At 41.1% G+C, this 144,179-nt stretch overlaps 1 protein-coding gene across 1 annotated transcript; it reads right to left on the bottom strand.

Annotated features, from left to right (window-relative positions):
• Positions 1 to 4,915: 4,915 nt before the first annotated feature.
• On the bottom strand, positions 4,916 to 116,005 carry UBE3C (ubiquitin protein ligase E3C). Its single transcript, XM_090047609.1, has 23 exons — positions 114,620 to 116,005; positions 106,377 to 106,430; positions 103,234 to 103,308; positions 98,642 to 98,788; positions 90,058 to 90,173; positions 87,628 to 87,785; positions 84,589 to 84,742; positions 83,566 to 83,786; positions 83,124 to 83,278; positions 78,190 to 78,377; positions 67,469 to 67,555; positions 64,951 to 65,108; positions 64,333 to 64,565; positions 59,447 to 59,551; positions 57,360 to 57,447; positions 53,250 to 53,347; positions 45,531 to 45,663; positions 42,737 to 42,984; positions 29,820 to 30,032; positions 15,946 to 16,134; positions 15,781 to 15,847; positions 14,112 to 14,242; positions 4,916 to 8,769 (listed from the first exon to the last, which is right to left on the bottom strand). Exons 1-23 carry the CDS (start codon positions 114,683 to 114,685, stop codon positions 8,599 to 8,601), a joined length of 3,255 nt encoding a protein of 1,084 aa, XP_089903735.1. The 5' UTR covers positions 114,686 to 116,005; the 3' UTR covers positions 4,916 to 8,598.
• Between the last annotated feature and the right edge of the window lie 28,174 nt (positions 116,006 to 144,179).

Here is a 144,179-nt window from a genome sequence, read left to right on the forward strand (position 1 = left end):
TAGCAGGACACTTCTGCTACCAAATTATTGTGTGTCATTTGGCTGGTAGAGGGGCTGGGAATTTAGAGGTCAGGCAAGTGGGGCCATGGCTTGTCACCAAAATCTAGGGCATGGATCTCCACTGGTGCCACTTGTCAGCAGCCAACAGCCAGGGGCAAGTGATAGCAGTTAATCCCTGCCATTGTTCACCCTTGCTGCTGCTGAGTCCAAATCCAGCCTATGACAAGAGTGAGTTTGACATTCCTGGCTCAATTATATGCCTAGTTGCCTGTTGAAGACCATGCTAATGCATCCTGCTTATGCATCTGTGCACTATACCTCTCTTCACCTTGCGCCCTTGGGAGCAGGTATGTAGGAGACTTGATGCTAACTCATGATGCTGAGAACTAAGACTGGAATCTTGATTCATCATGAGCTAAAGTGAAGCTTTCACCTACACTACAGCTTTATTTGCTTGTGGGGAAACAGCCCTATTGAATGATTATTGTCAGTGGCATAGAGAACATGGAGATAACTGGCTTTACCGGCAGTATGGCCAATACCTAAAACAAATTGCTGCCTATAGCCATTGCTTCTAGATCTAAGGAACCACTATATGTTTGGATAAAAAAGCAAGATCATCTGCAATAGCCCCATGGGATGCCTCCCTACTTTCCCAACTATACAGGGATCCAGACTGATTCTAATTATAACAAGGAAATAATAAAATAATTTGAAGTCTTAAATGTTAAGTCACCTTTCATTCAGTTTTCCTAAGTGCATTCCCAAGTTTTAGTAACAGTATATACCTACAATATACAGAACTGTAGACTGGTATAACTTGACTCAAAATTGAAGTGCAGCCCCCCCTGTGGTAAAGCACACTAGTCATTCTACACACCATCACTGCAGTAAAAAAATAACCCAACCAGAAAGGAGACATTTTGGCCACTTGAACACATAAAGCCAAACCAGCCAAGCATCTCTGTAGTTACTGAAGATGTTGATATACTTAATTATATATGTACAATTGTATCTGTATGTACACCTAATGTGTATCTAACAACTTTGCTGGATTGAACTGCAGATTTGGAAATGGTGCTGCATCAATCCTTGAAGAAAGTCTGTAGAATTATAGAGTTTCAGTCAGGAAATTCTTCTCCTCCAAATATTAACATTAGAAGAAAGCATTTTTTGAAGAGGGAAAATCTATTCTTTTTCAAATTTCCAAGGGGGTGTACACCTTTGGGTAATTAACATTAGCATTTCTTCCACATTTTCTGTATGCTGCAGTTCAATTAAAAAAACCCACCAAGTATATGCACTGTACATCCACTCTGTCTTCATCTTCTAGATTTCTGAACCAGTGCCAGAAGTTCAATGTATTAAATATACAGGCTTTCAGGCCCTAGCCCTTGAACCATGTGAATTATTTTTAAAAATCCACTCTAAAAACCTACAGAATTCTTTTCCAGTCATTAAGCCAGATTTATATGGGAAAGCAGTAGCAAAATATTACCAGGTGGACCTGAACAGGCTGGAGAATTGGGCAGACTGGAACCAGGTGAACTTTAATACTTCCAAGTGTAAGGTGCTCCATCGGGGGGCAAACAACCCTCAAAATACATACAGGCTCGGTGGTGACAGCTTAACTCACACCATTTCTGAAAGGGAGCTGGGGTAATGATTGACCATCACATGAATATGAGCCATCAGTGCGAGGTGGTGGTCAGCAGGGCAAACGACACGCTAGCATGCATTAACCGATGCATCTCATGTAAAACTAAGGAAGTATTACTCCCACTGTACTCAGCACTGGTGAGACCACAGCTGGAGTACTGCGTCCAGTTCTGGGCACTGCACTTCAGCAAGGATGTGGAAAAACTTGAGAGGGTCCGGAAAAGGGCCACCCGTATAATCAGGGACTTGCAAGGCAAATCATATGAAGAAAGGCTGAGGGACCTGGGCCTCTTTAGCCTAAAGAAGAGAAGGCTGAAAGGAGATTTGATGGCGGCTTACCGCTACACATCAGGGGAGTGCATCAGGAGCTCAGTGAACAACTGCTCACTAGGGCACCCCTGGGGAAGACTAGGACCAATGGATACAAACTCTCGGAAGGCCGCTTCAGGCTTAGTACCAGGAAAAACTCCTTCACAGCCAGGGTATTCAGACTGTGGAATAAACTCCCTCCAGAGGTGGTGCAGTCACCCAGCCTGGAGGTTTTCAAGGGGAGACTGGACAGTCACCTCGCGGGGGTCACCTAACCCCAGTTGTCTTCCTGCCTAGAGTGGGGGGGGGGGAAGGGGGCTGGACCCCATGACCTGCAAGGTCCCTTCCAGCCCCTAACCATCTATGAATATATGAAATAGCAGCTTTCAATACAGTATCAGCACAATTCACAATTGCAAGGAATGAAACAGGCACAGGTAAAGGCAGGGCTGTCCCAGGGCTTGGGGGGCAAATCAGGGCAGCTGCTCTGGGCCCCACACTTTGAGAAGCCCTGCGAAGCTGGGCAGTGCGGCTGCGGCAACTCTACGCTGCCACCAGTGGCTTCATGTCCAGCTGCTTACCCCCCCCTCCACTATAGATGGTGGCGGCAGCTTCTTGGGGTCTGTGGCGCATGGGATTGGAGCGGGAGTGGGGGCGTTGCCCTGCATGGGCTGATTTGCCTTGGACCCCACTCCCTGCTCAGGTCAGCTTTGGGTAAAGGTAAGAAGGATTTTGAAAATTCCTGTCTAAACTATATAAGGCCGTTTATTTTATACACCCCTGAAAATGCAAGTTTAAAAGACTAAAAGGGTTTCCTTGTGCCCAAATCCAAATAGCCTGAAGACGTGCTTTTGCTGTAATGAAGTTAAGAAAAAAGGATTTTGTTCCAAATCCTAAGCAACAGCTGACCTTGTGTGTATCCCTGAACATGCACACACCGTTTTATGTGCCATTTTATGGTATTTCCATACCAATGAGTAGCACTTATTTGTATTGCAGAAATATCTAGAAGTCCAAAACAAGGATTAGGGGCTGCTATGTCTGGAGTTGTACATAGTGCTTTTGTAACCATTTCCATATATTGTTTACAAAGGAACTGAGATTGAAAACAATGCATAATCTATGTAGAGAGCTAAATAATGATGTTAATAATGTTTGATTAGATCTTACACAACTGCCTAACAAAAGGTCCCATTCAGAGGGGCTGAAAAGATGCAAGCCAGTCTCCTACCACTCAAGAGGTTAATGAAAATGAGCTATTGTTTCCTCTGTTTCACAGGCACAGCAGATTTATTGTCTCAATAGATTTCCATGTGGTTTAGAAACAACAACTCCTAAAGTATGTGCAGCTATTCCAGAGGAAGCACCAGTGTTGTGCACTGCACTAGGATGGCATGAAGTGAGACGGAGGTTTGTTTCCAGCAAGTAGGAAGGGGGCACTGATTTATTCTGGAGAGACTGGAAACAGCTTTTGAACTGTGGTAAAAATAATAAAGCGTCTTAAATGTGTTTTGCAGCAAGTCAATAGAGCAAGAAATCCTGAAACTGCTTTACATGGGATTATGAGGCATCTGATTTAAATATTTTCACCTGCTTCTCCCTTAAGCGCACTGAGTTGGCTTGCACTTTCCTCAAAAAGATTGTTTTATATGCAGTTGTGTAGGTGTGTGAGATGCTCCTCAAACCAAATAAATACCTGATGACCCAAGAAGTTTCCAGTCTAGATTAGGGATGGTTTATGACATTATTCTGCTCATTGTTACTCTTATGGATCACATTTATGATTCAGTTCCCCATTTCTGCCCTAGTGATCAATGTGATAGTCCAGGAAGTGATGGCAGAATCAGAGGCATCAAAAAGCCCTGAAAGCCTGGGCTGAAAGTCAAGTTACTGCTGATTCCATCACGAGAGTAGATCCTGTAAATACAGGAATATTTACCTCTACATATGTATGTCCATTAATTTCACATGCACCTACATAATAAACACTCACTTGTCATGTTAGCCAAGTATGTAGGAGTTTGCAAGATCAGGGCCCATGTCCCACATGCACTATAATTTTAGTTGAACTCTAAAATGCCTTTCAAGAGAGACTCTTAAATAGTTTCTGATAACTGCATTTTTGCTGACAGGTGATGGCCTCTGCAGGTTAAAAAAAAACCAATGCCCCCCCCCCCCCCAACACAGCATCCATGAGTGTAATATTAGGATTCAGTGGACTAAAGGGATACTTAGATAAGGAAACACAAAGAAGGTACCTGCATCTATCTACTAAAATATAACGTCTTGAAGCTTCCACAGGGGAAAAACTTCTTGTGCTGGTGTTCTGAAAGGGTAATGTTCTTCAGCCACTGCTGGCACATCTCATGCTTCCATTCATAGAAAGAAGAAATCTCTTGTTCTTCCCAATGGTGTAGGGGGCATCATCCAGACATCATCTGGAAAGGGGCGATTACTGACAAGCCTGCTTTTGAGAAAATACTGGAAAAAAGCTAAATCAGACAAGGACAGTTTGGGTGGATGGTGTGGCTAGGAGGTTAAGATGTTGAAAATTAAGGTTACAAGCTTCATGATAGGCACAGGCAAGTTGGTCCCAGGCTCTGAGATCAAGAAGAAAGAGCCTAGCTACATTGGTCATTCATGTAGACCAGCTCAGAGGCTTCCAACCGCTGGGCCGCAAAATGTTGGCTGCTGGGGCATGACATGAACCCCCCGCTTGGACTCCCATCTGTCCGCCATTAAAGCTGGGTGGCAGGGCAGCCCTAGGAGGGAGGCAGACAGCTCAGTGAGCTCTGTCCTGCTCCCGCTGGTCCGCAGCATAAGAAGGTTGGGAACCACTCTATAGCTATATTGTTCCATCATGAAGTCCTATCTTAGTCCCATGTACTTTCAGCTCAAAAACATTTACTTGGGTCAAACTTCCTGCAAAAGGATCATTTCTACAAAGTTTCAAGAAAACTCCAACTGTTTTATTCGCAAAAGCAGAAATCAATAAAAATATAGATATTCCGATCAGTTCACACACCAGGAAATTTTTTTCTCAATTCCACTGACGTGGAACTGCCATTAAAATAACAAAACGAGCATTTATATCAGAAGCTATTATTCAAATAGCAGTATGTATACATTAACATTTGTTTCAAAAGATTTGCATATAATTATAAATAAGCACAGAACATTTGTTTCATTTCCAACCAAACATTCCAGGCAAACAGGAGGTGGGTGGCATTGTACATTTTTCCATTTTTGTCTCTGCTCTGGTATTTTCACAGTATAGGGAAAGTTTACTGCTGCCCACCAGCATTTCATAAAGTTTTTGGTTTAAATAGGCTAAGATTCAGCGTTAGCTCATTGCACTTCCTAAAATGTTCACTGTGAGTTCCAAAGCACTTTATGGCTAAGATCAGGAAGCTGATGTTAGTTTTGCTTCAGCTGATGCCAAAAATTGTTCCAACTGCTGCCAACACCATCAGGAAATATACTTTATTTGAATTATAGTGCACTCCTAATAGAACTGACATGAGACTGTCTGCTGGCAAATTAGACTTCTGTCAGGGTGAGTAACTCATGAAACCAGGACCAAATACTGCATACCTTACTCTAATCTCTCATTGAAATCAATTGGGTTATTGCACCTGTTCTGTAACCAAAATCAACTTCCAGCTGTTACAGCAAGTGGTAGCATGGATTAATTCCAAATGGGAATATTCTTGTTTCTGAAAGAGTGGCTATCTGTAAAAATCCTGATCTACCTGAAATTGGTGGTGAAATTCTCATTAAGATGAAAGGAGCAAGAGACAAAATTTACTTCCATTTCAGTGAGTTTTAACTATGAAGGACATTTATCCAGCATTACTAAACTGGAGCAAAGAAATGGTTTCAGACAAGTTGCTACCTGTCTTAAAGGGCTCCTTTTGTAATTATTTAATCTCAGCTCAAACTAATTAACTTATTAACCTGAAAAAAATCTCAGAAATTCTGTCTGTGCTCAAAGTGCTATAATTTGAAGAAGGCTATATTGCATTTCTTTTACAGGAAGTGGCTGAATCCATATAGAAAAACTCATCTTATACATAACTACACAACTGCTCTTAGTTTTTTCCCTCCATTATTATGGTACTTTAAACCAACTGCAAAACTGGCCTGAGAACCTGAATAAGCAGGGATGAAATCCTGGCCCCCTCATGTCCATGGCAAATAACATAACTAAGAACCATCTAAAACTCCTACAAGTCTTCAACTTGTCAGGATTTTACACTTTATGGGTAGAAAAATATAGGAAATACTGGGCACATCTCCATGCAACGTTAAATGAGCAGTAGACTAATTCTACTATCCATTCGCATGTCATGGCAAAAGACGTTCTAATGCACTAATGTACAATATAATTACTCTACTTACTATGTATTACCATCACTAAAGAGGCATGCACTGGCACTATTGTGCATTGAGCTAGTACCTCTTATTACAGGTATTAAACTTAATGCACAGTGAGTACAGCACCTTAATGCACGTGAATGTTCCCATCTCCTTGCCTGAGCCCACAGTGACTGAGAATTAAATACTGAATTTATTAAAGAAACTGAATATTCCTTAGTGGACTAAAAGGTTCTGGTCACTTTTCTTGCATTTTAAGTAATTTCTGCATGTATTTGAATACACATATGTATGAAGTATATTGTTCTCTAGCCTACCCTTGGCTCTCTTCCATTAGTATCCCCAGCAGCTTCTAAGGGGTGTGCATTGGGTCTCCTTATCCAACAGAAGTAGACATTACCAACCATTGTTACATGGCAAGACTCCAACACAGTCTTGGAAATGTGAATATTTAATAGAAAAATGTAATTTGCATTTTACAACATACAAACATGACACTATCAATGTAGCAAATGAATTCAATTGAAAAATAATTTCAAAATAAAGCATTGGGTTATAAAATAAATAATGCTGTCTAAAATAAATGTGCATGTTTTGTTTTTAAGAGACAATCACACTATAACTGCTCTTGTTTGCATCTTCTGAATAAGGTCCATAATTTATATAGAAAAATATACAAGAAACCCAACTTTTTGATAAAGAATATGCTGAGTACGTAACATTTAACATAAATAAAAAGCCTAAAGCAAAACCAAAAAGAAAACTAATTATTTTATTTCTGTACATCAAGACTACAAATAGTATTTTAACACTTCATCTTTTACCCAAATTAAGAAATTATACATTTTATACTGATACTAGTAAACATTTTAAAATCACAGAATTTCCCCCATTTAAAAGGATATTGCTAGTTACTGCTTATTAAATATGAAATCCAGGAATAGTAAAATAATTTTAGCAATAGAGATGAGCAAGACTCTGATGGTAATTTTTTTTTCTTTAAAGATCAGAAGGGATACACTTGTTTATGTTTCTTATGGCTTGAATTAGCATTATTTTTAGCTGAATGCAAATTATATGTGAACACAAATCTTGACCCAGTAATGTGCCTATTATTAGAGAACTAAATCCCCCCATCTGAAACCAGTTTTTCCCCTGGCAATCAAATTATGATAAGCAGCATGTTCCCATCTACTTGCCTGAGCAAAACTGCTAAGACCAGACGGATGTGAAAGCTGCTTATTGACAAAAATAATGAATCAGACTATATTTTATGGAACATGGCATTTAGAATGGAAATAAATGATGAGCAGAAGGAATGTGAACACCGCAGGCTTCAGATATAAAAGATAAAGCCTGATACTTTGGTTCAAATAATTTTAATAGTTGTTACAAGTATATTTTTTCCAAAGTCATGACTACTGTATGTATTGAGTATGTCACAGGAGTCTGATACATAAAAAAAGAAGTCTGTACAGGCACTAAGGAGAGACAGAAACAGAACAGAGAAAGCATGGACAGTCGCATCTGTTTATGACAGTGCCCAACTGATCATGACGTAGCAAAAGGTAGAACTTAAAAATAAGCATGCGAAACCCATTTCTGGAAGATATTCCAGAGAGCCCAAATAAAAGCCTATAAATGTTTCATCTCAGTGCCTACCCTCTTAAGCGAAGGTAGTATTAAACAATTCTAATTCATCTTAATAGCAACAACTAATGTTTGTAAACAGTTCTACCACATGAGAAAAGATGTGGGGTCATCAGTAACAAGCAATCTCAACCTCTGAATTCTGGGACATTTCCACACATCTTTTTCCCTCTAAAACTTATTACAGGATGTTAGCTCTGTTTTATCCCAATGTGCTGCATTGTACACAAGTTTATTGCCAGCTTGTGGATTTATTTATATTTGAACAGCACAAAGCCAAAGCTTCATCTTTGGTTAATTTCACGGAGATGTCACTGTTCTTTAAATGTGCTCTTTCTTGGCATAAACACACAAAACAGCCACACTGCACACAGCATTCATTATTTTGAATCATAAAGCAGTGTCAATGTAAGGTTAATTAATGACAGCTAACAAACAAACTGTGTGTTTAAAAATGAAACCCATTTGGGGGCAACTGGTAAGAAATGAATGCTGCAGAAACCTAGATGGAGTTGTCTTTAATCTGCTTGGGTACGGGTGCTGCTTTTGAAGTAGGCACTGGTTAGGTCCTCTGCAGAGCATCTGATTACACCTCAGCTTGACTCAGCTGAGCTCAAATCCAGCAGCACATTCAATGGCATATAGAAGCTTGCTCCGCATAAGGTTTTCATCATAAAACTCTGGAAGCTTCAGCAAGTTCATGCAGGTACTGGCTGTGGGAAGCCTGTCCAGATCAGATCCTCCATTGTGAATGCAAAATGCAGGATATAATTCCTGGAAAATAGTAACAGGAAAGAAAAAGAAAAAGATCTATGTATACACAAGCTAAAACAGGTACTACTACAATCAGCCTAAAACTTTTAGGAAAAAAGTAACTGCCATTAAAATCTGTATCAGTGACATTTTGAAAAGACATGTTCTTTCCTTGGTTACCTCAAAAGACCCTCTCCCTCCAACGTCTGTATAGAAGAACATTCATGGTCATTAAGCCACAGAAAGTAAAGCTGGTTCACCTACTCTTAAGGAGAAAAAAGATACTCCAATTGTTCACAGAGCATTTTTGCAAAATATTGTCTTATATAGAAACAGTAAAGCATGAAATAGAAAAATACAGATGCATGCAGGAAATAGTACTCATTTACTTCCAATAACATATTGATTTACAGTAATTGTAGATTAATATTAATCAAAGGATCTCCTTACAAAAGCTCCCACAGGTCTGGAGACCAATCATTTTCACATCATTATAGAATTAAACAGATCTTGTTGTTGGGCACCGAAATTTCCGAGCACCCATAGTGCCCTACTGAGCACTGGTGATACAGATAGCCCAGCAGGGGCTGTGCTCCTTTCTGCAATGTGCAGCGTTAGCCAGAGCCAGGTACCAATGCCTCGAGTGCCTTTGCTGCTGCACCATGGAGGGGGGGGAGGTCCACACACCCCTCCCACCCTCCCCACAAATGCCACACCCACACCCTGCCCCCACAAGCCCCCATAGATACAACCACCAACATACCCTTTGCCCCACTACATCCCACCATACACACACATTGACACCCCCCCACCACATACACCCACCATATACCCACACCCCACCCATCTACCCCCATACACCCTTACCCCATCACACCCTACACCCTAAGAACATTATTATGCAATCACCCCTATATACAGTACAGAAAAACTAATCATGACAAAAATATTTTTTGTAATAAAATTAAAATATGTTATAGTAATTTTAGTATGTGATTTGGTTTTTTTTCTGGTTCCAAGATGGCAACCCCCTCCCCAAAGGAGTATTTCGGGGGGGGGGTAAAGGGAGGGATGTCCAGTAGCAAAGGTCAGGGGTTAGGGGGTGGAACTTCAGGACCCAAGATGGTGACCAGGGGGTGGGGCACTTGTCAAGGGGCAGGGCTACCCATGTGGCCCTCAAAAGCTTACCAAACCTTAAGTGGCCCTCAATCTGAAAAAACTGCCTGACCTTGCTGTATCATCATCTTCATTTGTTGGAGGCGGGCCCTGCCACTGAAAACTGGAGCATGGAGCCCCACTGAAGATGTCCGTCTGTGGGTCTATTGGATATAAACTTGTCAACTATTTGAGGTGCAAAATCTTTCTTTAAGGTTTTATGCATCTTTTTTTAGTTTTATGAAAATGATGTTTCTCTTCCCATGATAAGTAGGGATGCAGAGAATATGTATTTGTTACACCTAAACCTCTGCTATCACTGGCAAGGAAACATTATTTTATCAAATCTGTTCCTGAGCTAAAATACATCATATGGTTTCAGACACATGGGCTGGTGGTGGGGAAGGAATGGGAAAGCTAAATGTCCTGAGACATGTCAACAAGAGTTTAAATTAAATTATTGTTTAAATGGAGGCCTTAAAATGTATTTCACAGCTGAAATGCTGCATTTTGTGTTCCTTTCAAAATGCTAATTCAATTTTCCCTACTTTAAGCTTTAAAAATGTAAAAAATGAAGTCCTCTAGTGAAATGACATGCCAAGGGCACCATTTGTTGCATAATTAAACGCTGTACAACAGGAATCTGTAATAGCATGGAAGAGAGATGAAGCATCAATTTATTATGTGACCTGATTAGAACTTAACAATTTTCAACCACACTTCAATGATTTTTTTTTTGGTCTGTAACAATCACATTTATTAAACTTGTTAAACTTTAATTAGGTTTAGTAAATGTTATTCTGAATCTGATCATCTGGCACTCAGGGTTTTCATAATTTTTAAAGAGTGTAGAAGATGTTGCTTTTCGTATGCTACCAATTTTGAGATATTTCTTCCTCTTAAATGAATATCAACTAACTTTACTGACGGTGAAGGTTCCACAATGCAGTCTGCACAAGGTTTTAGAGTGAATACTAAAAGTTGTGTTCTTAATGGTAACTTTTAATATTTCTTTTTAAATGACCATAGAAAAATGAATTACTGAAAACATTTTGCATTAATTTCCACACTCAATAGAGTGCAAGTTTTTTTTTTATATATAACAAACATTCACTTATTTGGCTGCTAATAATACTTAGTACTTCCAGTACATAACCACTTTTCATCTTCAAAGTACTACATACACGTTAATCATAGGCTACTATGACCACCACTCATGACAGGACCCGATTACCTACTTCCTTTTCTGCTATCCATTTACAACTTGAGAGTTTCTCTGGGACTGCAGCAGCTCACACTAAGCTATTCCAGGTTGGCTGCTGAGTCCCATCAGGCCAAGGCATGCTCAGCTTGTGAGAACAGTAGTGTTTTGCCTTCAGATGTGGGGCTACATCATTCAACCCACGGGGCTTCCTACAGGTTCAGAAAAATAGCAGTGGCAGCATGAATTGCCATGGCTTCCAAAGCTGTAGCAATTTATGCTGTCACTGCTCCCCACTACTAAATTTCAAGACACATGGGCTAGATGACATGGCCCCATGTGCCAGATCATGCCAATATGTGGGGTTGCTGCATGGCTGAATCCAGTGCGTGGGGCCAGTCTGGAGTATTGTTTCACACCCATAGACTAATCCTGCATGCTGACCCCACACTGGATCAGGCCTATCAATGGTATCTAGCCCGTGGATCAGCGCCATGCCACTTGTGGTCTGTGGGGCCAGAAAGCTGAACACCACTGTGTTACAGGAGCTATTACTCCCATATTCATGCATCAGTCAAGAGCCAGAAATGCCTGATACTGACTGCTGCTCACAAAGTAGAAACAATGCCCATTCTGCTCTTCTTCCCATTGCTATATGCTGTGTGACATATTGCAAGTCCATCCTACAGCGTATTATCTTCCCTCTTCAACACTTTGTTATCGTGCTTCACACTATGTAGCTATTTCACTTCCTATTCTACTTTGGTACAACACAGCCATGCTACAGCTTGCACTGACTTTCACATTTGCCCATTCCACTTGCTTTCTAAAGTTTCTCCTTCAGGTCTACCTTGGAGTTCAGATTCGCTTTCCACATCTTCTCTCAACATCTCAAAGATTGCTTTAATGTATGATTTGCATTTTTAGCTAAACAATCCTTCCTTCTCCTCCCACTCCCCCCACTTTTAGAAAGACAAGCAGCAGTTGGGAGCATTTCTCTTCCTTTTCTTTCTTCCTTCCTTCCTTCTAGAAGACACATGCCAATTGATGGATCTTCCTTCTTTGGTACATGGCCAATTTTAATTGCATCCTGTTCTATGCATCTTGGTCTCATACCTCGTGTTTCTAAGAGGTGTTCTTACAACCACCATTTGGAATGAATTTGTTATAAAGGTACCATGGGTGTAGCTGGTGATTCACTAAATAGGTATGTTTCAAATGACTGACAACATAATACTTCGCATTTCTGTAGCGCTTGAAAGCTACAAGCCCAGGCTGCTTGCAGAGGCAGCTGGGAGGCTGCAAGCCCTGCTGTAAGCAGCCCAGGCTCCACAGCAGACAGCAACTGCCCAGAACCCAAGCTGGCTGCAGCTGGGAGGATATAAACAGCTGCGCCAGGCTCCAGAACCCTGGTAGGGCTCCGTGGCAATGGCTCCACATGCAAACCCCAGCCCCTCCCCTGCCATCCACCTGAGGGGCACGTGCAGCCATCGCCAACACAGAGCTGGTATTCCAGAGACCAGTAAAACTGTTTTCAGCCTGCTAGCCACCTACTACAGCTGCCCCAACACCCTTCCCCACTGTCTGCCCAAAGGCGTGTGCACATCTGCCCAGGTGGGTCTAAAGCCCAGTGCAGCTGTTTGCAGCCTCCTGGATGCCTGCCACAGCCTGCGTAGGCTGTGGGCAGTTGTAGTAGGTGGCTGGCAGGCTGCAAACAGCTGCACCGGGCTCCAGAGCCCCAGCAGCAAGTACACACATACCTTGGGGCACAGGGCAACACAACCCCAGCCCATTCCCCACCATCAGCCCAGAGGCGCACATACAGCTACCACCAGCAATGAGGAAAGGGCTCCTCGTGGCTCCCCGGGGTCTGCCCCTGACACACCAAGTTGAGGCGTAGGTCAGGGTTAGGGTGTTTTCGATACTCAGGCCAAAATTCTTTACCGATCCCTGGCCTAGATCATCAGGTGCCTAAACAAACTTATGTCTCTCTGAACCAGTTAGTCTCTAGAGAGCCACCCTGCCCTCCCTTCAGACTAACATGGCCAACTACCTCTCTCCACCCTTCTAGAAGGACTTGAATGCAAAGCTCTTAGCCAACACTGCTTAATTGGTCACTGAGACTAGGCTAAATGGAAGCCCCCATATTTCCACCTGGCTACTACTCCTATTGCTCCAGCTGCAGCAGCAGCAGCCAGGGTCTCTGGGCTCCCCCTCCTTCCTCCAGCTTCTGCCCCCACCCCAGTGGGTAGGGCAAGCCAGCACAGCCCAGAGTGTAGCAGGGAGCCTGTAAGTAGAGTAGTGAGGTGAGGGTCAGTATGCCTGTACAGCTTGGTGCATCTCATCTCTCTGAACATCTCTGAAATTTGAAACTGAAATTTGCATAAGCCTTTCTCTCTAGTATTTACAAATGCCAGATACTTGCTTCATAGTATAGTTCTGGTCTACTTAGCAATTTAAAAAGCTGCTTGTTAGCACAATATCTGGATGAAAAAGGCAGTAGCTATGTATAATCTTATAAACAGATGAACGATATGCAAAAGAAAAGATAAGAACTTTTAATGCAATTCAGGAAATACTGATATATCTTAAATCTTCTTCTGCCAGCTTTTAAAGACATTAAAATGAAATTAGTCTGTTCCCTGAAACTGATGGCACTGCTGCTGTATGGAAGATAACAGAGAGGAGATCAAACAAAAGCAATGCTGCAAGCATCCTTCCGCAGAAAGAGCAAGCATTTAAAATTATGTGTCCTTCCTTCCTTCTGCAGTCCCAGAATCTAGCTACAAGGATTTTCCAGTAACAGTAAATGACTCTTTCATGATATGATGTTAAACTGCATTATACTCCCTGCAAAGACTTAAGTAATAACTGTGGTTATAAACAGACTCCTTCCCTGGGTTATATTCTTCACTCCAAAATACATGAATGCCTGCATGTAAAAGCACCCCGTTGCTCTTGTGTTCAAACTGAGCACCACTCAAAGCAAATTTAGTCAGGCCTGTACCTTAAATCCCAGCAGAGGGGGTCGAGAGCAGCTTGTTACAAACTTGAGCAATTTACGTTTTTCTTCATCGGTGAAGCTTTCCACCACTCTCCAAAATATTTTGATTACAGCATGGTCTGCCGAGTAGCCACCTAGTAGAAGATTGGGATTGTAAAAGAAAAACAAACATTTTAATAGAAGTAGAAAGAAGTGTTTAATATCATGTGTTAGAGTCCTTCCTATCAGCTTTAACAGCTCAAAAAATGGAAAGCAATGTCTGTTGTTCCCATCTCTGGTGGGTGTCTTTTGACATAGTTACTTAATAGCTTTAGCTTTCCTGTCCCCAGTCCATATCTGTATTCTACATACTTTTCCCAATACTATTCCATGATGAACCTTTACAACAACAAAAAAATTAATAAAATTGACCTATCATTTTTGTTGATAGGTCCTTTCTTTTACCACTTCTTTTACTGTCCCACTAAGGTTTGTGGCACCCAGCAAGTTCAGTTTTAGTTCATCAATGCTCTGGTGCTACACTGCTCCTAAGTGGCCGGTGCTGTTGCAGGGAATGTCTAGTTAAATGCCTGGTAATGAAAATGTTCCCAGGAGATGTTGCTGAAAATGGGTATTGACCTGTATCTGCAAATTTAATTCATGTGGTGTTTGTACACTTCTGCAGATCATTAATGTCAACGTCAGATAAAACCAAATCTAATATGAATCCCTGGAGTATTACACACAGCCCTTAGCTTCCCTTGTTTGTTGTTAACCACTGCTTCCCCTTCAACCAGTTAAACAAAAGTTATTGTTACATATATATGTACCATTGTTTATGTACCTTATCTTAACAGTAATATGCATTTCCTCTAAAGAAAGTAAAAGAACATTTGGGAAGAAAGTGGAAACAATAAAATTCCTGTTAACTGCTATGGCTAGGATTTTCAGTGGCAGGTTTTTACGGAATTAGGATGTGCATTCATACAACTACAATTAAAGAAAGTTTCTCAGTAGGAAGATGGCAAGATTAGCTGTATTTTGTATTAGTGATGAAAGTGCATAGAACTGCCATGTTTTCTCACAGATACTATCTTTATAAAACAAGAATATTTCACTGCACAAAACTTATTCCTGCAACTTGATGGGCAAGGACCTCTCATGGTGCAGAATACTGAAGAAAACATTTCTTTATAAGTAAAATGGAGATTCAAAGTACTTTTCAGAAATTAAATTAATTTAGCAGCCTGCTGCTAATGTGTCAAAACATCCTTTCTGAGATGGGCATAAGATCCAGCAATTCATTAATTACACTGAGACAAATTTCTTTAGGTCTTTTTATAGCAGTAATTCCATAAGGAGGAGTTTTATAAAAAGGTAAGAGAGGAGGTGTAATAGGGATGGACAGCTATGTGAATGAAGGGAGAAAGTAACATGCACAAAACTGGTTTTCAAAGTATGTGTTTAAAGAGCCCAATTCTGTATCTATTTTTCAGAGCAAGGGTTGATGAAATGTTCTCTTCTCGACTCCTTTACACATAAATATTGATCTAGAGAGCTTTGCTACTGAGGTACACTATAGATCAATTTCTTACTTTAAAAGTAAGCTTTAGGCTAAATGAGGCAAGTTTTACATTAATAGCTTTATTCTTGAATCAATTATAATCCATTTATCCACCTGCAAAATACCTACCTGAATAGTTTGTGAAGGATTTTAGGTCATCCAGACTAATGGGAACCTGGGCACCAGAAATCAAAACCTGTGGGTAGAGGATATAACATGGTTATATTTTAGATAGAAATGAACAATTGTTGCAATTTTGAAATTGTTCAGCAAATGATTTCCCAATGCTTTTACCTGTATTTCCTGCTGGTCAAACATTCGAAGCCATTCAAGGTTAACAACATTGGCCAGTCCCTGTCGGAATGCTAGACAGTGCTGCCTAATCTGCTTGTTCAGTCTGTAGTCTGCTACAAGGTGGATGTATGCTATTCTGTTAGCACTGGTTACAGGGATATCCTTTCCACCTGGCTTCAGCTCAACCACCTATAAATATAAAAACATCTTCCATCATCCTGGCAAAGTCTAGTTCTCCAAGTTCTAACATAGCTGAAATTAACTGAAGCATACTGTTTTAACAGTTGTATCACACAGAACACTACAGATCTCCCCCGCCTTGGCCTCCAGAGGCCCAAGCATGTCTGCGTGTATCCAATTCCGTACTTCTGTGCCCAGCTTTCACAGTAAATTAACTGGGCCGAGAGATGACAAAGACTTCACTTCTAGGATGGGAATACATGTAAATACTAGCTTGAGAACTGCAAATCAGACGGAGTGTTGGCTGCATCTTGACCCTGTTTAAGTCAGTGGGAATTCAGTAGAGCCTCTTTTTTGGCATGGGGAGTAGCATCCCAAGTGTGGAGGTTATGAATCTCAAAGAGTTTATTCTCCAGGAGAATTAAAGGATCTCACTTTGGCTAGGTTCTTAACCTTGTGGTGCGGAGAAAACTGATGCTAGTGGATTCTCCAGTATGACATTACTATAAGGAAATCCCAAATACTGCTCATCAAAAATGAAAATAATTTACAAGACTGTAGGCCATCCACACTTCCTATTGAAGCAAATGGGCCTTACGTATGCTTTGTAGAGGTGCACTGATACATCAGTCCATGTTGCATCAGCACCAATAAAAGGAAAACTGACATTATTGGCAACTGGCTTTTTTGGCTGATGTGGCTGATAATGTCGCTAATAAGTGCCACATGCATGTGCAGCCACAGAATGCACACAACCAGCCCAGAAGCTTGGAGAGCAGCATCCAGCTGGTAAGTCTCTTGAGGGGAGCAAGAGAAGAGAAGGGAGTACAGGGCAGATTGAGGCCTCTGCAATGAGGGAAGGGAGTGGGGCTGGGGTGGAGCAGCGAGCAGTTTGTCTGGAGGAGTGCCGGGGAGATGGGGGGGACAGCTCCCACCACTGCATGCACCCATGGGGGAGCCATGGGGGGGGCATGTGCCTCCTAGATCTGTGCACGGGGCAAGAGCAGCCTACCGCTGCAAGCTGAGGCTGGAGCAGTGCTAGACTCTTCCCAGAGGGGGAGCTGGGCCATGGCTGTGCTGGGACAGGGGGCTATCACCCTGTAGCCCACTGCCCCAGCACCACCAGCACTGCCCAACCTGAGCACACCTCCAGCCCAGTCTCCTAGCTGGGAAGTGCCTGGCACCACCCCTGGACTCAGCCTGCAGTGGAAGCCCACCCTTGCCCCACAAATAGATCTGGGAGGCATGTGTCCCCATGGCTCCCCTGGGGGCTGTGCCCCACACCCCCATGCTCCCCGACGAGCCGCTTCTGGCTCCATCCCCTACCCAGCCCCAGCCCCACTCCTTCCCTTACTGCAGGGGCCTTGATCTGTGCCTCCCACTCCTCTCCCCTCCCCCAGCAGACTTACCAGCCAGACGCTGCTCTCCAAACTGCTGGGCTTCATATCAGCAATCGGATTAGTATCAGCCAATATGGCTCATTAATAATTGGCCATTGGTTATTAGCCCAAAAAATCTTTATCTGTGCATCCCTAATGCTTTGCATATTTAAAAATTAGGCCCATAATTTATTGTCATATTGAAATGGCTTTGTTTTTGCAATAAAAACATCTGCAAGTAAATAAGCTATCCAAATACCTTGGCATGCAGAACTGTTGCTTTGTGAATGGTATATTGTACCATCAATAAGATATAAAATAGGGTACATATCCATGGATTTATTACAAATAAAATAGGAATAAGGTAAGGCCACTAATCTTTTAATGCTAACTTTCAGCACAGAAGGATAATTATACTGATCAACCCAACCAGAGGTTATCATTAGAGTTACAAAAGAGGTTAATATTTATGATTCTGAATCCTTTAGCAGTGTTGGATATCATACATATATTAGCATTTGGCATCAATAATAGATATTTTTAAGACATTACCCTAATCTATTAATTTTGGACTGGCACTAGTGGTTACAGTTTTGGACACAAAATTCCGAAGAGATAAATATGCATTATGAACAGCTTCCTTATGTAACATGTCAAGCATTTCTATTAACTACTCTAGCACTGCGCTGTTCTGGGTCTAAGTACAACATGTAGTGCTAACAAGATAATTTGCATCGCTGTTGCAGCATTAATTTTTTTTTATTGATTCATAGATATAAAGGGCAGAAAGAACCATTAAGAGATGCTAGTCCGACTTTCTGGATAACAAAGACCCCGGAATTCTATTCAGTGATTCCTGCATGTAGTTCCATAAATCTGTGATTGAATTAAAGCATATATTTGAGAAAGGCAGCTTATCTTGGTAGAAAGACTCCAAGTGATGGAGTATTTACCACATTCCTTGATAGTTAGTGCCAATGCTTAATTATCTTAATCATTAAAAACACCTCCTATTTCCAATTTTAATTTTGCTTAATTCAGCTGCAAGCCATTGGATTTTATTATGGCTTTGTCTACACAACTAAAGAGATCACTGGTATTGGATACCTTCCCTCTCTGTAGATGATTCTGACTTGTGATCAAGTCACTTCTTGTCTCATAAATACTAAGCTACCTGAACCCTTTTAGTCTCAAGTGACTTTTGTATAGGACTATAAAGGACCCCCCGCCAAGTCACTCAGTTGACTCTGCTGCTACTGCAGGCAACCACATCATGTAATCCTGTTCATAAACCTAGAACTGCCTTAAAACTGTTCAGTTTTTAATTGCCCCCACTACTCCTAATGGGAGGCTGTTCCAGCACCTCATTCCTCTAATGGATAGAAACCTTATTTTACTATCCAGCCTAATTTTTATTTATGGACAGTTTATACCCATTTGTTCCTGTGCCAACATTGTCCTTTAAATAGCCATTTTTCCTCCCTGATATTTACCCCAATTATGTATTTATAAAGTGCAATCTTATCCCCTCACATATTTGCTATACACAAAGCTTTACCCTTTTCATCTCCTTTTATAACAGAGCTCTCTTCATTTCCATCATCATCCTACCAGCTACTCTGTACTTGTTATACTCTGAATTCACCTCTCCTGAACATGGGTGACCAGACCTAGACACAGAACTTCCTTGTACAATGGCATTACGATTTTCTTAATTCTCCTATAAATACCTCCTCCTTATACATTTGCCTTTTCACAGCCATGGATAGTATAGTTACCTGATAACTGGCTAACGCAACTAGGCCTTTTACCTCCTCTGTACGGTGTCCAACTTTAAAATATATATATATTTTTTAATGTGGCCACTAGAATTAGACACAAGTATAATGCTGAACTCATTAAATGAGGAATAAATACTACTTCAGCCTATCCTCAACTCTAAAGTCCACTGTTTAATACAGAAGCAATCAACCTATGGCTTTCAGATCAAATCCAGCTCACGGAACCACTGGATCTGGCTCTCAGATTTGGGGCTTTGACATACAGGCATTCTCCCCCATGCCATAACAGAGACAAGCAGCAGTGGAGACCAGGTCCTAGCACCTGCCTACCCACCAGTGATTCAGGGTGGGTCATTCTAGCCCGCAGCCAGAAAAGGTTGCCTACTCCTGTTTTAATATATTTAAGTGCTAAGTTAGCCCTATTTGCTATGGCAATTCTAACAAAGCCTATGGTTGGTAACCTAGAACAGGCTTAGAATAATTGCTTTCCAAATACCATCCCAGATAGAGGTGCACTGATGCATCGCTCCCATATCGGATGGCACTGATATAGGGAAAAACCAAAGCATCAGAAATTGGCTTTTTTTGCCTGATGTGGCCGATAACGTGGCCAATAAATGCCCTATGCACGTGCGCTGCCACAACATGCACACGGCCAGGGGTGCAGCCCGGCGGCATGGAGACCAGTATCAGGCTGGTAAGTCTGGTGTGGTGGAAGGGGTACAGATTGAGGTCTCTGTGGTGAGGAGGGAGTGGGGCTGGGACAGAGCTGTGGCTCATCAAGGGGGACATGGGGGGTGGCTTCCATCCTGCATGCACCCCAGGAGGGCATGGGGGGGCACACCTCTGCCCCAGATTTACACATGGGGCAGGACAGGGTGGCTTGCAGCTGTGGGCTGGGGGAGCCAGGGTGGCTTGCAGCTGTGGGCTGGGGGAGTGAGCGGGGGAGGGAGCTGGGCCAGGCTGCACTTGGGGCGGGCAGCACTGGGGAAGGGCTACAGGGGAGGTGGAGGGGGTATAGAGAGAATTTTAGGGTGGCTGCAACCCTGCCCCATAGCCCCCTCCCAGCACCCACATTGCCTGCCCTGAGGGCAGCCTGGCCCTGGACAGGCAGCACCTACTCCAGCTAAACTCCCTCCCTCACCGCGGGGGCCTCGATCTGCCCTCCCCATGTTCCTTCCCTCCTCTCACCCCTTCCAACACCCCAGATTTACAAGCCCAATGCTGGTCTCCAAGCTGCATATTGGAATTGAATCGATATCAGCTGATGCTGCTCCTTAAACATCAGCCATCGGTATTGGCCCAAATAATCTCTATCGGTGCACCCCTAATCCCAGATCCTTAAAAATATGGCCCAGATTGCATCCTGCCATATTAATGCATGTTTGATTGTACCCAGCTTATCTAGTTTCTTCTAAAAACCACAGAGATCACACTGACATTTTAGATTCCACAAAGAATACACAGAATACAATTCTATTCCTGTATTATATTTTCTATTAGTTCTCTGACTTAATCTTTGCTAAACAAGACAACTAAGCACTTGCACACTTGACAAGTCAAGTCATTTGAGCTGAAGTGCTCTCAAAGACAGTACAGAGGAACTGTTGTCAGGGTTTCTTTGTGCAGGCACCTTGATTTTGAAAGTCATCCCTACACTAGGTCCACCACAGCCCAGATTTATCAACTTTCCAGAATGGCCATAAAGCCCATCTTTTTCCTTCTCTATGTTAAGGCTGTTGAAGAGGATCAAGTCCTATGTGCTTCATGGGCAGCTCTTTTCTCTAGGTTTCCAAGGTAATTGTAACTTATGAGAGAGATGCCCTATGCCACTGGTTCCCAAACTTGGGGTGCAACCCAAAACAGAGTCATGGGGGGTCCTCAATAGGGTCGTGAAGGGCCTGCACACACAGACATACACATGGCCTAGGAGTGGCAGGCAGGTGGGAGGGCACGGTGGGGCTGCTACACACAAAGGGGGTGATGGTAGATCTCCTGCCCCCGGGCTGCCACTGCACTTTACTTCCAGCAGCCCCCACAGTGCCAGGTTGGAAAGTCCTGTTGGTGGCCAATTTAGGGTCGCAGAAAAAAAACTGGGAACCACTGCTCTATGCTACATCTGACTACACAGAGACAGTTTAAAACTGAAATACATTAAAAAGCAAGATTCTGGTTTTACAAATTTTCTTGTTCTTATGCATTCCTTATCTATGCTATGGAAGCCTAAAAATATTGTGAACAAGTGGCAGAAACAAGTAACGTTTAAGGCTGGCAATAAAATTTTCATGAATTTACATGCAGTGAAAACACTGCAGATCTTTCCTTCAGTTTTAAATATTATGGGTGTCTATCAGATATGCCCATTAGAAGTAACAGGACAAACTGATAAACCTTTTAGACATGTTACTCTTGCCTTTTCTCTCTCAAGCTTTTGCCACTAGATGGGGCAAGATAACAGTATAGGTTCCTTCAGTATGCCTGAGGTCACAGTAACAAGCTCTTCAAAAAGGTACTTCAAGAATCATATTTTATTTTCATTTTGATAATCTCCCTTGCTTACCTCTGCCATTCCTTCACCCATTTTGCCCCTTCCCTACCCATTGTTTTCTTAATTTCCACCTATTTACATTCTCACTGACATCCTGTCTCACTCTTAGCTTCTTCCATTCCTTGGAAAAATCAGAACAGCATAGACTCTCTCCATGCCTGAAATAACTTTGTTCCAACTACTCAGCTGGTCTAATAAAAGATACCACATCTACTCAAAGAACCTTGCCTTCCATTTTCAGTTTGAGTATCTCCACAAAAAATTTTTTTTTTTAAATCACACCTTCCATTGTTTTTCTCTAGGTACCTTGAGTTAACAAAATAATACAGGCGGAAGATAGGACAGAGTGGCATCTTAAAGACTAATTCAGAGAGGTCTGATCTTTCATAGACTTCAGCTTATTTTATAGATAAAAAAGGAAGCTGTTGCCTATAACAGCTTATGCCTCTTTGAATTAGTCCAGGGAGGTCAAACATATGGCAGGGGCAAGAAGCCAGGGAGGCAGGGCCACAGCAGTGCAGCCTGTGGGCCAGCCCCAGCCCCCAGAATCACTCTATCCAGCCCACTGGATTACCAGTGTGGACAGGGGGAGTGGATTGCCACAGAATCCAGGGTCCCAGTGGACATGGCAATCAGTGGCAGGAAAGAGAGTGAGGGCTGACACTGCTACGGTCACTCTCCAGCCCCTTCACCCATTGCCCTGCCTCCCAGTCCTCTGACTACCACCATGTATCTCATGCTGGAGCTCAAACTACAACCCATGGCAGGGAGCACACAGCAGTAGCAGCTCCAGCACAGGGCACGTAGTGGTGACAGATTCAGTTCCTGCATGCAGCACGTAGGGGCAGAAGCCCTGGCTTTGGCATGCAGCATGTGGTGGGGACTGGAGCTGCCGCCATGTGCTCTGGGTTGAAGCCAGAGTTGCCACCACCACTACATGCTCCATGCCAGAGCCAGAGCTGCCACCACTGCCATATATATGTTCCAGAACCTGCTGCCACAGTTTCCTAGTGCCCCAGGCTGGATGTAACCCCATATTTTCTTATGAAATATTGAACAAGAAAGAATGATGTTAGGCATTTATTTGACTGAAAAGTTAGATACCCTTCAAACTATCATTTACATGTATGTACTTTGTTAACAGCAGTCCTTCCCTTGCCTGTAAATTCAGACTTCTTGGTTAGTGGGGTCTTTCACTGAGGAAAGAGAGATGGCTTTTTAAATTCACCTTTAGAATGCAAAACTTCTCCTCTTATGAAGATAACTATTTATGCATTTAAATTACCTATTCAAGATTTTAAAAAAATCTAAAGTGGAGAATTATTTCCTTGTTCTTGCAGTTGGCAGCAGACTAGCTCATGTCAGCATAATCCAATACAGTAATGATATGTATCCAAGAAAGGAATGTCCACATGTGTTAGAAATAATATGGGAATATTTTACAGATTTTTTTCCAAAATAAAATCAGAGAAACTCTCAGAAAAATCATTAAAATGGTTCACTGGTGCAAAGAGACAAACCTAAAATATCTGGGTTATTACCCTGATGCTGCACACCAGTCCAGACCCTTGGGAAGACAAATGCAGTTAGTCTGAAACATTGCTGTCCTCAGCAGTACTCAAATTACAATGTCTGAAGAACTGTATAGCTAATTTTGCAAATATGTATAGAAACTTTTACAATTTTTCTGTTATGTGGCTACAGACCACAGAGAATAATTTGTACCTTTTTGACCGCTTTCTTTCTGAGATGCAGCTTCAAGACCAACATGGTACACTAGAAAGCAAAGACTATGCTTATGGTTTATGACTGCACAGGACTCTCAGTTTCTTACGTGCCAGCCCAGCAGATAAAGTCAATATATGCAGCTTCATAGAAGGAACGCATAATAGAAGGGAACTTCCCTAGCTGAATCCTCTTCCTATGAAACTTTTCACTAGCTGCCATTTGTCTAGCTGAACCAGCCACAGAAAAATCAGGCCAGTGTCATTACAGCAAAGAATTTCTTATTAGGAGATACTACTACTTTCCACAACATGTTAGGCTTTATGTCATGGCATTCTATTATCCTAATTAATCTCCCAAAGTGCGAATTGCTAAGCACCCTTTCAGCTTCCCAGGACTTCACCTTGACTTTAAATAAATGGAAACTGGAAGAATGCAGAACCGTTCAGAGTCCTTCAGGCTTCAGACTGCAGGATTGGACCCAATTGTGTTGATGACAGAATTTCCACCCTCTATTGCTGACAGCAGTGACTGAATACTTACAGAATGTGTCTTTCACTGCAGATAATGCCTTTGTGCCACAAATGCTGGATGGGCACTGTTATGGAGACGGCTATTTACAGAGGTAGATTTATGATGCATTTATCGTGCACTAATTTATTAGCCACTAAAGTGGTTGTTTAGCTGAAAACGAGAGATAATGTACACTCAACATATAGTGTTAATTTAAGTACTCAGCTCTTTTCCTGACAAAGTAAATTAGCCTTACCTGAATACAATTAATTAGTGCTCAGTGCTTAAGTTCTGGTGGTTGCATATACGACAAAGTATTTATCTATAGGAGGTTTAAGAGGCCAAGGTAAAAAAAATAAATAAAAAAGCAACACATGGATCCACAAATGTAGTAGCTTAAAAACCCCCCAACCAATTAGTGCTGCTGAATTAAACTAAAATCCAGAGGGTCCCATTAAGTTAGTGGTTCAAGGCTATATCATCCCTTATCCATGTATAAACAAGGTAATACAGAATAAAGACACTCAATTATACAGACGGGTTTTCATTTATTTACTCCAAAGTGCACTCTTATGCTCCACCTTCCTTTTAAAGTTATGCTTGACTATTAATAATCAATAACCTTGTTACCATTAACCCTACCTCCTCAGCGGAGGATTCTGACAAAGGAATTAGACTTCCTGGAAGGAATGCACTAAATATATTGTGCATTACTTGGGGCTGGCAAGAGCATATCTACCTAGCAGGTTCCCACTCCCATGTATTTATTACCATCTCTGCCCTGGTCATTGCTCTATGTTTTCCACTGGAAGTTGACTTTGAGAATAGACGGTTTAGTTATGTTATAGTCTTGAGATTAGACAGCCTCTAGGAAACAAGTGTTTTTTGAGTGGGGATTGAATTGCTTTCTTTCTTGGTACTGGTGTTTCAGCAATGAAACTCACCTATCCAGAGGATTTAAATGGGGGATTTGTGGGTACAAATAACAAATGATTTTTATAAACGCCCAGAGATACTGTAGAAGTGGTTCCCTTGTATACCTCACAATCTTTAAAATCATATATCCATGGGGTGACAGAAACCAATTCAGTAATGAAATATAGTTCTTTTTAAAGCACTTTATAATATCACCAACATCAAGAAAAACAGAAAATGCATTTTCTCATTATTTTCGTATTTGTGGATGCTATTCTATAGAAATGCATAACTCACAAGTCTCAGTACAGAAAAAAATGGAAACAAATGGGACAATTGCTTATACTTGACATGAACCATTAGGCAACTAGTCACCTTTTATGAACCCCAAATTTGAGCACATTATTTTCAAATTTTAAGAGCAGGCAAATTCACAGACCCCACAAAATGATGGGAAATGGATGATGGAACAGCATAAAACCTAAGTTCCAAGAGCAGCTATTCAGGGGCTCAATACCTCTGCTGCATCAGCCAGACTGACAATCAGCTGCCTCAGCCCTCCCAGGCCTTCTCTTTCTAGCTTGGGAATTAAAAAGGACCCAGGGATCTACCTGGCCACTTTGGCAAAAGATTATGTGGTTTGCAGCTTGGGACAAAGGATCACATGCTCTTTCTTTTGACACTTGCTTAGAGAAGAGGCACTAACCACTTATTGGACACTGAAAGGGATGCAGCTACAAATTCACAACACTGTGAAAACTGCTAGTATGGACATACTGCAAGTAAAAATAATAATAAAAATACTTAATTCTTTGACAGCATTTTTATCAATAAACTTCAAAGTGCTTTAGAAAGCAACTCATTTGCTTAAGCCTGAGAAGCTGCCAGTAGAATTAATGGATGTATTGATATTGGACCTGCAACGGGAAACTCTGCATCAGAGGGAATTAACTAAGTGTAACCAGTGCTGCATTGTATACTTAAAACTGCAGATTGACAGCACTTGTACTTCTGCTGTTGTTCACAGCTTTTCTAGAGCCTGAAGAGAACCTTGGAGCAGGGGGAAGAGTCACTGAGTACCTGGAGATCACCCACCCTATCCTGCCACTGACCCTGCAGCAGAGGTGATAGACTGGGGTTGGGGGTAGTGAATCAACTACATCCCTGCACCGCAGGTACCCCGGCCTCACCAGCTTCAGCGTGGTAAGTTTGCCCATGTGGCTGCAGCACTGGGGCCAGAGGCCTCCACCTAGCCCCAGGAGGGGAGGCACACTCCAGCCCCTGCTGGAGGAGCTGATGAGGTCTGAAAGGGTAGGACCCAAGCTACTGGCTATTGTAATGCCCCAAGCTGGTGGGTCAGAGAGCAAATGTGGCCAAAGGACAGGAGCACAATTCAGAAATATCTCGACAGATTGGAAAGCTGAGCCAGAGCAAACACGCAAGGTACTACACCTCAGGAAGAATAACCACAAACATAACTACAGAACGTGAGACACCCGGCTGGATAGCAGCACTACAGAAAAGGATCTAGAAGTCTTGGTGGATCACGGACTCAATAAAGTCTGCAGCGAGATACAGCCACACAAGAGGCAAACACAGTTTTAGTCTGCATCAATAACAACCATCAGGTACAAGACACAGGAGGTGATAGCGACTCTCTACTCAGCACCAGTAAGGCCTCAATTAGAGTAGCAGGTGCAGTTTTGGGCTCCACATTTTAAAAAGGATCCGGAGAAGTTAAGCGATGGTCCAGACAGGAGATAAACATGTTAAAAGGTCTGGAAGGCAAGTCACATGAGGAGAGATTGAAGGAAATAGGAATGTTCAGCTTGTAGAAAAGGCAATTAAGAGGGGATATGATAGACTTCACATATTAGAAAGATGAGAACAAATGACGTATCTCTCTAGTTGCAGAGAACAGAACACAGGCTGGTGGTTTGAAGCTGCAGCAAAGTAGCATTAAACTGGATATCAGAAACAACTTCCTCACTGCTAGAACAGTAAGGCAGTGGAACAGACTATCTAGGGAAGTTGAGGAATCTCCATCACTGGAGGTGTTCAAGAAAGAGGTTGGATAGGCATCAGTCAGGGATGATCTAAGAGTAGCTATGCATATGCTCTAGTATGGGTAATTTCCCATACTTCTGGGCTTTGCCAATCGCTACCTGGAGCCAGGAAGATTTTTTTTCCCCCCTTCCTGTTGCTACAGGTGTTGGAGAGGGGTGTCTTCCTCAGCAGCACTGGACATTGGCTGCAGCCAATACTGGGGATTGTGACTGGGCCATACCAATGCTCCTACTGAAACAAAACCCCAGAGGTCTTGCCCCTCTGCCCAGGGTCAGACTGATCATCACACCGGGGTCAGGAAGGGATTTTACCTTATAGTCAGACTGGTATGAACTGGAACAGGGGCAACGTGTATGGGGCTCATGTGCACCCCCTGAGTGTGGCAGTGCATGCCCTACCAAAAAGCCTCCGTTGACACTTGGCAACGCCTGCAGGCGGTCACTGCTCACCACCCCACTGCTGACACTGCCAGTGGTGTCTACGTGTGGTCTGCGATCACTACTGGCCGCCAGCGGCCTGTGGGTGGTTGCCACGCCATGGTTGACATTTGCCACCCCCGCTGCCAGCAGCATCTGCGGGAGCTCCACGCTTACTGTGGGGGGCAGGTTGCCTTCCTCTGTAGCAGGGGCTGTGGCCTTTTCTTTGGATCTTTAAAGAGTATTTTAACAACTCCTGCAAGAGCAAGACACTGGCCACCATTGTCTCCCTGCTTTACCTGGGTGCTTTGCTTTGTGGCTCTTTGGCAGGATTGCCTGTATAATTTTAGTAACAGATTACACAAGGATTTATCTCAGGCGGTTCAGATACAAATGATCCTGCTTCAGGCAAGGGACTGAACTAGATAACCCCTGGAGGTCCCTTCCAGCCCTACTTTTCTGTAGTTAAGACAATCTAAATATAAGATCTGCATGCAACTGAACTAAATTAGCTTGATTGGCCACTTTTCTGCGCATTCTAACCCTACAAACCTGTGTACAGTTTAGCACTTAGGTCCATTTAACCCTAGTTAGATTTGATCTAAATGTAACATCTGTACATGCCCTCAACCAGTCAACAGGCTGATAAAAATATAGAACCTGGCATGATCACTGTGATCTCTGGGCCCAGAAACTGCAGAGGAAAATGTCTTGTAGGGACACTGTCCATGTACAGTGTAGTCCCCTTTACTGGTCTGAAAATATTTCTGAGCCATTCATGTACAACCAGGAAAAAAAAGTGGCAAAAATGTTTGAGACCTGGAACAAAAGAGATCAATGCAGTAAGTCTGAAAACAGAAACAGACTACTGAGGGGCAAGAAAGAAGAAAAGAGAAACAGAAAAAGAATAAAAGATGTGAAAAGGAAAAAAGCGAGGAGAGAATGAAGATAGTAGAAGCAAATACATACATATCTAGATTTAAAAAATGGAAGCCTGGAAGGGAAAGAAGAACAATATGGTTTTATATATTTGTAATGCCAATAAAAATATGGCTGGCAATTTAGAATGAAATAACTTACAAATGACTGAAAATATTATAAGCAAACAGCAACAAGGAGGACACCATTTTTACTTCTCTAAACAGAAGAGGACATAACAGCATACTCCAGCAAGCAAGTTTACCTGTACTAGCATGTCTCAGGTACATTTTTTAAGGTGTTGGTAAAGTCATTCTCTATTAAGGCCCCTGGTTCCTAGAAAATGCTGGGAGGTTTTGAGTAGTTCCCAAAATCTGTGAAAGGCAGCAATAAGGAACAGCACTTCCATAAACACACAGAGGATAGTTATAACATATCCTCTCATCTCTATCTGTGACATACGCACCCAAAAATTACTGAAAAATAGTATAGACAAGCCCATAAAATATAACTTCTGTCCTGAACACTAGATTTCTACTCGACACGCTATACCCTAATAACATACTGTACTAGTGAATGTGCCCACATGTACAATTGACATCTGCCTGATCTAGGGCAGAGAAAACCCCTGCTTTAAATTTCCAAATCTGGTAGTCTGAACTGCCCATGACTACATCCAATTTTCTAGAAGTGCCAGACACCCACCACTCCCACTGACTTCCATTAACAGTTCAGCAACTCTGAAAAAGCAGGCCACTTATTCAGGTGCCCAAATATTTCATTTCTAACCTTATTCAGGTCAGAAAATGTTGGCCCCTACCACTGCTCAAAGAAAATGCATTTAGTTCACACTAGGGTCATGGTGTTAAAGCTAATAGGCCCAGCTTCTCCCCTTGGCTCCTGCAGAGAGGCATATTAACTATAACTGTGATACCAAGAACTACAGATACCTTAGGATCATGTCACTTTTAAGGGTATTTTCAAATAAAAAGAACAAAACTATTGTAAAATTCATATTTCGTCCTGTCTACAGAAAGCTTTCAAAGGTGTTTTTGTCAACACGTAAATTATGCAAATTATGTTCCAGATCATATAATTGGAAAAGAAAAGGGTTAAATAACAACGCCTCTGAAGCACTTCCACTACTATACAAATATTGTTCAATAAACAAATAAGGACATTGAGGATTGGCTGGGTACCGCAGCCATTCTTCACATAACAGTTTACTGCTAGAATTATCACACTTGTTCATTCTTGTCAGCATTGCTTTTTTGTTAATACAAAAAAATATTACTGATAAGTTAAAAACAGTAAGTTAACTTATCGTTGCCAAATACTGAAAATTACAAGGAGCACTAGGTACACATGCATCTTACTGCGTTTACATCCAAATTTGACTGTAGTAGGGAAATTAACGATCAGCTCTTCTTACCTGTGCCTCCCCGAGGTCATTATTCACCACAGTAAAATTTAGGCCAAGTTCTTCCACATCCCCTTCATAGCTCTTGAGGAAAAGCAAGTTTTTGTACATTTCGGGGTCTAATGAAGCTAAGTGATGAATATCCACATCTGCACTTGTGCCCAGCAACTTTGAGAGGAAAAAACTAGCAAATGGCAGCTCCACCAGCATATTTTCATACAGAGCCTAAAATTAAAAACAATTAAAGCCGCGTTAGCTTTCCTGATGAGGACTGTTCACACCTGTAGAATATGTACCATGTGTTTTTTCTATTTCTGTAATTTGCCTTTAAGTGTACCTGAATAGAAGCTCTTTGTGTGATGATATTCCACACGCCCTATCAACCTAAATATTCAACTGCAACCTGAAAATTGAATAAACCTACTGACACATCATGCTTCAAAAGTTTATCAGAAGATTTGTAAACCCCATCACATTTTCATATTCTCCCTTCAAACATATATCACAATATTAACATACTATGCCAGAGAAGTTTAAAAGATCAAACATACCATAGGCAGAATATCTTAAATATCCCCCATTATCCATTTATAAGAAAAATGGGGCTTATCAAAGCCAATATATATCCTCCTCCAGAATGTGTTCAAATTAGATTAACGGTATCATTTGCTCCACACTATTAATCAAATCACCCAGATGCCAATAAGCAAATTCCAGATTTCCAGTCTTATCATTTAATTTGTCGGTTGTTTTATGGGTATATATGTCACTTCATTCTGAAAAGTAGCTTTGTGAAAATGTATCTTATACTAAATCAAACTACAATACGTCTCCTGTCCACATATGAAATCAATGCTGAATATTTTTGCAAACAAAGTAAGTTACTTTTTTCTCCTGGTAAACAAGAAGAATCAACATAGCTAAAAAAGTGACAGAAGAGGAAGACAACTGGATTCCACTTCTATTGTGCATCAAAAGGATTTTCTCATGTCCAGTTACAGGGCCTACAAGTTACACCTATGCCTTGAAATGAAGTCACTGGTGTGGTCACAGGCATAGTATGTAGTCAGTGGCATGCCACTGACTACATACAATATTGATGCATGGAACTGCATGAGAATAAAATTTGTAGACTGCAGTTCTGCTGGAAAAATATTTTACTGTAAAGTGCCTGATCTAGAACTTTTGGAAACCACATGGATCTCTACCAATCCCATTTTTAATAAGTAAACTGTATTACCAACATTTCAAGTGTGAGGCCTGTGGCATTTTTGCACGTTCCTAACATATATCATAAAGTTCTTCCAGTTGGTCAGAAAAAACACATCATGAGGGCTGTCCCCAATGAGAAGGGGAGAAAGAGAGAGGGGAAAGATATTTTGAAAATATATGGGTGATAAGAAGGCACAGCATCCAAACTTTTTCATAAAAATACATGAACACTGAGAGGGGTCCTGAATGTAACAGACAATTTTTCATCTGCAGTCTAGCAATCACATCCCCCATAGTACCACGCACCAAAACACAGTAAACAGACCAGACAAAAAACGGCATCAATAAACATAATATGACTGTTTGCTCTTTTTTAATGTGGGAAAGCTTGTGCAGATATGTGTTACTCGATTCCTCTATAACTTGCTGCATTGTTTTAAAAAAGCAAATGTAAACAAGAAAAACAACAAAGAACATGAATCACCAAGTGAGTTCCTAAAAAAATGTTAAAGAAGAACATACATAAACTGTTTAAACTTTTGAAGGAACATTTCTATAAGGCGTAGTTTGGACCTAGCATTACAAACATAGGAATAGTGAGTTCAAAGCCAAAGGGTGCATTATATTTACAGCTATATGATTTATCCAAGGTGTGGAAGTCAAACCTCTCATTTGTGCAGCTGACTTCAAAAGTAAACTAGAAGTGTAAATCATTAATTTGAAATGTATAAGGTCACTGTTTGCCATTCCTGCATTAGTAACAATAAAGCCATTGTAATTCTTTAAATATATCAGACCTACCTGAATGTAAAATGGAATTCCATCTATGACTCATAAAATGTAAATGCAGAAGTATATTTTTTTATACAAGGCAGGTTTAAACCTTTAGAGCATTTAATATACAAGGACTAATAAATGATAGCGCTAAAAACTATGATTGCATCAGCTAAATGGATTATAAATTAAATTTCCATAATGTATGCAACTGAAATACAAATGTAGACATAAATCAAGGTATTTTCTAAATACAGGTTAATTACACAAATTCAAAAACTGTCTATTTTTATGCAAAATAATCCACTTAGCATTTTTCATATTGGTCTTAATTCTTAGCCACTTGCAACACTTGCTCCTAGAAGCCTATCAATAACTCCATGTCAAGAAAAAATAGCAATAGGTATATTGAAGAAACTTGTATGTTATTTTTCAAGTGTCTGTCTTGTATGAGTGTTTATTGCTAGAAATTGTGCCAAAATGATTTGAAATAAAAAGGATTAATTATGGTAGAAGCCTTTTAATATAAGTAAGTGCAGCAGCAATGCAATTAATGCAAATTGTGACGCTATCATGAGAATAAATGTGAACAACATCACAGACCATTTCTGTTGGCTGCCAAATAACTTCAGTAATTTACTACATTAAGAATCAATAAAAAAAATAATGCTTTTCAAATGCATCACTATCAATCTTTAGGTAGTTCCAAAGTGAACATTTATAACTTAATCTAAAAACTATATAAAGCATTTTGAAGCCACCTTGCTTGTACAGCTAGATACTCACTTTAATTATCACTACTTATCTTAGCCAAGCATTTCCAAATATAAAAAAAGTATTTTTGGAAATAGCCTAAGATAAACTGATGATATCATAATTAGTATGAAAGCCAAGTTGCTGTAATGAATGTTCTCCTAATTAAGTTTTTTAAGAAAAGCACTAGAATGCTGATAAAAATTTGCAATTAACTACACTTTGCTTGAAAATCTCAATTACAGTATTACCTCCCCCTTGGGATGAGATCTGTTGTAACCACTTTTCTGCCTGACTACAACTCTAAGCTCCCTCTGGACATTCCCTGGGGCATACAGCCCTAATGTACATAATTGATTGTGCCTGGCAGTTAAGTGTAATCTCTCTTGCTCCTATTATGAGAGGCCTGGACTACATCCGGTGAGCCCTTATTGTTCGTGACTTTGGGAATCCATGGGAAGATGGCACTAGTAGCCTAGTATCACATACCCTGCCTTCTGATATCAACAGGTCCTTTAACTGATTTTCTTGCATAAGCTAATTTGCATTTATCTTGTAGATGTAAAGGCTGCAACACAGTGATTACAAAAAAAAAAAGGGGTGGGGGATTGGATATGGGACAGAAAGGAAGGCTGTGGAAAGGGGCGGGCTGTCATGGTGACCAAACAGCCAATTAGGACTCTCTTCCTGTCTAATCCCTGTCAGGTCAGGGTGTGGCAGTCAGCAACGTAGTTACCTGCTGCTGATTGGCCGAGGAACCCTGGCGGTCCTGCTGCTTGCTGCTGACCAGCAGGGAGCAAAAAAAGGTGCCATGTTTAAAACCACAGTTTTTGCTTCCCTGACAATCAGGAGCAAGCCACAAGTGGGGCCCCTCCACCAATCAGCAATGGGGGGGTGCGGGGAATCCTGCAAGATTAAAGGAGCCGCAGCACAGCCCACATCTGCCATTAATTTAGTAGGGCCCAGGTTAGAAGATTAATTGTTTATTCTCCTTCAGTCTTTTGTAATCTAAAATCACTTTTAAAAACCCACCGAAATGATCAACTGAAACGCATCTTGGGTTGGAAGGCTCATCCAAGTGCCATCCCCAAGAAGGCAGCCAATGTTTCAAAGGCAAATAAAGGAAATGAATGAGCTTGAATTTGCTCATTTCCTTCATCGATCCTTTAACCCTTTCTGGACTAGTCATTTTCGAGCAGCTACCATTAAATAATACTTAGCACTTTCAGAGGGTAATTTATCTTGGAAGCTGTAGAACCATTAACAAAAGCAAAAAACCATTAGCACTTTCTACCTTATTTATTTTTTGGTAATATTTCCAAGAGTGACTTATGAACAGGATGAAATACTCTTTAACTTTCTGGCCTCATGAAAAAAATATCTAATTAAAAAATGCATTAAAATGATGCTTACCCACATTTTCTTACCAGTACTAGTACTTATTCCTTTTAAAACGATAAAAAATATTTCTCAGGGACATGCCCATGAAGTGAGCAAAAAAAGAGAGTCACTGCTTATAATGCAAACATGGAAAATGTGAAAACAATAGCTGTGTAATAAGCACATTATTTTGGCTACTGTAAGACAGAACTCCTAAGACTGTCTCAATAAACCTAAAGTGTGATGTTATTTCAGGACAGTCAGGCCCATTCATGTCATCTTACTCAAGGAAATACGAGTTAAATGACAACGTATTTTTTATTTAAAATAGTGTTTGAAAACATTGCTTTTTGGTCCAATATTAATGGGTCTCCTGCTTCATAAATACAAATCCAAGATTTTGAGGTTCGGTGGCTTAAATCCATAATTTAGGCACCAAGTGGCTTGATTTTCTGAAGGATGTAAACACTGCCTTCTACTTTGAAATTAAGCCTGATCATAACTGTCAGAGCAACTCTCTGCTAACTGTTGGCAAATGCTTATTAACATCATGAAATGGCCACTCACATGGTTTGCAGCACAACTAGCATCCTAAAGCTGTTAGGAGAAGTTCATTTTTTCAGATAAATAAAGTTACTGAAAATTGGTATTATCTTTGATTTCTTGCCTGCTGGAAATCTTGAAGGTCAGCAAGTACAAGTTCATAAAAGCTCCAGCCATTTGGAGGTAACTGAGTGTTTCAGATGTGAGAAGCTTGCTTGTCAAATTTGCTGCAGTCAGTGTAAAAATCTGAAATTGATTAGAAGTTGTGATAAGCAGAGAATGGACTAGTGGCTGACTGATGAATCTAACTTTAGGAGTTAAGGGAAGTGGTTCTTAACTGTACACCATAACATACACTTCTAATAGAACTATTTGAACATTTCAGTTATGACCTCGAGTCAATATCTGATTCATACATGAAGATTCATCTTGAGATAATTTTATTTAAAAAACATTTTCATCACCAAAATTTTATTTAAATATTACTAGTGGTTGCATTACCCTGGGAGTTGATAATCCTGGCACTATCATGGCGTGTTATAATGGAGAGAGGTAAATATAATTCTAACCTGCATTGTACTACTTACACTTGCAATGTTCTTTGTTTTTCTTTTTATGAATGCAATTTCTATAAATGTGGAAAAATGTCAATGAAGTCATCATTGCCAAACTCTACACTTTAGTAGTTATGCATGAAATTTCACTGTGTTCCAATGAATCTTCTTGCTTCATGTTTAAACATATTATGACAAAATATGAAAATAAAAAATTGGATTGAAACCCAAAGCAAAGCCTTACCTTTGTTATCTGAATAATCTTTTAAAAATAATACAAAATTAACTGTCATAAATGTATTCCTAGACATACTTAGCATAATAAATCAACATTTTATAGCAGCAAACTAGACGTTTGCAAAGGAAGTTCAAATACAATAAAGAATTTCAGTAAATATTCCCTACTTAATTGACTTAAATGGACCGAGGTGTTTCCAACTGTGCAAAAAAGATCAGGATGCCATCACCACATACTTTAACTGTTTATTTATTCCCTGTCTTAGACCCTGATTTAGAGGCAATAAAATGCAATCAGTACACAAACCAGAAGCAAGAATCATCTGCTAATGGAACTTTTAATTGAGAAGTGACCAGTGACATGGAGGTAATTCTTTCCATGTAGGATTGCTTGCAAAGACCTCTACGCACTTTATCACGGTAAACAATCACTAACATATGCATTAAAGAAAATTTAAATACATTATGACCCAATAAATATCACAATCAATCAATACACTCTTTTCCCTCCTAAAGATTTAGTGTTAAAATACTACACTTTAGTAGTCTTTTGGTGCTGGACACATATTTACAGTGTTTGAACTAAGTTTAGTAATTTTTAATCAAAAGATAATTGGTAATGTTAAGTAAACCAGTACTCAGAAACTGTCAGGTTGAATAACCATGTTAGAAAGTAATTCACACTGTTTTAGATAAATAGGTGAACATCAGTTCCATTAGTAAATATCAGTTTCATTAATAGACTTGCATATCTTATGCTTATAAATAATTATTAGAACATTCAACTTTCTACAGTAAATTGCTGTTTTGGGGATATATCAGTTTGAATATTAAAAAAAAAAAATCAGGCAACTTAAGAAAAAAAACTTATCAGAGAAAAGTGAGCCTTCTTTTTGATCAATCGTTTTGATTGCTTATACATCTTTTTGAAGTCCTGAAAGCAGGTTCACATGGTTTTTGGTCAAATTTTAACAGGACCTTGATTTCAAACAACACGTGATTCCCTGAAACCACTGAAAAAGATTGAAATGAATATAAAAATTATGAAGTCCCTATGTTTTTAGTGTTATTAATCCTAGGAGTTAAGGATGTCTATGGCACTTGCAACATCCATGAAATAGTGTGAAACGCTCCTTAAGCCAAGCAAGAGTGGATTTTTACTAAGGGGGCAAAAATTACATATGCAGTACGAGAAACAAGGCAGCAAAAGATTACCAAATGTAGTAACTGATACATCATGATGCTATACCTTTAATGATATACTACCACTCTAGTTTGTCCATAGATCTTTTCAGTACAGAAAAGTATGCATAGGTACATTATTTAAAAACAATTACTTAAAGCCTTCAAGTCTGTGCATGTGTTCTGTTAATCATTTGATCCAATGCTCACTACATTCGATGAAAAGTAAAAAGCATTTTAATTCACGTGTGAAAAGCTTAAATTAAAATTACTCACCAGGAATATTTGGTTTTACAATAAGAAACTACAGCAATTTTACTTCAAATTTTGGATTGATTGTATAAACTGAACGACCTTATATTATGCATTACTCCTATATTATTTATAAATATTAAACTTTATGCAACTGTGTATATGCTGTGAATTTGCAAATTAAAGTGACAAAGCTTACCTTCCTTGTTATGGAAAGTCAATTTCATTAAAGTCATTAATTTACAGCTGTTACATATCTGTACTTATTATAATCCTAAAAAGTGATTTAACATTTGATCTGATGCCTACGCTGCATCAGTAATTGTTTAATCTTATTGAAAGATTAAGCTCTGTCACTTATCTAAGAAGTGATAGTATCATTTATCTAGGCTTAATAGAACATCAGTCAGATCTGTGCAGTATAATCCACTGCCATCATATCATATCTGAAAACACTTAAGTTGTATAATCTAAACCTGTAGAAAATAAAGTTTAAGAAAACAAAATGCATCACCATAATGCCTCTAAGAAAACACATTATCAATTATTCCAGTCCCACAGAGTCGCAACTGCTATGACTGCACCATAGCACTTACAGTATTAAATGTCCCGGTTTACTAACATGGAAACAACACTAACCATTTTTTTTTTTAAATGCAGCATCTTCATCTGTATTCTGTCCTCTCTGTCATACCCCAAAATGATAATTTGCTTTTATTTTGGTTCCCAAGCACATGGACTTTCCCAATTTAAAGCAAACAAAAAACTTTGTTCTCATTCTGTATACGGCCAAACCTGTCACCTTTCTAATAACCATAAGAAATCTGAACAAAATAAATGTAACCTGAAAAATGCACTGCATTTAAAAGCTTGTCTAACTATCTCAATTATGTAGCTGGTCCAATATAAGGCATCCATAATCATTTTCACAAATCTCCAATGTCTATCAAGGACTTTGAATTCTGCTAACCAGGAGAAGAATTGGGATAACTACATTTTAAAGCATATACACATAACAGGAAGACTGATGCAAGCCTCACTAGTTTTCACCAGTGGGATAATAATCAAAGTCAAAAAGTGGAGAAAGTAGATATGAGTACCCAAATTCCAAATTGCTAAACAGTTGTGGTTAGAAAGGCATCTACTGTCTGTAGCAGTCAAAATGTCTGTAAAAGACACTTAAAAGACTTGCACAGAATGAAGTCCCAAACTGTTGATTTGCACAGTGTTTATCCTCATATAGTTATTAAAGTTAAATGAAGACCACTATGGAAAAAGACACAAAATGGCAAGAAAGAATGAGTACAGTGCTGAGGAGAAAAGAAGTCCTGGCTATTCCTTATTCTGCCACCGATTTACTTTGAACTGCTTTCCTTTTCTGCCCCATTGTCTCTATTATAAATTGGGGACAATGAAAGTTACTGCATCCGTTTTACAAGGATTCTGTAAGGATTAATCAAATGTTTTAAAGACTCCACTTGCAAAAAAAACACACAAAAAACCCCTTTCAAATGCAGCAGAAATAAAGGTCTTGGGTTCTGGAAGTGCTTTTTCATTATCCCATGAAATTATATGTTTAGCTGAATTATAAAATAGTTCATCATCATTTTCGCTCCTTGGATAGTGTCTCTCCAGAGAAGTGTGGTAGTGCGCCAAAAAACAAACTGAACATTCACGTTCTAAAGAGCAAAGACAAAGTGGCTATTGTCTGGGAAAGGGAAACTGAGTCAACCCAGGCATGTCTCCCCCTCATCTTGGTAGAGTGTATGATTATACATAGTGGCCCAACCTCATTGTTGGGGACCACACGTGAGCACATGCAAATTAGGCTGGAATAATGCTGTGCCTAAAACACTAGGTCAGCAGATGGCACCAACAGTCCATCTGCCTTTATGGCAGGAGTGTCGAATTCATGCCCCAGGCCAGATCCAGATTGTGGGACTCTCTTGCAAGCTGGATCCAGCCCAGGGTAGTTCCAGCATGGGCCAGAAGGTGCACCTATGGTACCAATGACATGGCCTGTGCTGGATCTGAAGCCACCACATCAACCACCTGGATTTAAAGCCACATGCCCTATGCCATGGCAGTAGCTCTAGACCCAGAAAGGTGCCAGAAGTGATGTAGCCTGTGATGATAGATAAAGCACCTCTGAGAGGCCAGAGGTATATATCATTCCACTGCCACATTCACCAGGGCCCAAAGGGCCCACATGCTGCAGTACGCCACTCCCCCAGCCATGACTTTACAACTTCCATTGGCCCACTGTTAACTTGGAAGCCGTGTGCTTGACATTCATACTTTACTGAATAACAACCTTCTCCTGTCAGATACTGCAGTTAGTTGTTGCTCCAGTGGTTGAAGCCTCAAAGTCCAAGTTTCAAATGCTTCTGATTATAGGAGACTGTTACGTGTGTATCATGATAGTTTTTGTTTTGTTTTTACTTAAAAGAAAATTACTTATAATATAAAAACACTGTTAAAAGAATGCTAGCATTGCAAAGTCGGTAGATTTGGAATCTACAGTTGCTTGAACAACCTGAATTCTGTCGCCTTCATGATCACATACAGCTCTTTCTACAGAACACCCCTGCCTCATTGAGTGTGGAGTCAATGAACAAAGAGCAGAATAAATGTTGCATGGGCAGCCATAAATCATTATGGCTGTCCTAAATTTCAAGTCCTTGACTTTGCAAACTAAGTAACTAATACATTCCATAGGTAATTACCTCAATTTAAGGAGTCTGAAAATGCATGATTTAGAAGGCAATTTCTCAAATGTATCAAGGATAAATGCCGAAGTGGTAAAAACAGCTCCTTGAGAGAAAGCAAGGAAAACAGATTCCGGCAATACATTTAGTCACTACTGAAAGTAAAATGCATTTGGGTAACTGTATTGAACAGTTACCTGGATACAGAGAATTATGTAAATGATTAAATTTTAATGTATTTGTTTTCTGATAGCGCTGAAACTTTTTAAGTGAGAGTTTTTGGTAGCAGTACTCTTTGCATATTGGTTTGTACAAATAAGAAATTGCTGTGGATGCCTGACTACTTCCTTTGCAGTTTATCTATTTTATTTGCAGAAAAGCTTTTAATAATGTACTACTGCTCTATATATTGGTGTGCAAAAGCATAAAATGGAAGTGTTTTTTAAAATGGATGAATGAACGTTCAATAATGTCTTTAACTTAAGTCACGACACTGACAGGTATTGAATAGTTGGGCCGTGCCTTATCTTTCTGCTTAATTCATCAACTCTCTAAACATGCCAGTCAAAAGGTGTCTCTGCACCTGGATGGAGCTAATTATTAAATAACACTGTCAATTCATACCTTATGCAAACATGCTGCAAATACAAAAATAATCTATGCCTTCAAGACATTAAATGATAGATTCTCATTGATTTCAAAGGGTAAAAACAACCCAACTTGTTCAGATAGAGCTCTTTTTAAGAGAAGCATAACATTATTTCTTTTTTGTGACTTCTCAGACTATTATATGGGTATTTGCATCCAGTCACCAAAGAGGTGTTGAACTTCTGAAGGAACTGAACTCATTTTGCAAACAGGCCCGCAGCTCCAAACAGGCCCACAGCAACTGGACTCTTTAAAGCCAGGAAACCAATTAACTCCCAAAGGTAGAGATAGATCTGCAATGCTTTCCAGAGTTCTTACATACTTGGATGTTGGAAGGGAGGGTGTTTGGACTCATTTCTACTCAAGAGTATGCTCTGTCTTTCAAAGATGCTCTTAGGATAGTAGCTGATTTGTAACCTGCACATATAATTCATTTGATAAGAGAATGCACCAAACCAACAACAGAAAATGGGGATGGAAGAGCTCAAAGCAGATTATCTTGTCTCCCTGTTCCTGCTCCACCACACTGAGGCAAGGTGATCTACATTTAAACCATTCCTGATGGACATTCATCTCACCTTCAGTGAGGAAGACTCCACAACCTCCCTGGGCAATTCCTGACAACAGAATCCCGCTGTGCTATTTTATTTTCTGGAGATACTAGTAAATTAAAATCAAGCTTCATGAAAAAAGAAAGAATTTTTCCTTGCATTATTGAAGACACTGTAATCTATTTATATTTTAAAAAACCCTTCAAAATTTACTTTCCACTGAATTTTTGCATTTTCCCCAACCAAATTTTAGTCCTTTTCATATTCTTATTCTTGCATCTTATTCTCTCACACTAGCACTTAAACACTGCAGATAATTTTTTTTCCATCAAGAAAGCCTGCTTTCGCTGAAACTTCACTGAGCTTGTCTAGAGTGCCCAGGAGAGGACACAGTCGTTTACTCCACTAATCCAGGGCCATAAGTATACTCCAGACCCAGAAGCTTGCCAGCAAGGCTTCTCTGCACTCATCCACAAGTACCTACTCTCTAGGCTTATCATATTTCCAGTTTCAAAGAGGACACCTGTGGGGAGGGGGGCAAGTAATATGACTGTGGGAGGTAGACAGTGATATATCCATGCCCCGTCCCTGCCCCTCACTCTCAAGACAGACACCCCAGCACTGCCATAGCACCCCACTCAACAGATCATGCTCGTCTCCCTCACTCCTAACCCACAGCCCCTCCCCCATCCCTGCTGATACCCCTCACTCCAGACCTGCAGCACCCTGGCACACTGCCTGTGCCCAATACTCCTGACCCACAATCCCCAGTCTCCCCCCACCGGTGCCCCTCACTCCCAACCTGCAGCCCCCTGCTCCCTCCAGCCCTGCAGTGTGTCCCTGCTGCCCCGCCCCTGCAACCACAAGGGTCCCAGTGCTGCTGACCTGGCCACGCAGCTCCCTGCTGCTCCCAAAGACTCCCTCGCCCTGCTGCAGCCCCAGCACCGCCAGGCACCCACTCCCTCCTCACACACCCATCCCCCCCATGCGCCCTGGGAACACGTACATGCACAAACACAGACTCCCAGACAGCCCCTAAGCCGTGGCCCTCTAACCCCTGCCTCCCACAAACTTACCTGCATGCAACTGCCAGGGCTGGTCCTACCACCAGATAATGCCCCTGACTCCAATTGCCCTCCCCTTGCTTTCCTCTCAGTCCCAAACAGCTTCTCCTAGGGCAAGCCAGGAAGTGCCAGGAAAAACATCAATGCTGAGTAGAGCAAAATCCAGGATGTTTTTTGATATTTTAAAAAACCACCCAGATGGAGATGGGAAGACCTAAAAAGAGGACATGTTCGGGAAAACCAAGACACATGGAAACCCTACTGCTGCCAAACCCTCAGTCTCTAACAGGCCTGACAGTGACCACAAGGGACTAGCTCAGACCAGTCGCTGGCTTAACTTACTGGTTTGAAGCATGTCAGCAGAGCAGGGAGTAGATGAGGCTCAGTTCTGTTGTCCCTTGGACCAGCCACGACAGCAATACACAAGTTAAATCTTAAAACTACCTTCATGTTTAAGCACATGCTTAAGTCTTTTGTTTAGCTGGAGCTGACGTTATGTGCTTGAACTGGCAGGTTGTGCAACTGGGTTCTCAAGTATGTGCATGCTCCACCCACCTACAACCACAGGGATGTTCCAGAAAAGGAGATACATAGGCGAGGCAGCTACCAGTTTGTCCATTTGCCCCCACTCGCAAATCCTTGGACCTGGGACCAGGTTCTGGAGATCCCAGACCCACCTGACTGACAGTCTTCTGGATTTAGATCATGTTTGTTGACCCAGATGCAGAGTGATCTCATCATCAAGTGCTGGGATTTACCTCTTCAGCAGTGCAGGTGAGCCCAAATTCTCATCTCACTTCAAGTATGCAATTCTCACTAATACTGATGAGAACTATGGTACATCATTAATTTATTTAGTCATAAAAACTAGTGACTGAGTATGTGGAAGTATTATTCACAGAGTCATTAAGTATTCCCATACTCCAAGCTTACCAAAATGTTAAACATGCCAACCTACCCCTCCCCCCACAAATTCCATGTTTGTTTGGGTTTTTTTAAAGTTACCGTACTTCCTTTTTTCTGCTCCTTTTCATTTTATGTTCTTTACAACAACTTAAAAAGAAGTTTTACCTTTCCAAGCATCCTTCCTAGGAAGTAATAGTGTCTAGCATAAGAGTCTCCAACAAGCATCTGTGCAGCAGGGTTTGGGTAGAGAAGCCCTTCATTAGTGGTTTTAAAAAATCCCTGGTTAGGATTAAATCCTGATTTAAGCAGTTCATTCAGAAATTCTCTGAAAATTCCACCACCATCAATGCCAGCTTCATCCAGGCCATGTGCATTAAGCAAGTGAACACGAATTCGCTTTTTCAGATCAGGCTCTGGGGGGGAAAAGTGACAAGGAAAGTCATATGCAAGAAGCTGTACAACTACGTTTAGGAATATTTAAAGATATATGTCCACACCCATACCCACACATAAAAAACTCAAATGTCAATATTGTAGAAATATTACTGATTTGGGGATGGACATGTTACTCAGAATTGGAAAGTGACACGTGAATTCTGAACATAGCACCCTGTCGGGTTTTTTTGGTGTTTTGGTTTTTACATGTAGAAGAGCTAGTTCTAGAAGTAGTTCAGAAAGAGTAATAATATTAACATAATTTCTGGAAGCTCTTTTCCTTTAAAAGCACACACTACATGCTACGAGTCTAACTACAGCTACCAGAGATAATTCTTTTTTTCTTCCAAGAAAAACGAGGTCTTTCCTTCCAATGTGGAACACACTCCCACACAAAAATAAAGCTGTCTTGAGATGCCATATTAACATTGTTTGGTCTGGTACCAATAGCTTGCACTGACTCAGACAAACCTTTATCACAGAATCATAGCATCACAAGGTTGTAAGAGGGTTCTCTCTCAAGGGTTATCTGGTGCAGATGCACACAAATTTCTTGCCTAGTGGTTCCTGAGATACGAAGCATTTTTGCATATGTGGACAAGCTGTTTTGAATAACATTTTTAGAGATTTTTTGAATATATAATCTCTCTCTACCTAAACCCTGCACAATTGAGAGTATAGACAGAGATAAAAATATTTCATTAAAATTTTTAACCCAGACATTTCAAAAATAGTTTTCCTAATCATATTGGTAGTCTCTACAGAATGCATCTGTTAAGTCAGGGGTTCTTAAACTGTGAGTCGCAAGCAATTTAAAAGGGGGCTGCAAACTTCCCAGGGGTTACATGTGGCAGCACAGGGAAGCGGTACACGGTGGTGGAGCAGAGTGGTGGATGGCAGCAATGGCTGCTGTATGTGAGCTCCCCATCCCCCACTGCTGCCATCCAGCTCTCAGGGTCACGGTATTATAAAGTTTGAGAACACCTGTGTTAAATGGTGAGTAATAATGACTTTACCAATGGTAATTTGGAGTTACCTGAATAACTTGTGATTTTGCTGTTTATGATTTTAAAGAAGTTCCTTTCACATGGAGAAAGGAGTTTACGTCTAAAAGCTGTCAGTTCTACTCCATTTCTGTTTTTAAATATCTAAAATAAGGTACCACTGAAGCATTAACTGAACCCATATGGACAAACTGGCTGCCTCTTCCAAATCAATGACCTTTGTTCTAGTGCAATCAATTCTAAGACCTCATCTATGAGCACTCAATCATCTAGGTCCATTTTAATCAATTTGGTCTATAATCCTGAAATTATGCTTCCAACAGCTTTCAGAAATTTCTTCTTTTCTGTACTCCCATGCTGCGTTTGACATACTAGCAATACTCTGCATAACTGTATTGTGACTCAGAATACCCATACATTTTTTTCTTTAATTGCCGTATTCCTTGGTTTGGACTGAAACAGAATAACAGTCATAGTATATACATTATATACACACAGACTATGAATACACGATTCTATATTCCATATATTCTATGACAGCCATGTGGGGATTGGGAGGATTCCAACTGCAACATGATGCAAACCCACATAGATCAAGAGAAAAAATATTTTTTTAAATAAAATTAAAATAAGTTTTAAAATAAATTTGATTTTTTTTAGTACACAATTTAGTTGTGTTTTTTTTTTCTGGTTTCAAGATGGCAACCCCACTCCCAACAGAGTACTTCTGGGGCAAGGAGAGGGACTTCTGGTAGCAACGGTCAGGGGCAAGCGAAGGAACTTCCGGTCCTAAGATGGAAACCAGGGGGCAGGGTTACCACTGCAGCCCTTGACAGCTCACCAAAACTCATTAAGCGGCCCTGCAGCTGCAATAATTTCCCAACCCTACTCTAGGTCAACTGAGGATTCCTTCATGCCTGGCAATTCCCCAGGAGGAAGGTAGATTTCTTTTCACTACCTATATCTTCCCCAAGATATTTTTGTTATATCCAAACTCTCCATACATTTAATAAGGGCTCTCTACAATTTAGATCTAGCTGACACAGAAATGTAAGCACTGATACAGCTGCACTAGAACAAACCCATTGCATAGCTGCCATTTATAACTCACTAGTGATATATGCTAGCGTACCTAACCTAAGTCTGGCATAAACCACATTGCATCTTTCAAATTCTGTCAATATTAAATGTTTTTTCTTCAGTGCAGATGAAATTCCACATGCAAAATGTCTAATGAGCAGTATGAGTGAAAACACAAAGCAGTTTGTTGGAGAAACTGACAACAACATAAAAAGGCATCCAATGGAGATTTAGTTTGAATTAAAGAAAGTGGTGCATTAAAAATGTTAGACTGCAATAATCAAAATGGAAAGTGAAGAATTGGGATGAGGGGTGTGTGTATGGGGGTGATCTCAATTTCAAATCTAATCTAAGCATTTCAGGCAAGGCATATCTACCCTTCCAATAAGGTAAAAACAAACAAATAATTATATAGCAAGATTTATATAATATAAGCCTACCGTTTTCTGGGGAAAGTTTGTCATAAGCATCTTCATAAATATAATTTCTTCGGATAGTAACGTTAATTCCATCCAGAAATGGACCGTCTCCTTGAACTTCCTGTTTGTCAGCGTAGATCAGTCTTTGAAAAATCTGGTCAAATGAATTAAAAGAGAAATCAAGTAATCATACTTACATTAGGATTTTCAGTAAGTGTTTACTTCCTAGTTACTACAGTTCTTTGAGATTTGCCTCTTCATTCATACTTAAAAGACTTGGCACCTCTAACACTGCTGTAGAACTGCCATAGCCATTGAAAGGAGGTGGTGTAGAGAAGCCCCATCATTCTCAACTTGCAGAAAGACTAACCGGGTTTGCTCTGTAGGCAAAACCCTGCAAAGAATAGATATGGGGGTAGAGGAGATAGTCAGTCCTACCTGCTCTTAAGACTCAAGAGCCAAGCTGATGCTGCAGCACAGGCTCTTCAGGGGGCCATTCCAGTATTCCTTCTAAGTCAGCACTCAGGTTTGATAACCACCCCTAGTTATGCTACTGCTCTGTTCTACCAGTAAAAGGGAACACCTACTCCCCAACCATCTTCTCAGTTCTTTCTTCTTATCATGAAGAGTCCTGAATACAAGCAAGTCTGATGCAGAGGGGAAAGCAGATAAGTAGTGTGAAAGCACAGTCAGCTATCAAAGAACAATAGTTACTAGTAACATTCACAATTATAGGAAACTGAAATAGCAGTGCCTCTGGAGCAAGTGCTCATAGGATGAAACCACTATCAATATCATTAAAACTAGTTTCAAATCCCAAGCTGAAGAAGGTCCTCTAGTTATACCCCAGGGATTATGCACAGAAAAATGCAAGATTATGCACAAAACCCCCTCAAAATTATGCTAAATTAATTACTTTTTTTCTTCCCCACCACCTTTTTGTTTTGGATTGTTTGTTTGTTTACAAATTAACATAAATATAAAACTATTTTAACCTTCTTTAGAAATACATGTAGGTACTTTGTATGGATGGGGGGTATAGGGGGGTTTGTGAAGGTGTGGGTGCATGTGGGGTTTGTAGGGAGGAATTGTGAAGGCCTGTGTGTGGGGGCAGTTTATGGGGAGGTTGTGAAGGGGTGTGGGTATGGGAGTGTGTGGGTGGATGTACCCCCACCACATGTCCCACAGCCCCCACCACTGGCAGCTCAGGTGGTGGGCCCTCAGGGAACTCTTGGCCACAGCAAGGAGATGCCCAGCAGCAAGCAGCTCCAGCTGCGATCTGGAGGCTGCATGGAGCCAGGCCTGTCTGGCCTGTTGGCACACACCTTCAAACCAGACCAGGCTGGGTCCATACAAGCACATGGGCCTCATGACAATGCAGCCAGGAGCCATGCACCACTGAGCTGGGCTGGCTCCATGCCTCCATGTGGAGCTTCCAGCACTCCAGTGGGAAGCCACATATAGAGGCACAGAATTGCATCATTGGGCCAGCTGGGCTCCACGCCTCCACATATAGTTTATAGCTGGAATGCTGGAAGCCCCCATGGAGGCATGGAGACAGCTGGGCCAGCCTGGTGGCACGCAGCCCATTACCCGCTCAGACCCTCCCCCAAGCTCACCCAAAAACCTCACGCTCACTCCCGCTTCTGCAGGGAGGAGCGCCCTGCCCCCACTTACCAGCTGTCAAGTCACGCACCACCATGATTGGTGCTTTCATATGGGGTTCCCAGCTGGAGTGCCGGGAGCCCCACAGAGATGGAGGCACAGAGTTTGCCAGGGTTAAATTATGCAGTTATGTATGGTCACGCCTTTTATGTGCAAAACTGCATGGGTGCATAATTCTCTGGAGTATATCTAGTAGAAGAGTCATTTGTCATTCCTTTAATATGCCTAGAGATTACATGGTCAGAGAATAAAAGACCTGTAAAAATTACAAAATAATGATAGGCAGAAATAGCTGCTACATGCACTTACAGAAAATCTACCACTGATTCTGTCACTAGAACACTAGAGCATCACCACTCCTTCCCTTTACACTGAGCACACAACTGGTGTTTCTTATGGTCTGTAATAATTCAAGGTAGTTCTCTCTCATCTGTAACAGTTCAGCTTTAACCATGTCAACACAAGGGGTCTACAATAGTTAACTGCCTATCCTTCATGTGCCTAGCTAAGCATTTCTCCATCCAAGTGAAAAATCCTAACTCATTACATCTGCTTATATACTCTGCTAGCAGATGAGTGAAATGATATACAGAACCGAACCAGTTTCCTTACTTCCTTGGACAGGGCATCAGCATATGCTTCTCTCGGTTTCTTGACGGAGAACATGGGAATGATATTGTAAGCACCTGCACTACCCAATGTTTTGTGAATGGACTGAAAGTCTATAGGACTCATTTTTCAGCTCTGAGTTCTAGGACACTGATGTGAGGTCTGAAGTCCCAATAATCATTCACAAGGCTAATGTAAGTCAAAACAGTCAGACTCAGAAGCTGCTTACAGACTGCATATTCTACTTGGGTTGAACCATGAGAGTTATCAGGAAGCCTCATCTTTTTTAGGAGAAACATCATGGCTTGAGTCTGAAATAACTCTAGTAAGGTGATTCTTTTCATGGGCTGTTCTCCAAGATGATCAATAGCCCAAAGTACTGGAAGAGGTCGGCCTAATCTTGAAGTGTTGAAGATACCCTGTTGAACCAGCTAAGAATTAACTAATATGGCCTTTCATCTGCAATGTACTACAGATATTTAGGGGTTTTTCTTAGTAAATCTAGTAGAAAGAATGAAAGACAAGACATGTAACTGGAAGTAATTTCTCTCCACAGAGAATCAAAACTCTTGGCGTGGATCAGTTATTCCCACATGAAAGCAAACATGCTTGAGACTGAGTGACAGACAATTCTATTTCCCTGGGATAGAAAAAGAATAATGTCCTCTGGCAGGGGTGGGAAGAACCTGCAACCTGGGCATCCAACCTGGGCATCCTTTGAATGAAGCATGCAACAAACTGGGGAGAGGACAGACAGCACAGCAGCAGATAGGGCAAGAAGCAAAAAGCAGAACAGCAGGGAAAGGGATTGGGCAGGGAAAGGGACACTAGGGAAGGGTGTGGGGCTAATTTGTAGCACACCTGTCAAAAAGGTTGGCCTCCATTGTCATCTAGTATTAATGTCCTGCTATGAAACTACAGCAAGGTCACTATTTCTGATGCTGTTTTATATCCAGCAATCTAACACCAAGTAACTTGGAAGAGACATGGCCCATATTGCAAAAGGAGAAGAATGTAGTTCAGTCATACGAAAACTGTTATTTAAGGGCCAGAAGCTGAGATGATGTGTGATAAAGAGCCCTGCTTCTGTTCTGAGGTCCTCTGGCAAAGGCAGTCCTGGGAGCAGCAGAAGACTGGTGTCTTTCCTGGAATCATGCTCTGTAGTGTTTATACAGAGAGGGACTGTCCATGGTACGGAAGCAAAGTATTTTATCTCCTCGTTAATGAAGATTGGGAAAGCCATAAGGTTCAGCTGTAACTTCTGTTCTAATTCTTTCCAAAGTCTCCTTCAATTTATAACTAAAACAGCTGGACTCTCAAAGAGAAGTTCTTTCAGTTGTGGAGACCTGAGCATCTAATCCCGAAATATTTCCACAATAGAATCTGAGGGGTCACAGGATACTCTCTGCATGCCTAATGCCACTTCTTATTAGTTATCAGTTCACCTGCAGTCAAAAATAGGGTTGACACACAGTATAATATACAGTTACCTATAGACACAAGGGCTTAGCAATTCATTACTTGGAAACACAAAGAAGCAGAAGAATGTCCTTTTCTTCCAGCCCATACCCCCCCACTTCTATTCAAGGGAACAGAAAGGTAACACCTGAAAATATCTTTTTTATGGAGAATTCCTAGGATGCAGATGCTAGCAGTGAATCAGTCCAGAGACACTGCAACAAAAACTAATAACCTCCTAGAGCACAGGTTACATATTAGTTGTTTGATATTTGTGGTAGGGATATAAGATTGTGTCAGATGACCTTAGCTGGGATGAGTAGTCCCATGAGAATAGGGAACGTGACTTTATCTTTTATCTTCTATTCCATGATGTAAGGAAGGGAAGAGATGCGCCTCATCCTAAAACCACCATTTGAAAGGATTATCAGAGCTTTTCTTTCCAAAAGTGCCCAAAGCCATTTCTGTTCATCAGGAGAAGATGAAAAGAAGCCCCAACACAGATGAAGCCCTGATCTGGTATTCAGACCACATTGGGACATTCTTCAGTGGGAGGCAACAGTACCAGTGACAAATGCCAATTTTATCTACACAGAATTAAAGGGATGCTCCTAAAATTCAAGTGCACAAGGTAAGGCCAGTGCCATATACTGCTGACATAACCAGCAAAGTCTATGCTGAAACAGCACCGACAGCATTAAACACAGTAGTCATCGATTCCTGAATGTTGTAATAATTGACCAGGACCCTGCATATAATTTTTCCAGGAAGATGAAACTTTCAGTGAGTGAAATTAGTGAGGATTCCAAGAGCTAATCAGAGGTATGCAGTGTCCTTCATGCTCCTCAAACATGTTCTGGTGCTCAACCTTTTTATCCAATGGGCCACACAGGCAGTGTCCTGGTCCCTCTGTGGAAGCGTCCGATTCGATTCAGAGAGATTTGACGATTCAGCCACAGACACAGCTTTATATGTTTTTTGTGCGTACCTCAAGGTACCAGGTGTGGCTCCATCTGCCCCACCATCTCCATGTTTATGAGCCACACCTGTTACCTCGAGGAATGTAGAAAAAAAACATATAAAGCTGCATCTATGGCCACATTGCTGGTTCTCTGAATCAGAATTGAATCTTCAGTTTCAGCCAAATTGAATCGGGACAGTGATCCAAATCAGCAAATCAAATCACTGTCCCCCTGAATCAAGCCAAATCCAAATCAAATACTGCCCACTTTGCACACCCCTACTGAATAGTGCTGTGGAAACTCAAGAAACAAAGATCAACCAAAGGTTTTGATGGAGAACATCCAGTCAAAAAAGAAGAAATTGATGGAATCAGTTATGTACGTTGGATAGCACTACAGAAGAAAAAGACTTGGGGGTCATCACTGACCACAAGATGAACATGAGCCTGCATTGCGATGCTGCGGCTAGTAAAGCGACCAAAATGCTGGCGTGCATCCATAGATGCTTCTCCAGCAAATCCCGGGACGTCATTCTCCCCTGTACTCGGCCTTGGTGAGGCTGCAGCTGGAGTACTGCGTCCAGTTTTGGGCTCCACAATTCAAAAAGGATGTGGAGAAGCTTGAGAGAGTCCAGAGGAGAGCCACGCGCATGATCAGAGGTCAGGAAAACAGATCGTACGATGACAGGCTGAGAGCCATGGGACTCTTTAGCCTGGAAAAGCGCAGGCTCAGGGGTGATCTGATGGCCACCTATAAGTTTATCAGGGGTGACCACCAGGATCTGGGGGAACGTTTGTTCACCAGAGCGCCCCGAGGGATGACGAGGTCGAACGGTCACAAACTCCTGCAAGACCGTTTCAGGCTGGACATAAGGAAGAATTTCTTTACTGTCTGAGCCCCCAAGGTCTGGAACAGTCTGCCAGCGGAGGTGGTTCAAGCACCTACATTGAACACCTTCAAGAGTAAATTGGATGCTTATCTTGCTGGGATCCTATGACCCCAGCTGACTTCCTGCCCTTTGGGCAGGGGGCTGGACTCGATGATCTCCCGAGGTCCCTTCCAGCCCTAATGTCTATGAAATCTATGAAATGTACTGGTGAGGTATCCAAGCCACTTGGCACCCAGCCTCAAGCTGAGATCTCTCTCTCTCTCTGAATGCTTCCTTTCTCCTTTTTCTTTCTTGATATAAGGGCATGAAAAAAATCTGGAAGCCTCTCTCACACAACGTTAATCTACACCAAAATTTGGGGCACCATGGTAGTTTTCAGTGCCAGACACATTGGACAAGTCTCTGCCGCGTAAGTCTTTGCCTTGATCCAGGGCCTGACATCAAAGGCAACACAGTGGCTGGGACAACAGGACAGCTATCAAAGCTCTTGGATTAGCTACACCATCCAGCTCCTGAAGGAACTGCTGTAGGATGATCCGGTTTAAAGAAGCCAAGTGTATCTTCAGTCTAAAATGTCTGTCCTTCCCCATCTGAGTGAAGTCACAAAAAACTATACATTAAGAGATTACATTAGCCAATCCCAAGACCCCCCCTAGGCACCAAATGTGAATCTCTCTCTCTGAAAAGATGGCTGAGCAAGATGCAAATTTTTGAATCCCTTAAGGGAACTGGTGTAACCTCTAGGATGGAATAAAACAAGCATCCCCAGATGCTCTAACTACACTATGAGCTAGTCACTAACCATAATAGACTAACTAGACCACTAGCTAAGGTAGCTAACGCTAGTTCAGTTCATCTCTGCTTTGACAGTGAAGAATTTTACAAGGTTGGAGGAATTTCACTCCTTTTTACAATGAAACCAAGGGCATCACCCTACCACAAAAGTATTCCTTCAAGCCCAGCATACAGAACTTTATTATACAAGCTCTGCAGCTTCATGGTAGAGGCAAAAATCCTATAAAAAGGGATGCAGACAGGCCCACAAAGAACCTTCACCAGAGTTCTTCCCCACACAAACTAAGACCACATCACTCAAAGCTTGTTTGTACAAATGTATTGTGGTACAACAAAATACCAAAGTCACGGAACAATATTTTAATATACTCAGACTACACTTCTGTCAATTATGATGAGCAATGGTTTTAAAAAAGAATACCTAAAAAGAACTTTTACTATGGTACTATGAAGCTGTATTAAATCTTTTAAATATCTGTACTCTCGGCGCTGCAGTTCTTTCAGAGGAACCTAAAAAGACAGTCTTCTTTATGAAAAGTGTCACAGCCTATTCAGTAAACATTGATTTATATTCCCCATGCAACTATTTTTCATTTCCTTGATGGGGGTGGTACACAATGATTCCAACACAATTCTGGGAGTAGTTTGTTAATTAACTGATGCTGTAAATGCAACAGTAGCAGCTCAGAAATTGTTCTCATGGGTAACGTCAAAAACAACTGTGGTGGAACTTGAAAACACTGATGAACCTGAAAATTATATCTGTAAGATCTGGAAAGCATTCATAACAAATCACAAATAATACAAGAAACTTTACATCACATTTCTATACTTCCCTGATATACTAAATATGCCTTTAAGTTCAACTACTCAGTTCTGAAAACAGAAATATTACTTGTGGAAATTTCTTCCTTAAAACTGGCTCATTACACTGAGTGAATCAGTACAAAGGACAATAGAAAGTAAGGTACTGAACCTGAAATCAGATACTTGTACACGTACTCTAGAGGAATGGGATGCTACACTGATGCAGGCATTTACTAATAGAGTGCCAAATGTAGAATCCAGGTTCAAATACTACTCTGTCTCAGGTTATGTTTACATATGTTATGTCCTAAATGTGGAGAGACAATTCCCAAACATTTGTTGTAAAGAAACAAAAACAGATGGCGAAAAGAAAGAATTTTGTTATGAATGCTAATATTGGGACAAACAGGCTAGGGGGTGAGGAAGGGAAGAAACTGACTCTTCATTATGCAGTTGGATGATCCAAGACCTAATTTCCTACATAGCTCAATCCACTGAATTACATTTACTGTAAAAAAAACCTAAAATACATAAAAGTGGGAAAAACACAGATACCTTTACTCTTTCTTCAAAAGGAACTACAAATGGTAGCTCTGTCAAAATTGCAAGCTGTCGTTCTTCGGACACAGAAAGAGGTGCTGGCTCCAGGCCCACTTAAAAATATAAATAAAGATTCACTTTTGATAATAAAACTTACCTAATATTGTTTATTATACAAAAATCAATTTATAATGATAAATCCATCAATAAACTAAACATGTAAGCACAACTGATATACCTAAACAGAAGTCACAGTACGCGCCGATTTCTTAGAAATCCTACCTTTCTAAAGTATTACTGTTTCCACTGTTAAACTGAAATTTGAGTAATGTAAACTTGCTCCAAACAAACTGCAACACACACACACAAAATGCCATTGCATTTTCCCCATTAAAAATATCATGCTTTCTATTCCTTATTCTTTATATGTTGCTTACCACAAAGCCCGCCCCCTAAACTCAACTTTTTGAGAAATGACCTAATCAAGCTAATCAAGAAGCTTAAGTCACAAGTGTCTGCATTAAGATGGCACCAAAGGCCCCATTCCATTGACCAAGGACTCCATATCTTAGAGTAGTTTACTGGACTGTGTTTTCATTTAGGGAGTCTGTTTTCACCCAGCATACCAACTCAGGTATAAACGCCTTAACAGCCAAGCCAGAGCTCACTGAAATCAAGAGGAAAGACTCAGTTATTTCAATGGGCTTTGGATGCTCAAAAAAAGCACATCTGTCTTGTGATTGAATAAACATTCAATCACTTTAAAAAGTGAAAAGAATGGCAAGAAGTTACATAACCAGCTTCAGCAAATACCAAGATGATGCATGCAAAGACAAAAAAGGCAAAGGACAAGAGTTGCACAAAAGCTGCTCTGGAACGTTCTATTATCCAGTAAGGAGGCATTTCAGAACCAGTTCAACTCAGGGTTTTGCTAATTCAGGTCACAATCCTACTCTAGTCTCAAAGAAAGACATGTATAGGTCAGACAAGTTTCTTTGGGTAAATCCAGTATCTTTAATTAAACCAACTAAAATAGTTGGAAAAGTTCTTCATTGCAAGCTTTAGGGTACAAACACGCTTAATCAGGCTGAGGAAGCATCTGCAGCTGGTCTGTGCTCTTCCTGGATGGAATAAAAGAGCATGCAGGGCACAACAGATATAGAGAAAAGGAACAACGTGCAGGAGCACACAATGCTACTGACATTGCTCATATACTTGATGGTGCTGTTAAAAGTCTATCTAGATCCAAAGCTGAAGACCCAGACACAAAAGCCCCAGACATTTTTGCTTTCACATTTATCATCAAAGCTGAGAAAAAACCTGGCTCACAAGCAAAGCGAGGCTTTGCAGACAAGGTAATAAAGCTGAAGTAAATGGCACATGTGACTAATGGGGCCAAGGAGATTACAGCAGCACTTGCAATTTTTTCTTTGGCATCTGCCTGAAGGGTGGTGGTGCCTGGCCGCCCTTCTGCAGCTGGGCACCACATCAATGATCATTATTAAAGGGCATTGTACTTTTTAATTCCCCAAATCACTTCTAAGTACAGATATTTTAAGAAGTGATTTAATGTGACATGACCCAACATATTAGTACACTTGATGAATACCCACTTTTGGCAAATTTCAGCAAGGCAAGCCCTTGGAATTTTTGATAAAATACTTCTTTAAGGTTACCCTTAGTTTACTCAGTAAACATTTTTAATTAAAGTCAGTGTGTGCTGCCTATTAAGCTAAGGGTTAAAAGCATTTTAAACAGAAAGTGCATGTACAGCAAAGGTAAACCACTACCCAACTTCGACAGTTCAATTATTCTGGTCAATTAGTCAATTTTATCTGCATTTCTCCATCAAGGTTTCCTTCTTTAAAGAGAAATATGGGATGGAGTCATCAATACAGAGGACATTTAGAACTCAAGAGTCTGCCATTTAAGTAAATGAAAAAGCACAAATAAACACGGCCATATGTGTTCAGAGGTACTTTCACACTAATTGGCTCTATCCCATATGAAAGCAAGTGGGATTAAAACAAATCATACGCACATTGTTATGTGCTTGTTTTCACACAATGCTTTTTTTTCATTGTGTTTAGTACTCACAAAAGGTGACATTTCTGAAGGCCTTTGTTTAGCCAAAAAGCAACTGCACTGGCAACTACAAGATGAGTTTCCATATACAAATGTATCTAATCCTGGACCTAGTTTAGGGGTAACCTTTTAGGTGGGAAATCATTACCCTGATCCACTGTCCGATGCCAGAAGCCATAAGATTCTTCAGGTAACTGGGATAACAGTAGTGATATCTAGAGGCTCCCAAGTGGCATGGGAAGTAGTGACTTTGGAACAAGACATACCAGGTTTCAAAACAAAGTTTACTGCGCTGAGAGATCTCATTTCCTGTGGATTGCTTTACCACAAAAGACCCTCCAACTGTGCTGAAGGCACAAATACCTCCTGAGTAAGTACAAGAAGAATGTTCTTTGGCTTTAATCAAACATGTCACCAAAAATATACTGAAATCAGAATCAATAACTCTTTTCCAGTCTGACCACATCCAAAAGGAAAATGGTCTAAGGCCACAGTGTGGAGTTACATGGAGCTGGAAACTGATATAGCTCTCTGAGTGGGCTTCTTGCTCTACTTGAAGCTACCTGTCCCTTGGTCTCCCATACAGAAATTTTTCTTCATACGAAAATGCAGGACCACTCAATTTGAAGTACTGGGATCCCAAACACGCAGCATAGCAAACACCTTGCAGAACCTTACCAATACTGACTGGTGGAGCAGCTCGCTGGACTTTAAAAGCAATATAAAGTTTGGCTTGGGTCACCTTGGGCAGTGCTAGAACAGTCCTACAGGCAGCTTTCAAAGGGACATAAGCTAAAGTGAAAAAAGACAATCTAGATTCTGAAACTTCACATCCACAGTGGAATTATACCCACACAGATAGCAAAAAAAAATTCATACTAGTGATTTTTACCAATAATACCTCCCTACTTAGATGAGACCATAAGCTCTAATCCTGTGAAGTCTTACTTAATTCAGTGCAGGTGAAAGGTTCTGCCCAGAACCTCTGCATGGCCATATTTTACACATTTCTACACCTAACCCACTGCAGCAAATTCAGCACAAAGTTCACTTTAGCATTCAAAATCTCCACCATGCAACAAGTATGGACCTTTAGGGCATTTTTACATGTGGGGGGAAGGAGGCGGCACTTTACATTACAGTGACTCAGAGTGGCTAGTTCAATGAGCTGTAGTTCAATCACCCCTGCTACCATTTTGAAGCGTGGGGACGCTGATATACGAGACGTGGGGGTGCTGCTGGAGCGCGGTAGTTCTATGCTCCAGCAGGCTCAATTAAATTGAGTCTGCTTTGATGAGCTACAATTACAGAGCATCAGAGTAGCTTCCGCACTCGTGTACTTTTAAACTAGTTCTACTGCTGCTTGAGGGTATAAGCTTATATGCTTTAGTTATACATTCACTTAAGAAAATCTATGGCCTTAACAAGCATTTTGCCCCAAGTGCAGTAGCACAAAAACTTAAAAGAAGTGGGAATAACAACAAAGATTTCAGAAGCAGCTGAGTATGAAGTGACATATCTCCCCCATATATAATAATTATGGTACCTAGAGCTCTTCTGTTATGTTAGCAGGAAGCTTTTTAAAACATAGCATTCATAAAAGCTAAGATTCAATGGGTTATTTACAATGTTGTTTTTATACATAATATAAATTATATGCAGACACATGCACATGCACACTATAATGCATGATGTCTCTTATCATTTCTGCCCCTAGGAGGACTGAAATAAGCAGAAATGTTATCAGGTGAACTGGGGAAAACGAATTCAATTAGGAAGTGAAAGATGTTACAATGTATATGATGTACATATGACTGTATACCAGTTAATTTAATATTATACCAATCACATTCATATTTCAAATATGTAAATACAGATAACTGAAAAAAATAAACTGTTACTGGGCACCATTTTGGCTGACACAAAACATCTGAGGAAACCAAAGCTTTCATGAATTAATTCTTACCACTACTTCTAAAAAAAGGCAAACTGAAATGACTTTAGTGCCTAATGTTAAAAAATGATGCAGAAGTATCTTACCATCTAAAGTAGACTGCAGGGGTCCTATTCTTCCCATTCTTCTGACTCGCCATACATGTCTGGCAGATGGCACATACAGCTGAGTAACCTATCAAGTTAATAAACTTTATGCGTAAACATTTCAAGAGCTCGTAAGCCCTAACTCTGCCTTCTTCACGGCTACGCCTTTAAATATGATTGTAAATAATTACTGAAATAATACAAAGTGTAATTCACATTCTGTTCCTTCAATACTCTTAAATTTAAGGAAAATTACTCAATTTAAGGAAAAAATGAAGCAGGAAATAAAGATCCTTTTACAAAAACACAACCCCAATGGTGAATAAAAGAAATTTCTTTTTACTTAATATTTTTTTTTTTTACTTAAATTTAAGATGAAGGCTATTTTTGGAAGAAATAATACTTTGTTTTAAAAAGTGTCTTTTATACTCAAATGAACTGGCATTATACTATATTATATACCAGTGATGCTCAACCTATTCATCCAGCAGGCCAGATATACAGTGCCTGGCCATACAGAGAGGGGCAGGTGGCAGCCTCGCCCTGATCCAGCTGTGCAGAGGGAAGGGGACTTAGTCCAGCCCAAACCGAACCCTGTGATGGAGGAAGTGGGGGAAAGGGACAGGGGTGGCAGGAGAGGGGGGAATGGCCTGGTCCCAACCTGGCCAGGTGGGAGAAAGGGGACGTGGGTTAGACCAACAGAGGGGAGAAAGTGGGGTTCAAAGATGGCATGGCCTGGGCCCGAATATGCTGTGCAGGAGAAGGCGGCATGGCCTTGCCCCAAGCTAGCCACACAAAGGGAAGGGACCCTGGCTCTAATCTGCTCTGGCCATGTAGGGGGAAGGTCATGCAGAGCTTGGGATTTTGGCAGTAGGGGAGGGGTGGCAGTATTAATTGTCATTGCTCACCCACCACTTAATTTTCCGACCCTTGGAGAGCCCTGCAGGCTGGATTCCAAGACTTCGTGGGCTGCATTTGGCCCATGAGCCAAACTTTCCAGCTGTTAGGAACCATATCTTTGAGACGACTAGACCAGTTTACTTCAGACTTGGCTTGCTGCTTAGATCCTAGCTTTTATCTGTTGAAGTTATGATTCTGTATATTTTCTGATAGGCATATATTGGCATTCTCCAACATGCATGAATCCACACCCACTTTTCAAAAGCAACTGATGCAGTTTTGGCTTTAACTTCATTAAAGTCACCCAAGCAAATTTTTATTTCAGAAGGAAAGTTTGACAGACTCCACTATATTTCAGAGAAATTCTCTTCCAATGAAGTAAATCTTCTCCTATAAAGATAGGTCTTCTAGTGAGCCTCAGCCCCTAGAACAAATATTTGCTGCCTACTGAAATGCATCAAAACCCTGTGGGACTTTACTTATTGTTCACTGTAGCTGCCTGCAGACATTAAAAAAACACCCCAAAAACACCATGCTTAACCGGACGAGGCTCTGCAGCATCTATAATTTGGGCACTTCAGCAGGACTCTTTGGATCTTTTAGCTAAAGCTGATTCAATCAACTATTAGATCAAAATGCCAAAAAGCCCCACTAAAGCTCCCAATCTTTACAGACATCAGGTGAGCTGGGTAATGCAACACACCGTCTCTTCTGGGCATGCCCAGGGCTCAGTGCAGGAATGCACTGAGTTTAAAATAAAGGGCCTTTTTTGTTTGTTTGTTTTTGGTCTGCAAGCTTGTATCAAGTTTTCTTACATCCAAAGTTCTGGTAAATGGGTTCCACTCTCCAAAAGGGTAACATAACTAGAGGTAAAGGTATCTCATTAGGTGAAAGACCTTTCTGTGTTTCACAGAACTGCAACATCATTTCAGATTTTAAACTAGTTTAACTAATCTGTACAACATACTGACATAGTCTACAAAAGTAATTCCTGTATCTCATAACTAATACCCGACTACATATTCATGCATCTTATAATTTAAATTCTTACATTAGATGTCACCTACCTGCATCCTTCCAGTCATTTCTTTCATACATAAAATCCAATTCCTCCCATTAAGAAGCTTAAACAAACTAGAAAGAGTCACTTAAAAGATTAAGTTAGATGTAAGAAACATTATTATTACCTTATCTGCTTTAATGTTTTCTTGTTCTGATAACCAGTGGTTGGGTGGACAGAAATTTCTCCTTGTGTCTCTAGATTTCAACATTTTTACTAAGTTAGTGATGACCTACATGGTAGAAACAGATCTATAAGTTAGCACCTTAAACTGTATGAAGTAAAGGTGATTCTACTATGCAAAAAAATCTAAAGTAATCCTGCAGTGATTAGTTAGTTTAAAGTTATTTCTTTATTTGTATTGCAAACAACAGTATTCTCCTTTGTAAATACTTGATCACATTTTGTCTTAAGTAACTGAGAATGGGACAAAAATCATCAAAATAATTAGTTTGCTAAAGACCGCTTCCTGCAGATCATAGGAATCTCTCTCACACATAAAGGCACTGTATTGAGATGGCCTGGAGGGCCATCTCCAGTGGTGTCCACCATGGATCAGTGCTTGGACCAGTGCTATTCAGTATATGCATTAACAACTTGGATGAGGGGGTGGAAAGTTCAATGATTAAGTTCATGGACAATACCAAACTGTGGGGAAACACGGGGACACCAGAGGATAGGGCAAAGATTCAAGATGACCGTGACAAACTGGATTTATGGGTGGAATGAGATCAGATGAGTTTTAATAGGGAGAAGTGCAAAGTCATTCACCTGAGTAGGAAGAACCCTCACCACAACTATATGGCAGTGGTCCACTGGCTGGCACAGCATCTGAACAAGACCTGAGAGTCACGATCAACTGGAAGATGAATATGAAACAACAGTGCGAGCCAATATGAGCCAACAGGGCAAATAAAACTCTGGTGTGTATCAGCCGATGCGTGGCCGATAGATCCAGGGAGGTGCTCCTTTTTCTCTATTCAGCATTGATGAGGCCTCAGCTGTGTTCAGTTTTGGGCAGCGCACTTCAAGAAGGATGTGGATAAGCTCAAGAGGGTACAAAGAAGAGCCACCCATATGGTTAAGGGTCTGGAGGGTAGGCCCTATGAGGAGAGACTCTGAGAACTGGGGCTGTTCAGTCTGAGTAAGAGAAGGCTGAAAGGGGACTTGATAGCCACCTACAAATATGCTGGGCAGGAGCATCAGGAACTAGGAGAGCAACTCTTCAGGATGGCACCTCAAGGGAAGATGAGCACCAATGGGCATAAACTAACAGAGGGTAAATTCAGGCTGGACATAAGGAAACCCTTTTTCTCTGTAACGGTTACCAGAATCTGGAACACACTCCCAGCAGACGTGGTACAGTCACCCTCCTTGGAGGTGTTAAAGGTGAGGCTGGACAGGCACTTTGTCTAGCTTGTCTGAGCCCAATAACTTCCCACCCATGGCAAGGGACTGGACTTGATGATCTTACAGGTCCCTTCCAGTTCTATGGTTCTATGATTGTACAGTAGCTCATGAAAACCAAAAGTAACTATACTAGTAATAACTAATTATTAGGATGATTTAGAGACAAAAAAAGCATATTCTACCAACATACCAATATTGCAATTATTACAGTACATGAACACCCAAACTTGTCAGATATAAACAAGTAAACATAATCCTACATATATTTAATATAAAAGTTTTTAAAATATCATACTGATACTACAGCATATTCAATAAACTTATATGCCTCTCTGAATGTTGTTTTCACTTTTAAGTTTGACAAGTTTTAACACTTCTCTTGTATATTACTTGTATTATACTTGTATATTATTGAATCCACACATATCTGGCAAAACTTAAGCCAGTTCAAATAAAAGATGCAGGGCCATTTCAATATCAGGCAGGGGATATGAGGATGGGTGAACACAAAGCTATTTATGTAACAAAACTAGGAGGCTGGGGAAAGCATTTATCCTGCTCAGCTGGTTGACAATTAAAAGACTACAACAACAGCTTCACTAAAACTAGGAATAGCCAGAAAATATCAAACCAAAAAATAACCTACTACCTACAGGACGATCACCCTATCCCATTCTTTCATCCCCAAAATGGGGGTAAAAACACCAGTAAGAAAGAAGCAACATTGTAGCCCCACCTAAATATTATAATGGAAGTAATCGGAAGCCTTATAGTTGTATGGAAGTAAACAAAACAGTTTCTTCTGCTACCAAAACTAGGGATCTACTTTGCCACTTAAAACTCTGGCATTTTCAAAAATGAGCTGAAGACACACAAGCACACATGAGTGCTCACACATGAATGCTAACAAGACAGGTGTTATGAGCAATAAACTTAATGAACCTTCTATAGGTCTTTGTGTCTACATACTAAACAAATGATCTTTTAAGATGCAGCATGTTACAAGGTCTTCCACCCTGGAAGAAGAGTGACAGAAAATGCTGTTTAGAACTATCTGAGTGAACTGGAATTGTTATCATTTTTCCCTTAAAAAAAATCCAAAGGAGGTTTGGGGAGACATTGAAGTTACATGGTCCCATTAGCATCCGGCTTCCAAAATCCAGAAAGAAATATCCCACACAAAGTAAAAAACTGTGCCAATAAAATAGCACAAAAACAGTTAAAGAACCTTTAAAAAAAGTTGCGATAAATTTGGTGGGACTGGAGTTTCCTACAGAAAATTCTGCATTCTTTGGAGAAAAGAACCCTCAGTAAACAAAAGGTTCCTTTTTCATATTTTCAAAAAAGCCACACAACTGAGATTTCCAACTAATAATACAAAGCAAGTATTCAGAAACCTCAGAAAATATGTTGTTGATCTACTGCTTTAGCAGGATCAACTCAAGGTTTAGAAAAATCTGTCATTATCTGACAAAATGTGATTTCCTACATCACACTTTATTGGGTTACTAGTAACTTCACAAAGTCCCTTGGAAAGATTCGATACTACGCACTGAAATTTTCTTGCCAAAACAAGGTGTCCTTCAGCTTTGACAACTGAATTTTACCACTAGTTAATTATATATCTATAAAAGTAAAGTAGTACTGCTTTATAATTAAACAAATATCTGGTAAAAAAGAGCCTTAAACATATCTTCTAGATTTATTATTCTGATAATGGACTACAAACCCATCTTTTGAGAATGGCACACTGAAAAAAGTAAGTACATTCAAATGATTTTTCTAGAGTATGAGAATGACTGCCTATTATTTGCATACCATTCATCTAATTGTCTTGTGTGAAATTTGACAGTAAAAAAACCTGACATTTGAGATGCTAGAAGGAAAACAAAATGTTACAACAATTTTCATCACAACTACTAGAAGTTAGTGAAAAGAGAATGATTACATATGATCAACTAAAGGGCACAAATAGAAGATGACATGGCATAAACCACACACATAAAAGTGTCCCTAACATGCTGTCATGCTAGAAAAATAGACATACCAGGGTCTCAATTTGTGACCTTTAAATTGAAAGTTTATTTGGTAATTTAAAGACAAGTAATTAAATTAAATTGTGCAAACATATATTAGATCAATCTGCACAAATTTCAAATTCAGTGATGCATTAGGACTGTATTCAATGCAATCAAAACATTATCAGTTACTCTCACTGCTACTAATGCTCATAATGCTCATGCTCATAAGTGAAATGTGTTGTAAAATCAGGCAGAATGGGTTGGATAGAGGCTATGGAAGACTTGTAGAATGAATAAGCATTCCTTAATTAGCCCATCAGGTTAAGTGCAAGCGTTAATGGGCCTTTCCTAAAGTCTAGCATGACATCTTTCTCCAAACATGGCCAAGAAGAAAGTTCCATTAGCAATATTAATACAAGCTTAGTTGATCATTTTCATTCAATTAACTTCTTTCAATTAAATAGATAGCTTGACAAAAGCAGTGATAAAAGACCTGAAGGGACAGCTGATGACTCGAACCGAACATTAGTGTGCGAGAGGTCGCCAGTATTAAACGGACTGTAAATCTAGCATTCAATTTGGAAAATGCATTTCTTCTGCTCCCACTCCTTTAATGAGCAATTTTAGCTGACTAGATGTGTTTGCTGCAGAAATTTCATGGCAAGTCAAGCACTCTTTTTTTTTTTCTTTTTTACGCAACAGTTATATTCTTAGGTCTTTTCCTGCCAGCATTCTCAGCTTCCCTTACTTAACTCAAACCTTAGGCTGGGAAAACTGGTTAGAAGTACATTACTAGTTATCAAGGAACAACCTGAATGAATTTTACGTTCACTAAACCATATTCACCCCTTTTTCCCACCAATGTAGTGTCAACAAGACTCAGTGGAGCTGACTGACATGAAACTGGAGTGACAGCACCGAATTAAGCCAACTAAGGCCCCGATTCAGCAAGGTACCTAAGTGTTAATATTAAGTTCATAAGTCATTCCCCAATGTTACCAGAACTGCTCATATTAAGAGAAACAAGAAGTTTTTAGTCATATCTTTTACTGGACCTGTTTTGAGCAGGGGGTTGGACTAGACCTTTTGAGGTCCCTTCCAACCCTAACTTTCTATGATTCTATGAACCGTATAATTAGGAGAGATGTTAGACAAACGTTTGGGCAGAAAGTGCCTTTCCACATGTCTGGACAATTCATGTAGTCAGTTGCATGATTAGCTACTTCACTAAATTGCAGGCTAAACGTTCATATATATTTTCCATACCAACTCCTACATAAATCAATTAAATGTAAAACAACCAACCAAAGCAAACCAAAAACATACCTGTCAAACCAAAATTACTTTTAAATTACAGTTACCAAAAATATGACTATTTTGCTAAGCAACAATATATTTTGCTAAAACCCAGAATTCTTTTTAAAGTCAAGGTTATTTCCAAACACCATGTTTCCTAAATGATCATATCTGCAACAAAAGCACGTGCATGAAATTAATTGCAGCCAAATACTCTGATGTTACCAGTAAAACATGTTTGAACATGCTGACTGTTTAATTCATGTGAAAAATTGACATCTAATACCTTAAAGAGCTGAATCCATCGTTTTTGTTCCGTTTGTATACACTGCTGCATTTCTGTGTTTGTTGTGACTCCTACACTTCGAAATGCTGCAATATATTCCTCACGCACTTCTGGTTTTGTTTCTGGGTAAGCCAATTTGATGATTCCCAAACAGGCATCTCGAAGGCAGCGTGATAATATTACCAGTTCTTCTAATGTAAAAGGCATCATTGATGATTGTCTTTGACCTACAGCTAAATAAAGGTTAAATACTTTCAAAACAACATTTCTAATATTTGTCTTATTTTCAAAGCACAAATGTTGTTTTTTTTATTCGTTTTAAGAAAACAAATATTGATATTTACACACACAAAGTAAAAAAGTGACAGAAAGAAAACAAAACACAAACCAAAAGGAACTGACATTAATGCGAACTGCATCCATTACTGTCTAAACTACAGTAAAATAATGGATGCTAATATATTATCTCATTTTTGTAACATACTTAATGTTCAATTAACATCCCTTGGCTGATTTTACAAACCTTCTTTCTGCAGAACTCTTTTTGAGATCAAAATAAATTTTGAGAGAGTGAGGCTTGCCAAATCAGATCCTATGCAGCAAGCTTTATGCTCTTACCTTCTATGGGATCACCAAAGAATTCATTATCATGAATAGAAATAAGTGAATGACTAAACAAAGAACTAAAAAGGTAGAAGAGAGGGATGATCCGACTGGAGTCTTCTAAAGACATTGGAGACCCTCTTGATATCACTTGAAGTAATGGCACCATAGACCTTAAGATAAAAAAACAAAATAGAAAATAGTTAATTGATCTTCTAGTTTTTAAGGAAGATTTAAAACTTCAGGATTTTAGTCAAAATACTACAGATTAGTGCTCCATTAAATAGCATAAAGAGTATTCTAATTTTAACAAATGATAGGATCTCTGTGGGAGAACAATACCCTGCTTTTGTTAAATGGGATTATTATTTATAAACTCTTATCAACATTGTACAGAAGTAAGCACCTTATAATCCACTTGCATTATTAGCATTCTTGTTTACAACTGGAGAACTGAAGCAAAGATGCTACCATAACAAGACTAGGTCAGAACTGGGAACAGAGCTCAGGTCTCTTAAGTATCAGTCTAGTGAAGGGGTTAATCTACATCCCACTGGCTAGATCCAGCCCATGGAGCTGGGAGGGCTTCAGCAGAAGTCCAGCAGAGAGAGACTTTGCCCGAGCCATGACTGTTCAGCAGCAGCTTCATCCATGTTGTGGCTGGGAGAAGTGGCAACGTCCTAGTGCCAACCTTGGACAAAAACTAGGTCATTCTGACCCACCACAAGAAGTGTTGCTGATCACTGGATTTAGCCATAAGATCATCGTTCAGATCTAAAAATCACCTCAAGGAGTAAAGAGTACATCACTACCATCTCTACCACATTCCTAAACAAGATGCTAAGACGGAAGTCCTACTGGTACTCTGCACATATGATATGCTATGTGATCACCAGAACAGTGCTGGACACGGGGTTCTCAGGAGTGTTTGAAACTGAGACTGTGAGCACCCTGAAAAGCAAACAGACAATATTTCTAAACAGCAGCAGCAAATAGGTCTGGCTTATTTCTTGATGGTGGTTTTGGGAGTGCTGCAGAGATGGTATACACATACCTAAAAGATCTTTTCTACCTCTAATGTGACCATAATGACAGATTACTTTAAATTGTATATGAATAATATAAAACATCACAAGGATAAATGATATAATATTTAGATTCTTAAGTACCAAAACTGCATTGGAAACAGACATGCTAAATTCAAACAATTCAATTTTTAGCAGAGTGATTTTATTTCATTTTTAAGCGATGATTAAAAACAAAATGCAACTCCAACAATTCTGTACCAATAAATATACATTTATATCTAGGAGAAAGTGCAAGTTGGCACACACACATATCATTGAAGTAACTTAAGGTATGCTTTGTATTTACAAAGCAAAGCAATCGCTACATCTCAGGCTGAATAAACTCAAAGTTGGAAGACAAAGATGTTTTTAGCAAATAAACTCTGAGGTCAAAGGCCAAAGCCTATTAACCCAGAACATGAATACCCTTTTTCACCCCCACGCAAAGATAAACAGGAAGCAACTTCAATTTCTCACGCTGACTTGTACCAATTTATTGAAAATTTAAACAAAAAGATACAGCCAAAAAGATAAAACCAAACTGCTGAAAGGTAAACCATTTCAAACAGTTACAACTCTTTGGAACCATTCCTTTCACTCTCTTTTCATCTCCTCTCATTTTCCTTTTTCCTGCGTTACTATTATTCTCCCACCTATCACTGTAAAACATTTGATTTGCGTGATTTACATGATTTTACCACCTTGTATCTTAGGAGGGAGGTAATGGTGATTTTACAATTCTGACACAAATATACATAATTTATTCTGGGAAGTTAGGCCATCTGCTCCTTAAATGAAGTAATTGGGGAGGGGAGACATAAAAATAAGAACAGGACACTGAGAAGAAGGGAAAAGGGCTTATTTTTTTGCCACAGTTGCAAGCTTTATGCTCTCTGCTTTCAGGTATAAATTTTTCTTTTCATGCAAAATTAGCTATGATAAAGGTTAGGGTGTTGATCTAGGAACATGCTGTTTGTTTCAATGACCCGTGCTCTGCATTCCTGATCTCTGGTCTAATCTGATGTCCCTCACATCAGGAAGAACCAACGTAGATGAGAGTGCTTTTCTTAAATTCCTGCTTCAAATTTTTAGATAGTACTGTCAGTGCTTGTTCAACAGAATCAACATAATCTTCAGAAAATGTAAATATCATTATCATGTTCAACATAAAGACATGTGAACTGTTATTTTAAAGGAAGTTTGTGATACTTCACTTAGCACATACCTCTAATTAAACACCAGCCCTATTCCCAAGGCCCTTTAATGTTTTTACTACATCAAAGCCTCAATTAACGTTAATGGAAATTTTGCTGGCGTATAAATAAGAATCAACCATAGAAATTTTTTCTTTAAACTCTTTTTTTTCAACCTACTGCATTTTTTCAAGTGTATCACAAGGTCTTATTTTCTTTTTCATTAGATATGCCCTATTGTAATTTAAGCTCAATGAATGATATAACACGTACCCTGTAATCATTCGTGTAGTCATTGAAGAGATTAGATACCAAAGATGCCTTAGGAACCTGGCATTAAAGGCTAAGCTGTAAAGAAGCCTGAGAGAGAAAGGAAACAGGTTACTGCAGAAATCAAGTTTGCCCACAAAATACAATATTTTAGCTTCCCTTTTCTGTCAAACCTTTCCCTATATGATATACATACAAATTAAAGATACTTTTAGTTACTTCTTTACTGTATACTTACATTAAACAATTCAAACTCTTTTTACACACGGGAATAAGAGTGCCCCATGAAAAAAAAAACACGATATGTTAAAGACCTCCATTCTGCAAGGACAAGTACACAGATAAATCCCTGCACCTAAACTATATTAAACTCTGTATCAAACCACTGGATGGGACCCAAGCTTGTGCTCTATCACAGAACCGAGCCCCATATTAAACAAGCACAGCACACCTTAAACCAGAGGTTTGCAACTGGAGCATCTCAGAGTGCTGCTGTAGGCTGAAACTGCGCCATGCATCTTGGTTTTCAATAGGTATGTTGGAGCTGAACTCACAAGTGGCTGCAGCAGAAAGGCACTCCTGCCAGGCTAGCATTACGTTATGCAGGCACGCATGCCACTTCTACTGCAGCTCTTCTAAGCCGACATGACTCGTGAAAACAAAGGCATATGGGCAGTGGCGTCTATCGTCAGGCTGTGCTGCCACTGCAGGGCAAAATTGTGCTGCGTGACTCAGTTTTCAGGAGGTTTGTTGGAACTGCTGCAACACCCTGTTGGTCTGCTCCCACTCACCTTTCGGGCCTCATGTGTCCTTTTACACACTCCGTGCACACATTTTTCGCACCCCCTTGGCCTGATTATACACCCTCAGTGCTTCCCATGCGCTGCCCAGCACCTTGTCTGCCAGTTGGGCATCCTGGGATTCTGTCCATTAGGGCACCAGGAATGGAGTTGAGAGGGGAAAACCCTGGGTTAACTAGGGAAAGACCTTGGCCCAGGGGTTTCCAGGTCTCAAATGGGAAACAACTCTAACTAGGTTTGGGTCACTGATGTGGTTAAATTTACCTTAATAGCACAGAAAATAAAGTAGATTTTTAAAGTACACAATTTTAGTTAAAAGTAGATAAAATGCTTCAGAAAACTAACCTCTTAGAAATGATTATTTCTTTTTAAATATATAAATACTACTTTTTTCATCTGATTTAATTCTGTGATGCAGGATTAACTGCATTTATTTTTCCCCACATTATAATGACTTCTTGGAATCTTGCACAATGAGATCCAAGGAGCACTGTTTGTCCTCAAACACTCTGGCATCCATTTTCATTGCACGCACTTATTAAAGTACATGCCTGTCTGAAGGCAGACAATAGCCCCATGTTTAAAACACAGAAAATGGTGTGCACTTTCACCAATTTAGCTTATCATGCCATGATCACCTTTAAAATAATGTGACAACATCAGATGCAGAGAAGGCATGCCTTTCTAAGGTTCCAAGTCCAGGCCGTCTTGCAGATTTTTTTTTCATGTATCGCCTAACACACAGCCTTTCTGATCCATCCACACAACTAAAATGCTCATTCAGGCTGCTCATTCAGGCTGCCATCATTTCACGGCCACATATAACCATGGCACAGGGAGTAAGAGCCCTGTTCGGCTTACAGCGTAAGGTGTGACAAATGTTAATCAGCTTAGCGGAGCAGTCACAGGGGCCGACACACCGCCTTGGCCCTGGCCCTGGCTGCTCTGCGCCCGCCCCAACTAGAGTGGACCAGATCCACACCAGCTGCGACACACGCACACAGGCCTGGCCCTAGGCCACCCTATGCCCACTCCAGACCTGGCTGCCCATGATGAGCTGCAGTGGCTGCAATGGTGACTGGGCAGAAGCTGTGGCTGGGCGTGGGGGGAAATTGGCCACCTTCCCCTTGCCAAGGTGTCTCTTGCTGCAGCCGCCTGGAGCCTGTGCCCAGGCTGCCCTGTGGCTCCTCTCCACTGCGGTCACCACTGCTGCCAGCACTGCCTCCGGGCCACCCAGCGGTGGCAGTGAAGAGGAGCTGCAAGACAGCTCAGGCACAGGCTCTGGGCAGCTATAGCAATAAGCCCTAGACGAAAAAGGGCTGGGCAGTGGTGAAGAGGAGGTGACCACATTTTCCTTGTGCCCAGCAGCAGCTTCTGCCCAGCCACCACTGCTCATCATGTGCAGGGCAGCCTGTTTTTGGTTTTGGGCCCAGTTTTTCAAGGTATTTTCACATTCAGAGATGCTGGGAATTACCTTACTGGAATGTCAAAAGTGCCCAAACAGGTTAGGTATCTAACTCATTTTGAAATAAATGGAAATCTCCTTTAGGAAATCTCACCTAGGACAATGACCTACATCATTATATATCAGAACACTTTTGAAAAATCTAGTACTATACCCTTCATATTTTTAGAATTACTAGAGCTCATTCTCTTGCAGATAAATTTTTGTTCATAACTGTTTTGAACTCTCTGAATGAATGAATTTAAATTAAGGAAATAGTCTCTGCATCTGATAGCTAAATTGAAACCAAATGTAATTACAGTACAAGCTTTCCTGTTAAAAAAAAAAGAAAAGAAAATTCTTCCAAGAAAAGGTAAATATCAGTATATACTCCACCATGAAGGCTGCATAAAAACCTCATACTTCATAATGCTCACTAACATTGAAACATATTTATACAGCCTGAGAAATTTGAATATTCTTTCCCTTACTCTATGCATAAATTTAAAAAGTACCATCTTTTCATTCAGAATTTGAAGAGGGCTCAATAATGCTGCAAAACTATACTATTTAAATTATTTCAACACTGGCTGTTATCCTGTCAAGTTTAAACCCTTTAATTGTTTTAAAAATCTATATTTAATTTATATTAACATCTTAAAATTAAAAAACATTGGTTTTATCCACCTTGGAACTCAACAATTTTTTTTCAAGACACAAATTATTTCAACTCATATCAACTTATTATCGTTTGCCTGAGGTTTTTTAATATGAATTAAGACAATTAAGAACTGGGATTCATATTTCAATATTTAAATATACATTTTAGAAAATGTTAGCTTAGTTGTCTCAGATTTTAAGCTGAGAAATTTCTGCAATGACCTTCAGCTCTCTGCTTCATATTCAAAATGAAAAGCTATTTGGCACAGTGCCTTTAGGTCTCCCAGGGCATCCAAGTAAAAACTTGTTAATTTTACAATCATCCCTGGAAATTATGTAATAGTTTTAGCTGAAATGAACAAACATTATGGATACTGGACCTATCATAATCTAATTCACTTTTTCATTCTGGCAATGTTCAGCAGTATTGAAAAAAAAAAGGCAAACTTTAAGAGCTTAGAATAATAACCCTTGCGTAAGCTTTATCCATCTTTCAGAGGTCTGCAGACTTCATCCTATACATCCAGGGGGTTCAACCGCAGCAACTGCTAAAGCATTATGGCCTGAGTCCAGAAGTGCTGAGCATTCACAGCTGCAATTGGTCAGTAGAGAGCTGTAGATGCTGAGTACCTCTGAAAACCAGGCTTTTTATTTCAACTCAAATAGGAAGGAGTATAGGTGGCACTGTATCTCACCATCATTTGCAATCACATCCTGCCTAAACACAAAATATGATGCGCTGTTCTGAAGATTCGCAGCTTTGTTCACAACACAGGCATTAATCCAAAAAATAATTAAAACAAAAAAAATGCCAAACTTGATTCACCATGCTAGTTTTACATTAATGCAATTCCATAGACATCCACTATAAACAAAGGGTTGACATGAATAAAAAACTAAAATAAGTATGTATTGAAACAAGCTCCTAGGGCAACAATGAATCATTGTAATTAATGTGAATAAGACTTTGGGAATCCACTCTTCAGCAATGGGGAAAACACCTGTTCTTTAAAAAAATCTGGATTTTTCTGCTGCCTGGTTTTCATCAGAGAACATTTTAAGAATTAAGAGACAACATTCATTTTATTTGTTCTTGTTTAGAAAGATATGATAGAGAAAGTGTCACAAAAATCAATATCCCCAGACAAAATTACATTAAAAAGCAGATATGGTTGAAAGTACATATCAGTAACTTAGGGTAAAAGACCATTACAGATGCTTTCATTATCTACAGAAATCAAACATTACATGCCCAGGAAATTAAAAGTTACCCTTAACTTTAAAAAGAAATCTAAATGTGCTGCAAGTCAAATATTTACAGAATCTAAGTAAGCCGCTTAAAAACCCCCCTAAATATATATGTGAACAAAAAATAAGAGAATACCAACATCAGCATGTGGAAGTGTCATTAAATCTCTCTTCTTCAGTCAGATTCAATTATTCCACCTGGCCAATGTATGCCACAATGGAACAATACAAATCAGCCAGATTGTACATCTGAATTTTCCCTTTTTTACTGTTCTTTAAAATCTAACTGTGCTTTAACAGTTCCAGTGCTAAGAGGAGATATTTTTGAATTTGTCTAAGTGAATCTGCCTTATTTTGTTTTAAGTACAAGGGTGACAGATAAATCTGATAAATTAATAAATAAATGTAAAAAAATAAACTCAATTTTGGTCACAAGTAATGCCTTAATTATCAAGACCATAAGAATTAAATTTAGTCTAATGGCTTTTGTTCTATTTCAAACATGCTTTAACATGATCTCTTCTGCCATATCTAAGTATATAATGACCACTGACAGCTAACCCTGCAGTTTCTCTCTACAGGTATCTAATTGCTCACAAAGGGCACCGATTTATATGTATTTGCTAAAAAGGTATTTTGGGCAACCTTGGTTTTAAAAAAAAAGTGTCAAATTCCTTCTGTGCAATAGGATAGATTAAATGACCCATTAAGCTTTATTTAGCTGAGGCACCACTATAAGTTAATTAGTTAAAGGCAAGATTTTCAGTCTAGGTCATAAATTGGGCTCAGTTTCCCGCTGAGACCATTTAAGTTAATGAAGAGAATACAATAGAATGAGACAAGCTCATACAGTCTAGGAAAGGTCACTGTAGCAGGGGCAGCATATTTTGACACTTCCTTAGATCTGCAAGGTGTCACAGGTAAAAGATACAATATATGACTACCATAAATGAGCCACACAATTCCTCCAGGATTCAACTACAAATGAATGATGCTTTATGCTTTCCTCTGAATATCTATCACAACAAGTTTGTATAAGGCTGATAAGTTAAAAAGGTTTTGGAGATTTCAATATAATGTTTCTGGTCCTTGAACAAAGCCAGAAAAGCCAACATAAGAGTTTAATCCTAGATAGGCTTGCTAAAATGAGAAAGTTCTCAAAAGATAAAGAGTTACAAAGAATCCAAAATAATTTCCCTATACTGGAATGAAGACTGCTAATGTTACACCACCGTGCCATTTTTCTAACCTATCATCTACCTGTGTTAAAAGATTAGCAGTGTTCTGTAAGCCAAAGAGCAGTAATGTATTGTCACTATGAAGCAGTTATATTGAAGTTAGCAATTACTCTGCACAAACCAGCCAGAAGACCGCTAATCACCAAGGCCACCATACAATCACCACTTAAAAAGATGTTTATTTTTAAATCCTTATCATTACTTGAAGTCAAGACACTCCTGCATAAATAATACAAATAAATATTCAAGATAATGTATTTCCAACAAGAGCTTTGGAAATCCCTCCTACAGGAAGAGTTACGGGTATGCTAAACAACTTGGGTATCTTGCCAAGCACAGAATCTTTTTACAATACCTCAGTATCAAACTATCTAAAAATTCTGTGCTCAGTAGGTGAAATCCTGGTTCCAAGTAGTTAATGGCAAAATCCCCTTTGATGTGAATGGAGCCAGGATTTCATCCCACATCTTCATTTCATTGACTACAAGCATGTTCACTAAGCCTACTTGTACCAATTCATGTTAAATAGTGAATTCTTCAGAAAAGAGATTTATCTAAGGATGTCAATATGCCAGGGCAGACCTATGTTGATGCGTAATAAAATTAAAATATTCACATACTAACTAACATGTAACTGTCTTATAGTTTTTAGCAAAGACTTTATATTATTTTCTCTTTTTTTTGTGTAACTGCCGCGCGGCACTCTCACATTTATGTAACCTTGAAGTAGACTGTTAATCAAAATGAACGCTTTGTACTTCTCTCCACTGGCATTAAGCTACACATGCGCATTCTGTAAATTTCATTTCTTATCTAAAAGTGTCATTTTTGCAGAAATGAAACTTATGTAGAAAATCTGCCTAGCAATAATTATGTAAAAGAAAATTATCCTATCTGTATACTATAGTTAGTGTCATAGAGGCAGTCCAACAAACATTTATAAAAGAGGCAAAAAAGCAGGAAGCAGCAGAGACGACAACTGGAAAACTCTGTGGGCCTGATCACCCCGCAGACCGGTTCTCAGCCTCCCCGCCTGGGTGCATCCCAGCGAAGATAAAGGCCTCAGAAATCCGACAACTGACAACGATTCACTGTGTTACAGTATTGCTTTGTGTTTCCCAATTATGAGCCGTTGACCAGTTCTGGGACTTAAGGAGTCGGCAGCCGCACCTAGCTTTGGACTTGTTCCACTGTTGGAACGCAAGGGCTGGCTCTGGAACCTCGTGAACCAACGGACACCCTATAGATTAAGAGACACTAACTACTTACTCTAAGTCGTCTTGTGCCAACTCGGCGAACCTCGAGGGCGGCTAAGAGCTACCTCAATTCCGCCCCACAAGCCGCGCGCTCGCACAACTCCGCAAAGCCCGCGGCTCCCCTAAGCGGTGCCGGAGCCGCTAGCCCGGCATTTCGCCACATAACATAGAATAGCTTATGAAATGTTGTATTAGCATAGATACTAAAACTAAAAAAATATCTAAAAATACTTCATTTGAGCCTCATTAAATGCATCATAAAAAGAACAGCTATAAAGGTAGGAAATCACAGTTAAAGTACAACTGACTTCCTAACCTTCAGAAGTTTCTATAATCTCCCATATCCGTGTGCAATACAGAGTAAAAATTAAAACATTCTTAAAGTTAAAACAAGTCATATTTTACTTTTAAGATTAATTTCAGCTTGGTTATGGACATGCTTATTTTAAAATAAATTTAAAAAAGGGAGCAGAGGGCAAGCAGCTAAAATAATCAGCTACATGGTAAGATTATTTGAAAATACGAATTGATATTAAAAAATTAACACTGCTTAGTTTAGAAGATACGAATAAGAAAACAGGTTATACAGAAAAATTATGAAAATTCTATTGGGAATCATTTCTAATACAAAATGAAAGGCAACATTATAAAAAAATACTATTTAAGAGGATTAGCAAATGACAATTATAGTAATAAGGTACTATTGAGCACAAGAGTTTATCAAGATTTAAAGATGGATTAAAAACCCATAATAAAATAAAATATGGATATAAACCTTCATAGCTAATGGCGTAAGACAACCATTGACTGGTTGGGTTAGAAACCTCCCCTATAATTGTCCACCACAAAGATTTTAAGTTCTTTCCTCCAAGATACTTGGTACTAATCACTCTTGAAAATAAGATATTAGGACAAATGAGCCACTGGTCTGATCCAAAATAATGCTTATGTTCCAGAATACCATGCACTCAAAGCATCCATCCTGCAGTACTAGCCAGCCACAGGAAGTGAAAACAAACTAGGTTTGACTTACACAGGATGAATCCATTGTATGGTAAAGTTTTTTGGACTTTTTTTTGAACCTCAGAGTTTTTAAAAGTTTTTTAAAAACTACAGTCTAGTCATTTATTCTTCACCTACTATTTATCTGTTAATCTTAATATTTTATACTAACAATGTTTTCTGTTTTAAAATATGACATTTAGCTACTTTTATTCATTGTCTCCCTTTGCAACGCTTTGAATTCTCCATACTATTTTAAATTGCCATGCCTTGCCTTAATTATTGTGAGTTCCATCAAAAAAAAAAAAATCTAACGTTTCTTACACTGATCTTTTCTGACTTTAAACCCATTTAACCAGTAAGGATTAAAATTAAAGTGAGAGCAAATCATGCAATATATTAACAGTAAACTATTATATAATAATATTAACAAATAATGTATTATATTAATATGCCCAAATCATGTAATGTATTGTAAATGAAAAGTTTATTTTGAATGAATTGTTGTTGCTACCTTAATTGTTCCCATTTTTCAAATTATGACTTCCTAATACACATTACTTTAAACAACTCATTTAAAATAAATGAGGCTCAAGAAAGCACATTTTATAATTTATAATTTTTAATTTTATGAGAACTACATAAAATCAGACATAAAATTAGTTTTGTATTATAAGCATTGTCATCCCAGTCTACAGCTGGGGTGGGAACTACATCTTTCAAATGACACTTAAACAAGAACTACCATTATCAGCACTTCTGAACCTCTGTCACTTACATGCTGAAACAAGGAGGGGCATTTTCTCAACAGGCTACAAAAAAGCAAGAGGTTTATAAATGGAAAAAAATGAGCTAAAAGCTTTGAACTATGTATTAAAACTGCACAAAGTGTAATATTTTAAAATGCCAGGCAAATTTCTTTACAATAAAAAAGCGTGAATATTTATAAAGACAGGGAAGTAATGCAAGCCTAATTCAAAGCCTAGTGAACAAAATGGAAAGAGGTATATTGATTTTTAAATGTTCTTTAGAGCATTACCTTTAAGTCCAAAATTTTAAATGATCATTAAAGAGAGGCAAGATTCATTTATATTTGGCAGAGATGAAAATATAGGCTTTAATCCTGCCAACATCTGCATTATACATCTTCATTTTAACCATAAGGATAAATCCACTGAATATAAAGAGACCCCTCATACGCTCAAAGTGAAACATGTTGTTACTTGCCTACAGGATCAGAGGACTTAAACCCAGTATCAAAACAAAGATATTTATGAAAATATTTCAAGACGTCTGGGTGGAGTTCTGCATTTGGATTTTAACATTTGCCTAACTTTTTTGTGAAATAATACAGAATTACCATATGAGAAATAAATTGCAAGAGACCATACATGTATACTTGTAATTGTAAAAGTAAACTAAGAGTATAAATGGTGAAAAGCAATTTAGGTCCTGATCCTCTATCCACTGAAGACAAAAAAGAGCTTTTTGACCTTAGTCAGTTTAGCACCGAGAACTCTAATAACAGTAAAATTTCTTTCAACAGTTAATACCAGAATGTGTTTTAAATAACCCTGATAGGTTTCTTAGAATTATGGGCCTTTTTTTTTTGCCTGATAATGTCCTCTAACGTTCTAATGAATAACCTAAAAAATAAGGGAAAATAAAATTCCAAACATTTCAACTATTTACTCCTATAGATTACACGCTCAGCCTTTCAATAACTATTCTAGAATTACTATGGAAAACTGCTAGCATATTTCTAAATTATTGATTGATCTTTCATAACCTGTGAAATATATACTGTTACATAATGCCTATCCCATTATCACAAATAATTACAAAGTTCTAAATATGGCTCTGAGAGGAAATAGATGCCATACTCATTCAATTAAGGCTGTATACAACTTCTTTATTCATTAAGCACCTCTTTTTCCACACAGTTCACCAGTAAACCTCAAGTCAAACCAGTGATGCATTTAAATCCAGTAATTACTATCCAAGGCAATGGACTGCTTGCAACAATAAAGCAGGCATACTAATTCAGCTGCTGCTATGATCTTCAGATCTCACATCCTGCTCTAATGCAATTAGTCTACAAAGAGCTAATTACCCTAATCGAGCAATCACAGTTTCACTGACATCTTACTTCCTCTAACAGCTATAAACACCAGTGAGCTAAGATAGCACCTCATTAGTTCACTGTATCATTGTTTACAATGCAGTTTGAATTGATTATATTTACTACATTCCAAAAATACCTGGAGCTTTCTGTTTTACTATCAACAACTGTATACCTTTACCTAAAACTACTCACTCCAGGATAGTTTAATACCCATTACTGATAAGCCTTCATTTAAAAACAATATGCATGAGCAATACCCAAAACACTGGGTATTTTACACACACAAAAATAAGAAATATCAGATAAACACATGGATTTTGCAATCTTTTTTTAAAGAAACACTACAAAGATTAACAAGTCCAAGTTTTCATTTATATTTAACAATTTCAACCCAGTTCCCACATTACACCTGCACAGACACGATTGTTTTCTACATCCACTGAGAGTAGGATAAGTATTGGCTTAACTTGCAACAAGGGAGATATAGTTTAACTATTTAAAAATTCTAAATATTAAAGCATCTAAAATAGCTCAATACTGGAAAAGAATTGTGGCATCCTTATCTATATAACACGTTATATAGATAGCTACTGAAAAGTTCTTATGTTATTATAATTCTGTTTTCCCATCCATGATCCTATCATCATCACCACCACCACACACTAAAGCCCACAACACAGAAAATAATTTAACTCAATAGCAACAAGCTTGAGGCGTATATTTTTTATATTCAGTGATCTTGTCCAGAATAAAAAGGTAGCGAAAAGACAATATTGAATTCCAAATGAAGTCTAAAAAGTAACATTTCAATTTCAATCTCTCACAGTTGAAACTGAGAGAAAAGCTACAGTTGACACAGCAGATCATCTTCACAGGCACATCTAAAACTACGTCACAGTAAAACTAGTTTTAAGCCTAACAGAGTTCAATGTCAATATTATTTATACTTGCCTGACTTTCGGCACCATCATCCGGTGTTGTACCATTAATATGTGGCAAATTGATGCCATCAGTGTGAAGACTTCTTCACTCGCTGAATCTCTCCAGACCATATTCAACAGGGTGTTTGTCTGGTGTTTCGTAGCGAGTTTCTTTAGACACTCCTCTGTTATATACTGCACTGATATTCTCCCATCACCCTGTAAATACATGAAAAACCCCCACTTCTGGTAACTTTTTAAACATTTATTTACCAAAGCCTATAGCTTTTTCTTTTTAAATACTGTTTCAGAATGTTATAAAAAGCAACAGCCTCATAGTGTTAAAAGAACTGCATAAACATTTCACAGGTAGTAGCAAACAAGAAGTTGGTTTAAGTCGCCAGAAAGACAAGTATTTGAGTGCAGTTTGGATCTGACCTATGCCCAAAGAATTCAGTGAAGAGACTCCCTGTGATTTCAGTTGGTTCTGGGCAGATGACTATGTCTACACTGTATGTGAACACAAGGCAAAATTCTTAACTGGCATAAAATACCAATATAGACACTAAACAAGCTATGATGGTTTACGAGACTAGAATGGAGTCCAGGCAAGTGAGCCCTCAAGTATCTCACTGCTTATCTAGCCACATGCATGTATCAATCAGGCCTTTGGATACATGTATTCCAGTATCTAAAGTGTATGTGTACTAGGCCTGTGCAAAGCTTCTGTTGCTGATTCAATTAGGCGGAGATTCAGCCCAATTTGGCGGCCAAATCTCCAAAACAAAATAAGGAGACCCTTTAATCTCTCCAAATTGAATCAGAACCCTCTGAATCGATTTGGAGAGATTTGATAATTCAGACAGACAGAGCTTTAAATGTTTTTTCTACATACCTCAAGATACCAGGCAGTTCATGAACGCTGGGATGCTGGGAAAAAGGAAGTATCCCACAGGAGAATCCCCAATGCACTCGGCAGCAGACCTGGAAGTGGGCCAGAAGCACAGCCGGTCCACTTCTGAGTTTGCCACGGAGTGCGCAGGGGACCTCTCTCCAGCTCAGCAACTGGTGCCTCCTGGATCTGGGGGGACACCCAGGGTCTCCCTGTGGCCGACTGCTGAGCTGGGGGGCCATGGGTGGGGGCCACGCGCTCAGCAGCGGATCCAGAAGCGGACCAGAAGTACTTCCAGGTCTGCCACCAAGCACACGGGGGGGGGGGGGGGAGGTCCTGCGTTCCTTTGGGACACTCCATCTGCCCCACTATCTCAGTGCTCATGAGCTGCACCTGGTACCTTGAGGTATGTAGAAAAAACATTTAAAGCTGTGTCTATGGCCGAATCATTGATCCTCTTAATCAGCACTGAATCCTTGGATTCAGCCAAACTGAATCAGGACAGTGATCCGAATCAAATCACTGTCCCCCGATTCAGGCCGAATCTGAATTGAATACGGCTCATTTCGCACATCCCTAATCTGCACCACTTCTGATCAGCTGATCAGGACCACAATGAGTTCTGGCTGAATGGCAAAGTGGCACACTTCAAAGTAAACACTGCAGGAAGCAGTAAGTAAGTGCCCCTTTACTTGGCAACCTGCTGTGGTCCAAGCAGGCTGTGAACTGCACACACGTGAAAAATTTCTGTTCTACTATATATTGTAGTATCAGAGAAGTCTCAGGACAGGCAAAATATAGCAGTATATTTATAAATCGGTGTATAAACAAAACCTGAATAGACATCTAGATTTTTTTTTCTAGTCAGCTTTCAGACATTGCCAACCCCTACAGATCCTTTACTCAATGTCCTGTTGGTATTTACATTATGGAGATTTAACAAAAAAAAAAGTTTGTAACAAAAATACCCTCTGTGCTCAAAGTTTGGCATACAGGCTGCCAACACATGTGAACCCCACCCCCCAAACAATGCTTTATCAGAAGAAGCAGCACATTAGATCAACCTGGCTCCCCAGCATCTGAATGTCTCTTGGGCTTCAGCAGAGCTTTTGGGCAGTTTTATCTAATAGCTGATTCAATCAGGACACCTGGTTCTAGGCCCAAGAGGAGGTTTAAACCACATGTCCCACTTTCTGCTACACTACCAGCTAAGCAAGACTCAGTGCAGCCTCCAAACTTCCTCTTCAGAGGAAGGAAGGAATAAAAGTTTCACTGGGACATAAGAAAAGCTATCAAGAGGGTGACTGACTGCTGTAAGAAGGGCACTCCACTGGGAAATAGTCCTGAGTTCTGGCCCCTGCTCCCAACACTGTTTATGCATTTTATCCACTGACTAGTTACTGTAAGAAAAGAAACAAGAAAATAATAACACCTAGGAAAAAGGAGATCATACTTTCAGTTGTATTTTCCATAGATCAGAGAGTAAGAATGTAGCAAATGCTGAAAGTAAAAGTTGAAGAAATAACTGTGAAAGGGACTGGGATTTTAATAGGACAACTGTAGATCTGAACAGGAAGAAAACAGTAACTGGAGTTCTTCAAGATATGTTGTCCAAATACACATCTTTCCTGTGTGCACGCATGCACCGTAGCACTCAAATTTGAAGACTTTTGGCCTTAGCAATGTCTGAGGGGAGTTCCATAGCTGTGCCTTTCCTGGTTCTCCAAACCGAAAAAATAAATATTCTCAAGTTCCATGACCAAAGAACAGAAAGGAGAGCAGGATCTGCATAAGGAAAACGCATCTCAAGAACTTCCAGGTGCTGGTAACTTCTCATTCTCCTTAACGGACTGCCCATATGCAGACCTGCAAACGAAGTCGTCAATAAGCTTGATTATTTTTCTTTCGAGGTGGAGGACAGCTACCCAACTGTGGTAAGTCATCCCTCAGACAACTAGCTCTGGTCTGCTATGTATATCCAAGGGCAGCGGGCAGGCACAAAGAATGAACAATCTGCCCAAGGAGCTAGCAGAATATCCTAACCGTGGCCCCTCACCTTGATTCTAGTTCCTGACTATCTCATTGGTCCTGGATTGATCTGTGGCTCCTCTTTCAGCTCTGGCGTGACTCATGGCTTCCTGATCCTGGCTTGTCCATGACCACCTTCCTAGCTCTCTGACCCTGGCCTATTCCCACCATAACTTTGGGCATCCAGACTGAACTCTGGCTTGACCACCAGCTCCAGTCCCTGGCTGTGAACCTGTCTGGACTCCAAGATCCAGGCATGGTTACCCACATCTTGGTCATAACCACACATACTCATTTGTCAGTACCCTCAGGAATGAAGGCATAAAAATACGTAGCCCACCTCTAGAAAGGACCAGAAACAGCTTGTCTATAATCATCTCAGTTGGAGAACAAAAAGTAAGTCTTTCACATGAAATTCGTCAAACTCATTCACACCTCACTGACAGGTAAGGGAACTTTAGTATGGCCAGACTGCTGTCATATGTCAACTAAACTAAATGCTAGGTGAAAAATCTTCCAGTCAAAATCTTCCTCAATCAAAATCTGAAGGGCCTGAGGACTTGACAGGCTCCAGGTCTAAAAAAGTCCAGAAAATCCTGGAAATCACGCTTCTGATGAAAAGACAGAAAATAGAACCTTTTTTCAAGAATGATAATAGATTAGACTGTTATAAATCACCCAGTCTTTAACCACAGTCCAGGGAAGCTGTTTAATCTGAGAAGGATCTAAAACATTTGGAGGAGACGACATAGGCAGCAGTGCCTTGGACAATCTTCTTCAACAGTCTGGGGATTGTTGAGATAGATCTCTGGAGCTAGAAGAAGATACTCAAGAGTTGAAACCAGACACATATTCCAACGAGCTGTCATCTAGATGGCAGGCGATGCTTTGGAAGCTGGATCCAAAGCCAGGCCTGATGCCAAAACTGGGGATGGAAGTTGGAATGTTGGTAATGACTGAAAGAGAATTGGTTAAGTTATTAGATACGAGGAAGGAAGAAGAGAAGTTGAGCTGTGTACAGACAGTGCAAGCAAAGTAAAGATATGCCGGACCCTGATCCCACTTCCCTGCTCCATGGTGCTATAAGAGCCCCATATAATTAAACTCTTGCAAGAAGATACCATGCATCCAGGCTACCCAGGATACATGCATCTTGTAGCACTGCTTGCACACCACAACTATATTAGCTCTAAAAAGACCAAAGTAATAAATTCTGCTAACAACAAGAATTTTATGTAGAAAACTATTTTTGAAACCATTTCATAAGCAGTTTATAATTACGTCTCTGTAGAATCCAATATTCTTCTTCTCTGTCCCATTATAAATGAGAATAAAGGCTTCCTTTTATTTTAAATGCAGTAGGAAAGGTAACTTTTTAAAAATAAATGTATGCCTCTCAATGATCATATTCCTAACCTGTACTTTTAGCAACTTCTAGTCACACTACATTTAGGTTTCCATTTAAAAATACAGGATTAAAAAAAAAACAGTTTACCTCTGTAGTTTAGTTTTATTTATATTCACATATCTGCAGCATACTATTGCTTGCAACATAGACCAATCTACTGATCACAGCATCTTTCTTAACAGTCACTTAGAGTTCTATGCTCTATGAGAGTGCCATTCTCTTCCACTACAAATAATGGTAGATTAGGTGGTCTTCTGCACAACAGGCTACCAGGCAACAATCATCTTACCTAGCTGTATAAAACACATTGTGAGAAAATTACGAGAGAACTAGGAAGAGAAAATTTATACTTTGTCTCTAAATTACCATAAAACCAATATCTAACAGGAAACTTAACAGTCCAACTATATCTTTGGTGTTCTTATGCATTTTCATACTAAAAATACAAGAAATAATTTTAAAGGAGAGACTATGATAAAACCTGTAATTAAACAGTCACCTGTTAACAGAACCAAAATTAGCTAAAACACATTTCATTCTACCAATACCAAGAGAAATGAGGGATTATAATGAAGGGACGTTCCTTAGCTATAATGTTTTTATAATAATGTTTTACAGGCAACTCGTTAATGCTTACGTGGGTAGTCATCATCTTACTGATCTCTTCATCCTCCTCTTCAGAATCACTAGTTGCATCTTGACAATTTGTACCACTAATAGACACAGGCAACTGAGAAAGAAAGGTCTGTAGAACCCTCAAGTAGACAAGCAGTCCTTCCTCAGAAAGAGATCCTATTTCAAATAAATTGATACAAAAGTATTACACATATCCTTCTCTACCAAGACAGGTTAATGCTGTGGTTAACAAGAATCCCTTACCCATTCACAACATGCCCTATGTTGCATAGTGATACTTAAATCTTGGAGCAGTTTGCAAGAGGAATACATTTAATCACGGCCTTCATAACTAATCTTTTTTTCAAAACAATAAACTCTTAAGAATGTTATATGTAACATGTTAATTTAAAATGGTAATATAAAAAAATACGAAGTATTAACAGATAAAATATTTTTCATACCTAAATATGTTTCACCAACCATTAAAACAAAATAAAAAAGCCAGGGAGCTCTATCGCTTTTTCTTGACCGTCCACTTTCTGTCAGTAATAGTGCATTCAGAAAGAGTTCATAAGGGAAAGTGGTCTGCACATCAGCCAGCGCTGGAATGACGAAATGGAATATCTGATCCGTAAAAGGTGCTACCAGCAACTCCTCAGTGAAGGCAGCAAATACCTGTTGCCTGAAGGGAGGGGGAAAGTTCCTTAATAAAATTGCAAACAACTTTTCGCTACAATACCCATGAAACAATTTATCATAAACTTGTAAGTTTAAATGTATTATTCTATCTATCAAAGAAACTTTGTGTAGTTGCATTCTACTAATTCTATGCCACTAAAACAAGGTTATCAGATTACTCAAAAATGAAATTATGCCCCTTTCATTAATCATATTAACTGTATTGTTAAAGCCTTAATCCAGCCACCAAAACTACTCTGAAACTATTATTTCAGTATTATGAAAAATGACATATAAAGTGACAGAATGCAGTAAAAGGTATATTTTTCCTGAAAATCTACTTCACTGCACTATCCACTACCAGATACAGTAAAACAAACAGCTCTGGTTTTGGTCATACTTTGTACTGCCTCCCAACATTATGACTTTGCTAATTATTCTGGAGTCTCTGCACAGGTCTCCCATACTCCCTCCTGCATCAGAGTTCTTTTCCTTTCTTCAAGATTCTCCTCAAGCCTGAATTTCTGCACTCATGTTTAGTTCTTTTCTCTCATACCTTCCACACTGTACTATCCTTTGGGATACTGATCACCTCCTCATATCAGCCTTTGCCAGCCTTTTAAATGCTTCCTTCCCATGCCTGAAATAGCCATCCTTTTCTGTGCCAAATGTTACAAAAATTGTAATACTACAATTAATTCATTAGCCCATATAAAATCTTAACTAAAATGTATATGCATATACCCTATGTATTTCAGGAGAATGAGTGGATATACAAGCACCAAGGGGTACACCCCTTTGCTTACCTTGCACCTTCTGGACAGGAGCTATACGTAAAGTGCAATGGTTTCAGAACATTCTCTAGCAGTATTTTTGCAATAGGAACTCGAGAAACATCAGAATATTCAATACTTGATGGAAGTTTATTATTAATTAACAAATAAAGAGACCTGTAGTATCCTACAAGAGACACAAACATATAGACACAAGCTTTTAAATGTTGCGCCTATGTATTCCTTTACTTATAAATTATTACGCCATTGTTCTACAAGTGAAAAAATCTTACACTTCCTAGTTTAAGTCTTATTTAAGCAATATGTAGGTAAACTAAAAAAAATTTAAAAAGCAAAAAAAGTTACCATCAGAAAACTCATGCAAAAGGTCAGCAACATTTTTGGAAATATACGTTATATTGTTAAACAGAGAGAAAGAGAAATGTATGCAGAATTAGACTGACTTTCAAAAAGTAATTGCTCCTGCTGCCAAACAGAAATAAGATACTAACTCCCTGTTTTTCCTTTCTCCAAATGTGTCCTCCTGTCACATTTTGGCTTTCTGAAATTTCAGACATAATTATTGTATCCCAGAGCCTGAATGTTACATGGTATCCTGACTGAGCCAGAAGGGTACAACAAAGGTGTCGATCTTTTTTCATACCATTAATGTTCAGAAGTTACTGTACAAGTCCATCCTATTTAATTCAGTTTCCTGGTCAATGAACTTAAAGCACAGAGCACATATTTCATCAATATTTTAAATCAACACAGGAGCACATATTTTATCAATGAAATCTTGGGAGGACAGTTTTTCAATAATAAATATGTCCAATTAAGATTATTTGCTCTGATGAGCCAAAACAAACCAATGGCATCTGGAGATACGCTGAAAACATCTTTTGAAGGTTTATTTTAAAGACTAAGAAAATGAAGATCTTTTTCACTCTCTTATTACTTGTTAAAATTGAAAGTTGGGAAGAACTTAACATAAATCTGCTAGTTGAGAATTACACCAGAATGAAATGCTAAGGAAAACTTCTTTGTTGGGCCCATTCCCTCCCAACAATACTCCTGACTTCTGAAAAAGGAAGAGTACATTTGTGAACATGGTCATTGGTTTAATTTCTTCAGCTTCAATTACAATATATAAATGTTTCATATTTACAATATTTTCCTCAAATGAAGCACCTCTTTTCAAGTTTCGACATATATACTGAACATGCCATGTTCAACCATAAAAATGGTTCTTCAAGAGGCACTGGCCATGACCAACCCCTCTTCCCTGCTACAGTGTAGTTTGATAGCCCCTGGATTCCCCTAGTGAAGAAACTGAGGGGCAGCTGCGGTTGGTCACAGATACTGGTTGCCAAAATGTTGCCACAGGTACTCTGGATGAGTGCAAAAGGGCACATACACACTGACAGCAGCACAAATGTGAATAAACACCTGAAGATGAACTATCATTTGTTTTCCCTCTGGTGGGATTTTAATACAGCAGCTAATACATATCAACTCTTTTCCCAGAGAAGTCAGGATCTCAGACTAATAAGGTACTTTACTTCCCTCTACTTCATAGGAGCACTGGTAACAAGAAGTCATATCTATACACCAAAACCAGTATTTAAATCACTATATACAGGCATTTCAATACCTAAAAGCATTAAAAAATAAACACTAATCCTTTATAAAATATCAAATGCACAGGTCTTTTCAAAGGAAAAAAAAAATTATGAGTAAATACTTGAAAGATTTCTTTGCTTTTAGGTTCAGTCCTTCTGAATGTCATTTTTATACGTAGAACTGATCATATTCCAAATCCTGAAAACCACTTTGCCCCTCTTTTTACTACTGCAATTTTTTCCATTAAGCAGATCTTGTGTCCATGGCACAAAATTCCACTTGCTTTAACTCAACCAACTTGTCATTAATGACCTGTATTACAGTAAGTTGTGGAGTCTTACCAAAGTCTTTGTGTTAAGTACAAGAAAATACATTAAAAGACTCTGGAAGTACTCTGGTGCAGGTATACCAACTGTTAGTTTTGTGAAAACAGTGTTAAAATTTAAAAAAAACCCAACACAAACTTTACAGTATGTAGGCTAGAGCTTCCAAACATTTAAAAAAAATAGTATCTATATAAAAATACAAGTATGGCTTTAACAAACTTCTAACAAAGTCAAATTAATGCACAGCAGTCAGCCTACAACATCCTCTAGTAAAAAGTAATTTATGAATGTAGCAGTCCCAGTTATATCCATACTGGTATGTGATGAGCAGGATTTAGTTCACTATGTTTTAAAATAAAACATGGATATATTCTAAGCAATTAACATAAAAGTGACATCTTTTCTATCAGTAATAGCTAGGTCAAGACGCTCAGTTTACAAGTAAAAGGTTTTTCATTCCTTCTAATTAACAGGCTCAACCAGGGTCAGAAAGCCAAGTTGGATTCTTTCTTTTTTTGCACGTCCCCACAAGTAATAAAGTTCCACAAGCCAAATTATGCCCTCAGTGACACTCACACAATCCATTAGCTTTCAATAGGTTTGCACAGGTGCAAGTGATTGTAACTTAGCAAACAGGACTGTTGATGATGGCACAAGGGAAATAAAAGCCAGGTCACTATCTCTTTGCTGTGTTGGCACTACAGTGTTAACAGGATTAAAAATTAACACAAACTGACTTTTATAATGACCACTTGGCAGATAAAGGGAAAAGAAGACACTGTTTTTACATAATCATGTCTCAAAGTAAAAGTACATTTTAGGTTTTGGAAGAAGGTTATTTACTTAAATGTGAAATAGAAAAACAACATAGATGTATTACTTAATATTAACCAATTGCAAAATTACATGTTAAACATCTGCATAAACTGCCTGACAGAATGCCTCAGGATGTGAGAGTTACAATATTCTGTTCACAAACAGTTCAGTATCTGTAGACTCTTAATATTATTCATTATGTGTACTGTAAGAGTAAGATGATATTAAACAACATGGATTTAAGCAGCTACACATTTTGTTCAAGGTTGAGTTTCTCCCAGAATTTTTAATACTCCCAGCTACTGACCTTTGTGAATTGTGTAGTGCAAAATTTGTTCAATTAACGATGCCACATAGCTGGCATCTTGTAAAACAGGCAAATACGTATTCTCAGATGAAAATACCTCAAGCATTCTCATAGGAAGTGCAACATTCAGATTGTCATCGTTGCAGTTCTGTAGTAACCTATAAATCAAATATAATTGATAATGATTTAACATAGGAGAAAACTGTTCATATTCAAGTAAAGATACAGGCATTGTTTTCAAAATAAGTAAGCATTTTTCAGATCCATCTTAAAAATTACTTGCTCATTTTTTTTTAGTTGTTGAGTAACCTTGGGACACTGCAGCTGGTGTACTGAATCAAATCAGGTCTCTTTAAGCAATATCCTAACAGTAGCCAGTGGCCAGAACAAGTTTCTTTAGAGGAGATACCAGAAACCCCATTTTAGGCAGATGCAAGAGAATCTCTCCAGGGCTGCTCAGGCAACAATCCCCACCCTAAATCTGATAATCCTGAGACTGCTCTGATAAGAGGGAGCAAGGGAGCCCAGTAGCTCAGAGGACTTCCACCCGGACAATATAAGTAACAGGATGGCTTCTGTGTTCCCTCCTTCTACCTGCAACAAGTGGCCCGGAAGTGGGGAGAAGCAGACCCTGTTACAAGATACCTTCTTCCCCTTGCTTCAAAGGGGAGGCAAAGAAGTCTTTGAGAAGAATGGGGCTAGAGTGAGGAGTCAGTGTTCATAAGGTGACCAGAATTAGTGGGCTACATTGGGGCTGAGCAGATTGGAAGAGGACAACTAGACAAAGCTGGAGGCCAGACGGAATTGATGCAGGGACGAAAACTGGCATAGGGGTTGGAAGAACAAGACTGCTAGGGAAGGTTGGAAGGCAAATTGATTGCTAGGCATGGGACAGATAGATGAAAAAAATATGAACATTCCTAAGAGATAAAAATCACTTAAGCTTAGTAGTTAAAACAAATTCAGAAAAAAATTAAGTTGCTAGCATCACTTCAATGCAGTGAAAAAACTCATGCAAACTATGTCACGCTTTTATGCTTAAAAATGACTCATCCTTGTTCATCAATTCATATTAATTTTTTACGCATTTCTATTTTTTCAGCTGAATTTTCTATGAAATCTACATTACCTACACAACAGTTTAAATTCAGAAATAGTTTCATGTGGAAATCAAAAGTACTTTTCAACAATCTTATTGGTGCCTACTCTGCAGTGATGTATAGCTTCAGTTCTAACCCTATAGCAGACTAAATTGTCACAGATATTTGAAAACTTATGTTAGCATATAAAAAAAAAGTTCAATTTCCACAGCATTTATCATGTGTATAGAAGAGATTTAAACATTGAAAAATCAATGTCAATAAATTAATACAATAGTTCAGCTGCTCTAAATAAAGTATCATACACAGAAGAAAATATTGAACTCTGAGATAATAAAGAAATTCTCAAGGGGAATAAATAGTTGACATTGTTTCCAATTTGGAAACTACAAACTGCAGTTCAAACTATACTAAATCTTCACTTCTAGCTCAGCAAAAAGAAATAAAATCTCTAACTAGAACTGGATTCCACTGTATTTTGTGGTTTAAGCCAAACCGCATAAAAGGAAATTATCCATACTTCACTATGTATGTTGTGCACGCAGTTATAGAATGTGCAAGACAGTAGCTCTCTAGAAACATTGTTAACACTAACCAAAGCAGATCATGTAACAATACAAGTCTTCATTGTTTCCACTGTTGGCTTGACACTGCATATCAACAGATACCATTAGCCTCTTTGCTAACCCTTTTAAACCCAGAGAGGGGAGCTGGCTACTTCTATCACACTACGGTGATAAAACACCTTTTTTGGCTGCAAAGAAGAAAATGGACATCAGAAACCAGCAATCTATGAATTTTGCTTGCTGTGACCTGATGAAGTGCATTCAAAGGGTTGCTCTGTACCACGACTACATTATACTGAAGTGAATGAGATGCATGCATGACACGCCCCAAGTTCAAAATAAAGAAAGAAGAAAAAGTGTTTTAAATAATTATTATTAGTCTCAAAACAGCAGTAAAGAATTCCGCTGAGGGCCTTTACTGACTAGCTGGGATTAGCAGTGCAATTCATATAATTCCTTCCCAGCAGTCATTAGTTCCCAGGAAACATTCTGTCCTGGATTATTAGTGCCAATGATCCCAAATGGGAAACGCACTTAATCACATTCTTAAATCCATCCATAGGCATGGCATGCCTTGACCATATCTTTAACTGTAAAGTCAATGCAGCTTGTCTAGAGGCTTATCATCCTGCTTTGCCTATATACTTTGTTGGAATTAAAAATGAAATACATTAAAAATCTTCTCTGCTATACAAATAAAATGACACATATATTTTTTTGTCCGCGTACTCTGAGGTATTTGCATGAGAACGAAAAAGCTTTACCTGCAACATAGGCCCAACAGTCTTTTTATTTGAAATAAACAAGTAAGTCTATCATGACCATCCAGTTGCTTCACAAACTGAGAATTTTGTTTAATCAAGTTCTGGCACATCCATATCTAGGAAAAAGAAAAATGCACAGGTTTTATCAAAAATACTGAAAAACACAATTTATTATGAACAGTTTGCTGAAAAGTCCCCGACTCAACCAACAGTCCCAATAAAACTAATGAAACTACCATGTAAATAAGTATGAGTCAATACGAGTCAAGGTATTACATTTTAGTCTTACATAAGAAGAAATGAAAAAGTATTATCTGCTACATTTTATGGTATATAAAATTAGGTATATGCATAACTAAAAATAGTTATGAACTAACTAATGAGAAGATGACACTCACTAATCAATAAAACATCTATATAAGCAAGATCAGACTGAGGCACTGGGATAATCATCCATGCTTCAGGCTCCAGCTCCTGGATTATTCTACTAAAGCATAATCTCATTTTTCAAAAAATGCAATTTCTAGCCCTTGTGCTTCCAAAAAAAAGTTGAACAAATTGCATCTGAATAGGAACAAATTGTGCCTATCTCAAGTAAGAGCTCTAATGTGTAAGCTATGCTAGATAGTGCAATAAAAAGCTAACTCTGAGACCCCACTGGGGTGTCATGCTAACACCTTTCAGCGAGGAACAACTCTGAAAGAAGAAAAACACAACAAATCAGGCCCACCCAACCAAACAGATATCTCCCAACTGCTGCAAGTACTTGGCCTCTGTAAATTCTGCCACTCCTGCTTCCTGTAAGTTTTGGTGAAAGCAGAAGTGGATTCCTCTACTCCACCATCAGACAGGATCGGAAGCATAGCAGGCTCCACCATGTCGGCATGTCAAGCAAGGGACCTCAGCTGTTTCAGGTTGGTCCTAAATCTACTATGGAAAGCCTGCACACAAAAAGGTTTTCCCAAGGATTCTCTTAAATAACAGTATCACTTTGTAGTTTGTGAAAAAACAGTATTTTGTTCCACACTGCTGCACAAATCATTCATGCTTACAGCACTTTGCTGCTGAACTAGGTGTAGCCTTTAAAATGCTTCGATTTTTTAAATTTTTAACCAGAATATTTCCAAATATGCACTCAAATATAAAGTGAGCCCCTGCCCTGATCAGTCTTATATTCTCATACCAGCAAACCTTCCCCCCTCCCCGCCCCCCACAAAATATACTGCCTATCGTTAAATTGCTGCTAGAAGCAGCATGTGCTCACTCAAGGAAACCAGCTACGAAGCTTATTCAGTGCAGTCAATACTGAGTATGGCCATAAACCCACAACTGGCAAACACACTGTGCCTGTGTCCCTTGAAAAACAGCCAGCTATTCTCCCAGGAAGAAATGAGCACCAGACCTGGAGGTACTACAATACCAGGCCGGCACTTGGAGAGGCTGCAGCAAACTCCGACACTGTCTCCTGGTGCCAAAAATCCTGATGGGAAACTTTTTTTAAGGGACAAATTCATTAATTACTTAATTAATTAATAGGGCAGTGTTGTAATTATTTTGCACTTGCTGTGTGTTATAACCTTTTGTAATAGGTGGCTATGGTCGCATACGCCAACCAGAGGTTTGCATAGTGTTTATGTAACAGGTGCTAAGTGAATAAGAGACTCTAGGGTGGCAGTATAGAAGAAACACGCGGTTGGGATTTTCCACACAGGGTTTCTCAAGGGAAAGTTCAGGGTCTGTCAGTAATGTGACAGTCACTGCTCCGAGCCAATGAAGAAGTGCCACACGTGATTAGACCGCCCTGCATCACTGAGGGTATAAAAGACATTGCACTACGAACTTCGGGGTCTTTGCGCGCCCAACGGAACGTACTCACGGATCGGTTCGAACTCGGAACGACCTTCGGCCCAGCCAGCTGGAGGGGAGGACGCCAGACCCGCCTGATCCCAGCAACCAACCCCGGAAACACCTCGCCAGTATACGACAGCAGTCTCACGTGTCGCTAGGGCGCGTGAGACGTGGTGAGTGTGTGCTCACTGGTGGACACAACACCATTGATTCTGTTTTGTTTTGCACCTCGTTAATAAAGTTGAGCCTGACCACCTATAACATCGCAAAGCGTGATCTGCTGTAAGCCCGACTATTGAAAGATCCTGTAACAGGCAGGAGTTCCCTCTACAGGGAACTGCCACAAGGCCTGGAGGTACTACAATAGCCAGCACTGGGAGGGCTAGAACCAACCCTGACACCCTCCCCTTGGTGCCAAAAATGCTACATTTGATATGCTGAACCTTTTTATTTTCTCCAAGTTTTATTAAAAACACACCTACCACCCTACATTTACAAAGCTTCACCTATTGAGCAACCTTGTTTTACCAAAATTTTATATCACAAAGACAACTATACATCCAAAAACATACAACTACATATAAATGCAACCCTCAAACAACATGCCTTGACTTCCCACAAAAGAAACTAGAGGTGCACCAACACATCAGTCCCATATTGTATCGGCACCGATAAAAGGAAAATTGACACTATTGGCAATCGGCTTTTTTTGGCTGATGTGGCCAATAATGTTGCCGATAAATGCTGCGTGCATGCACACAGCTGCAGCGCAGTATGCGGGCAGCCAGGACTGCAGCCTGGCAGTGTGGAAAGCAGCATCTAGCTGGTAAGCCTGTTGGGGGGGAAGGGAAGTGGTGTGGGGGGGGCAGACTGAGGCCCCTGTAGTGAGGGAAGGAGTGGTCTGGGGCAGGGTGGGTTCCAGAACATCTGGTGGGGGGTGCTAATGAGCATGGGGATCCTTTTTGGGGGGTGTATCTAGAGTACAGACACATGGTGTCTATAAGGTAATCATGAGCCTTTTGGCACTGGACTAAAATCATGCATAGTTAATATTATGTACAAGCAGAAATGACTGCAGCAGGGTGCAGGGGCGGGGAAAATCAGCCTGTGTGGGACCTGGATGCGGTGGCAGTGGAGCGGACGGATGCAAAGCTGGCCCGGCTCTGCAGGACCTGGGCAGTCACCCCAATTTCCCCCTCTCTAGGGACAGCCCTGTGTAAAAGTAGGTACAAAAGTACTGCTCAAAATTATGTTTATAGAATACCTGTGCTTAGGGGCAACCAACACAGGTTCATCAGTGGAAGGTCTTGTCAGACCAACCTGGTGGCCTTTTGTGATCAGATCACCAGATCATTAGATGCAGGGGTAGCAGTGGATATAGTCTTCCTGGACTTCCGGAAGGCATTCGACACTGTCTCTCACCCCGTTCTCATTAAGAAACTGGGGGACTGTGGTGTCAATGCCCATAGTCAATTGGGTCGCCAACTGGCTGGAGGGCCGCACCCAGAGGGTGGTAGTGGATGGGTCCTTCTCAACCTGGAAGGACGTGGGCAGTGGGGTTCCGCAGGGCTCGGTCCTCGGGCCCGCACTGTTCAACATCTTCATCAGTGATTTGGACGAGGGGGTAAAAAGCACCCTGTTCAAATTTGCTGATGACACTAAGATGTGAGGGGACGTAGGCACACTAGAAGGAAGCATCAGGCTTCAATCACACCTAGACAGGCTACAAGGGTGGGCAGATGCGAATAGGATGGGATTCAACACAGACAAGTGCAAGGTGATGTACCTGGGGAGGAACAACCGGCACCATACCTACCGATTAGGGAACTCCCCTCTTGTCAGCACAGAGGCAGAAAAGGATCTTGGAGTCATAACTGACTCCAGGATGAACATGGGCCAGCAGTGTGGGAAGGCAGTCAGGAAGGCCAACCGCACCTTGTCATGCATCCACAGATGCATCTCGAGCAGGTCCAAAGAGATGATCCTCCCCCTCTGTGCGGCACTGGTCAGGCCGCAACTGGAGTACTGAGTCCAGTTCTGGGCTCCGCACTTCAAGAGGGATGTGGACAGCATCGAGAGGGTCCAGAGGAGGGCGACTTGCATGATCAGGGGACAGCAGGGCAGGCCCTATGAGGAGAGGCTATGGGATCTGAACTTGTTCAGCCTCCAAAAGAGAAGGCTGAGAGGGGATCTAGTGGCCTGTTATAAATTAGTCAGGGGGGGGATCAGCGGGCATTGGGGGAGTCACTGTTCCCCTGTGCACTGCCAGGAGTGACCAGGAATAACGGTCACAAGCTGGCAGAGGGCAGGTTTAGGCTAGATATCAGGAAGCGTTACTTCACGGTCAGAGCGGCTAGGATCTGGAACCAACTTCCAAGAGAGGTGGTCCTGGCTCCTATCCTGGGGGTTTTTAAGAGGAGGTTGGATGAACATCTTGCTGGGGTCGTCTGACCCCAGTACTCTTTCCTGCCATGGCGGGGGGTCGGACTAGATGATCTGTTCAGGTCCCTTCCGACCCTAGAAACTATGAAACTTGCAGCAGTTTGCAGCAAGTTAAAATGTATCAGTTCTGGATTAACTTACCCATTTTAGCTGATTTTTTAAATAAAATCTTCATAATTTTACAAGGAGGAAGCAAGTTAGATCACCTGAACCAGAGATCCTGCTCCTGCCTTTGTTTGAGGTAATTTGCATCAATACAGAGCCTCAGAGACACCTTACCAGATAAGAAATGCCTGCCCAGAAAAGCATTCCATCTATTTACTCCTCTGTGAAATATGAAACACCATAACCAGAAGGAAATATGACTACATCCTCCTTACCACCAAACAACTTCAGGGTAAACAGACTATTCCAACTTTTCTTTGAGCCTAATCTGCATATAAAATGAACTATTCCAAACGGGAAATTTTACCACACCTTCACTCTTCTATGAAATACGAACTTTCATTTCTACCCAAGAGAACTCTTACAATCTTTCCTTCTTAAAATTCTAGACCTGCCTATGCCTGATGAAGGGTGTTTGTGCCAGAAAGCTTGTACTTAAAGAATTTTTTTTGCAAAAAATCTAGTTGGTCTAATAAAAGATATCACACCTCTATCACAAGGCCTGATTGCTTTTGCAAGTTACTATGGCCATTTTTATTGCAAAGTCAGTGGTTTTTTTGGTCCCTAGCATTTCAAATAAACAAGATGGAAAGAGGGGGCAGGCAACTGCTGCAAATCTGGCATCTGGGTCAGGGCCAGAGTCAGACCCACAGCAGTCTCTTGTCCCCATCTGCTTATCCTCTACAGTTTCTGCCCTCCCCTCTGTCCCTTTTACCCCACTTACTGTCACAGGCACCTCACATACTTCCACATTGTGCTTGGGGAAGAGAACAGAACCTGAGCAATCTGACAGTAAGGGGAGGGGGAACAAGAAGGCTGCAAGGGGAAAATGGGAGGGAGGGGTGAAAGTAAAGGGACCACCTGAGCTCCCCAGCCACTATTTTCCCTGCTGTAGCAGCGGGAGGAGATGAATTCAAGACAACCCTCTGATAAGCAGATTCTACACCAGGAAAGTTTATACATTTGTTATAATTTTTCATATATAGAATCTAATTATCGGGGGCTCGTTTTATATTCAGCTTTGTCTTATATTTGAGTAAATATAGCATTCTGTCATGCATGCCTGCTATCTCTTCCCTAAATCCTCAAAGTGAAAGTCTTCCGTGACTAACATCATAAATAAAGTCAAAAAAGGATGCAGCACTAAAGAGCATATAACAAGGGTAAATCCTGCATTCAGCAGTAATAAATTCTAATTTTGCTTTCTCTCTGACCTGGATTTGCTGCTAAAGTTTTATGATTCTTTCAATGTTTTATGCATTTTTTATGTCTTTATTCATTGCTCATTTCCATTGAAGTTAATGTAATTATCAATTAGGTTATTCTTTCAATAGAAAATACCTCCATGAACCTTGATGACATATGAACAAGTCAGGGTTAAGTACCAGCTCTCTTAAACAGACTTTTAAAAAATATTTTATAATAACTGGCAAATGTTGTTGACGTTTTTGTTTCTATTGCTACAGAATAGGAAGGCACAGCAGTGAAATCATTGCAATGGGTAGAAGATGAAATAATGCCTGTTTGGAAGTTGCCATGAAAATACTAAATGTTTGGAAGAAAGATTGGAATATTAGTTTAAATATGAACTAGGAACTATATCTTACTTAATCAAGAATCTAATATCTAGCTGCTAAAATAAACATTACAGGATGCCTTCTACACAGGCACGCTGTTCAGGTGGCAAGTGACAGACGCAGGCAGGGACAGATCGGGGGTGCTGTGGAGTGGTCAAAACCCCCTTCTGCTGTGTTGCACAGTGCTGCCACTACAGTCCCTAGTGGAGCCCACTGTAGCAATCTCCTCAGCTGGAGCCCCCAGGGGGTGGAACAGGGACCAGCTTACTGCCACTGCTGTCCCTAGCAGAGTCTGGCACTCCATGCAGCTGCTCCCTGAAGCTGAGGCCCTCAGACTGGCAGGGGAAAGCTGGAAGGGAAACAAGCAGGGAGAAGCCCAGCAACCCACACAGCAGCCCTCTACAGATGGAGCTTCTGGAAATAGGCAGAGGCAAGCATTAACTCCATCTAACTCAGGAACAGAGCAGGCCACAGGGCTCCTCTCACCCTGCTCCAGCCAGAGGATGTGGAGAACAGTTGGCCTGCCCCTGCCAGGGTGGTGGCAGTAGGTGGATCCCCCCTTACTGCATCTGCTTCCCACCCTACCCCCAGGGTGGTCCACACTGGCTTGGGGGCTCCAGCCACACCTTGCCCTTACCCTCCCCACGGTCAAATTACAGCATCAGTAGCATCAGCTGCATCCCCCGTTTTAAAATTCTACACTTGCCTATGGACCCATGGGAAAATGGTACTACTGGTGACTAATAAACATAAGTGACCTGATAAACATAGGAAGGAGAATTACTTGGAGGTACAGCTTTAAGACTGTCAATTTTTAATCACAGATAGTGTAAGGATTACTATAGAAGTTAAAAAATGACAGAGGTAAAGAAATTATTGAGAAAATATAACAGACTGAGGCTAACTGTTATGAAGATTAAGCTGACCTTGAAAAAAAACAAACAGTGAATCCTGGGAAAACAGAAATGGCTATTTTCTCTCAGATAAGATTAAACACAAAGCATCATGTAAGCATATGCAAGCATTACTGAAAGATATGCTAGTGTATATAGTCCATACAATCACTGATCTGGTTGAAAGGTCTTACTGCTAAAACTGGCTTTAAAAACAAACAAACATATACATAAGCAGAATTACAGTCAACTCATTTTAGTTCCCACATTCTAACAGAAAACAAGTAAATATAGCTTCCTGTTATTATTTACTTCCTTTGCCTATAACTGAGTCATCAGTGTCAGTAGGAATTTGCTCTGGAAAAACTTAGAACAACTGGGTTAGCAGGGGATGCACATATTCCAATGCGACACAAAATAGATTTGTTATTTTATAAATCTCAGATATAGACTAGTAGAATAAACAGGCATATCAGGCATTAAAACTGTGTGTTTAAGTGCCATACATACTTACAGCATGACATTAATAATACACTATGTATATCCATGCAGAGACAAAAATTCACCTGATAGTTACAATATGCTGCCTAAGACCTAAGTCATTCTAAATTGAGAAATAATAGAGGAGAATCTCTTTAGATAACACTTTCAAGATGCACAAAACATTCATACTAAATTTATAAAATTTATGCTGAAACATATTTAGAAATGGCTTTATATGCACTACAAAGCATTTTCTTTATAAATTTAAACACTTGTAACACTTTAATGTTCACACTTTTACACCCTACTTGATTTCAAGTTTTGGAATGTTACAGTGGTCTGGTAAATGATATGCTGTTCTTATCAACCACTGAAAAAAAAAAAATCACATAGGGACTTCACAGTCAGTATGTAGCTAGAGAATTAGGTACAAATAGAACACCACAGCTAGCAAAGAGTGTAAGCGCAAATTTTTATGTACAAGCCATGTACGGTACTTTACATAAGATTCTCCCAATTTCGCTTTTGATTTTTAAAAGTGAATGATGATAGCTTCCGTACACATCAGAAGAAAATCTTGTGACTGTATTTGAATTAGGTTTAAAAGGAAGTACATGGAAGAAAATAAGACACCAAAAAAATATAGTAACTTTGGTTTTTCCTGAAACTGGATTTTAAAAATGGTTACAGAAAAGCCACAAATCTAACAAATATATCAAAAGAGTAACTAAGCTTCTTTTGCCACTATCCCCTTATTTTTACTGAACAAATTAAAAATAAAGGGTGCTGACAGATGTCGAAAAACAAAAAAAAACAAAATAAGCAGTGCTTTACCAGAAGAGAAAACACATTCATTTGACCCAGCTCCCCAAAGTCTGTACAGATCAGGCACTTCAGCAAGGCTTTTTGGTGCTTTTATCTAAAGCTGATTCAATCAGCTATTAAATAAAAGCGCCAAGAAGCCATACTGAAGTGCCTGATCTATACAGACATTGGGCAAGCTGAGTCAAACTAACACAATGCTTCTTCTGGGCATGCACTGTGCTCCAGCACAGGGGTGCACCAAGCTGAAAGTAAAGCACTAGTCTTTTTTTCACATCTGTAATCAGCCAATGTGCCTTGAAAATGCAAAAAGCAGAACTATTTACTTCAGATGCAAGTTGCACTGGTACTCACCAAACGCTTAGAATCTTCATTCTGTCTATAGAAAAACAGAAGTTGACGGACTAAGAGGGTCAGATTAGCTCCCCTGGTAGTGGAGAATGTTCCTCCAGGTTGGGCCAAATTAGCACAGCGATCAAATTCACTTCTTTGAAGAGAATGCTAAAAATTTAAAAATAAATTAAAATTATGCATTGCTATCAAAATAGAGGGGCAACAATTTTAAAATACTGATCACAAGTCTCCATCTTTACTGAGAGGTAAAATAATGAAATGTATGTAGCACTCTGAGCTTACATATGCATTTAACTGTTCATGTTGTACAGATGTCTTCCACTGAATTATACTGATTCTTTGTTCACAATTTATTTTGAAGACTCATAATAAAATATTATGCAAGAATCCAAGGCATTCATAATTATATCCGGCTCACCTTTTTAATTATTAGAACTATGCTGAATACCATAATTACTCAAACCTAAGATGACTCTGAATTTAAAACAACTGCTCCCCCCAAATTAAATTCTATACATGGAAAATTTTTTATAAATTTTGATGTACATAAGCTAATTATTGGAGGGTCATCTTTTAATTCATCCCCCATACTGCTGCCAGAAGGCAGGTGGTGTGGGGAGGTGAAGCAGCTTGCCCCCAGCTTCAGACCTGCCTTCCCCTACTAGCCTCTGCCTTCTGTTTCCACCCCGCCAGCCTTTACCCTTACTTCGCACCAGCAAACTCCATTCCCATTCTAGTCATTACACATGGTCACAGCCCAGACCCCATATGAAGGCTACAAGCTGCTGCTATGGGCTGGGCTGAGGCATATTCAGTGTCCCAGGCTGGAGTGTGCATGGGCCCTGCCAGCACAGAACAAAGGTAAAGGGAGGGGGGAGAGGGGAAAGCAGGGGAGCAGAGGCTGCACGGAGGGAAAAGAGTAGAGGAAGATGGGGAGAAAAGGCTTCAGGGTGGAGAAAGCAGGGTGCAGAGGTAGAGGGGGGAAAGGAAGGCAGCAACTACAGCTACAGCCAGAGCCACAGAAGCTGCCTGCTTCCTGCCCCCCATACATGATGCCTGTACATGAATGCCAGGTGCTTGGGGAATAAGCAGGAGGAACTCGTCCTCCTGCTTAATGCAAATAATTATGACGTCATAGGGATAACGGAGACCTGATGGACCACGGATATAGATGGACCACAGATATAGATAGCTATACCCTGTACAGGAGGGATCGAGTAGATAAAAGGGGCAGGGATGTAGCTCTCTAAGTTAAGGAAAGCTACGCATCCCTGCAAGCTGATATTGGCGACCAGAGTTGACAACTGGAGACGTTCTAGGTTAAAGTCTGTGGGGAATACGGCACAGGGGACACAACGGTGGGAGTCTACTACAGACCTCCCACTCAAAGTCAAGAGCTTGATAAGGAGTTTGCCTGGGAATTGGCTGAGGCCACATGCTCCAGGACCATGGTTGTCATGGGTGACTTCAATTACCCGGACATCTCGTGGGAGGATCAATCAGCAAAGTCTGAGCAATAGCAAAGCTTCCTATTGTGCGTGGATGACCTCTACCTGACTCAAGAAGTCTATGGGCCAACGAGAGGTAAAGCGCTGCTCGACCTGGTACTGGGACCTGGTACTGGCTATTGGGAATGATCTAATTGGCGACCTAGTGATCGACGGGAAGCTGGGTGACAGCAACCACGAGCTGATCACCTTCACCATCCGCTGTAAAGCTGACAAGTCAGTCAGCAGCATGGAAGTTCTTGACTTCAGGAAAGCTGACTTTGACAAGCTCAGGAGGCTTGTCAGTGAGGCCCTAAGGGACAACGACCTCAGGGGGAGGGGAGTTCAGGAAGAGTGGTTGCTCCTCAAGGGAGTGATCCTCAATGCACAAGCTAAATCGATTCCATCTTGGAGGAAAGGCAGCAAGAGGGCACAGCAGCCCCCCTGGCTCTCCAGGGATCTAGCAGACCTCCTGAGGCTAAAAAGAAAGGCCTACAAAGGATGGAGGATGGGATTCACCTCCTAGAAGGAATATTCTGCACTGGTCCAGTCCTGCAGGGAGCAAACCAGGAAAGCCAAAGCTGCAACTGAACTCCAACTAGCTTTGAACATCAAGGACAATAACAAGTCCTTTTTCAGATACATGGGGAGCTGCAGGAAAAGCAAGGGCAACCTTGGACCCCTGCTGAACTAGGTGGGACAACTGACAACTGACGCCCAGGAAAAAGCCAACCTAGTAAATGGGTACTTTGCGTCAGTCTTTCATCAGTCCCATGGGATGCCCACACCCACCACGGAACAGGGAGGTCCAGGTGAGGGAGATCCCTTCCCCTCCATTAATGCTGACCTCGTGAAGGAACACCTTGACAGGCTGGATACCCTCAAGTCAGCCGGCCCTGACAACCTGCACCCCAGCGTACTCAAGAAGCTGGCTAGCATTATAGCCCAGCCCCTGATACGGATCTTTGAGGACTCCTGGCGCTCTGGTGTAGTGCCTGAAGACTGGAAGAAGGCCAGTGTGGTGCCTATCTTCAAGAAAGGGAGGAAAGTGGATCTGGCTAACTATAGGCCCATCAGCCTGACTTCTATCCTGGGGAAGATCTTAGAAAAGTTTATTAAAGAGGCCATCCTTAATGGACTGGCCAACGCCAACATCCTGAAGGATAGCCAGCATGGGTTTGTTATGGGTAGGTCTTGCTTGACCAATCTCATTTCCTTCTATGACTAGGTGACCTATCACCTGGACAAGGGAGAAGAGATTGATGTCATATATCTTGACTTCAAAAAAGCCTTCGATCTGGTATCCCATGATCACCTCTTGGCGAAACTGGCCAACTGTGGCCTTGGGTTCACCAGATCAGCTGGCTGGGGAACTGGCTCTGTGGTCAGACCCAGAGGGTGGTAACTGACAGAAGTCACTCATCATGGTGCCCTGTGACCAATGGGGTCCCCCAAGGCTCTGTCCTTGGACCCATATTGTTCAACATCTTCATCAATGATGAGGACACTGGAGTCAGAAGCAGACTGGCTAAGTTCGCCGATGACACCACACTTTGGGTCAAAGCATCCACACCAGAAGACAGGAGGGCGATCCAGGCTGACCGGTACCGGCTCAGCAAATGGGCAGATGAGAACTTGATGGTGTTTAACACTGAAAAATGCAAGGTTTTCCACCCTGGGAGGAAAAATCTGCAGCATCCTTATAGGCTCCGCAGTGCTACGCTGGTTAGTACTACAGAAGAAAGAGACTTGGAGGTCATCATTGACCCCAAGGTGAACATGAGCCTGCAATGTGATGCTGCAGCTAGTAAAGCGACCAAAATGCTGGCTTGCATCCATAGATGCTTCTCAAGCAAATCCTGGGACATCATTCTTCCCTGGTATTCAGCCTTGGTGAGGCCGCAGCTGGAGTACTGTGTCCAGTTTTGGGCTCCACAATTCAAAAAGGATGTGGATAAGCTTGAGAGAGTCCAGAGAAGAGCCACACGCATGATCAGAGGTCAGGAAAACAGACCTTATGACAACAGGCTGAAAGCCATGTGGCTCATTAGCCTGGAAAAACGCAGGCTTAGGGGTGATCTGATGGCCACCTATAAGTATTTCAGGGGTGACCACCAGTACCTGGGGGAACGTTTGTTCCCCAGAGCACTCCAAGGGATGACGAGGTCAAACAGTTATAAACTACTGCGAGACCGTTTCAGGCTGGACATAAGGAAGAATTTCTTCACTGTCCGAGCCCCAAAGGTCTGGAACAGCCTGCCAGCAGAGGTGGTTCAAGCACCTACACTGAACACCTTCAAGAGTAGACTGGATGCTTATCTTGCTAGAATCCTATGACCTCAGCTGACTTCCTGCCCTATGGACAGGGGGCTGGATTTGATGATCTTCTGAGGTCCCTTCCAGCCCTAATGTCTATGAAATCTATGATTCTAAGGCAAGGGACTTCCTGCCTCCACCCCAACACGTTAAATGGTGGGGGAGTCATCTTAAAAACAAGTAAATATGGTCATTTGCATTGGTTTCCAAGTACAGAATTCCAAGTGACATAAACCCTTTTTGAGCTACTTCACTGTGTCTATCATAAACAGAAATCACCTTCTGACAGAATGATGATTAAAAGTATCCCCTTCCAAATCCGCCTCTCAGAAATACAAAAATACACTCTTCTGTATCACACTCAAAGAACATCTTTTCAATCATCTGACACGCATCTTGTCTGCTTTTCAGAAGTGCTAAATAATCCCAACTTATCTTCTTTAAATTTGGGAGCCTTAAGGCCCTGATCCAGCAACACCCTTATGCATATATGTAACTTTACAAACATTAAGATTCCCACTAAAGTCAATGCTTATGTGCTTTGCTGAATCAAAGTTTACCTCATAAAAATCAGGCCAAAAAAAATAAAATAAAACCAACCTGTGGGAAAAAAAACCCTGTATTTCACTATTTTTACATGAATTTCATTGGTTGCTAAAATAAGCCACAGCAATTAAAGTATATCAGTAGAAATGACTAGCATTAGTGTTAAGAAATGCTAGTTTCAGCTACACAGTTGCATCTCACCCTTTCCTTCTTTATGGGGAGGAAACAAAACAAAAAACCTACTTGGTGTTTTCTGTCCCTGTATCCTCGTACAAAGGACTGGATGATTATTGCATTTTTCAGCCTTCGTCTTTCCTCCTAGAAAATAAAGTAAAGGATTAAAATAAAAGATAAAGAACTGATGCTAACTCTCTCATTTCATCAAATGGGTTCTGTTCTCCTGTAGATAGTTGCATGTTTATAAACATTAAGTAAGAAATCTTTATCAAAATAAAAGGTGTTTGTGAAATTCATCCACAACTCAAATATGCATGATCTAGATCCCCCCAAAAAAGCTTGTGTATACCATCTGTTTACAGCACTATAAAAGCAAATCTTAAGAAACAGTAACTATATGAAACATTGCTACAATTGCAAAAACTTGGTATGAGCTTTAAAAATCTTATTGACCACAGAATTTTACCACCATATTTTTCAATGACTGATTTAAACCTGAGAATTCTCTTGCACCTTTGCCCAATTTCAGAGTTTCAAGGGTCGTTTCTGATAAGAATCAGTTCTAGGGATCAAGTATATTATTGGTGTGAACTCACCGCTTTCAAGGGGACACAATAGTGAGAAAACTGCTAAGGAGACAAAGATGAGGTACTACAGGCCCAGGAACATGGTATGGAGAGAAAGAATGACATTTCCTCTTCCTTGAAGGTAGTTCTGGGTACTGATTTAAATTACAAGCGTCATCCCCTCACAGATACTTATATTCAGAAAGGATTGTCCAGAGAGCCAAGTTGGCTCAAGTGGTAAACAAGGGGTAGCACTCCCAGCACGAGTAATTCAGATAGCGCTGAGTATCAAGGAAGGCACGCAGAATTAAGTTTCTTTTAACATCCTTATAAATTTGGAGGTTCTCAATGGAAGTATAGAGAAAACAAGGTACATGAATAAAATTTCCGGCAAGTAGTGACTGAGGATGGGGAAGTATAGAGATTAGATAAGAGGAAACTCAGCAAATAGTAAATGGAGACAGATTAGAATTTCTTTTTTTATTGTTTTTTTTCCCTTTTTCTTTTTTAAATGTCTGACCAACTCACCCCAATATACATTTTTAAGACTTGTCCATCAAAACAAAAAAAGGCTAAAGATTTAGTTGACATCTCCACATACACTCAAAACTGAAAAAAAAAATCACTGTAGCCTGATAAATTATCTTGTCATTCTAATTTACTACCGAGTAATTTACCAAATATGCCTCTGTCCAATTTTCTAGGACGTCATTTTTGAGTTGTGGCAGAAAAAGTATTAGGAGAATTTCAGAAACACTTTCTATACCTACAATATACTGTTCAGTTCCATATTCCCAAAAGAGCTGATCATAATCATCTTTTTTTCAGCAAGTGACTTCCCTGCTAGCCACAGACTAAAGGAGAAAAAATGAAACAATAAGGGCTTCTTTTTAAATGAATAAAGGACAAAACACAGGAAAAATGTCTCAACCTGAAATATGGAGAGGCACCGCCTCTTCATAATATCAAAGTAAAATTACATTGAAAGGCAGATATTTTCTCCCTCTCTGTAGGTATGTTTCATCTTAGAATACATAATTGTCAATTAGTGACCCATAATAGCAAGTGTTTGAAGTCTGAGGTCATGCTGAGATTTCATCACGTGCACTTTTTTTTTTTTAAAGCTAAATGATTTTATTCTCAAAGGACTCGTTCTTTTGAAAATTGCCCTATAAGGGAATTTCTTTCATTCTGTAAGCTTGTAACATACGTGGATAGATACTATACATCTACAGTTGTGCAATACAAGCACTTAAAACATGGTACCTGATAGATGTATGCTTTATTTCACGGTACCTGATAGATGTATGTAGGTACCAGGAACATCATGAAAGGTTATCAGCTAAATATTTCTGAAATCCTGAATTGTATTTCTTTATATCAGTAAAGATTAGCAGATCATAAAACTGAGGAGGAGTTTAAGATACAAGACAGCATATTTGTATGTAACATTCCAATTACTGAATGTTTTGATTCAGTACACAACTGTACATTCAACTGGGAAATCAAAGCCTTGCAGTTCCTAATATTCAGTAATTATGATTAGTAAAATCACTGAGCTACAGCGGAACTTGCCATCAGTATGGTACTGGCCAAGCACAGGTTCATGGGACAATAGTTGCACACTTTTGATTAGCATCAGAAGTATACATTTACATTTTAAGCCATTGCTTGAGATGAGACTTAAGTCAGATGACTTACTTTCCTTTTATATTACATCATCTTATTACTATATTTATTTGAGAGAACTGTGTTCGTAAAATGGTATTTTCTCCCTTTCAGTCTATTTTCTTTTCACATTTAATTCTGAAGTAGAAGTTATCCAGAGCAGCTGACCAACGTCTCCAACCCAGAACTACAGTTTACTGTGGACACAATGAATCGCCATCAATGCACTTATCTAGTTCTTTAAATGTTTTGCAATACAAGTGAGAATCATAGGAAATTAGAGTTGGAAGAAACCTCAAGGTTCATCTAGTCTGACTCCCTACTCAAAGCAGGACCAGCCCCAACTGGATTATCCCAGCCAGGGCTTTGTCTCGCTCGGTCTTAAAAACTTCCAAGGATGGAGATTCTGCAACTTCTCTAGGTAACCTGTTCCAGTGCTTTATTACCCTCGTAGGCAGACAGGTTTTCCTTAATATCTAACCTAAACTTCCCTTGTTACAACTTGCAGCCAATCATGATGTTCCTTTTATAGATGGGAAAACCAAGGAACAAGGCAAAACGACAAATTGTTATCGGTCACCCAAGAAACCAACTGCAGATCCAGGAAAGAACCCAAGTCTTCTGGGTCCCAATCCAGAGTAACTGTTTTTCTGATCACTGGGATATATGATGAAAATTACTAGCCAATAAAGACCTGATCCAGTACTCAGAGTGAAGGGAAAAATTCCCATTGACCCCAGTAGGCATAAGACAAGGAAGTAAATTATCCTCTTCAAGCATTCAAATAATTTTGAGAGTTCTAATACCAGCAAAAACAAAATATAAAGCCAACAAACTGAATAATGAAATCCACAGAGCATTTCTGAGTTAAGTTCAACCGCAACAAAGTAAGAGATTGTGAACCATAAGCTTCTGAACTAGATACCAGAACATATGAAAGCTTTTATTTTCCTCAAGATGCAATTTCTATGTTACCTCTCGTTTCCGCCTTTCTTCTTGGGTACGATGTAGTAGAGAAGCTTTTTCTTCCTGAAAAAGAAACAAAATATTGCTGCAGTGGTTTCACTCAAACATGCTCATTCAAAAGTTCAAGTATTTGTATAAAATAAAGATGCGCCTTTTAAATGGCTCAATATGAAAGATGCTTTCCATTTTCAACAAAATGTAGAAAAGTGAATTTCCAAGACTTTAATTCTTATGGACCCAGATCAGCTGCAATTACATTTGGCACCTTCCTTCAATTCATTTGCAGTAAGAGCTAAGCAATTTGCCCATGGTTACATAACAAGCCTGCTGCACAATAAAGTTTTTGTCCCAAGTTTTAGTTCACTACCTTTAAAGGGCAGGTACAAATATTACGCTGTTACTGGTATAAAGTGATCGGAAACTAGTCTATACCCATAACAGAACAGAAGTTCACACACAGACTGGTGGAACTTGTCTACGCATGAACCTGGTCTAAGATTTGCCCTCCCGTCCCCCTGGCCAAATGTTCGTTCTGTTCGCTACTGTTCTAAACTACACTGTTACAGAAAACTGTGTAACTTGGTTCAATTCTACCTCAGGCTTTCTGAATATCTGTACCTAACCAAAAGCAGCAAGAGGTCTCCCCCCAGCAACACATGCTGTGAAAAGCAAGATGCCAAAACCATGTTCTCTAATCACAAAGAATATTTTTAAAAAGCTTCAGTTCTTTTTTGTTATTATCCAAGATTTAATCAAAATGTACAAAAGGAACCTTTCAGGAAAATGACTGCATAAGTGTCTGTTTGAAAAGCATGATGGCATATTCAGGAGGACTTCAGAAAAAAAATACTGCTAGATGTACCTGAACACAAGAAAAGTATTGCTTCACAATCATCTGAAAATTCACAGTTAGACCAATACTAATGAGTCTGTACAAAGACAACAAAACTATAATCATGCACTGTTGGTAAAAAACCACTTTACTAGATAGGTGTATGATGTTTCAAAAGAAAAACTACAGGTATCTGTTTGCCTGTGGTACACAGCACCGAACTCCCACTGCACCCTGGCACCTCTCCAGGTCTGGGCTAAAACAGACCTTTAAATTAACCCATGCGTCTATTTCCACTCTTGCCTCCACTACACATGGGGACTTTCTCTCTTTGCCTAAGCTCACAGAGTCCACAGAAATTACGAGAAATATTAGTTTTGCAGGAAAACATACACCACAACAAATGAAAGGATGGGGCGGGGGGCTCCTTACTTGTTTTAAATGTATTATTTAAAAAAAAATCTTTTGCGTCTTGAACTCCAAGCATACATAGCTACAGCTACTGAAGTTTTAAAAGATGCCAAAAAACTGGTACACATTATGACTAGTACCCTACCAAGTATATTCTTTACTGATAGAGGAAATGGTCATAGTCCCCTCTTTAAGTTCATTTTATGAACAGAATTCAATACAAAACACATAAAAAATGAGCAAAATACTAAAAGAGAATAACCAAAAAAAGGAGAGAAGCACCTAACTTAAATGGAATTTAGTATTTTTGACAGTACAGTACAGCAAGCAGAGAAAAAACAATCCTGCCATAAGAGGTTTCACTGCATATTCCTCTAAATACAGTGTCTTTAATGTCCAAAGACACCACAAAAGAAAGTTATTGGTCCCCAAAGAGAAACGTTTCTGCATATGTTAAGCTCCATAAAAACAAATAATAAAAGAATGTCGTTAGATTGTTTTATCTTCACTCTATCACTCGAGTGACAGGAGTCTTTCACCCCATCTAAGGTAAAGTTTGACCACACCATCCAAATCGTAAATTAACACAATTAATAGTGTCACAAAAATTAAGCGTCTAAAAAGAAATGATAATTGACAGCATGAATCAAGTGTGAATTAATTGCTAACATGATTTCAGCACAGAACTTTGTTTTCCAGCAACTGACATCTAGTAGATGCTCTGGCTCTTGAGGGACTGTCAGAACAACGTTCCTGTTTAGAAACAAAATCCCTGACCACTTACCCATGATCTCTGTTCCTAGTCACTGTCTGGCTGCAGGCAGAGCCAGTAAGAAAACATTCCTGCTTGTAAGCATGTTACTAAACTTAGCCCTTCTTGCATTTCAGAGCTGGCTGGAGGGAAAATCAAAGGGAGAGAGATAGAGAAGAAAGCATGCCTGACTAAAGCTGAAAGGCAGTGAGTAAGTGGTAAAGAGAGGGGGATAAAGAAGATGCTACAATGTTAAGTGAAAAAGGAGCCAAAGAAAATAAAAATAGGGAGAAAAAGAATGGAGAGAGAACATACCATTACAAAACCATATCATCTTATAGCCTGCTTCTTATTCTATCCTACCCCTTTTATGGGACAAATTTCAACAGATTAACAACTAGTAGGTTACAAAATGGCTATTTCCTCACCCAGGAATGAAGAGTTACAAGTTGCACTAATAAAAATGCAATGGAGGCCTTTGAGTCAATATATAAATACCTTGAAGTTCCAAGGTGCAAAATCTTTTACTCTTGAGAGTAAAAGCTAGAAAGAACGGAGTATGAGCAGATTTACAATAAGTAGAAGAATCAAAGTGTATACCGACTGGCTACAAAAGAACTAAAGGACAGGTGAGATGCAGTCATCTACATATATTTGACAGAATTAAATTATTTCAGGCTAGTAGAACGGGATATGAGAAAAATATTTTTTTTAGGGTGAAATCTATTCAACTTCCCAAAGAAAGCAATGGAAGCCCCATCACTTAAGGCACACGAAGATTAGACTATATAAAGCACAAGCAAATGTACATTAGGGAATAAACCTGCTTTGAGAGGGGGACTAAGAGACCTATTAGGTCATCTAGTTAATCTCTAACATGCATGCTTGATGATTTATGATTAATTTAGCTTCAGAGAAAATCTCAGTAATTATTTGTATTACAAATGAATCTGGCTACATTTCTTTGTTTCTGCATTTAGAATTAGAACGCAGGGTGAGGAACGGAGCACAGCAAATTTCACCAGTATTTACAAAATCTATCACAGCAGACAACAGCCATAACAGTCCGTCACAGAGGCTGTTACAGGAACTAATGTAACTAGGGATATCTGCAATCTCATTACTGGTGTTGAGTCATATTTGGCTTCTCTTTCCATCTAGGATGTCAACCACCCTGCTAACAACTGCCAGCTCATGTTTCTGACTCCCTCCATTGCCACACAGCTGTGGCTAGAAATACTGGTACATTGGGAAATCACAGAGGCTACCACACTGCCATGGCCTCCAGAATTACCTCCATCTCAACTTCATTTTCACACCACCTAAAAGGTGCTGCTACTTTGCTAACACCCTTGCTGAACAGTCAGCCACTTCCAGTGGCAGAAGCAAATGCATCAGAGATGCACAGGAAATGAAGCTGCTGTCCTTGTCTTGGTAACCCAAGGTCCAAGTCAAAGAATCCCCATGGTGATTATAAATCAAGCATGAAGAGAGGATGAGGAAGGGGTCGGGGGGAGGAAACAGATAAGAAACTGGAAAAGGAAGGATGCCATACAGCCAGGGTTCTCTGGAGACCTTGAAAGCCTCTGGAACTTATGCACGAAAGATCTCCGAAGACCCCTTAACTCATATCAAATCTGCAGGCCAAATGGATGTTTACATAGTGCACACTGTCAAGAAAAACAGCACCCTTCAGTGCCTCCTTTCACCATCATTTGCACCGATATCTTTAGTGGGGCTGTTCTATATTGGCCATCAGTGTTATTGAGTTCTGCAGCAAACCATAATGAAGGCAACTGGGGAACAGACAGCAATAAATTCTGCCACCTAACATTTCCTAGGTGTGTTTGTTTCTCCTGCCCTTTTAGTTAGTTCCTAGTTATAACACTTCTTCTTCAAACTGAAACATTTTGGGCAAATCCACCCCTGGCTCAGTTTCCTACTCCAAAAATTTTCCTCCAAAAAAGCCATCACATAATGCAAAGTACTATCACTTCACATCAGAAACATAATTTCTGCGTTGAGCCCTGTACAGCACAGATTTTAGAAATCCTTAGCATAAAGAGCTACCCCAGGCACAGTATCACGTGTTAACTAAACTCCAAAATTTTCTTTGGGAAAAATGTTTGTGACTTTCTGTTTATATCACAGCTAAGATTATATTCCAAAATGGGCCACTCTACAAAATAGCATGTCAAATCTATGGACTTACCTAAAGAGGTGTGATCTCTAGGGATAGAAACCCTACAGCTCCATAGAAGTAAATGGAAGCATTCCATTGACTTAAGTGGAGCCAGAATTTTACCCTAGATTACCAGCACTATGATCTGATCTTAGAAACAATTTATATATAAAACACAGTGCTTACAAATATAATCTTAGGGTGTTTATATACATGCTCCAGGAGTAGGTGGTACACTTTAATTAGCGAGGGCAGCTCTCAGAGCTCAATTAAAGCACCCAGAACATCTCATGTATATGTCCCCATGGTTAAAAATGGTGGTGGGAATGCTTTAACTGAACCTCATTGAATGAGATTTAGTTAAAGCATCCCCACTGCCATTTTTAAGCATGGGAATACCAATACATGAAACGCTGGAGTCTACTGGAGTGCAGTAACTATCATGCTCCAGGAGACTCAATTATTCAAGTCTGCTCCAACATGATGTAATTATAATAAATCAGAATAGCCTCAATGCTCGTGCATAGGCACCCTTAGACACCGATTTTGTATTTATATATGTAACTTTCCTGCCAATGGATCCACAGATGAAGACCTCAATGCTATGCCCAGCTCCACTAATTTCACTGAAAGTCTATGTAGACACATGAGTATGCACCCCTGTGGACCTGTCTGAGGATCTGATTCTAGGACCATGAACACTTTGAGCTGGGACAGTTTGTAGAGCAATAGGGCCAAGTCCATTGGCTCCTGACTTCACTGTAGGCACCTCCAAAACACAAAATAAAGTCGTTATAAGTTTTAAAAATTAGTTATTTGTGCTGTGATAGCAAAGCTTTGTGTTTTCAAAGCCCAATAACAACAACTTTCCCAATTTTTCTGAAACAGGAAAAATTGTTCATTTTTAAGTTAGAAATGTTAGCCAGTTCCCAAGGTCTTAATAAAGGGCTAAAAACATCAGTTTAGAATGGAACAAGTTCTGTAGTGTTTATTTTGAGCCCATAATTCATAGTTTCAATTGAAATGAGGAAGGCAGGAAAAAGAACATATCCAGAAGATGTAATGCATATTTTGTGCTGAGAAAGTTTTCCAGCAGGTTGCAACCCATTTTTAACAGTATTTTTAAACACTCTCTCTACAGTCATATTGTGGATTTAAAAAAAGTCTGCTGCAAAATTTAGGCTTTTATGTTCTAAAATTCTGAATAAAAGTTTCCACTATTTCAAAGTCAGGACTCCACCCATGTTACGCCCTTTGCAGGAAAGCGGCCATATTATACAATAAAGCAATATCATTTTCCCCCGGTGTTCTCAAAACCAAAACAGAGATTTAAAGTATTATAAAGCCCTCAGACCATTTCATTTCACACAGTCTGAAAAGTATTACAACACATTGTTCCACGTTAAATATTTTTATAAGAAGTATTCCCAAAGAAAAAAAGTATGAAATCCTCCAGCTAAAATATCAATACTTTATTTTTGAAAAAAAGGATTCACAGTTCTTCCTCCAGAAAAAAGCAATGTGAATCATACAACTGTAATGAATTCAAATAGTTCCTGAAATTCTATATCTCTTACAGATCCACATCATTACACACAAAAATCCTACCATGAAATCTGTGCAGTCAGATTCCTGTGCACCTGTGCTGATCTCACTGCAGGCTTGCTGCTCTAAATCTTACTGTTCCTTGTTCATCGCTTAGTTAAGTGTTGACTATAGTATGCAAAGTGCTTCCTCAGGATCCCACTTCTGTGTCCTATTTTCAAAAAACAATACAAGGACCCTCCTTCTTAAAGTGATGTGTCATTTTAAAAAAAAATCATTCCAGTACACTGCAAATAAAATTATAAAAATGATTACCTCCTTATTAGAAACCTGTTACGTTATTAAAACTGAAAGAATTTTAAAAACCCAATTCACTTGCCACTGGATAAACTTTACCTTTTGTCATTTCTACTAACAGGAACACAAATCATTAAATTAAAAAAAAAAAAAAAATCAAGGAGATCAGTTTCACTTTCGGATCTGTAATGCTCAATCATTTCAAGTTGCAATTGTTGCAAGGTGGTATTTATTTCAAGATAGCTGTTTCCATTGCAGTGTTCTTGATTACAAAAACTTACAAAATGCCATGCCAGAGCCTGTAAACTGCAAGAAGTTCCCCTCAATAGATTCCAAACATCAAGCAAAGCTACCTTTAAAACGGCTCCATACTGGTGCTGGTCTGGCCACATGGCTGCTGTTACAGGACTGAGACAAGTCTTTGCTAGGGACAAAAGTGAACCAGCCTTGACAACTGAGCAGTACTCTAGGTCTGACTAACAAATCCCACAAGTCAGTGGGTAGCTTTCCACAAAGACAGTAAAAAGATTCTGCAAGACAACTCTGTGGACCCTCGATTCATCCCTACATGAACAAAAAAACCCCCCATATTTTTGGGCTCCCAAAAGAGGTAGCTATAGGAGCTGGGGCATGACTAACTCAAAACGCTATTAAGATTTTTCCTTAAATTTTCAACCTGCCAATCCTGTTCACTGAAATCTATCACCCAATTAGAAGCTATAAAGTACAGACCTAGCTAAGAATAAAAACTGAGACTAGCAATGACAGTCAAAGGATCTCAAAAACCAAGAGGCTTTGTAGACACCCAAGTCAGGATAAAAAAAACCCCCAAACCTAAGCATAAACCTAGTAGTTATTTAACTGTAAATAAATCTTAGTAACAGATCTGGCAAACAAACATATAACTAAGGTGAACAGTCAAACTGAAGTCAGCGGGATTACTTGTGGAAGGAAACATTACTAGTATTAAGTGTTTGCAGGGATAGGGCCAATGGTACAAAAACACAAGATGTGCATAGATTTACTAAGAATGAAACGCTCAAAAATTATTAAATTTTAGCATTACATTACCGTACTTTTAAGCAAGCACCTTCACAAGCTTATGTGCTTCATGTCATTTATCTACATTAATTCAGCGTATTCATGCACCACACTCTGTACTACAAAATGCTGTTCTAATCCTTCATCACAGACATAAATCCAAATGCCATTTTCATCAGGCAGAGAAATTAATAACAATAGCAGAAGACATTATGATGCTTTTTCCTCCCTTTCTGGAGAAAGAAACCTGTCCTGTAAGTGATGCTATTAGCTGTTATACCTGGAGGCCAAAAGGATGTAAAATGCCTGAAATACATTCCTGAAGAGGCAAGCCATGCTCTGCCAAACGCCTCTTCCACCTGACATTTATTCTACCTTCCAAGAAAGAAAACATGATGCCTAAGGAGCAGAAACGTCCCTTCATCTGCTGAAGTGCCAGCGGAAGATAAGCTGGGGGGGGGGGGGGGGGGGCCACAAATTAAGAGTTACGTAAACTTGGCAGTGCTCTGCTGGATGCTGGCCTTAGGGCTATTTGTTACGCCACTGGGCAAGGGCCTAGGCCCACCAGAGAAAACGATCAGCCTTTCTTAAGGAGACCACCGAAGACATCACAGTTGATTTCTCTGGACAAATAAAAGAAAACTGGAAAAGGAGTGAGGTTGCGAGCATAGAGCAAGCGCGTGGAAGGGGAGCACAGGGCAGAGTGCACTGGACAGGGGGCCCCACGGCCGAGTGGACACAGCCAGCGCGCATGGCCCGAGACACGGAGCAGGGAGGACCCCCTCCCTCCCGGGTCCCGGGGGCCTCCTGGCCGGCAGAGAGGCAAGTTGGGCCAGGTCCAGGTCCAGGGGGAGGCTGCCAGGAGGTCCTGTGGCCTCGGACGGGGACGCCTTCCTTAAGAGGAGGTGGAGCAGGTCCCACCTCAGTGACCAAGCTACCTGCCCGGCTCCAGCCTCGTCCTTCCCCCAGGCCGGGGGAAGGACGGCTGCTCCAGTCCCCAAAGACTGGCTGCTTCAGGCTCGGGCTGCTCCACCCAGAGGGTCCGGCTGGGACTAAGCCAGCACATCCCGAGGCCGCAGAGGCCCTGCCCGGCCACTAGGCCCAGCCCTGGCCCCGCCACTCCCCTGCAGCACTGACCGGCGCGGGGAGTGCGCAGGACGGGCCAGGCCGGGCCCGACTCGCCGGGTCTTTACCTTCCTGCTCGCGCCGCCGAGAGACACCTTGGGCCGGGTTTTGAAATCCCCCTCGAAGCTGAACATGGTGGCGGCCTAGCCCATGGGGAGCGGAGCTGAACTCGGGGCCGCGGAGAAGGGGCAGCGGCCGTGCCTGCCAGCCCGGCTCCGGCTCCACCTCACCCCGCGGGGGCGGGGGCCTCGGCTCGGCTCGGCTCGGCCCGGCCCGGCCGGCTCCGGAGACAAGATGGCGGCCGCCTGCAGCTCCCTGCCTGCGCAGCCGCCGGCGTCGCGCCGGGCCGGGGCGGAGCTGAGGCGTCCCCTCCCTCCCTACCGGGGTCACCGCGACAGCGGCCGCCGCCCCGTGTCCAGCCGGCTCCGCCGGGCCGGGCCAGGGTCCTCGGGAACCGGCGTTGTCACCAGAACAGGGCGCTCGGCCCGGCCCAACCCGCCGCCACTCCCCGCCTGGGCCACACCGGGGTGACCTGGGGCGCCGTCAGGCCTGGCGCCAACATGACTCGCCACACGGACTGCGGACAGGATCAGTCGCGTCCAAAAGACACTGCTGGGCATGAACACTGCCGCGTGGCCCCGGAGGCTGGGGGGGGGGCGCGGCGCTGTCCGCAGGTGGCAAGCGCGGACCGAAGATTGGCGACCACCTGCAGGTGCTATTGGCCACCTCGGTGATCGGGGACCACCTGTAGATGCCACCGGCGGTGTTGGCAGCGAAAGCTGTTGGGGTCTGAGTTTTTTGCGCCAGAAGAATTGCTTAAGTGTTTTCCTGTTCTCAACTAATGTGTGAAAACTAAGACCCACTGTTTCCCCTGAGCCTCTCAAGGGGGTCCTCAAGTCTAAAAAGGTTGAGAACCATTGCCCTAGTGACTAGTCAGTCAGAAACCTGAAATGTACCTCTCTATAACAGAGGTTGGCTTTAACCCAGTGTTCACAGAAGGACACTTGGGGCACCAGTAGTTTTACAGAGTTTGGATTATGGCCATCGACGTTTAGAAATGGTCCTGGTACAAAAAAGGTTGAAAACCACCAGACCAGAGCAATTCCTCTGTTGCAAAGGACTCCGAAAAAATGCAACAGGGCAAGATGTTTTTAACACTAAGGATTTTCATTTGAAATCCCTGGGTTTATCTTGTGAATCATCTTTGCACATGTAACAGTGCCAAAGTTGCATGGCATCCTGCCGCACCCTTGAAAGGATCTCAGGGCACCCCAGGGTGCTGTGACCCCCTGCTTAAAAATCACTGCTCTAACCTGACAGCTGAATTTGAAGCCCTCTGAAATGTGGGGAAGCTTGAACGGGATGCAGACTTTGCAGTTCTGGCCTGCCTTAATGATGCAAGATACAGAGTTGATTCCAGTCGTGCATCCAAATAACTAGCTGTACATCCAACCTGTTTTCTTTGTGCATAATCAATAAAATCTGTATTTAATTGAATAAATTCCTTAGACCCCAGGATCTGATCTTTCACCTGAAGCATACCTATCCCATTCAATGAAAACAAAAAACAGTAGTACAATTTTGTTCAGACACTACAATAAGCATGCATACAACAGACAATAAAGAGAGATGAGCCTATCATATAATTACTATTGTAAATGCATTTATATTTATATTGTGCAGGGCAGGAACTGAGGCCTACGTAGAAAATGGAGAGAGCAAGGGGAAGAGTATGCCATGAGAAAATGTACATGACCAAACTTGTGGCATGTTCTATCATTTCATTTGCCTGTTCTCTGTCAATCAGTTTTTGGATTTTATGCTTTCAGTCACAAAGAGCTGATACAGAAAAACAGTCACATAACAACACAGTAATGATAAAGGATTTATTTAGCACTTTATAAGGTACTACACTAATATTAATAGCCTAAACCAGTTCCCATTTACTTTAGTAATTAATTCTTTACTTGTTAATCCTCATAGCATTCTTTCACAGCACATGAAAACAGGTGAAGTGCCTCATAGTAAAATATAACATTTTTGTATAGAAGGTTTGGGAAAATGTCATTCAAAAGTTTCCCAGGTATTCAAGATGGGTGAGTGATGGTGGATTTATCAGAATTAATGATGGGTGGTTTGTTTGTCCATCTTTGTTTTTTGGGGGTGGTTTGTTTTTGGTTTGTTTTTTTTACTTGGATGTGTTAAAGAAGGCTGAACTTCAAAACTGCAGACTTGGCAGGCTTAGTCATTGAGGGGAACTGCAGTAGTACTAGATAAGGTTGACTACAAGTCCTTTATTTTCTGGGCTTTCACAATTTCAGGAGGTGATCCTTACTCCTAGATACTGTGAAATATCATATCATAAGACTGAGTCACAGATTCATCCCACTGCATTGCTGCCACAATATCATCATATTAAGACACGCAACTTAATCCTATTTAACAAACTCCAAAAAGCAACACCCTTTGTAAGATAAATTAAGGTATTTCATTTTTGGTGAATTTTAACCAAAGCAAACTATTTAAACCCTAGGGATAATACTTAAAGGCCTGCCCCAAAAGTCTGACTTGAGCAGGCTTCAGATCAAGCCCAGAGTAGGGCTTTCATAGAGCAGGCCTTTAACACATATGCTTTTGACAGGGTCCAGTTTTATTCACCTTCACGTTATGATGATGCAAGGTCCATCCATTACTCATACTATTCCCGAAGCTGTGGTTTGAGGAGTCCTCCATTTGGGTTAAACAATGTGAAACTAACTGATGAATACATGCTTGAGAAAATGTAATGATTTTTGTGCGTGCCCCTAGAGGCCACTCTAGTTGTAGTTTTATAAAACGGAGGAAACTAACAAATAAATGCGTACATCTCTAGCACGATATACTGAATAAAATGGTTGTGAACTCACTTCACAGTAATTTCATCTAGACCCTATTTCCTTAGTTTGCTTGTGCAGATCACATTATTTAAATGAAACTGTCCAAATAAAAGGGCCATAGCTTTAACTTCAAGCTCTTCTCTAAACACACATAAATCTGTATCAGTCCTTACTGACTTATTATGGGGCTTCTACTGACAACTGCTTCAGAAGCAAGAAAATGCAAATGGTCAGAGCCAAGGGAGACAGTCAGATTCAAGCAGGACAAGCTATCAATCTACTGTTACGAAGACCACCATCTTGCTGTTTCCTTCTTTGTTCAGGCTGATTTTGGAAATGCCAAGCATTTGTTTCTGACCCTTTAAATCATTGGAAGACAACATTTTGGTAGGCAGGCTACAAATAGGCCCCACACTCTCCCAAGGTGCTGCTTCTCTCCACTTCCCCCACCCAATTCACTGCTTTGCCTTCTGCTCCCAGCCCTTTGTTCCCTGTCTGATCTGCTTTATCTGCCACTGTGTTGCTGGTTCCATTCCCAGTCTGCCACATAACACACATAGGCTGCTCATGCTACCTGTGGCATTCATGCCACAGGTTGGCCACCCCTGCTCTAAATTATCTACTAGTCAAAATCCATGAGTTATGCAGAATCTTCCTTCTTTCTTTAAAAAGGAAATTCCAGATTCTATACTCACACTGGAGTGTAAATAGAGTAGGTGGAGTTGCCCTTTATTTACTCCCAGTGTAACTGGGGTCAAATTCTGATCCCAGACTAGGCAATGAGATAAGGAAAGGTGATGATAAAGAAAGGAAATCAAAGAAAAAATTCTAGTTTTTGCATTGTTTCTCATGTCAAACAAGACAAGACAAATAAAAAAAATTCCCCTGATATTATCAACTGTTAGCAGATCAAAATAATAGAAATATTAAATAATACCTAACACTTCAGCAACAAGAGGAAGATCAGGGAAAGTGTGGGTCCCTTACTGAATGGGGGAGGCAATGTAGTAACGGTTGATGTGAAAAAGGCTGAAGTGCTCAATGACTTTTTTGCCTCTGTCTTCACAGGCAAGGTTAGGTCCCAGACCATTGCACTGGGTTAAAGCAAGTCTCTTATCATAATAATGAAGTGAATTCTAAATACGTTTTATGAATTCATGAATACATATTTTACTGCCCTCCCACAGGGGCAATGGCTCCCACAAAAGGGGTTCAGCCCCCCAACAGGGGACTTGGCCTCCACACAAGGGATTCAGCCCCCCCAACAGGGGATTCAGCCCCCACACAAGGGGTTTGGCCCTCCAACAGGGGATTCAGCCCCCACACAAGGGATTCAGCCCCGCAACAGGGAGTTCAGCCCTCCAACAGGGGATTCACCCCTGACACAAGGGGTTCAACAGGGGATTTGGCCCCCACACAAGGGGTTCAGCCCCCACACAAGGGGTTTGGCCCCCCAACAGGGTGTTTGGCCTCCACACAAGGATTATGGCCCCCCAAAGGGGGCAAAATGGCCCCCACAGGGGCTAGTACCCCCTCTGCAAGGCCCACATGCCCCACCCCAGCCCCCCGATTGCTGTCCCACCTGGCCCCATCCCCCATCAGCTGCTGCAGCCCCCCAAATGGCTGCCCCACCCAGCCCCAACTCCCACTCCTCCAGACCCTCAATAGCTGCCCCACCCAACTTGAAACCCCAGACCCCCATGGCTACCCCCACAACCCCAGGCATCATCACTTAAAAAAAAACACTAGAAAAAATACCAGAAAAAATGTTTAATGGAAAAAAAGCCTCTCCTTACTTTAGAAAGGGGGGGGAGGTTCCACGGTCTCCTGACAGAGCCCCCCAGGGCAGCACAGGACAACGGGGGGTGGGGCAGCGGGGCCCGGGCTGTGGCAGCTGGGGCTGTCACCCTGCCCAAAACTGTGCAGGCGAGGCCCCAGTCAGCCAGATGACAGGTAAGTGCCAGGGCTTTTTTTGTTTTGTGTTTTTAAACTATGGGGTGGGGGGCAGGGATTGGGGAGTTTGCGGGGTATGGGGCCTGCCAGGGCAGGGGTTGGAAGTCTCGGGGGGCCTGGCGAGGGGAGGGGCCGACAGGGGGAGGGAGTGTCGGGCGGCTGGCAGGAGAAAAGACGAGCACTGAAGAAACGCCAGTGCTGGTATGGTCATGCTTTATAAGCATCTTCCACCAGTGCTTAAAGGGCTGAACCTTACAACCAGGTTAAAAGCAGCCCAACATGAGGAGATGGAAGGACTGGAAGTGAGGTTTGGGAGCCCCAGGAGGGGCAAATGGTAGAAGGCAGCCAGCAGGCAGCAAACCCACCAAAGTGGCTTGGAGGAGGCAAATGACTTACCTACAGGTGAGTCTTGGTTGTCAGGGACTGAAGATTGGGACCTGACCAGAGACATTGGACCTGGAAATGGGGAGGGAGAAGGGTTGTGAGTACAGTGGACCAAAGTGGTTCACAGGGGACTGTGCTTACTAGGAATCCTAAAGTTCAAAAGAGTCCCACAAGGCAAGGACCTGGATGGTCCAACTCCAGGCATGAGAACTGTAAAAAGGGACTAAGCCCCAGAGTGCTATTTTGAGTTACATAGTGTTTTGTTCACTTTATATATTATGTACCTCAGAAGGCACCATATGAAAGTGTAGTCTGTGTGCCTAGAACATCTATTTGAAGATCTCAAGGGTTGGTGTAAGGTGGGGTGTAAGGGAGGCAGAGCGCCAGAAGATGGCGCCAGGGTGGCTTAAGGACAGCACCCACAGGGGTTAAGAATATCCTTCCAAATTTCACAGAAGATCAAGTCATGGGTCCCCCAGTGACAGGTCACTGAGCATGCCAGTGGCACAGCGGCGGGGAAAGTGCCAGCACTTTCACATGCGGTACAGCAGAAGTGTCAGCCAATTTTAGGCGGGGCACAAGTGCTCTTCATGACCGCCCTACCAGCCGGAGCACTCGTTGTCAGGGGGTCTACCAGCACTCTCAGGGGAGGCATGTGCCCCCCCATACTCCCCTACGCGTAGCCTATGCATGGAAATGTTAAGACCCACCTCATGAGACAGGCACAAGCACTTCCATTGGAAGTTCAAGTTAGATATTAGGAAAAACTTGCTTACTAGGAGGGTGGTAAAGCACTGGAACAAGTTACCTAGAGAGGTTGTGGAATCTCCATCCTTGGAGACCCGCTAGACAAAACTCTGGCTGGGATGATCTAGTCAGGGACTAAATTTTGAGCAGGGGGTTGGACTAGAGCAGTAGTTTTCAACCTGTGGTCCGTGAACCCCTAGAGTCCACAGACTATGTTTGGGGGCTCCCAAAAATGACTACAGTCAAACAAAAGTATTTGAATGTCCACACTTACAATTCAAAGGGGTCCGCACCTCTATTTTAAATTTCCACAGGGATCTGCACCTCCATTCAGAAATGTTTAGGGGTCCACAAATGAAAAAAAGTTGAAAACCACTGGACTACAGGACCTCCTGAGGTCCCTTCCAATCCTAATTTTCTATGATTCTATGACTTCTATGGCACATTACCTTTTCAAAACATGATCACATAAAACAGTACAAAATCCTGGCAAAAGGGTACTTTTGCCACGGTCTCTGCATGGCCTCTCATGTAGCCAGGCCGACAAGTCCCATGGTGGCAGGATCTTGTGGGATGCACAGGGACCACGCGTTGAGCCCAGCCAGGTTGAGTGCTGGCCCTGGGGCTGCTTGTGCTGCCTGGCCAGACTGGGCCGGTCCCAGAGCACACAGGACCCGGCGTGGCCCAGTGCCAGCGGGACCCAGCCCGGCTCAGCGCCTGCCAGCCAGCAGTCCATGCTGCAGAAGGTAAGTTATGGGCCCTGTGTGGGGGCAAGCTGTGGGTCTGCAGGGTGCCTGGGACACCACACAGGGGGGCTATGGCCCTGCAGGATGCCTGGGACCCTGCATGAGGGAGCTGAGGCCCTGCGGGGGGGCACAGTCCCTGTGCTGTGTGGGGGGACTGTACCCTGTGGGGGCCAGGGTACCCACCCCTCCTGAGCAGCCCCCCTACAAGGTCCTCCCCATACCCACTGTCCCCCCATAATTGCCCCACACCCACCAACCCGCATCCCTCCACACACGCACCCACCTTCCCTCACACTCCTTCCCAGCCCCTTCCTGCAAACCCCACATCCCCCCATCACGCACCCATCATGTGCAGAGAAAACCAAAAGCACACATTTACACATACAAATATTTAGAATTAATTTTATTATGATGATAGAGACACTGGTAGGCTTCCAAATTGCTTTAATATTGTAAATATACCAGTAAAGCATTGCTCAACTGATTGATCCCTTTCTGTCTGTGTGTGTGTGTGTGTGTGTGTGTGTGTGTGTATAGTGGTCTTTTGTTCTAATTGTGGAAGAACATAGATTTTAGGGTATTTAAAAAAGTGGATTTGGGATGCTGCTGCAGCAGTCTAGTTGGCACAAGAGGTAGTATCCCCAGATACCAATTGGCTGGACCCCAGAAGCTCCTAAGAGAGAGTAGCCCTGAGCTGCTTGATAGGGCAGCTTTTTATACTGCTGGGGCCAGCTTGTTGATCCTTTATTAACCAAAAGTTTGTGCAAATAGTCCTAGTGCTCTTTGTTTTCTGCAAATGAGAAAATAAGGATTTTAGGCAGGCCTGTACCTTGTAGGCCAGTGGAGGAAAGAGTGTATGACCTTTCTTCAGCTCCTTGTTCTTCCTCCTGATGCATGTTTTCCTCTCCTGGGTCAGTCATGAAGCCATCCATCCTCTATTCTTTGGGCAGCTGTGTCTGTCACAGCGCCCTGTATAGACTGGAGAAGCTCTGAGAATTGATCCTTCTATATGTGTTTCTTTCACTTTCTAACCTAGATCAGCCTTTCAGCAGGTATGGAGCTCACAGTATACGAGACCACATATCTGGAATGAAGAAAAGATGAAGGCAGGGAGTCTCTTAGATTTACCAGTCAGAGAAACGAACACATTCTGTAAACTTTTTTCCTCAAAAAAGATCTTTGGAAAAATGTGAAAACAAATGGTCATATTATCTATCATACATATTTTGGAACAGTACTTCAGGACCACTGTGCAGCTGCATTCTTGAGAGGTTGTACATGTTTCCAGTCTTAAGTCCATAGCACTAAGGAGTATAGGGGAGTCCCAAGGTCTGAGTATAGGGATTTGGCAGTAACTGTAGCTAAACTTATTATAGCTAGTGGTGGTTAACCACGAGTATTTCTCCTGAGGGCAAATGAGGGAAAAATTGAAATATCTCCAGGGCTAGGGACAGAAGTTACACATAAACTGGTTTAAATGATCAGAAACTGGTTTAAACCTATAACAGAACAGAAGCTCAGTGCACATAAACCAGTTTCAACGGCTGAAATTGGTTTAAAATAAATCTGGTTGAATGTAGTGTTGGACTTAACCTCTTTGGGTCAAACTGGTTTATGAAACTTCTGTCCTAGACCCCATCCTGGTTCAAGTTAAATCACAGTGCCCCAGCATCCCTGCATGTTTTCCAGCCCTGGGCTGGGCTGGGCTATGCTGTCTGCTCCAGCAGAGAAGCGTTTGGGGGAAGTAGAGGAGGAGGAGGAGGAGGAGGAAAGGCCTGCCCAACCCATCCAAGCAAAACCTGGCTGGGGTCTGGGACCAGGGAGAGGGGTTAAACTTTACTGCTCCCAAACACAGAGCTGCCCTGGCCTGCTAAAAATTTACTGTTGGCTGCGACTGTGGACTACAAAGCCCAGAGGTACCTGAAAGCAGGAAGAGGAAGTGATAAGCAACTCTGCAGAGTCCTGTTGTTGTGATTCTGGACTGCAAATCCCAGAGATCTCGGAGGCAGCAGGAAGAGGAAGCAAACACACAGTCCATGCTGGCTACATGCCAGAGAGCTGTCCTTTAGTGCCCCTCCTCCCTGTTTCTGACCTGAGCCACGGCAAGTATGTGACTTTATTTCCTGAATCAAAAGTGAAAACAGGGAGAGATCACCAAAGAGGAATATACCTCTTCTGCTCGTGCTTGTAGGGAGGCAGTTAGACAGGCCAAAGCTACCATGGAGCTGAGGATGGCAACCCAAGTAAAAGACAATAAGAAATTGTTTTTTACATATATAGGGAGTAAAAGGAAGGCCCAGGGAGGAATAGGACCTCTGCTAAATGGGCAGAAACAATTGGTGACGGACAGAGGGGACAAGGCTGAACTCCTCAACGAGTTCTTCGCCTCAGTGTTCCTAAGCGAGAGGCATGACAAGTCTCTCACTGGGAGGGTAGGGAGGCAGCAGCAAGGCACCAGACTTCCATGCGTGGACCCTGAGGTGGTGCAGGGTCACTTGGAAGAACTGGATGCCTTTAAGTCGGCAGGCCCGGATGAGCTCCATCCGAGGGTACTGAAGGCACTGGCCGACATCATTGCAGAGCCACTGGTGGGAATATTTGAACGCTCGTGGCGCACGGGTCAAGTCCCGGAGGACTGGAAAAGGGCCAATGTGGTTCCCATTTTCAAGAAGGGGAGGAAGGAGGACCCGGGCAACTATAGGCCAGTTAGTCTCACCTCCATCCTTGGCAAAGTCTTTGAAAAAATTATCAAGGCTCACATTTGTGAGAGCCCGGCAGGACAAATTATGCTGAGGGGAAACCAGCATGGGTTCGTGGCAGGCAGATCGTGCCTGACCAATCTAGTCTCTTTTTATGACCAGGTTACAAAACGCCTCGACGCAGGAGGAGGAGTGGATGTCGTATACTTGGACTTCAGGAAGGCCTTTGGTACGGTATCCCACCCCATACTGGTGAACAAGTTAAGGGGCTGTGACTTGGATGACTGCACAGTCCGGTGGGTGGAGAATTGGCTGGAGGGTCGCACCCAGAGAGTCGTGGTGGATGGGTCGGTTTCGACCTGGAAGGGTGTGGGCAGTGGGATCCCGCAGGGCTCGGTCCTTGGACCGATACTCTTTAATATCTTCATCAGCGACTTGGATGAGGGAGTGAAATGTACTCTGTCCAAATTTGCAGATGACACTAAGCTATGGGGCGAAGTGGACACGTCGGAGGGCAGGGAGCAGCTGCAAGCAGACCTGGACAGGTTAGACAAGTGGGCAGAAAACAACAGAATGCAGTTCAACAAGGAGAAATGCAAAGTGCTGCACCTAGGGAGGAAAAATGTCCAGCACACCTACAGCCTAGGAAATGACCTGCTGGGTGGCACGGAGGTGGAGAGGGATCTCGGAGTCCTAGTGGACTCCAAGATGAACATGAGTCGGCAGTGTGACGAAACCATCAGAAAAGCCAATGGCACTTTATCGTGCATCAGCAGATGCATGACAAATAGGTCCAAGGAGGTGATACTTCCCCTCTATCGGGCGCTGGTCAGACCGCAGCTGGAGTACTGCGTGCAATTCTGGGCGCCGCACTTCACGAAGGATGCGGATAACCTGGAGAGGGTCCAGAGAAGGGCCACTCGTATGGTTAAGGGCCTGCAGGCCAAGCCCTACGAGGAGAGATTAGAGAAACTGGACCTTTTCAGCCTCCGCAAGAGAAGGTTGAGAGGCGACCTGGTGGCTGCCTATAAGTTCATCGGGGGGGCACAGAAGGGAATTGGTGAGTATTTATTCACCAAGGCCCCCCCGGGGGTTACAAGAAATAATGGCCACAAGCTAGAAGAGAGCAGATTTAGATTGGATATTAGGAGGAACTTCTTCACAGTTCAAGTGGCCAAGGTCTGGAACGGGCTCCCAAGGGAGGTGGTGCTCTCCCCTACCCTGGGGGTCTTCAAGCGAAGGTTAGATGTGTATCTAGCTGGGGTAATGTAGGCCCAGCGCTCTTTCCTGCTTATGCAGGGGGTCGGACTCGATGATCTATTGAGGTCCCTTCCGACCCTAGTATCTATGAATCTATGAATCTATGAATACCTGTCCAGTTGTTACTCAGTTTAATTGCTACAGTTTAGATTAAGCTGCAAAGACTGAATCGATTCAGCCTTGGGCTTTTTGACAATACTTCCCCCTTTTGGGTAGGTCCTTCCTCCCGCTCTCCCCTGGAACATTTATCAAAACTAAACTTTATTTGCTACCTTAAGAATGACAAATGTTATATATAATTTAGTTAGCATATATGCCTAGAAGTTTTTTTTTTTTAGGAAGTAAGAATAAACTATACTTCTAAATAATGACAAATATACAGATAAAACAGCATACTAAGATAATTAAGCTTAATATATTGTCTATTAACATCTCTAAAATATGGGAGAATTACAATTTTAAAATGGGAAACATCAATATCACTGACTTGTAAAAAAAGAAGAAAGTTATATCCAAAGAGTTTTCCCCAAGGAATATTTGCTGGGTAAGTGGTATGATGTTCTTAATAATTTAAATGCTGCCTGCCAATAACTGTTTTCAGTGACTGGCAATGCAGCACCATATATGTACATATAATTCTTGCAAGTATTGTCAATTTTTTGTTGACATCAAGGAATCATCTTGCCTGTAAATGAAGCCATCATCTACCTCATGCTCTTCTTCTTGACTTCAACTTCTACCCATGAAAGATTTTTTTAATGTCTTCAAGATATTTCATACTTCCAAGGATATATTGGTCATCCTGGTAGCATTTGGAAATGTGTATTTCATTTGACAGTATTTGCAAAATGTAAATCCTTTTAATGACTTTCAGTGTGAAACATTTCCATAGATTGCAAGATAATTGCTCCATTTTTGCTGAAGAAGCAAAATACAAGAGCTCTTCTGTGCTAGATATCACTGGTTCTCAAAGACAGCATTTGGAGGCTGGATCCATTACAGCACCTCAAGATTCTCCTTTAAAGTCCTGCAGATATAAGCTTCTTCCTGTCTTACTCAATGACTCCATACAAGCAGCATGTTGGGGATAGGTTCTATATGGCCTAGGCTCTCTACTGCCCAACAGCTGACCAGAGGACATCAGGATGAGGATCAATGCTATCACAGACACTCTCTGATGTTATCTTTCTCTCCTGCCACGTCTTTGATCTTTAAAGTCGGGAACTGGTTATGCTGATTGATAGGTCCAAGTCTGTCTCTTGCAGAATTTTCTTTGTGGGGCTCCACTTTTCATTACACCCCACCCTCACTATATTCTAGATGTTATCTGATTTCTTCTTTTGAATCATAACCCTAGTAACAAGTATGGCAGTCCTTTGTACACTGCCATTATCTTGGGCAGGTATTTCTAATCAATGTCCTCATGAGAAAATTAGAGGATTGTGGGCTTAACTTCAAGGTAGTCAGGTGGGTGAGAAACTGGCTGCAGGATAGGACCCAGAGAGTCATAGTGAACGGATCTGTCATCCTGGTGAGAAGTGGGCAATGGTGTCCCACAGGGGCTGGTGCTCAGTCCAGTACTTTTCAACATCTTTATTAACAATTTGGATGTGAGGGTGAAGAGCTCACTGGCCAAGTTCACAGATGACACCAAGTTATGGGAAAGCGTGGTCACACTTGAAAATAGGCTACAGTTACAGGCGAACCTAGACAGGCTAGCAAGTTAGGTGGAATGGAACCTGATAAAGTTCAATGTTGAGAAATGTAAAGTCTTCCACCTTGGGATGAGCGAGCCCCAACACACCTACAGGCTTCATGGCACCAAACTGACCAGCACCACGAGTGAAAGGGACAAGGGAGTAATAATAGACCACAGTATGAATATGAGCCAACAGTGAAATGCTGTAGCCAGTAGGACAAATAATATTCTGGCATGCATCAACCAGTGCATCTTGAACAAAGCCAAGAAAGTGATTCTTCCACTCTACTCAGCACTGGTGAGACCGCAGCTGGAGTACTGCGTCCAGTTCTGGGCACCACACAAAGATGTGAACAAGCTTGAGAGAGTCCAAAGAAGAGCCAACAGTATGATCAGAGTCTTAAAAGGCAGCCATACAAGGAAAGGCTGAGGGATCTGGGACTCTTCAGCTGAGGAAAAGAAAGCTGAGAGGAGACCTGGTAGCAGCTTACGCTAGGGGAGTACATCAAGGGCTCGGTGAGTAACTGTTCACCAGGGCACCCTTGGGGAAAACCAGGAGTAATGGCCATAAACTCCTGGAAGATTGATTCAGGCTCAACATTAAGAAAAACTTCTTCACAGTCAGGGTGTCCAGACTGTGGAATAAGCTCCCTCCAGTGTGGGTGTGATTGTCTATCCTAGAAATCTTCAAGAGGAGACTAGACCGTCACCTTGCTGCAGTCACCTGACCCCCTTCATGCTTGGTGCAGGGGGCTGGACCCAATGATCTTCCAAGGCCCCTTCCAGCCTTACAATCTATGAATTCGGTAGAAGTCTATCAATGACTCAATTTGATTTGGTCCATGGCTCATTCAGGGTTCATCCCCTTCTAGTAACTGATGAACAGTCTCACAGGTAAATCAACTTAAATCAATTCCATTAATTCATTACTCATTGCCGAAGGTACCTTGACTGAAGTTCATTCATTTCTTCAGGACATCCCCTTCAGGACTGCTCTCAGTTAATTAGCAGTCTTCAAAAGTAAATCAACTTAAATCAACTCACTTAATTCCTTTACCATCTCAGAGGTACATCAACTGATGTACTTTCATTCATTCCAGATTCCCTCTATCAATTGATTAACAGTCCCCAAAGAAATCAATCTAAGACCAAACATTTATTCAGGGTTCATCTCCCCCTCTCAGTTCATTAACAGTTTCAATGTGGGAATCAATTTAAGAGATGAACTCACACCTGGTTGGCTCTACTACAACATTCACAGAAGGTTTGGTCTTCCATCCAACACACCACCAGTCTCCTCAGGTACCTACTTCAGCCCAGAGCTTCAATCCTTCTTCAGGCAAGCCACCCTGGTGTTCTATCTGCAGTCCCCGTGCTTGTGGCTCCAACCACTCATGACTGCTGTCATGCTCCCCTTTAGCACAGCTTGCTGCAGACCAGTGCAGACAGGAGAGTCCTCCAGCATCCTCTCTCCCCAGCTGCCCCTTTTCAGGGCCAGAAGTACTATTTTAGGCTCCCTCACCACCAATCCAGAAGGAGCACTCACTGCAGAATCATAACAGGGTGCTCCTGGCTCCAGCTGTGCTCCTTCTCCCATTTGTATGGGATGACTGTGGTCCCCCAGGCTTCCTCCACACCCCGTGTTTCTTCCTTCACACAGTGAGACAGCAAAACTTTTGTTCCTTAATGGGCAGAAAAGAGATGATGTCTCCAGGATGTGTTGACTGTTCACCAGGTCCAGTGAGGAGGACAGCAGCAACTTCAGGAAAACAACTGATTCTCCATTTTGTTCTTGTGATTTCCATACAAAATTTCACTTTGAGGACAGAAGTCACTAGTCACTAGAGACAGATAGACAACAATCCACCGGATAGGGCTTCTGTAATCACTTCTGTTCTCTAGAACAGATAGCTTCACTGTGCAGAGCACTGTTTGTGCCTGTCACTTTAAGGGCCTGGAGCTGGCAGCTGCCAGGTGCCTGATGAGGGCAGCCATTTTGAATCTGGGGCTGCCGATATAAACAGGACAGTTCTGCTGCTGGAGGCCGGACAACAAAATTGCCTGGCCGGAGGGCTGCTAGTATCATCTGGAGGTAAGGGAGGAGCTGTATGGAATGGTCAGGAGACTCCTGGTTCCGGGTATGACCTAAACTGCACCCTACCAAAAGTGGGTGGCCTAGTGGGGCTCTCAGTGCTGTGGGAGCCCCCAGGAAATGCCAGGCCAGTTACCACCCTGGTGAAAGGCAGGTCGGGGGGCCTTAGCCCCTAGCCCCCACAACCAGGTGGGTTACCCCTTGTTTGGAGGGCCTGGAGGGTGGACCCCTGGAGAGAGAGAAAAGGCCATAGACTCACACTTGTCTGGACATCCCTTGACTGGTCAACGCTTGGGCCAGGACCGGAAGGGTCGAAGGGCCGGGGGCCCACCGCGAGGAACACCCAAGAGCTGCGTGCCTGGGGTCCCAACTGGCCTGGAGGTGGGCCAGGGCTAGTGAGCCAAAGGTCCCAGGGGACCACACCCAAAGGGGAAGCAGTTCAGGGAGCTATACTGCCTAGTATGAAGGTGGATCATATAATCATAGAAGTCGGGTCAGAAGGGACTTTGTAGATCTTCAAGTCTGACCCCCTGCCTGGGCAGGAGAAAAACTGGGCTCAAATGACTCCAGCCAGATAGGCACAGAGCCTCCTCTTAAAGACCCCCAGGGTAGCAGCCAGTGCCACTTCCCTTGGAAGTTGGTTCCAGATCCTAGCCGCCCTGACCGTGAAGTAGTTCTTACGGATGTCTAATCTAAACCTCCTCTCCAACAACTTATGGCCGTTATTCCTTGTTATGCCAGGGGGCGCTAGGGGAAACAAGGTCTCTCCCAAACCCTTCTGGTCCCCCCAGTGAGTTTATAGATGGTCACCAGGTCCCCCCTCAGCCTTCTCTTGTAAAGGCTGAACAGGTTCAGGTCCTACAGTCTCTCATTGTAGGGTCTGCCCTGTTGTCCCCGGATCATGCGGGTGGACCTCCTCTGGACCCTCTCAATATTGTCTACATCCCTCCTGAAGTGGGGCACACAGTACTGGACACAATACTCCAGCTGTGGCCTGACCAGTGTCGCGTAGAGGTGGAGGATCACCTCCTTGGCCCTACTTGAGATGCACCTGTGGATGCATGACAAGGTCTGGTTAGCCCTGCCAACTGTGACCTCGCATTGTCAGCCCATGTTCATCTTGGAGCCAGTAATGACTCCAAGGTCCCTTTCTGCCTCCGTGCTCTCAAGAAGGGCATTTCCCATCTTATAAGTGTACTGCTGGTTACTACTGCCCAAGTGCAGCACCCTGCACTTGTCAGTATTGAAACGCATCCTGTTTTTGTTAGCCCACCCCTGTAACCTATCCAGGTCTTGCTGCAGTCTTTCCCTTCCTACTTGCATGCTCACCTCACTCCAAATTTTGGTATCGTCAGCAAATTTAAACAGGTTGCTTTTCACCCCATCGTCCAAATTGCTGATAAAGAAATTGAACAGCGTGGGCCCAAGGACCAAGCCCCGGGGGTCTCTGCTGTCCACTTCCCCCCAGGTCGAATATGACCCATCCACCACCACCCTCTAAGTATGACCCTTGAGCCAATCTGCAATCCATCTGACTATGTAGGCATTAATGCCACAGTCGCCTAGCTTTTTAATGAGGATGGAGTGGGAGACGATGTCAAAGGCCTTGCTGAAGTCCAGAAAGACTACGTCCACGGTGACACCTGCATCCAATGCTTTTGTGACTTGATCATAAAAAGCAATCAGGTTGGTCTGACATGACCTGTCCCTAATGAAACCGTGCTGGTTGCCCTTGAGCATCACCCCTGAGGCCGGCCCATCGCAGATGTGCTCCATGATAATCTTCTCAAAGAATTTCCCTAGGATTGAGTTAAGACTGATGGGCCTATAGTTGCCCGGGTCCTCCCTCCTCCTTTTTTAAAGATGGGGACCACTTTGGCTATCTTCCAATCATCTGGCACCTGGCCCAAGCACCACGAGCGCTCATAAAGCCGTGCCAAGGGCCCTGCAATAACTCCTGCTAGCTCCCTCAACACCTTGGGGTGCAGAGTATCTGGACCTGCTGATTTGAACACTTCCAGCCCCTGCAGAAGCTCTCTAACCCAGTCTCCCCACCTGAGGTCTGGAGGCATTCCCCTCGAGTCCGTCTTGCATCATGGTGGGGAAGTCGCGGTCCCTGCTCAAGAAAACTGAGGTGAAGAACTGGTTAAAGAGGTCTGCTTTCTCCTCTGGTGCAACCACCAGATTGCCCAGAGGATCTTGCAGGGGCCCCATATTTCCCAGTGCTTTCTTCATCCTGTCTATATATTTGAAAAAGGACTTTTTATTATCTTTGATCTTGGATGCAAGTTCTAGCTCTTTGTCTACCTTAGCTTTCCTGACAGCCCCCCTACAGGCCCAAGCAGAGGAGGTATACTCCTCTTTAGAGATAGCACCCCCCTTCCACCAGTTGTACGCCACCTTTTTGGCAATCAGACATTCCCGGACACCCTTGGTGAGCCAGGGGGACTTTTGGGCACTCTTGCCCCCTTGCTTCTTGTTGGGATGGTCACCCCTTGGGCCCTGAGTATCGTTTCCTTAAGGATGAGACCACCTGAGGAAAGGAATCCAGGCGGTGTTTAATTAGGAGGATTCTGGGGCCCAGTGTGGGGGCTGGTGATGATAATAACAGCTAGATGCCATCTGCAAGGCTTGGGCTGTGGTGTAGAGGAGGAAAGGAGCCACAGATAGCGCCCCCTGGCATCAGGGCAGGAAATGGGCAGTCTCCTGCTTAATTACATCATTAACTAATTAATTCCAACAAGGCGTGGCAGGAAAGAACGCGGGCACTTAGCCCAGAAACAGGTGGGCGGGCCACTGGGAAGTCAGCCCCTAGAAGGCCCCCTGTTACAATCACCCTCTGCTGATTGTGGCGGTATAATAATATGTCTCAGAGCACAGAGAGAGGTTTTACATGAATACACAGCAGATCCCAGATCTTTCATATCCGGGTAGTTTGCAACTGAATTTGCAGCTGATTGCCTAATTAAAGATGATCCTCAGGGTTTTTTTTATGAGGCTTTTATTTCAAAGGGCACCACCCCTACCCTCAATTGGAGTTCATCAGTGGTCCCCTGCAGCTGTTCAAACAAGTGGCATCCTTTGAAATAAAAACTGCATCAAACAGCTGGAGCACTATAGCAGTTCTGCACCACAGCTATGGCAGTAATGGAAACAAAAGAAACATCCTTCTAAGGAATGACGAGGACTTTAAGTTAATGGAGTGCCAAGTGCTAATTTATGGCTATAAATGGAACACTGAAAATAACATGTTAACTTTTATAATATGGCAGCTACTTATGTTAGTGGCTTTCTTTTAGAGGTACTGTCTGCCCTGTCAGTGACCAAATTAAAATGTTTCATAAATTATCAATCAACACATTAAAAAACTAAATGTATTTTAATAAGCAAAGAATATTGTACATGTTAGCAATTTTACAATTGATAATATCCTTTGAACAAGCATTTTTGAGTTTGCAATAAAAAATAAGAGTTAACCCTAAACAAGTCCAAAAACAATTTATTTGCAATACATTGTTAGCGCAGTAACCCTGTTTTTGCATTCACTCCAAGTCTCTGCATTCAGCATTTAAGAATGGCCAATCATGAGCGCAGTTGGCAACCACACAGTAAGCTGGAAGCTGGTGGTCAATTATCACCAATTCACCATAAATTTCCCATTCCTGCATACAGCTATAAAAGTTTAGAACATTTGATTATGCAGAGTTACTGGACTCATGTGGCAAACCAAGATGTGCACACAGCCAATCTTTCATACTATTCTCACAATGTATTTCCTGATATGCACCATCATTTCAGAAATACTTTCAAAACAAGGTCTGAGATCTGTCCAAGTACTATGTTAGGCCATTGTCTGATTTCTAGTAATACTTATTATGGTTTGCTACCAGTATAGACTGCCGGGCTTTTTGTTTTTTAATTTATTTACTCTGAATAAAACAGAAAATTAGGCCTCTCCTATAAGATAAGACACTGGCAAGACAATAATGTAAAGAGCACTTCACTTAAGCACTTTCCTTTAGTTAAACATGAGTGCCAGCATACATTGCCAAGGAATGAAGACATTTTATTTAAAATTACACTGGCAAGAGACCATCAAATTATCCTTAACATTTTCATTAAATTGAGATACAGATATAGTTAGGGTAGTAAATCTTTTTGATACAAGGAGTTTATTCCAGAGCCAAGGCCAGATGCAGCAGTAATTGCAGGAACTATTAAGATCTAAGGCCCCATCTGCCTTACAAATACAACTGTCCAAGGCTTTAACCCTAATGAAACATGAACAAGATCTCTCCTACACTGCTCAGACAAAACTGAGTTGTAATGAGATCACTGAACAGCAGTGCTTAATCGGTCCCCTCCTAACATGGCCACTACATGTTATGTTGTCCGGGTGAGATGGGGTCTAACTGAAATCAAATGATACTGTTAGTGGAGCTCTTTGAACGTACTGTTGCATTCTCTTCAATCCACCCCTCTAAGGCTTTAAAAACATCAAGTAAGAAGCATCTTGAATGAAAACAATACTTTGTTCTTCTATAGCTCCTTTTAGCCAAGGAGATCAAAGCACCTTATATTTATACATTCACATTTTCAAGAAAAAAAATAAACATTATGATCACTAACCTGATCTATGTTAAACAGGCTACAGATTTCACCCAGGTATATTACATATATTTTACAAAAACATCCAGTCCAGATTTAAAGATTTCAAATAACAGGAATTCATCACAGTCCTGGGTAAGTTGTTCCCATGGTTACTTATCCTCACTGTTAAAAATTTGATCCTTATTTTTCAACTGATTTTGTATAGCCTCAACTTTCAAACTATTCCATCTCAGTCTGCTAAATTGGTTTGTTCCTCCAAAGCTCAAATGATTTAAGGCATTACAAAGTCCATTTATTTTACTGCCACTTGGGGATGGAATGGGTAAGGGTTTCTTGGCTTTTATTTGCTAGAAAAGGGCAGCATTATTGTGTTATTTGGTGGACAGTCCATTTTTTATTGTGAATTTTATTTTGTTTTCTAGATTTTAAATCTGTATAATGATCAAGGCCTAGATATTAATGACTCCCGGAAACCAAAATAAATTAAAATAACAATTCAGGATGGTATTTTCAAAACCACATAGGAGATCTGGACAACAATTTCCATTAATTTTAACAGGAATGGAGTATTCAAATCCCTGATGTAGCTTTGAGAAACCCAGCCACAAAATACAGATACTACCAAATCAACACAAACATACTGTATGGACATAAGAACATGAGAAGTCCCATACTGGGTCAGATCAATGGTCCATCTAGCCCAGTATTCTGTCTCCGACAGTAGCAGAAAAGGAACCTATAGAGGAATATAATTGACCTGGATGTCTCTAAAGTGATCTATCCCCTATTCAATACTTTCCCTAACCCCTATTCAATATCCTCCCTAGTATCCACCATTATCAGTTTAGAGATGCCAGAGGAAACAACTCCAACCATTTTGCTCAATAGCCATTAATTGATCCATCATTCATGAATTTATCCAGTCCCTTTTTGAAACTGCCTGTGCTATTTACCTCCACCACCTCTTGTGGCAATGAATTCCATGAATTAACTATGTGTTGCATAAAAAGGTACTTTCTCTATTTTTAAACTTGTTACCTACTTCTTTCAGTGGGTGCCCCCTAGTTCTAGTATTCTGGGACGTAGTGAACAGCAGTTCCCTGTTCAGCTGGTCCACACCATTCATGACTTTATAAACGTCTATTGTATCCCCCCTCAGCCTTCTCCTTTCCAAACTGAAGTGTCGTGGGCTTTTTTAGTTTCTCCTGGTATGGCAACTGCTCCAGGCCCCTGTTCATTTTGTTTGCCCTTCGGTTGCCCTTTTGGTTGACCTTTGGTTGCTCTTTTCTGTACCTTTTCTATGTATACTATATCTTTTTCAAATGTAGGAACCAAAACAGTACACAGTATTCAAGATATAGGTGCACCATAGATTTGTATAGTGGCATGATGATGTTCTCCATTTTGTTTTCCATTCCCTTCTTAATGATGCCCAACATTTTAATGGCTTTTTTGGTTGCCACTGTATAGTCAGCTGATGTTTTTAGGCAACTATCTACAGCAGGGGTGGGCAAAATACGGCCTGCCAAGGTATTCTATCCAGCCTGCAGTGGGTCTCTTGGCCCAGACATGAGGGCAGCCTGGGCCATGGTGCATGCAGCTGATCTCGCCATCCCTGGGTGCATGGCGGGGAGCTCCTAGACACTGCTCCCCACCCTCCCGCAGCCTTATCCCATCTGCCTGGCTGAACATACCCTCTTTCCTGAGTTGTAACAGCTCGTTCAGAACCCAGCATTATGTACGTATAGTTGAGGTTATTTTTCCCCTAATGCATTATCTTACACTTGTTGACACTAAAGTTCATCTGCCATTTTTTGCCCACTCACTTAGCTTGGTGAGATCTTTCTGCAGCTTCTCTCTATCAGCTGGGGACTTGACTACCCGGAATATTTTGGTATCATCTTCAAACTTGGAGATCTCGTTGTGCACCCCCATTTCCAAGTAATTGATGAAAATGTTAAACAACATAGGGCCTAGCACAGATCCCTGTGAGACCCCACTTTTAACCTCCTTCCATTCTGAAAAGTGACCATTTAGTCCAGCTCTTTGCTTCCTATCTTTTAACTAGTTCTTAATCCACAAAAGAACCTTCTCTTTAATTCCATGGCACAGCATTTTTAAAAGCCTTTGATGAAGGACCTTGTTGAATGCTTTTTGAAAGTCCAAATATATTATGCTAGCTGGATCCCCCTTGTCCGTGTGCTTTTGTCCATGTGCTTGTTAACACTCACAAAGAACTCCAGCAGATTTGTGAGGCAGGAATTCCCTTTACAAAAAACCTTCATACTTATCACTGTTGTCCTTGTCTTAACTTTAAGTTTTTTGAAGAAGCACAACTACAGGACAACTGAACATAGATGGCAGATTTTCCTACATCTTACCTTTGTAGAAATTTCCATTCCAGGCAAATTTCAACATGTTCATTTTATGCTGACAGTAATCTCTGGGCCAACGTACATCTAGCTGTTGGTGAAACAAGTTCTGTCTCCTTTTTTATTTGAATTGTTTGGAATGATTTCACCTTCCTTTGTGCCCATGTAAACCAGGATCCTGTTAGAAATTAATCAGGATTTCTTTCAGAGTTTTGAAAAAAGAGGGGTCAACCATATTTCTTTAATTCAGACTATGTGAATTTCCCTGTCTGGAGGATGGTGTGCATTTCAGAGATGAAGGGTCTCATCAAGAAGCTACCCTGCTGGAAGTGATTCTTCTGCTTATGCATATTTGAAAGAAGGAGCAGCAGCTTTGAAAAGCCCTCTCTCACAGATCTGTCATAATTTAAACTAATTAGGTGCATCTATATGTGTGCTTTACTGTGGAGTTGACTAATTAGCTCTGCAGTAAAGCATCACTATCTATACATGCACCGGTATTAGGGCACAGTAAATTAATTAACTCTGCTGTAAGATAGTACTGTCAGGGACAGGGACAGTACTATCTTACAGTGGAGTAATTAAGTGCAATGAAATGCACTTGTAGATGGTGACAAGGGCTGGCTGGGGCACAAAGGTGATAAAATGCAGGGGCTACTTGCCATACAGCGGCCCACTTTAGCACCCTTCTGCCCCAACTAGCCCCAATGCCGCTGCCTGGCTGACCCCCTGAGCCTGCTGCCAGACTGGGGCTGCTCTGCTCCAGCTCAAAGTGCTGCTGTGCCAGACACACGTGTAGATGCTGTGCCCAGGAGCAGTTCACTCCAGGGCAAACTGCATCAGAGTGTGTCTCATTGCCTTAACTGAACATGTAGATTCACCCATTAAGTCCCAGTTTTGTCAAGTGTTGAATACTGCTTGATCTGGAAAGTAGATACATGGCATTTCCAGATTTGGATATCCACAACATTCAGTCAGAATTAACACTCAGAAAGGCTGCCTTTGCATTACCCAGCACTGACATAATCACTTATGTCATGTGCAAGCTGGGCCTGACATGCTACCAAATGAAAATATACCTTACTCTGATCATCTCTTATGAGGTGGGTACTGCCTTCAAATTCTATTGGGAACAACTGAAGTTGAAGACATCTAATACCATGTGTAATTGAGATGAACAATTACACCATTTTAAGAAGAGAAAACTTACCACTTATGAGCACATAGCAGCTGCTCTGTTTCTAAACCTAAGCATGGGAGGAGAAAGACAAAAAACAGTTACAACAGATTCAGCTGAACTATGGTAAGTCTTCCTCCAGTCTAAAATTGTGTAATTATTCATTTGTCCAAGCCTTTAGAGAATTAATAAGAAACAATAACCTTTCTATAGAAGTCTTTTTAAAGTTTCTGTAGAATGAGGCATACCTGTGCTATAGAATTTTAGAAAACACTTCATAAAACCTATACAAACTCACATACGTTCTGACCTGAATTCTATAGGCTTTTCCTATAAATGATATTCCTGAAAAGCCCTGTTAAATATCTACAGAACTGTACTAGTTTCATTCCCATTAAATGCTATAGGACCTTTCTATAAGGCTGTATTTTGGGTTACTCAAGTTCACACATTTGGTTCTGGCCTTTCTCTCCAACAAAAAATTGCTTAATTATGGAAACAAATGGAGAAAGCATGATCCAATGCATAGAGACATAGGCACAGATTTTCAGCTGTCATAAACCGGTACAGTCTCACTGAAATCAACAGAGCAATGACAGTTTATACCACCTCTGAATCTAGTTCCTGGATTTTATTCCTGCTCTAACAATATCTCACTGTAGACCTGTGGACAAGCCACATAGGGCACCTACACATGTGCCAGATACCTGCTCCAACATGTGGTAATTAGCATGTGTTGGAGCAGACTCGATTAATCAATTAAAAATGATTAATCAAGTCTGCTGGCTCGGCCTCTCGTGTTTCGGCATCCTCACACTTCAAAATGGGAGCAATGGCACTTTAACTAAAGTTCATTGAACAAACTTTGGTTAAAGCACCTCTGTTGCCATTTTGAAATGAAGGACACTGACTACACGAAGCAATGAGGGTGTTTTAATTAGAGCGGCTCCCAAGAGCCACTCAGATTAAAGCACTTCCACCCTGCCCCAAAGCACATGTAAAGACATTCATAGTTTTTTATGCTCCAGATTCCCCTATATATAAAATGAAGGTAATGAAACTTCCAAGTTTTGTAGAGTGTAAAGCTTTGTAGAGATCTGAAGATCAAAAATGCAATTCAAGCGCTTGGTATGGTTATTATCATGATGACCCATCACAGGCACAACACTGAGGAAAAGCATCTAAGACATTTAAGGCTGCTGACAGATGTGGGTGAAAAAACGCTTTTTACCAAAAGAAGAAGCACGTTAATTCCACCCAGCTCCCCAGTGTCTGTATAGATCACGCTCTTCAGCAGTGCTCTTTAGCACTTTTACCTAATAGCTGATTCATTCAGACATTAGATAAAAGTGCCAAAAGGCCCACTGAAGTGTGAGATCTATACAGATGTTGGGTGAGCTGTGTCAAACTAACACCATGCCTCTTCCGGGCATGTGCTGTGCTTGGTGCAGGAGCACACTAAGCTTTTTAAGTAAAGCTTTTTTTTTCCACATCTGTAAGCAGCTTAAGTGTCAGGGCCTCTAGCCAGTCGGGTCCAGCTGGGCCAAGCTCTTGAGCTTCCATACCTAACTTTGATCTCTGGCTAATATGACTGGACTGTGACTGTAACTGTTCTCTGTGATTGGACTGATAGCTGAGTGTGCCACTCAGCCTTTTTAAGCACACTCACAGCCCTTATAAAGAGCTTCCATCTCCTTTGGCAAGCCTTGTGTTCACTGCTGTCTCTGGTCCTCCTGGCTTCCCCTGCCACTGCCCCTGCTCTTGGATCTTTCCTGGAATATGGTGTCCAGATCTCCAATTTGCCTGGCTTTCTGACATTTGCTTGCACCCCAGACTACATCTCTGCTCCACTGATCCACACCAGGTAGATCCACTCCCTGTCCTAATGCCCCCATAACCTGCACCCCCACCCAGATGACCTCCTGGTTGCCCTTCAGGGGCCTAGCACTTTAGCACTTTATGTACAGTAATTTTAAAGGATGTCTGGAAGTTCTTCTAAAGCAGATAGAATTAGGCTCACAATCTCTGACAATAAAACTAGCATTAGCCAAAGGATGATCTGGTGATTAAGGCACAGGGAGGGGATTCTGGAGATTCAATTTAAACGTCCAGCTCCCCCAGTGGCAGATCACTTGACCTACTGTGCCTCAATTTCCTATCTGTAAAATGGGGATGATAATAGCCCTAATTTACCAATACATTGTGTTCTTATAATAAAATTGTATTTGGTTATTAATATGCGTGAGCCATTTAGAAACTCCCATGATGGGGGTCATATAACCAGAAAGAAAGAAAGCATCACAGATGATGACAGTAATATCTCTGCCTTCTTAGAGAACTTAGAAATGCAAACAATAATTTAAAAAAAAATCCCAAACCTTTTATCTTTAACTATATTTCACAGCCAATTCACAGTGAGAAGAACGTCTTAACATATGAACTTTCAGATTGCTAGGTTAAAGAAAATATGGAGCTTTCCTTTAAACAATTAGGGCCTATTTCTTTAATCCTTTTTTGTCAGGCTCCTAGAAACATTTTTCATTATCAGATTTCAAATTAACTTAAATAATATGAACTAACGACCTTTTATCAGTCTAGTTTTGGGTACTCCAATATGTCTCTGCTCAAGTTAAATAAATCAAGAACCTTAATTAACAAAGACTGGCAGGACTGCAAAAGCCATGAATTAGTTTGTGCACACTACCTGAGGGATCACAAACGTACAGTAGTTACAATTAATGGATTTAATTTTAAATGCTGGGGCCTCTAGATGAAAGTGCTTGAGAAGTCCATTTTGGCATTCTTATTACTCTTTAATTATAATTGATGTACCTGGGAAAGATGTCAGCAGTGTACATTTTAATACAGGTGTTATGTCTGCTCTAAGAGCTCAGAGACCTTGCTTAAAGCCGTCAGTGATATGAAACAAGATTTTGATGAAATCCAAATTTATTAGGGTTATTAAAAGTCATTAATTATTTGGCACAGCAAAGATGTAACCTGGTATATCTTTCTTTAAAAATGGACAGCTATATATATTTAAACCTGAGGAATGAGATTTATTTTGATTTTAAAATGTTCTGGCCCTCTCTTCACTTTTGGTCCCTTGAAGTTTTCCCATTATTTTTCTCCTTCATACACTGGCCCAAGTTCTCACTTTTCAAACACATATCTCCTGCTATTTTCCCCACTCTTTTCCATGCTACAAAAAAGATTCTATTACTCCAATATCATTTTGTGGAGCAGTTCCTACTAATAGCTCAGGAAAATGATTGGTTAAACTCACAGCAAGATTAAAAACACACCCTTAAACACCACTGCAATAATTCATATAAGTTGTGGTATACAAGCTTGATATAAACACAAGTAGACTGAATGTGAAATCTTTGTCATCACAGATCCTCAACCCAAAATTCATTTTTACCTCCTACACATCATCTAACAAGACCTAAGTTTTCCAGATCTCAGCGTGTACTACAAGCTCAGTCTATCTGCCTAAGCTTTCTGTGGTGGAAGGACTGAAAACTGTATTTACAGGGTTACCAACAGTCATGAATATTGGGATATTTATTTGGGGTTTCTCTTCATGGTCCAGCTTCTGGAATCGTGGGATTATGTGAAAAGCTTTAATTTTGAAAGAAAAGTAAGTCTCTAGCCCTCACAATAGCAAAGAAAAATTTTAAAATAAAATGAATAAATGGTAAAGGTTCAGGGGAAAAAAAATGGAAAAAAGAATCCAAAATTGCTATTGCCATTGACTTCAATGGAGTCCAGTTCTCATCCACTGCTTTAAACTCATAACTTTTAAGCCAGTCTCCTGATTTTGGCAGGCTTGACTCATAATTTTTTACTACCTGTGGTTAGAAAGCCTGGTTTTTGAAGGCTTATTTAATTCAGCCGTTTGGCTGGCTTGGGAATTTTTGTGTGGTTTAATGCCCCCTGGGCTGCAGAGATATATTTTACACATCTAAATTAAATAAATGAATGCTATTATGCTAGGTTCTGAATTAATTGGATGCCAAAAGTCCATCACATCCATTTTTCTGATTTATCAACCTGATCTTACAAGTATTGAAGTCAATAGCAAAACTCCTTTTGACTTTAGCTGCACAGGATCAGTCCTCATAAGAACAAAAATCCTTTAAACTGATAGCCACAAAAGAGTGTTTACATTTTACCAGCTACATTCTAGCACCAGGTCAACATGCCCCTTTCCCCCCAGCCGCCCTGTCTCACACCTATTGTCTCCCATCGCCTCTGATCTTCACTGCATTTTCACAGACCTGCCTTTTGCATATTGGCTTCTATTCCAAGCAGGAGCGCACACAAAGCACTGGCAGACTCTCCCTATGCCTGAAGAAGAGTGTTTGTGCTGGAAAACTTGCTAAAAACAATTTTTCCAACTATTTAGTTGGTCTAATAAAAGATATATCTACCCAAAGAACCTTGTCTGGCTGTCCTTAGACCAACAAGGCTATAAGCAGCACCCCCCCCCCGCCCCAAAGCACAAAAGAGAAAATTCACCAGTAGCTTCTGGCTGCTTTGTATTTCTGAGGTGACCCCAAGCATCCATGACCTTAGATTAATAAATTTTAAGTTTGAAGGCAGAGTAGATTTGCACCTTTATAGACCAAGTAAATCAGAGATGTATAGCATAAGGTTTCATAAGTAGAGGCCTTACTTCATTAGAGGCTGTGAAGGGACTGCAGGAAGCAGAGCTGCTAAATAGAAATCACTGATTAGAATACAAAGGGTGGGGAAGGGAGGAAGGGAGAAGGAGAGGGCGCTGCTGAGAGAGGCAAGGTGTATATGAGAGAGAGAGAAAAGCAGTCAACCCACTGAGGGACATAAGGCTTATAAAAGCAAATGTGAGTGCCAAAAGCAAATGTGCGCAGCCGTACTCGGTGACGAGAACCTCTCCCCCTCCCGCCAAGTCCTGCGCCTCTCCTGCCCCGGCTGGGCAGCTTGTCCCAGCCCGAGCCCCAATCCCTCCCTCGCTGTGGGGGCATTGATCTGCCCCCCCACCCCTCCCCTCCCCTCTCCGCCTACTGCAATGACTCACTAGCTGGAGGCAGCTGTGTCCAGTGTCATCGAGGACTGCCTGTATAGTCTATGGCCGAATCTCCAAATCCAAATCGACCAAATCAAATTGGGACAATGATCTGAATCACTGAATTGAATCACTGTCCCTCCAAATCAGCCAAATCCGAATCTGAAGCAAATACTTGTTGCTTTACACAGGCCTATCAAAGCACACTGTTTGGTTGTGGTTGTTGTTTTGGTGGGGAGATTGCCTGTTTGGTTGGTTGGTTCGGTTTTTGCTCACTATCCCAAAAAAATAAAAGCCTAAAACAGAGATACTAACAAGCACAAACATGTAAGGCATCAGATAGAAAACATATCAGAGACAGAAAGTGAAAATCAAGCTTACAAATAGTTTGAATGTTATGGTTACCTTTTCATTTCTTTATTATTGAGCTTTTAAATGAGATTTGCTCTCATGATAGATTATCTTGGGAAAACTTTGTGGAAGTACATTTTAAGGTCATCTTCAAATGAAGAGAGGATGGTGAATGTTCAAGAAAAAGGAGAATACCCATGTACATGACATCCTCATTTCTTACCCAGCTGGTGAATTATAATTTTGACTGTGGTTGTGAACACATGACACTTTTACCACATAGTAAACTAATTTTACTACTTGGTAAAATCATAGTGGATATACAATACACACCTTACTGTATAGTAAACCTCTGAAATCTAAAGTAAAATTTACCCTGAAAACATGTAGTAACTTTGTAACGTAAAATGTGTTGCATGCTCACTCTCTAAGATAACTGCTTTAGAGGTAATCCCTTATTGTTTCTCATGCAGTTAACTAATCTTTCACTCCCTCCTCTTAATTTATTTGCCTGCAAGGATGTGGCATATTCAATGTTATCATGAACCAGCAGGTCACAATGATAGGTAAATTTTGTTTATCTGAATATGTGGGTTACACAACTAGATCTTGGATAAAAACTAGTTTTGGGATCAACATGGTGAAATTCTTCCTTGGAGCTGGGCAGACCACTTCTAAAGTCTATTCTCTTCCCTTAAAACTGTCTGGAACTGAAATGTGCCGTCTACATTTTATATCCACGTAAACCAACAGAACTCTGAGTGATGCCAGAAACATCACTTGATGTTTGCCAAAAACATTACAGTCCCTTTGCCCAATTATGAGCTGTATTTGTTGACCATATACTGTTCAGTATTGCCCTAGTACTCAAGGTTAAAAAGGGGAACTACATTATAGTTATGTTCATCTTTCCACTTCTTTAAACATTATCTCACTTAAATTTCAACTGCTTTTATGATTAAAATAATAGTTTTGTGGGCCAGTCTCACATTGTGTATCACATGCTTGTGATATGTTGTTGATAGTCATGAATTACCTATGACTGGAAAGAGAAGATTTCTCTGATAAAGTGACATATTTTGATTTCAAGGTACTCATGTTGTACCTTCCAATGCCAAACTCCTAACAATAATGCCTGTTAGTGAGGACACATTTCCATAAAATCTTGGTGTGTAGAAAAAATTACAGCAGAATGAATGCAGAGGAAAGAGCAGTTACTGCTGGTCTTGCATTAACCTTGGAAGTCTTGTGTCTAAAATGTCCATATGATGTATTTAACCTTGCATTTGATAATGAAGTATGATGAACAGATGATTACAGTGCGGGAGATGATCTGGGATGCCTCACTAACAAGCAATCTTAGAAATACAAAGTGTTTCATGTTGAGGATGAAATCTGAGAAACACAACAGTCAGCTACATGAGATGTGACCAGTAGATATGGGGAGGGAGAATGAAAATCTCCGGTTATTATAACTGCTACTTACATCATGATAAAGCCGATCGAGCCCACACATTGCTCTGGAACAGGAGTAAGTACGGCCCTGTTAGTGCAGTGCTGTGTCCGGGGTAATCGGTTCTACTGAGAAGCAGCTATGTTAGCCTGAGTGGA

This window comes from Crocodylus siamensis, chromosome 5 (assembly GCF_052110815.1).
Source record: "Crocodylus siamensis isolate JL-2025a chromosome 5, ASM5211081v1, whole genome shotgun sequence".
Taxonomy (NCBI): Eukaryota; Metazoa; Chordata; order Crocodylia; family Crocodylidae; genus Crocodylus; species Crocodylus siamensis.

Coding starts and splice junctions, on each gene's coding strand:
- UBE3C (XM_090047609.1), bottom strand. CDS start 114,685: ATGTTCAGCTTCGAGGGGGATTTCAAAACCCGGCCCAAGGTGTCTCTC. Junction 64,566..64,950: donor CTTTGGTGATCCCATAGAAG/GTAAGAGCATAA, acceptor ACCTTTATTTAG/CTGTAGGTCAAAGACAATCA. Junction 59,552..64,332: donor GATGGATTCAGCTCTTTAAG/GTATTAGATGTC, acceptor TCTACCATGTAG/GTCATCACTAACTTAGTAAA.